The sequence below is a fragment of the Phoenix dactylifera genome, unplaced genomic scaffold (assembly GCF_009389715.1).
Source record: "Phoenix dactylifera cultivar Barhee BC4 unplaced genomic scaffold, palm_55x_up_171113_PBpolish2nd_filt_p 001412F, whole genome shotgun sequence".
In the NCBI taxonomy this organism is placed as follows: Eukaryota; Viridiplantae; Streptophyta; class Magnoliopsida; order Arecales; family Arecaceae; genus Phoenix; species Phoenix dactylifera.
The window spans coordinates 1-103,448 of NW_024068734.1; the positions used below are offsets into that span (position 1 = coordinate 1).

The 103,448-nt window shown below is 43.3% G+C and overlaps 3 protein-coding genes and 1 pseudogene across 3 annotated transcripts; 1 reads left to right on the top strand and 3 right to left on the bottom strand.

Moving 5' to 3' along the window:
• Nucleotides 1–49,927: 49,927 nt before the first annotated feature.
• Nucleotides 49,928–52,795, bottom strand: LOC120108590 (probable histone H2A variant 3). The gene is made up of 3 exons (XM_039122249.1): nucleotides 52,649–52,795; nucleotides 52,331–52,451; nucleotides 49,928–50,548 (listed from the first exon to the last, which is right to left on the bottom strand). Exons 2-3 carry the CDS (start codon nucleotides 52,439–52,441, stop codon nucleotides 50,252–50,254), a joined length of 408 nt encoding a protein of 135 aa, XP_038978177.1. The 5' UTR covers nucleotides 52,442–52,451; nucleotides 52,649–52,795; the 3' UTR covers nucleotides 49,928–50,251.
• A 93-nt stretch (nucleotides 52,796–52,888) lies between these two features.
• Nucleotides 52,889–85,139, top strand: LOC120108591 (annotated as a pseudogene).
• Nucleotides 85,140–87,939: 2,800 nt separating this feature from the next.
• On the bottom strand, nucleotides 87,940–92,533 carry LOC103702572. The gene is made up of 2 exons (XM_039122250.1): nucleotides 89,327–92,533; nucleotides 87,940–88,206 (listed from the first exon to the last, which is right to left on the bottom strand). Exons 1-2 carry the CDS (start codon nucleotides 92,531–92,533, stop codon nucleotides 87,940–87,942), a joined length of 3,474 nt encoding a protein of 1,157 aa, XP_038978178.1.
• A 2,669-nt stretch (nucleotides 92,534–95,202) lies between these two features.
• LOC120108592 (myosin heavy chain, skeletal muscle-like) lies at nucleotides 95,203–100,186 on the bottom strand (the record flags this gene model as incomplete). The annotated part of the gene is given in 8 exon segments (XM_039122251.1): nucleotides 95,203–96,261; nucleotides 96,264–96,444; nucleotides 96,571–96,648; nucleotides 96,724–96,962; nucleotides 96,965–97,335; nucleotides 97,603–97,688; nucleotides 100,066–100,120; nucleotides 100,122–100,186. Coding segments are annotated over 8 exon segments (1,941 nt in total), but the record flags the coding sequence as incomplete, so codon positions are not given.
• Nucleotides 100,187–103,448: the final 3,262 nt, after the last annotated feature.

Here is a 103,448-nt window from a genome sequence, read left to right on the forward strand (position 1 = left end):
TTGTTTTTAGATCAATTGCACCCTAAAGCCATAGTATAATTGCTCTAGCTTAATCTTCCACTGCTTTACTTGTAATTGCCTAGAGCTTAAGTAAATAACATCTTATTATTCCGCTGCATTCTATTCAAAGTAAAAATTAGGGAACATAATTTTTAGAAAACCCAATTCACCTCCCCTCTTGGGTTGTCACCTTGGGCAACAGAACACCCCCTGAGTATTCGCACTGACTCGCCAGGACGCCAGTGCGAGCGACCAAGTGGTGACAGGTACACTGCCAGTTAATTTGATTGATGCCTCTCTTCTATTTGATTCTGGTTCCACACATTCCTTCGTGTCAGTTAGTTTTTCCAAACAGTTGCACTGCACATCTGAGAAAATAGAACCATTGCATGTTGCCACACCCCTTCAAGAGACAGTGATAGTTGACACTAAATACAAGAACTGCATAATTCAGTTGGGAGGAAAAGAATTAGAAGCAAATCTTCTACAGCTGGACATGCATGATTTGACATCATTTTGGGGATGGATTGGATGTCCCAGTATCATGCCCATATTGATTGTTACCATAAGAAAGTGGTATTCCGGATGCCAGGGGAACCAAAATTCTTCTTTCAGAATGACGATACGCCCCCTCAATGTAAGCCGACACTGCATTTCATTTCTGCCTTGCGAGCCGTTAGAGCACTCAGAAAGGGGTGCACGGCTTACCTGGCATGTGTCACGGATACCCAAAAGAAAATCAAACTAGAAGATATTCCAGTAGTCAGAGAATATTCGGATGTTTTTTCTGAAGAGTTACCGAGACTACCCCCTGATCGAGAGGTCGAATTCACTATAGACCTCACCCCTGGAGCAGGACCTATCTCCAAGGCTCCTTATCGAATGGCCCCTGCTGAGCTCAGAGAATTGAAGACACAATTACAAGAACTTTTGGATAAAAAGTTTATTCAACCCAGTGTGTCTCCATGGGGAGCTCCAGTACTGTTTGTAAAAAAGAAGGATGGGAGCATGCGGCTGTGCATCGATTACCGGGAACTGAACAAGATAACCATAAAGAACAAATATCCTCTGCCCCGGATCGATGACCTGTTTGACCAGCTGCAAGGTGCCCAAGTCTTCTCCAAGATAGATTTGCGGTCCGGTTACCATCAGTTAAAAATCAAGCCTGATGACGTGCCAAAGACTGCATTCCGAACCAGGTATGGGCATTATGAATTTCTGGTTATGCCATTTGGACTGTCCAATGCTCCAGCTGCTTTTATGGACTTAATGAACAGAGTCTTCAAGCAGAATTTAGATTAGTTTGTGATAGTCTTTATTGATGATATACTGATTTACTCAAGGAGCAGGGAAGAGCACGAAGTTCATTTAAGAATGGTATTACAAACCCTTCAGAAGAAAAAGTTATATGCCAAGCTGAGCAAATGCGAGTTCTGGTTGAGCAGCGTGGCATTCCTCGGTCACGTGATCTCCGGGGATGGGGTGTCAGTAGACCCTAAGAAAATAGAAGCAGTGGTGGATTGGCCTCATCCCACCAATGTCAAAGAAATTAGAAGCTTTTTGGGACTGGCCGGGTATTACCGATGGTTTGTGGAAGGATTTTCCAAAATAGCCACTCCCTTGACCCGATTAACCAAAAAACGGGCCAAGTTTATCTGGGACAGTAGTTGTGAGAAGAGCTTCCAGGAGTTAAAACAGAGGTTAGTATCTGCTCCAATTTTAACTCTGTCATCCACAAATGGAGAATTTACTATTTATAGTGATGCTTCCAAAACCGGGCTAGGCTGTGTATTAATGCAAAATGGCAAGGTAGTAGCCTATGCCTCTAGACAGCTAAAGCCCTATGAGCAGAATTATCCAACCCACGACCTGGAGTTAGCTGCAGTGGTCTTTGCCCTGAAAATCTGGAGGCACTACCTTTATGGAGAGCATTGTGAAGTGTACACTGACCATAAGAGTTTAAAGTACATATTCACTTAGAAAGAACTGAATATGCGGCAAAGAAGATGGTTGGAACTCCTGAAAGACTATGATTTGGATATCAAATATCATCCAGGCAAAGCTAATGTGGTGGCTGACGCTCTAAGCAGAAAGTCAGCAGTAAGTTCATCTGCACTACTCACCACCCAGCCACAGGTTCAGAAGGATCTTGATAAGCTGCAGGTTGAAGTAATTGTACAAACTACAAAAAGTCTGCTGGCCACTCTAAGGATACAACCGACACTGATCGACAGAATAAAGATCGCTCAGCAGTCTGACGCACGCATAGGTCAACTCAAGGATGAAGTAGAAAAAGGGGTTACGACCCGAACTCTAGATTCACTCAGATGGTACCCCGAGGTTCGGTCATCGATTGTATGTCCCAGCTGATGTGGAATTAAAGAAAGAAATCCTAAGAGAAGCCCACCAATCCCGCTTCTCCGTTCACCCCGGCAGTACCAAGATGTACAGGGACCTCCGAGAGCATTACTGGTGGAAGGGTATGAAAAGAGAAATAGCTGAGTATGTTGCCCGATGCATGACCTGTCAGCTGGTAAAAGCAGAACACCAGAGGCCGGCAGGGTTACTAGAGCCATTAGAGATTCCAGAATGGAAATGGGAGCATATCACTATGGACTTTGTTACAGGGCTTCCAAGAACAGTAAAAAGGAATGATGCAGTGTGGGTAATTGTCGACCGCCTCACAAAGTCAGCTCACTTCTTACCCTTTAGGGTTGGAACCTCATTGGACAGGCTGGCCCAAATATACATTAATGAAATTGTGCGCCTACATGGAGTGCCAGTGAGCATCGTCTCTGATCGCGACCCCCGATTTGTATCCAGATTCTGGGAAAGCTTTCAGAAGGCCATGGGTACCGAATTGAGGCTCAGTACCGCATACCACCCCCAGACCGACGGTCAGTTAGAACGAACAATACAGACCCTAGAAGACATGTTGAGAGCTTGTACCATGGACCTAGGTGGAGGCTGGGACGACCACATACCTCTGGTAGAGTTTGCCTACAACAACAGTTACCATTCCAGCGTCCAAATGGCACCATATGAAGCTCTATATGGAAGAAAATGCCGATCTCCTCTGCATTGGGATGAGGTCGGAGAGCGAAAACTACTCAGTCCTAAATTGGTTCAGAGTACTAGAGATAAGGTACTGCTAATAACGCGAAGACTACAAGCCGCTCAGGACAGACAGAAACGATGGGCTGACAAAGGCAGGAGGGAATTGGAATTTTTGGAGGGGAACTTTGTCTTCCTAAAAATTTCTCCGTCAAGGGGTGTTACCCGATTTGGGCGGCACGGTAAACTGAGTCCCCGCTACATCGGCCCATTCGAGGTTCTCGCTAAAGTGGGCAGGGTCGCCTACAAGCTGGCCCTACCTCCAGAGTTATCGGGAGTATACGACGTCTTTCATGTCTCCCTCCTACGCAGGTACATCCCAGATCCCAGCCATGTATTACAGTATGAACCCTTGCAGATAAATGAAGACCTGACCTATGAGGAAGCTCCTCTGCGCATCGTCGATAAGAAGGAGCAAATTCTTCGGAGGCGTACCATCCCTTATGTCAAAATTCAGTGGACCAACCACACTGAACGGGAAGCCACCTGGGAACTTGAAGAGGAGATGCGCCAAAGTTACCCCCAGCTCTTCGAAGATAGAGGTATGTATAATTTCGCGGATGAAATTTATTTTAAGGAGGGTAGGATGTAATGTCCGGGCCCACAACCTACTAGGCCCAATAAGAAATAGGCCCAGTTAGGGGTTTGAGCCCAAATTCTTACTGTGGGCAGTATTATTAGAATGGCAACCAGGAAGAGGTTGCCACCTCATGCTAAGAGATGAAGGGACAAGGCCACAACTGGCCGACAGAGGGAGGGTCACCTCACGCCCCACGTGGCCAGGCCAGGCACAGTGGCAGGGCAAGGGGGGCGGCTGTTAGTCCCGGAGCCAGAGGGTAGGTGAGATGGGACTTCACAGAAGGAAATCCCCAGCCATGCAAACCCTGGGACGGTGACCTCACCCTCTGCTGGCAGCCGATTCCGGCGGGCCTGAGACAAGGGGGGGGCTGTTAGTTCCGGAGCCAGAGGGTAGGAGAGATGGGACTTCACAGAAGGAAATCCCCAGCCATGCAAACCCTAGACGGTGACCTCACCCCCTGCTGGCAGCCGATTCCGGCGCGCCTGAGACAGGGGGGCGGCTGACAGTCCCAAAGCAAGGAGGAAAGGAGAGGATGGGACCTCTCAGAGGGGGGTCTCATCCCTTAAACCGATTATTTAAGCCTCTGTCGGCAACCCCAAGTCACAGACCCCCTAAAATTTTGAACAAGAGAGAGAGAGCCGAAGCCCTGGAGCCTAAGGCCAAGGAGCCCTGAAGCTCTGAGAAAGGGGGGACTACCAGGGAGGAAGCACTGCCCGACTAAAACCAGGTATGGACCCCCTGTTAATAAAATTTTAAAGTCTGGAGAAACCCTCTGTGGAGGATTTTCCCTCTATTTCAACAACGAAATAGAGAGGAGGAGACCGGCAGAAGGGAGAAGGGTCACGGGCTGGACCCATGGACCCCGGACCGGCCTGAGAATGGCCGCGACCCAAGACCAGGCCCGATGACCACTCGGCCGAGCCGCCTGCAGGGCACCGCAGCCTCGGCTGCAGCTACTCTAGGGCTCAGAGGGCAGCCCGGGCTGCCGGATCTGGCCGAGCCGGCAACAGAGGTGGCCACAAGGCCACCAGCCCCGGCCGGACCGCCACCTCTTCTCCGGCAAGAGGTGGTGGTGCCGGAAGGAAGGACCAGAGAAAAGAAAAGGAAGAAGGGAAGAAGAAAAAAAAAAATGAACTCACCGGACCTTAAGGCGGCTTCATCCCCTCCGGCCATGCCCTGCCATGGACGGAACGGATGGAGGCTCTCGGGTATAGCCCGGACTCCGACCCATCTCCGAGCCCCCTTCCCCTCTCCGGCATCACTTCGGAGAGAGGAAGGGCCGGCCTCCCTTTTCGCCGGTGCACCGGGGGGAAACCCCCGCCTCGGTCGGTGGATCGGGGGGGGAGCCTCGTCTCCCCGGTCGCCTGCGGGAGAAGAAGGGGAGGAGACAGTGGGTTCCGGTGGGGGGGGGGGGCGAAGGGCCGGAGGCTAGGGTCTCGGCGAAAACAAAGAAGAAAGAAAAGAGAGGGAGTGACCGAGAGGGGGAAGGCCACAGATCTGGCCGGAGGAGAAGAAGGGGAGCCGGAGGACCGGCCGGAGGCGTGGGTTCCGGTGGAGACGAAGGAGAGAAAAGGGAGAGAGAGCGGCCGGAAGAGAGAGAGGGGAGTCGGGAAGGTGAAGAGGCGGAAGCCTCTGGAAGGGGGAGAAAGAAAACATGGTAACGGGTTTGCGGGTCGGATCCGAACCCGCAACCCGTTAAGCTTAAATATATAATTAAATGGGTTAGGTGAACCCAATAAAACCAGACCCAGTCTATTTGGGTGAACCCGGATGAGGGATGGAGTGAAATCTGAACACAATTAAACCTGAACCCGAGCCCAAGTAAATTGGGCTAAGTCTGGACGAGCCCAGACTATGAATTTAACCAAAATTAAGCCTAAATTGGATGAGGCCCAAACCCAATTCGGCTGGAATTGGTCCTAACAGACCAAACTAGTCAAAATAGGTCCAATTCAAACCCAATGCGACTAATTTGGGGCCAAATTAACTCCGGATTAATCCTGACTCAGGCCCAAATAGACCACAGTGACCCTAAACTTGGAATTAAACCCAATTAAGCTAGGGATTAAGCTTATTGACCAACTGGAAGGCCAATTAAACCATGTGGGCCCAACCAAGGCTCCAATACGGACACATTAGACTTGGGCTATAATTCGGGTAGGATCCAAACAAGTAAAAAGAAAATAATGTGCGTATTATGATGTGATTTTAGGTAACTCAGGATCCATCACCAGGACGTAAGAAACTTGGGAGAAAGCGAATCACTATAAGTAACCTGTCCTAATCTTTTATGGATCATGTATGAAATTTAACCCGTTATACTTGTATGGTAGGTCATGTACCCTAAATTATAAGCTGTGAATGGTGAATGTATATGGCATGCTTTAGTTATACAAATTATGATTATATGTGCTTTATGATTTTCATTGTGCCTACAAAATAAGTAGATTACATTATATCCTAAGATATGGATTATGAATCATGTGTATGAGTGGCATGTGTTAGCCATATAATTGGTGATTATGCATAAATCATGCTTATGTAGATTTCATGATGCATGTAAGGTGAATGGAATTGCATGTCATAATTTTCATTAGCATGAGCATAAAGAATGATGATGAATTCCCTCTAGTGGTTTGCACATCTTGCAAGGGGTACCTAACGGTTCTTGATGCTATGGGCCGAATGCAACTGAGCCGGCCTTGCCAGTAGCCAATAATGACTGAGCCAGCCCCGCCAGTGGCCGACTAATAACTGAGCAGGCCCCGCCAGTGACCGATAATGAATTCGCCTTAGCATCCATGAGGTACCACCCATAAGAAATATTGTTCACGAACTCTTAAGAGCTACTGATCGAATGCAACTGAGCCGGCCTTGCCAGTGGCCGAGAATGACTGAGCCAGCCCCGCCAGTGGCCGCCTAATAACTGAGCTGGCCCCGCCAGTGGCCGAGAATGACTTCGCAGTAGTATCTGAGAGTATGACCACGGCATGCCGGTGGCACGATTTTCTTTATGTATGCATGTTACAAGATTTCTTGTTAATGTAGGATACTGATTTATTTACTCAGCATGAATATTTTATTATAATGATTTATGTAGTAGTATACATGTCAGCTTCTCAAAACCTGATTAAATATGATCAGTATGGTAGTTGATCCGATGAGATTATGCAGGACCACTTACTGAGCTATGTAGCTCATACCCGTGCATTTATGTTTTTTTTTCAGATTCCCACCAGTGACCGCTGCTAGGAGCATTTTTCTTTTGTAACAGGGCTTCCTTATTTTTGGGTGACAAAAACATATTTGTGTACATAAACTGTGTAGAAGCTCTGTACTTTATATGAACCAGTACGTTGTAATATCTTCTTTTTGATATATGTAAGTTTGACTGCTTTTGACTACCTGTTGACCATGTACGAGGCTGCGTGCTATTGTGGGCAGTAGTCGGCAATAGCACGGCCGTGTCACGAATCCGGATCCGGGGCGTGACAAACACCATCTAGCATATTATTTTTTAGTTGCCAAATTAATCATTTTAGTTCAGACAATAGTCCCAAAATAAATAGGAGAGGGGATTCTAGATCCCCCATGCCTCAAATCTCTTCTACATTTAAGCCATCTTCCCAAGGAGCCATTTAATAATATAGCAAACTTATCATGTATGATACAAGCATTTATCCAAGTCTATCGTTGAGAATTGAACTCTCTGATGTCTAGTAAATTGATAAGAAATCCCAATCGACATTATCAAATGCTTTTTTTAAAATTAATCCTTAACACTAGAACCTCTTATTCTGTCAATTTGGCTGAATGCCCTCCATCCCAAAGTTCCTTTCATTAAAAAGACTATAATCCCATAATTACATCCTGATTATTTGCTCCTACTAATTACAGCACCTCTAAATAAGAAAGGTATTTACAATAGCTTCCATACAAAACTGTACAACAAATATAGTAATATGTACAGCTATTTCTTTACAAGAATAGGATGCTATATGCGGTTGTAGGCAGGCTACGAACTTAAGGTAGAAACCCTAGAGAGTTAAGCTAGCAGTCCAGACGCATATCACACTAACATCCCCTCTCAAATTGATGCTAGTTGATCAAGAAGCATCAATTTGCCAACAAGAAACTGTCGGGTCATAGCCTTGGTAAACACATCCGCTATCTGAAGATCTGTGGAAACATGTGGAAGAAAAATGACCCGAGTATCCACAGCTTTTTGACTAGAATGACAATCCATCTCAATATGCTTGGTACACTCATGATAAACAAGATTTGCTGCAATCTGAATAGCACTCATGTTATCAACATGGAGAGGAGTGGGATTGGACTAAGGAAAGACAAGCTCAGCTAGTAACCCACGAAGCCAAAAAACCTCCGAACAAGCAGCCGACATGGCACGATACTCAAACTCAGTCAAAGATTTTGAAATGCGATCCTGCTTCTTACTCATCTAAGAAATTAAGGAATCTCGAAGAAACATACACTAACCGGTGATAGAGCAACGAGTATCAGAATATCCGGCCCAATCTGCATCACTAAATGCAATAAGACGAAGAGGATAACTAGCAAGAAACAACAAGCCACGGTTGGAAGAACCTCGAAGATATCAAATGATACAACAAACATCCACCAAATAAAAATGTCGAGGAGACTGCATAAACTGACTAACTTGCTGGACAACAAAGAAGATATCAGACTATGTAATAATGAGATAATTCAAGCTGCCAACTAACTGCCGAAATAGAGTAGGATCAGGAATAAGATCACCCTCCTCACTCCAATACTTAACATTCACTTCCAGATGAGTATCCATAGAGGAAGAGTCCTGTAGATCATCCAAGGCAATCAGGTCGTTCGTGTATTTGTGTTAATGTAAAAACACACCAAATGGATTAGTATGAACTTCCAATCCCAAGAAGTACTTAAGAAGACCAAGATCCTTCATATGAAAGGAATCATGAAGGTGCTGCAGAAGTTGAGTAATTAGCAAAGAATTCATCCCAATAATGACAATATCATCAACATAAACAAGAAGAAGAACCACACCAAATGATATCTTTCGAAGAAACAAAGAGAATATTTGTTAGGATCTGTCACATGCCGCTGAAAATTCAAAAATTTTCAGATATGCAGCGGAAAGACATGTGCATATCCCGTTCATCGTATGAACGTATTTTAAAACCATTTATAGATAGATTAGGATTAAATTCTTATTAAATCATTTTAAAATCATGATTAAGAAGATCAGATCTTCATCTTGTGCGGGTAGATGGTCTCCGCAAATCTGATTCACGTGGTATTTGATGAAGGTTCAGTGGAAGCCGCACACGCGTCCGGCCTGTACGGGTATCCACACGAAGTAATGATTCGATCGAAGCCTTTGGATCTCTCCGGGGTGCTAGCTCCCTTGCAGAGAAGGCTATTAATGGCTGAGATCCTCTCCTTTGAATCAACTCTTGATTGCCTTGAGAAGAGGAAGATGAAGAAGGAATCTAGGAAGAAGAATAAAAGGCCCTTCGCTGTCTTTTCTTTTCCATACGCTAGAACCAAGGAAGAAAGACCAAGAAGAGATGAAAGCCTCCTCTTCTTTTCTTCTTGCTGATGGCGGATGAAAGGAGGAAGAGAGGAGAGGTCTTCACGGCTGAAAATGAAGGGAATTCACAGCCCCTTGACCCCCTTCTTTTATGGTGTGTGGATAAGGATGAGCTCCTAAATTTTAGGAGCTCATCTTTATCCCTATTTTGAATTCAAATAGGAGGGGCATGGCCCCTCCTTTTTCCTTCACGCCACCAGCCAAGGGAGAGGCGTGGGCCCCTCCCTCTTCTCCCATATGGTCAGCCCCTAGTTGATCAAATCAAGTAGGGAGGGTTGGGTCCAAAGGATAGGACCAATCCTATTCAAAATAGGATTATGTACACCCATTTTAATTTCTCCAAATTCTAATCCAATTAGAATTTAATTGAACCATGACTCAATTGAACTCTTCAATCCTAATCCAATTAGAATTTAATCTAGGTCCTTGATCATAGTCAAACAGTGATCGTAGACAGACTGCCCCTCGCACATTTTTGCCTTGAAGAGCCTTTTGGATACTTCAAAACGTGCAGTACGGCTCTGCTCACCATACAACTCTTGCAGGTGTGCCAGTATTTCCCTAGCTGTCTTCATGTTCTCATGCTAGCATTGAAGTTTATTAGTCATGGATGTCATGATGTAGCACTTGACTCTAATGTCATTGTCCGTCCATTTTTCATGCGTCTCACGCTGATCATCGGTCGGATGTGATGGTAACCTGGGGATGTCATTCTCGAGCACATACCCTAATTTCTCGCAACTCAGAATAATTTTCAGGTTTCTAAGCCAGTCTTTGTAATTGGTTCCGGTTAGTCGGTTGGTCTCAAAGATACGGGTCAAAGGGTTCGAAGCTGACATTGTGATCTGTAGAGAGTAAAGATTCTAGTTAGACTTTGTACTTGAACTCTATTTATTTTAGGATCTTTTAAAACAAATATGCTCTCACTATTTTCTCGAATCCCTCATACTCCTCTCATGGAGAAACTAAAACCCTACGCGACTAGAATTTCTAGTGGGTACTGCGGTCTCACCGATTGACATGCTGCCTCACCAATAGTTATTAGTGACATATAAATGGATGAGTGTACAACTCTTGTACAATGCTTCTCAAGCATATTGTAGTGGTACTTGATCTCTAAGTGATGAAGACATCACCTAACAGTTATTGGCCCCATTACTAGTTAAGTCAGACCAACCATATAACCGCAGAAATAAAGTCGTCATTGGGTCCCCACCTAACAGTTATTGGTGCCCAACCCCACCTTTACCCCGCAACATCTCATGTCTAATAGAGAGGTCCAGTCCCCCGATGCAACTTGCCCACTGTGTCCAGCCGAGACAAATCAACACCGGAAAGATCTTAGCAACTCTACTACGGTGGAAGACCTATGGACTTAATATTGTATAATCATGTCTTAGTGTTTGCAACTTGAGTTATTCATAAGAGGTAATCGAACAATTGGCCAGGTAAGCAGGTGGGAGGCTTTTCTTACTCGGAGAGTAAGGTCATAATTAAGTATCTACCTTTTAGGCTTGCCTAGACATCCATTAGATCAATTAATCTAATATGACTAACTCATGTTGGTTCACTCTCGACTGATTAGGGAGGTTTATATTTAGGTCTCACTCGATCGCGTATTCACATCTCATGTAAATATAAATCTACCCACATAGACATAAGCATTAAACATCCAGGCATTTATCAAAATAAAATTAAATGGTGATGATTATGGATCTAGGATAGGATCATTTTACAAGCACATGCACGTCAATTGGTTTGATCGTCTTCAACTCTTGACTCGATCTTGATCCTCTAGGTCCAACTGTGATCAACTTCTTGATCCATCTTCAATCAACCCTTGATCTCGATCCGCGCATGTTGAGCTTGTTGATGTAAATATCGATCAACCATTGACGTGCAACACACATCACAGATTACATCCCATATTGCTTTAAAAATTAAATAAAAATAAAAATAAAATTACAACCCTTTTTCATGAGACACGCAGGTCTTTAATACATGAATTTAAGATGCACGCAGGCATCTGAAAATTAAAATTACATGCATCACAGAACATCGCAGAATATTTCAGCACATTCAAAGGGTCCATCCATGATCATCACCATCCGCATCTCATGCATTTTAATTGATTATTTCATCTCATGACTTGATGATCATGTAAGATTTGATTCTAAACATTTGTAATCATATTATCAAAGCATTAGAATCATTAATCTAAGCATCCAAAAATCAGCATGCAGAAAAATCAGCAAGCTGAAAATTCTGCATACATAAATTTCAACAAGTATAATCCCTTAAATTTCAGATCTAAAATGCCTTTAAAAATTTAATCATAATCTTAATCTAGTAACCATGACTCTGATACCACTATTACAATCTGTCACATGCCGCTGAAAATTCAAAAATTTTCAGATATGCAACGGAAAGACATGTGCATATCCCGATCATCGTATGAACGTATTTTAAAACCATTTATAGAACAGTTATTGCTTTACTTATTGTATTCTCAAATGTATTTACATACAAATCAATACAATGAGTAGACGTATTCTCTTCAATTGTGTGCAATTTGATCTCTAATTGATTGTTTGTTCTGCTTACCTCCTTTTTGATACGATGACAAAAAGGGGGAGAAATATTTAGTAGATATGTAAATGGAATCAACATAAAAGAACTCAAAATGAGAATCAAAAATTAAAACATAATTTGTTCTTAGTGGATTTGGTACTTCGAGGCTCATTATCTCTCTGTTGGGGCTCCTAATGGAGTAATCTCCAGAATCTATTCAAGGGATATTCGGAGATTAGCTGAATCCTACTCAAGAACAAATTGACAGATTTTCCCTCTAAAAACCAAAAATTTCAGTTCAAAAACTTCAATGCATTAAAAGAAAATTCAGAGAATCAAAACAAAGTTGAATGCATATGTTGAGGGGGAGAATCTGAATTTTTAAGAAAGCTAAATCATTAAATATATATAAGCCAAACAATTGATTGCATGATATGAAGGCTTATATAATTCCAAATGAAAGGGGGAGCTTTAATTCCAAAATTTATTGTTTCACACCTTTCAAGCTTGGATAAATTAAATAACCAGACACTTGAATTCATTTATGGATTTTATTTCCTTGTTTATTGAGCAATTCACTTTACATATACTCAATGTTTTGTCATCATCAAAAAGGGAGAGATTGTGGAGTGATTGATCATAACCCTATTTGATTTTGATGAGCTCAAAGCATCTGAGTATATCTCTTGTTTACTAATGAATTCAATTGAGTGTTTCCGTGAAAATCTTGTCTAAAGTGTTTCTAGACTTGGTTCATAATATTTTGGATAAGTTAAGAAGTCAGTTTGAACCAAAGTCTGAGACTCGAGTCGACTCCAGAGTATTACGAGTCGACTCCAAGCGTATCAGAATCACTGGCACGGGCTCGAGTCGACTCCGGATCATTACGAGTCGACTCCGACTGAGAACAGACAGACGAGCAGAAAGCATCAACTCAAAACCTGTCAGCGAGTCGACTCCTGAAGTGCGCGAGTCGACTCCGATGTTTACCGAGTCGACTCCGGAGTAGTATGAGTCGACTCCAAGGAGTTACAGACAGAAAAGTCAGAGAGCGAATTTCGATCCTGAGATTCGAGTCGACTCCTGTGGAACGCGAGTCGACTCCGATGGTTGGTAGGTCGACTCCAAAGAAAGCGAGAGTCGACTCTCAGTGGTTCACAAGGCAAAAGTCAGAGAGCAGTTTTCGGACTCTGAGATTCGAGTCGACTCCCGCAATGCGCGAGTCGACTCCGAGACAGCGCGACCCCAAAAAGACAGAAGACCGAATTATTGTCTCTGAGAGCCGAGTCGACTCTCAGACAGCTCGAGTCGACCCCAAGGCAGCGCTACACCAAAAAGGCAGAAGGCCATGTTTCGAAAACTGAGAGCCGAGTCGACTCCAGAACAGTCCGAGTCGACTCCAAGACTGGAAGAGCCAAAAGACAGAAGATCGGGAGTTCGGGCTCTGAGCGCCGAGTCGACTCCCAGGATTGTCGAGTCGACTCGAGTGGGCCAAGTTGAAAATTAGCTCCGTGGACTTCATGGGATGAGCCGACTCCGAAAATGCCAAGTCAGCTCCAGAAGTTGGCGAGTCGACTCCGGGTCAAGTCGAGTCGACTCCCAGTCGAAGAGGCCACTTTAATTCAAATTCGGAACAGTTGCCGAGTCGACTCCAGAAAAGCATGAGTCGATTCCCGCTACAGCCGAGTCGACTCCTGATCGCGCGAGTCGACTCCGACCCCCAACGGACATATTGTCAGGTTGTGCAGAGTGTGCAGAACGGGCAGAAAAAGGTGTCTAACGGCTAGTTTCCGTGGGGGATGGCTTAAATAGCCACAGAGGACTGTAGCAAGGCAGAGAAGCACCATTCCATTCAAAGAAATCAAGCATTCATTCTCTGCATACTTGTCTTCAACGAGAAGAAGGAAGAGCGCCATTAACTCCATCCAACTTCCTCTTCCCAGCATCTAAAAGAAGCCTCCTCCTGCATTCAAGTCGACCAGACATTCCAGAGGAGACTCAAAGTTCAAGAAGCCCTACTCTACTCCAACTCAAAAGTGTTTGAGGGCTCTTAACTTCTCTCTAGTTTATATTGTAGCAAATCTGCGTTTTAAGAAGCTCAGTTTTTCTGTTTGTTTCTTATTCTTTCCATATTGTCTTTGCTTGGTTCAATCGGGGGATTGAATCAAGGGTGTAGAGGTTGGTTGGTGAGCCGAGTGTAAAACCAACGTGTAAGGGTTCGATTGTGATTCCGGAAAAACAATCGGGGTGGTTCTAGTCGGTGAGCCAGGAAAAACCGACCGAGTTCGTTGTGAGCTCGTAAAACAACAAGTTTGGTTGTGAGCTTGTAAAACAACCGGTTGTAATCCAAGGGGTTATAGTGAATTCCCAAGTGAGACTTGGGGAGTGGACGTAGGAGCAAGGGTTAGCTCTGAACCACTATAAAAGCCTTGTGTTTGTGATTGTTTGTCTCTTTCTTTTACTCTCATTTCATTCACAGCACATAGCAATTAATTAATCATCTTGGTAACGCATTAATTAGTCATCCACAATATTTTAATTGCAAAATTATTTTAAAACCCAATTCACCCCCCCCCCCTCTTGGGTTGTCTATCTGGGCAACAAGTGGTATCAGAGCCTAAACTCTTCTACCCTAAGAGTAAAAGATCGAAATGACAACCCCATTTGGATCTTCCCACATTGAGGGTCAATCCACCCAAAGACCCCCATTCTTTAATGGATCCGACTACTCATATTGGAAGGCTAGGATGAGAATATTCATCCAAGCCCAAGACTATGAGATGTGGACCATTGTAGTAAATGGACCATACATCCCATCCATTTATGTAGAGGGTGTCACGGTACCCAAACTCGAAAAGGATTGGGATGACCATGACATGAGAAAGGCACAACTCAATTCCAAAGCAATGAATGTGCTTTACTGTGCATTAGATAGGAATGAATTCAATAGAGTCTCTACTTGCAATTCTGCAAAAGAGATTTGGGACAGACTTGAAGTGACCCATGAGGGCACGAATCAAGTCAAAGAATCCAAAATAAATATATTAGTTCATAAGTATGAACTATTTAAGATGGATTCTAATGAGACAATTACTAGCATGTTCACTAGGTTTACTGACATTGTCAATGGCCAAAAAAGCCTTGGCAAAAACTATACTAACAGTGATCTTGTCAGAAAAATTCTTCGCTGTCTACCAAGGTCATGGGAAGCCAAGGTGACGGCAATCCAAGAAGCTAAGGACTTGAACAAGCTTCCACTTGAAGAGCTCCTTGGATCCCTAATGACTCACGAGCTAACAATGAAGCAGCACAGCGAAGAAGAGTCCTCCCATAAGAAAAAGGTAATAGCTCTTAAATCTACATCAACTAACAAAGACTTGTCTTGCAGTAGCAGCAGTGAAGAAGAGGATCATGAGGGAGATGATGATGAGGCTCTTCTCGTGCGCAAGTTCAGAAAATTCATCAACCACAAGAAGTCCTATCATCAAAGGAGAGGCCCCTCAAATTTCTATCGAAAGGATAAAGGTAAGAAAAGAAAAAATGAGGGGATTGGATGTTATGAGTGCTAAAAGCCGGGGCACATAAGAGCGAAGTGTCCTCTACTAAAGAAGGGGGCAAGTACAAGAAGAAGAAAGCCCTTGTCACCACCTTATCGGACTCCGACGCATCATCGTCGTCATCGGATGAAGAACAAGAAGAAAAGGCCAATTTCTGCTTCATGGCCATTGGCCAATGAAAATGAGGTAACATCCGAAACACATCTTGATTTTACTTTTGATGAACTGTATGATGCATTTAATGAACTAATGATTGAATATAAGGCTATAAACATTAAGAATAAAAAGCTAAAACTAGCTAATCAATCTTACCTACATAAATGCGATAAATTAGTTAAGGATAAGGACTATATCACCAAAGAAAATCTAGAACTTAAGACAAGTAACCAACTCTTAACTCAGAAGACTAATACCTTGAGCAAAGATAATGAAAAACTAACTAAGGAAATTTCAGAACTTAAAAACAATAAACCAATCTTAAACGAGAATCTCATAAAAGACTTAAACATTCTAAAAACCGAAAAACAAACTCTAACTAAAGAACTTGAAAAATACAAACCTTTGGTTGAAAAATTTACATATAGTTCTGAAAAATTGAATATGATACTTAACAGTCAACGAGCGGTATTCAATAGAGCGGGTTTAGGGTATAAACCTAAAAATAAGCAAAAACTTCTTAGTAACTTCTTTGTTAAAGCAGGAGAAAGTAAAACTAAGAAAATAACCTGTTTTTGTTGTGGAACTGTAGGACATAAAGCAAATGTGTGCAATTATAGAAAAGAAAAAACAAAAAGAAAAGTTAAAAGGGTATGGGTTCCAAAAGGAACCAACATAACTAACCATGAAGGACCCAAGAAAACTTGGGTACCTAAGATTACATGATTTGCTTGTGTAGGAGTGTCTTGCAGCCAAGGTCAACAAAAATTGCTGGTACTTGGATAGTGGCTGCTCAAGACACATGACGGGTGACAAGGATCAATTCTTCACCCTTGAAGCTAAGAAGGGAGGTGCTGTGACTTTTGGAGACAACAACCAAGGTCACATCATTGGTATAGGTAAAGTACAAATTACCCCTTCTACTTTTATAGATAATGTTCGATATGTTGATGGTCTTAAGCATAATTTATTAAGCATTAGTCAATTATGTGATAGAGGCTATAATGTTATGTTTAAACCATCACTATGCATCATAACAAACCCAAATGACAATAGTTTAGTTTTTTAAAGGAATAAGACGTGGAAATGTGTATGTTGTAGACCTTGAGGATCTTGCCAAACACAACCCATGTTTAGTTGTTAATGAAACTAAGGATAATGATGCTAGTTGGTTATGGCACCGTAAGTTAGGTCATGCAAGCATGGACACAATATCTAAACTAGTTAAAAGAGATTCTGTGATAGGTTTGCCAAAATTAAAATTTGAAAAGAATAAAATATGTGAAGCATGTCAATTTGGCAAACAATCAAGGAACTCCTTTAAATCTATAAATTGTGTCTCTACCTCTAGACCTCTAGAACTACTACACATGAACCTCTTCGGACCAACTAGAACCACAAGTTTAGGAGGAAATAAATATGGTCTAGTTATCGTAGATGATTACTCTAGATTCACTTGGGTTATGTTCTTAGCACATAAAGATCAAGCTTTTTCAGTCTTTAAAAAGTTTCATAAGGAAGTAACAAATGCTAGAGATTCTTCAGTCATAGCCATTAGAAGTGACCATGGAACCGAATTTGAAAATCAGTTATTCGATGAGTTTTGTAGTAAAAAGGGGATAACTCATAATTTTTCTGCACCTAGGACACCACAACAAAATGGAGTTGTGGAGAGGAAAAATAGAACTCTAGAGAAAATGGCTAGAACTATGTTATGTGAAAGTAACCTCCCTAAGTACTTTTGGGGAGAAGCCATTAATACTTCTTGTCATATATTAAATAGAGTTCTATTAAGACCCATTATAAAGAAAACACCTTATGAACTTTGGAAAAAACAGAAAACCAAAGGTAAACTATTTTCATATCTTTGGATGTAGGTGTTTTGTTCATAATAATGGGAAAGATAATCTAGGAAAATTTGACTCTAAATCTGATGAGGGCATATTCTTAGGGTACTCTACAACTAGTAAAGCCTATAGAGTCTTTAATAAAAGAACTCTAGTCATAGAAGAATCTATACATGTTGTTTTTGATGACTCGAGTGATATCTCCTCTAGTAAGAGAGTTAATTTTGATGATGATACGGAAATTCTTGAAGAAAAGATTGATGAGATGACATTACAAGATAACAATCAAAAATTAATTGAAGATGCATCATCAAGCCAAGAGACTATATTAGATCATGGGCTAACTAAAGCTTGGAGGTATGCTCACGGGCATCCTAAGGAATTAATTCTAGATGATCCGTCTCAACCTATTAGGACTAGAGCATCCCTTAGGAACTTGAATAATCATCTAGCCTTTGTTTCACATTTTGAGCCCAAACACATAGAAGAAGCTGAAAAAGATGTAAATTGGATAAATGCAATGCAAGAAGAATTAAATCAATTTACTAGAAACAAGGTATGGAATCTAGTTGAAAGACCTTCTGAATATCCAATTATAGGTACCAAATGGATTTATAAAAAATAAACTTGATGAAAATGGAATCGTAATAAGGAATAAGGCTAGATTAGTAGCAAAGGGCTATAATCAAGAAGAAGGTATAGATTTTGATGAAATCTTTGCTCCTGTAGCTAGACTTGAGGCTATTAGATTATTATTAGCATATGCATGCTCTAAGGACTTCAAACTATTTCAAATGGACGTAAAAAGTGCATTTTTAAATGGGTATATTAATGAGGAGGTATATGTAGAACAACCTCCTGGTTTTGAAAATCATCAATACCCTAATCATGTATATAAATTGAACAAAGCACTTTATGGTTTGAAACAAGCACCTAGAGCATGGTATAGATAATAGAGCTAGGGACAGGGCTTTAGTGAGTGGACCGATCTGCGCCCAGCAAAATGGAGTTCACGAAGGATTGACTCGATTTTTTTCAGCGAAAGCACATAGCAAATTCCTATTAGAACATGAGTTTTCTAGGGAAAATGTAGATACAACATTGTTTTTAAGGAAGAAAAACAAAGATAAGTTGTTAGTGCAGATTTATGTTGATGATATCATTTTCGGTGCTACTAACAATCGCCTCTGCGAAGAATTTGCTGATTTGATGCAGAGTGAATTTGAAATGAGCATGATGGGAGAGCTGAATTACTTCCTTGGACTTCAAATCAAACAATCTGAAGAAGGCATCTTCATCAATCAAGCCAAATACATCAAGGAGATGCTCAAGAAGTTTGATATGGAGGGAAACAAGTCAATTAGCACCCCCATGAGCTCATCATGCAAATTAGACCAAGATGAATCAGGCAAATCTGTAGATCAGAAACTATATAGAGGTATGATAGGATCTTTATTGTATCTTACTGCAAGTAGACCTGATATCATGTTTAGTGTTTGCATGTGTGCTAGATATCAGTCTAATCCTAAGGAATCACATCTAATTGCAGTTAAGAGAATCTTTAAATACCTAATAGAAACTAAGAATATAGGTTTATGGTATTCTAAAGAATCTAGCTTAAACTTAATAGGATACACAGATTCAGACTTTGCTGGATGTAAGCTTGATAGAAAAAGCACCAGCGGGTCATGTCAATTCCTAGGAGAAAACTTAATCTCATGGTTTAGCAAGAAACAAAATTCGGTTGCATTATCTACTGCTGAAGCTGAATATGTTGCAGCCGGGAGTTGTTGTGCTCAAATCTTGTGGATCAAACAATAATTGGAAGATTATGGCATCAAACAAGATAAAATACCCATTAATTGTGATAATACAAGTGCCATTAATCTAACTAAAAATCCAATTCAGCATTCAAGAACTAAACATATTGAGATAAGACATCACTTCAAAAGAGATCATGTACTGAATGGTGATGTGACACTACAATTTGTTTGCACGGATGATCAATTAGCTGACATTTTTACAAAACCCTTAAGTGAAGAGAGATTTAGTGTGCTTAGGAGGGGTTTAGGAGTGATTGATCCATCCTAGTGGTGTTTTCCACTAGTTCATTGATTTTGATGATTAGATTGTGGTTAATTTAGAGTTTCTTTATAATGATCATCAAATCAGATCATAACCTAGTGATTTTTCCTCATTTGGCACGAACATAGCATGATTTTTAGGTGCGTGCCAGAGTTCGAGACGACTCGAGTAAGTTTCAGAGTCGGCTCGTAAGGGGGAGTCGACTCGCACATTTACGGGAGTCGACTCGAAAACAATGGCAGCAGAGGGGGAGTCGACTCGCATACAGTCGGGAGTCGACTCGAGGTAAACAGGCGCATAAGGAGAGTCGACTCGCGCATATTTTGGAGTCGACTCGAGGTCGAGTCGACTCGCGACTCAGTGGAGTCGACTCGCAGTCGGGATCTGACTTTTTAACCCTAACTCCATCGTTTAGAAAACACATCTTTTCACCGCCGCCACTGTCAAAACCCTAGAGCCGACTCCTAGATCGTCTCCGGCCGTCCCTAAGCTTTTTTCCGTCGACCTTTCACCGTCCATTAGCGTTTTACTCCATTCTAGGTCGACCATGCCTCGTATAACCGTTGTCCCAAGCCGAAAGAGGCCCCAACCCGCAACCGGCACCGAGCGACGTTCCAAGGCTCGGAACGATCCCGCGAGGCCACAACCTCCGGCTCGTTCCCCGCCGAGGGCGGTTCCCTCGAGGCCGTGCGCCGGAAAGGCGGTCTCCACCGGGAGATACGTCGATTTCGACTATCTCTCCCGGGAGGGCTTTACGATAGGAGAGAGACTTAGGGCCCAGGGCTTAGAGTATTTCCTCACCTTAGATCTCCCCACATACCCTGGACTAGTTAGGGAGTTCTACGGTACCGTCCACAGGGGCGATGGGGGTATAGAGGGCACGGTAGCCGGTGTCCCATTATTCATTTCGGAGGATATCATTGCTCAGGTCCTCCATCTTCCCCAAGTTGGGGTGGCACCCGCACACCCTGAGGATAGGACTGAGGCCCTTACGGCCATTCTAGGGCATCCACCCCAGTCCCCCTTGGATGAGGTATCCGCTAGCTCACTTCCAGTTGAGGTGCGGATCCTCCTGAGCATCCTGTCTAGGTCCCTCTTCCCGAAGACTGGGCGCTTCGACTTTGTTTCTGAGAGGGACCTCGCCCTTATGTTCTATATTCTCCAGGACACCCCAGTCAACTTCACAAAACTTATTTATAGATATCTATGTGAGCCACTAGATAGACCTAGGCTCACCCTCCCCTACGGCATGATGTTCACCCTTTTGTTTAGGAAGGCCGAGATTCCCATTCCTGAGGGAGAACCCTCTCGCGCATTGCGATGGACAGATCGCATGCGTCCGGGGACCCTACACAGGATGGGGTTTCAGAAGGTAGAGGGGACCTGGGTTAGGAAGTCTTCCACCTCCACACATACCACCAGACATTCCCCTAGTCCTGAGCCAGACTCAGATTATACTGACTTTCCCTCCACTTCTGCTCCTACCACCTCAGTCGGACCCTCCTCCTCAGCTCCTCAGGTCATGGAGGTCCGGATCGCTCCTGAGCAGCTCCGGGAGTTGCGGCAGGAGATTGTCCGAGATCTGCGAGATGATCTACTTTGGGAGCTCCGGGGTTCAGTGCCTGCTCCCACTCCTGCACCTTCGTCAGCGTTGGTCCCTTCCTTGACAGCCGTGACTGACATGACGGCCCATGTACGGAAAGAGATCTACAACGTGAGGAGCTTGATCCAGGCCCAGTTCTCCAGTATGAGTGAGGTCACGAGCACCACTCAGAAGATGCGCGATGACATAGGACATGACATGCGCACCACTACTCAGGGGGCAGAGCGCTTGGCGAATGTACTGATCGCCAAGCTGGACACACTGCAGGAGACCCTGACTGAGCTCTCCACTACACATAGCAGGGCCACCTCATCCATTATCTCTCAGCTCGGGCATGTTACAGATGCGGTCACTCTCCTCATGGAGCAGAACAGATTGAGAGGAGGAGCCACATCCTCGAGAGAAGGAGCCACATCCTCGAGAGGAGGAGCCACATCCTCGAGGAGACCTTAGCTGCTTTTTGCTTTATTTTGACATGTATTCCTTTTTGCTTTACTTATTGTATTCTCAAATGTATTTACATACAAATCAATACAATGAGTAGACGTATTCTCTTCAATTGTGTGCAATTTGATCTCTAATTGATTGTTTGTTCTGCTTACCTCCTTTTTGATACGATGACAAAAAGGGGGAGAAATATTTAGTAGATATGTAAATGGAATCAACATAAAAGAACTCAAAATGAGAATCAAAAATTAAAACATAATTTGTTCTTAGTGGATTTGGTACCTCGAGGCTCATTATCTCTCTGTTGGGGCTCCTAATGGAGTAATCTCCAGAATCTATTCAAGAGATATTCGGAGATTAGCTGAATCCTACTCAAGAACAAATTGACAGATTTTCCCTCTAAAAACCAAAAATTTCAGTTCAAAAACTTCAATGCATTAAAAGAAAATTTAGAGAATCAAAACAAAGTTTAATGCATATGTTGAGGGGGAGAATCTGAATTTTTAAGAAAGCTAAATCATTAAATATATATAAGCCAAACAATTGATTGCATGATATGAAGGCTTATATAATTCCAAATGAAAGGGGGAGCTTTAATTCCAAAATTTATTGTTTCACACCTTTCAAGCTTGGATAAATTAAATAACCAGACACTTGAATTCATTTATGGATTTTATTTCCTTGTTTATTGAGCAATTCACTTTACATATACTCAATGTTTTGTCATCATCAAAAAGGGGGAGATTGTGGAGTGATTGATCATAACCCTATTTGATTTTGATGAGCTCAAAGCATCTGAGTATATCTCTTGTTTACTAATGAATTCAATTGAGTGTTTCAGTGAAAATCTTGTCTAAAGTGTTTCTAGACTTGGTTCATAATATTTTGGATAAGTTAAGAAGTCAGTTTGAACCAAAGTCTGAGACTCGAGTCGACTCCAGAGTATTACGAGTCGACTCCAAGCATATTAGGATCACTGGCACGGGCTCGAGTCGACTCCGGATCATTACGAGTCGACTCCGACTGAGAACAGACAGACGAGCAGAAAGCATCAACTCAAAACCTGTCAGCGAGTCGACTCCTGAAGTGCGCGAGTCGACTCCGATGTTTACCGAGTCGACTCCGGAGTAGTATGAGTCGACTCCAAGGAGTTACAGACAGAAAAGTCAGAGAGCGAATTTCGACCCTGAGATTCGAGTCGACTCCTGTGGAACGCGAGTCGACTCCGATGGTTGGTAGGTCGACTCCAAAGAAAGCGAAAGTCGACTCTCAGTGGTTCACAAGGCAAAAGTCAGAGAGCAGTTTTCGGACTCTGAGATTCGAGTCGACTCCCGCAATGCGCGAGTCGACTCCGAGACAGCGCGACCCCAAAAAGACAGAAGACCGAATTATTGTCTCTGAGAGCCGAGTCGACTCCCAGACAGCTCGAGTCGACCCCAAGGCAGCGCTACACCAAAAAGGCAGAAGGCCATGTTTCGGAAACTGAGAGCCGAGTCGACTCCAGAACAGTCCGAGTCGACTCCAAGACTGGACGAGCCAAAAGACAGAAGATCGGGAGTTCGGGCTCTGAGCGCCGAGTCGACTCCCAGGATTGTCGAGTCGACTCGAGTGGGCCAAGTTGAAAATTAGCTCCGTGGACTTCATGGGATGAGCCGACTCCGAAAATGCCAAGTCAGCTCCAGAAGTTGGTGAGTCGACTCCGGGTCAAGTCGAGTCGACTCCCAGTCGAAGAGGCCACTTTAATTCAAATCCGGAATAGTTGCCGAGTCGACTCCAGAAAAGCATGAGTCGACTCCCGCTACAGCCGAGTCGACTCCTGATCGCGCGAGTCGACTCCGACCCCCAACGGACATATTGTCAGGTTGTGCAGAGTGTGCAGAACGGGCAGAAAAAGGTGTCTAATGGCTAGTTTCCGTGGGGGATGGCTTAAATAGCCACAGAGGACTGTAGCAAGGCAGAGAAGCACCATTCCATTCAAAGAAATCAAGCATTCATTCTCTGCATACTTGTCTTCAACGAAAAGAAGGAAGAGCGCCATTAACTCCATCCAACTTCCTCTTTCCAGCATTTAAAAGAAGCCTCCTCCTGCATTCAAGTCGACCAGACATTCCAGAGGAGACTCAAAGTTCAAGAAGCCCTACTCTACTCCAACTCAAAAGTGTTTGAGGGCTCTTAACTTCTCTCTAGTTTATATTGTAGCAAATCTGCTTTTTAAGAAGCTCAGTTTTTCTGTTTGTTTCTTATTCTTTCCATATTGTCTTTGCTTGGTTCAATCGGGGGATTGAATCAAGGGTGTAGAGGTTGGTTGGTGAGCCGAGTGTAAAACCAACGTGTAAGGGTTCGATTGTGATCCCGGAAAAACAATCGGGGTGGTTCTAGTCGGTGAGCCAGGAAAAACCGACCGAGTTCGTTGTGAGCTCGTAAAACAACAAGTTTGGTTGTGAGCTTGTAAAACAACCGGCTGTAATCCAAGGGGTTATAGTGAATTCCCAAGTGAGACTTGGGGAGTGGACGTAGGAGCAAGGGTTAGCTCCGAACCACTATAAAAGCCTTGTGTTTGTGATTGTTTGTCTCTTTCTTTTACTCTCATTTCATTCACAGCACATAGCAATTAATTAATCATCTTGGTAACGCATTAATTAGTCATCCACAACGTTTTAATTGCAAAATTATTTTAAAACCCAATTCACCCCCCCACTCTTGGGTTGTCTATCTGGGCAACAATGATTAAGAAGATCAGATCTTTACCTTGTGTGGGTAGATGGTCTCCGCAAATCTGATTCACGTGGTATTTGATGAAGGTTCAGTGGAAGCCGCACACGCGTCCGGCCTATACGGGTATCCACACGAAGTAATGATTCGATTGAAGCCTTTAGATCTTTCCGGGGTGCTAGCTCTCTTGCAGAGAAGGCTATTGATGGCTGAGATCCTCTCCTTTGAATCAACTCTTGATTGCCTTGAGAAGAGGAAGATGAAGAAGGAATCTAGGAAGAAGAATAAAAGGCCCTTCCCGGCCTTTTCTTTTCCATACGCTAGAACCAAGAAAGAAAGACCAAGAGGAGATGAAAGCCTCCTCTTCTTTTCCTCTTGCTGATGGCGGATGAAAGGAGGAAGAGAGGAGAGGTCTTCATGGCTAAAAATGAAGGAAATTCACTCAAAAATTCGCAGCCCCTTGACCCCCTTCTTTTATGGTGTGTGGATAAGGATGAGCTCCTAAATTTTAGGAGCTCATCTTTATCCCTATTTTGAATTCAAATAGGAGGGGCATGGCCCGTCCTTTTTCCTTCACGCCACCAGCCAAGGGAGAGGCGCAGGCCCCTCCCTCTTCTCCCATATGGTCAGCCCCTAGTTGATCAAATCAAGTAGGGAGGATTGGGTCCAAAGGATGGGTCCAATCCTATTCAAAATAGGATTATGTACACCCATTTTAATTTCTCCAAATTCTAATCCAATTAGAATTTAATTGAACCATGACTCAATTGAACTCTTCAATCCTAATCCAATTAAGAGTCATTTAATTAATTAGATTAAAATTAAAATTAATTAGGACTTATTAAATTTCAGCCCTAAGGCAATTAGGACTTTAGAAATCCTACTCCAAGTAGGATTCTAATTTAATTTGAAATCCTAATCCAATTAGGACTCCAAGAATCCTACTCTAAGTAGGACTCATAATCAAGTCCAATTAATTAAATTAAATTGCAATCTGATTGCAATTATTCCTTCTTCTAACCACTAACTCTTAGTGGGTTAACTAATTATCAATCTAATTGATCATATGTGATTCTTAATCATAATTCAACCATTGGATCGGTCATTACCTCTAATGTGTGTGACCCCATAGGTTCTATTCTGACTGGTAGTGAAATATATTGCGATCTCTATCACAATATCATTGAAAACTCCTTTCAATGGGTTGAAACAATTCCAACTCAACTCACCAGGGATTATCGACCATCAAGATGATCCCTGTAAGTCTCACCATCCACTAGTGACACATAGCAGTATGTAGTGGCTATCCAGCAGAATAGAATGATGAACCTCTAGGTACAGTTATCGTATGATACAGTCCTTCTATCATGGATCCCTACAGATCGGAGGTTATGGATAACTCGTCGAACCCCATTGTCTGTCATATGTCTAGATTTATTCGACTTGAGTCCGATAGTGGAAAACTCTTTCTCCACTGTATATTATTGCCCTGGCCAAGGTCTTAAAACTCAGTCTAATAAATCACATAGGATCACTCCTCTTCTATCAAGATCGATAGATTCCATGTAAGTGCATACCCTACTCTTACAGTGAACCTACGGCAGCCAATCTACGCTACAAGGACCCATATGACTAGAGACCATGTATATGTGTAGTCAAACTACAATAACCTCACTATGAGTAGCCGAAGCACCGCAGGTCAAAGGACCAGTCACACTACTGCAACATCAAGCAAGTCACTGACGAGTGGATAGGCATCCAAGTGACTTCTTGTCTTGATCACGCTCAGTACCCTTGTTCTCTAACAAGCACCTGCACTATCACTTCAGTATCCCTACACTATGGACTCGAGTCTCGTCCATCCATATGGAAAGCGATCTGTATACTGATTGGATCGATCACCATCCTCGTGATGATCCATTGATCAGGAGCATTTAGAAATTAATCACCAATGATACATGGCTCAAATTCTCAACTCTTGAGAATATGTATCATCATCTTATTAATTTCTTTGGACGATTCATAGACACATAAACAATATGAATGAAAAGATGCCCATTTATTATTCAATAATAAAGTCAAGTACAAATTTATGTCTCAGAATTAATAATGTGTCCGCCAGATTGGCTTCTAGGGCATACATCTAACAATATTAGCTCTGCACAAAAGAGAAATGAAGCAAAGTAGACCAAAATTTCTCAAATCATGCCTGGGGAGCCTATTTCAAGCCATACAAAGACCGTTTCAACTTACATACATCTGAAGTAGATGAAGAGAATAAGCCAGATGGAGGTGCCATGTAAATATCCACCTGGAGATCACCATGAGGAATGGCATTTTTGACGTCTATTTGATGGTGTGGCCAACCTTGTGAAGCAACAATAGCAATAACTGTATGCACAATAGTCATTTTTGCCACAGGAACTAATGTCTCCTCATAGTCCACCCCATACTCCTGCCAGTTATCAAGAGCAACCAAATGTGCCTTATAGCAATCCACAGATCCATCAGGGCAAAGTTTAATTTAGTAGACCCATTTATACCCAATGACCTTAACATCAGTTAGACAAGGAACAATGTCCCATGTTAAGAGCCTGAAGTTCTTCCTGCATAGCCTTCCACCAACACTCATGCTTGACTGCCTGAGAGTAGCATGTGGGAATCAAAATAGTGGACAAGGTACCAGTGAGGGAGGTATGAAGAAAACCATATCTATCAGGAGGATGAGAAACTCGGCCAAATCATTGAAGAGGAGGCAGAATAGGATCAAGCAGCGGGTCAGACTCAGGAAGGGGTGCAATCAGTCGATATCGTTCGTACACAAACCCGAGCTTGAACCACTCAGGAGGAGAGGTCAAGTCATCAAAACTAGGAAGGATAAGAGCCGCAGGAGGGGATGCAATATGACTAGGAAAGTAATACCGGTTCTTAAAGAAGACAACATTTTGAGAAATACGAAATTTGTTAGAGAATGGATCATCGCAAGCGAAACCTTTTTGAGAGACGCTAGAGCCCATAAAGACGCATTTAACAGACTATGCAGAGAGTTTGTGATGTTCGTGAGGTGGCAAATGCACAAAACAAACACAACCAAAAGTATGCAAATCATGATAGCTAGGATGTTGGTTGTGCAGATGAAATGGAGAGTCGAGGATTAACACCCGAGATAGCAGTCTATTAATTAAATATACTACAATAGCCAAAGCCTCATCCCGAAATTTAGATAGGATAGAATATTCAAGTAATAAGGTCTAGACAAAATCTAGAAGATGATGATTCTTTCATTCAGCAAAAAATCATGAAACTCATGAGACATATATTTTCTTCCGGAATCAGATTGCAAGACCTTAATACTAGTAGAGAATTGAGTCTCAACATATGCCAAAAAGGACTTGAAAACAATGAAGACCTCAAATTTTGAATGAAGAAAATATACCCAGGTATACCAACTGTAATCATCAACGAACGCCACAAAATACTTATAGTGTGCATGAGAAATAATGGGAGTAATGCCCCATACATCACTATGAATAATATAAAAGCACTTCTCTGCACGACTCCCAGGAGAAAGAAAAGGAAGAGTTTTACTCTTCCCTATTTTGCATGTAGAACAATCAAAAGAAAGACTATGAGACACAAAAGGATTTTTATTCTCCAACAAACCGGAGTTCAACAAATGAGACAAAACCATAGAGTTTGGGTGGCCTAAACGTTTATACTATATTTTATATTTATTTAAAACAGTGGTACAAACCAAAGATACTAAACTAGATCCTTTTGTTAGAAGTATGCCCTAAAAGCCAAGGTGGCTGACGCATATTTGTAATCTAGGGCATAAATTTATATTTTGATAATTATTTATAAATAAGATTGGGCAATTTATTCATCATTCATATTTATATGTGTCCATGAATCGTCCAAAAAATTAATAGATGATGACACATATTCTCAAGGAGTTGAAAATTTGAGGCATGTGTCATTAGGGATTAATTTCTAAATGCACCTGATCGATGGATCCATCACGAGGGACGGTGATTGATCCGCTAAGATTAATACACATATCACATAGTCAGATAGACGAGTCTCGAGTCCACGGTGTAGAGACACTAGAGTGATTGTGCGAGTACTTGTTAGAGAATAAGATACTGAGCGTGACCAAAAAAGGTAGTCATACGGATGTCTATCCACTCGTCAGTAACTACTTATGCTGCAGTTGTATGACTGGTCCTATGACCTGCGATGCCTCAGCTATTCACTGTGAGGTTGCTAAAGTTTGACGAGCATGTAAACTTGGGCCCTAGCCATTCGAGTCCTTGTAGTGCAGATTGGCTACAGTAGGTTCATTTTGGAATAGGGTTGCATCTAGATGGGATCTATCGATTTTGATAGATTAGGAGTGATCCTATGTGATTAATGAGACTGAGTTCGATAAATTTCTGATCAGGTATTTTGGAAAAAGGGTTTTTCATATCTTGAACTGAAAGTCGAATAAATTTGACATAAGACGGACGATGGGGTTTGACGATATTTCAATAACTCTGTCATGTCGGGATCCATGATAGAGGGACTGTATCATATGCTAACTACACCTAGAGGTTCATACATTTTATTCTGCTGGGTGGCCACCACATACTGCTAAGTGTCACTAGTGGATTGTGTGACTCAAAGGTATTCATTTGGTGATCAGTGAACCCTAAGAGTAGAACTGGAATAGTTTCAGTCCACTGAAAGAAGTTTCAGTGATATTGAGATAGGGATCTTAATATGTTTCGCTACTAGATAGAATAGAACATACGGGGTCACACATATAGAGGATTTAATTAGTCAGACTATCATAATTGTGATTTAGAATCACAATAGAAGACAATCATCAATATGATTGGTGATTGAATTAATCCACCAAATGTTAGTGAGATAATGGAAGAAAAATTAAGTGGAATTGATTGCAATTGGTTTGCAATTGGGCTGTTTAAATGAGAGAAATTAAATTGGGTTCGACCCAAATTGATTTGAGTTCATGATTGGGTCAATTGGATTAAACTTTGTGCGGATTTTAAAATCCACATGTCATCGTAGGATGAATATGACTTAAGTCGTGTTCACACTATGCGGACTTTAAAGTTCACATGGCGTCTTTGGATGCATGCTCCCAATTAATTATTCTAATGTGATTAGGAGTTAGCCCAAGTCCTAATTTAATTACGAGTTAGGCTTATCTAGGAAATTGATCAAGACCTAATGTGATTAGGACTTGATCATGGCGCCATGAATGGGTTCAAGCCTAATTGGATTAGGCTCTAATCTCATGATCCAATGACACTTGTTATGCATTGATTTGATGGCACCATGGGCATATGGATTGGACACTTGGGATTAATCCAAGGATGGGTTATTTTGAGAAGTTTATCTCTTACTCCTAATGAGATTAGGAAAACCATAAACCCAAGTCTATAAAAGGGACCCTTGAGGCGTGTGCATAGGTGAATTTGCTCTCCCTCTCCACGCCTCCTCTCCTCCTCTCTTCTTCCTTCCCATGGCAGCAAGAGGCTTTCCCTCTTCTTCCCACGGCAGCAAGGGAGAAAATCTTCATCTTCCTCCAAGCGTTGGAAAGGAGAAGACGAAGCAAGGAAGAGATCCATCATGCCAAGGAAAAAGGTGTTCTTCCTCACGCCTAGCCCCATCTTCTTCCTCCTTCTCCACGGCAGCAAGGGGAGTTCTACATTCTCAAGAAAGATCCATGTGCAAATCTACCTCATTTTCTCCCTTAATTGCGAGCAAAGTTGAAGAAGAAAGCGTTCTTCTTCAAAGAGGTAAGTTGCAGAATTTCTTCCAACTCTTTTGATTGTCATGAGAGGTTTTTACAAGGAGCTAGCGCTCCGGTAAGACCTTATCTTAGATGATTAGATCCTCGTGTGGATACCTGTAGAGGCCGGACACGTGTGCGACTTAACTAGAAATCTAGAAATATTATCAGGCTGCGGTGTTCTACACCTGCAGAATTTTTGAGGATGAGATCTTCAAATCTATAACTTCTGATTTTTATTTCAGTTTTATGAATCTTAATCAATCCACCTCAGATCTTAATCTTCCCTCCCTAATTAGTTCAAAGATCTTCTGGATTTGGATCTAGAAAAATGTTTGAATTTCTACAATCCGAGTCGTGTTCATGCGATGAACGACGTCCCGTATGAATTCCGCTGTGAATGTCGCATCGCATGGGGTGTATCTCAGCAGTGGTATCAGAGCCAAGATTTTAGAGAGAATAATTAGGATTTAAGAATTGATTACCATATTTTTAATCTGATTTTTAAAAGGATTATGCTTGCTGGATTTTCTGTGTGCTGAAATTTTAGGTTGCTGAAATTTTCAGCAAACAAATTTTTATTTGCTTTGATCTTGCAAATTATTTTTAAATTGCAATTAGATTACAATGTTTAAAATCAATTAATGCATAATCTGAAATTTAGAGAAAGCATAATAGATTAAAAGTTACAGATCTAAAAAATTATACATGAGATGCATGTGGTAATTATAATGTTCATACTTGTTTAAGGTTATGTTTAAAACAATATATGCATGAGATGTATGTATTAGTTAAACAAAATTTATTTGAATGAGATATAAATAAAACTTTTAAATAATAGGACATTTACATAAGATGTAAACTGAAACTATTATGTCATTTACATAAGATGTAATCACATAATATATGAAAGGGTTTGATAATTACATAGGATATAAACTTGAACTAATGTGACATTTACATAAGATGTAAATCAAATGACATATGGTATGGGGTAGATGGTTACATTAGATGTAAATTCCAAGAGACCTAAAACTTTCCTAAATCACTCAAGAGTGAACGATACATTGAGCTAGCCATATTTGATTAATTGATCTAATTGGTGTCTAGAAAAGCTCAAAGATGGTTACTTAATTAGGACCTTACTCTCTGAGTAAGGGGAGCCTCCCACCTGCTTACCTCGCCAATTAATCGATTACCTTTTATGAAAAGCTCAAAGTTGAAATCACTAAGATCTGATTACCCAATATTAAATCGATTGGTCTTCCACCGTAGTAGAGTTGCTAAGATCATTCCTGCGTTGATTAGTCTCGGTTGGATACAATGGGCTAGTTGCATCGGAGGATTGGACCTCTCTATTGATATGAGATATTGTGGGGTAAAGATAGGGTTGGGCTCCAATAACTATTAAGTGATGACCCAATCATAGTTTTATTTTCACGGAATATACGGTGGGTTTGATTTAACCAAGGAACGAGTCCAATAACTGTTAGGTGAGGTCCTTATGACTTGGAGACCAAGTTAGCTCAATTTGCTTACGAAGCATTGTACAAGAGTTGTACACTCATCATCTATGTGTCGACAATAACTGTTAGGTAAGATGACATATAGATTGGTGGGACCGCAGCATCCCACTCGAAATCCTAAGTCACAGATTTCCGTATCTTTACTAGGGAGTGTGAGAGATCCGAGAAATAGTGGAAGGATTTGATTCAATTTTGGTTTAAAAGTTATTAAAATAAATTAATGTCAAATACAAATTTCTAATTAAAATCTTTACTCTCTGCAGATGTCAATAGCTTCCAACCCAATAGTTCGAATCCTAGATAACAATAGGTTGACCGGACCAAACTATAAAGATTGCCTCTTTAACTTGAAGATCGTCTTGAGCTGCGAAAAGATAGCTTATGTTCTTGATCATGAACTCCCGGTGTTACCAGCCTGTGCAACCAATGAGCAGCTTGAGACGCATGCAAAATGGTTGGATGACGACAATAAGGTTAAGGTGCTACATTTTGGCATCCATGTCCAACGAATTGCAATGGCAGCATGAGAGCATGAAGACTGCTAAGGACATACTTGACCACCTACAAGAGTTGTATGATGAACAGAGTCGTGCAGCAAGGTTTGAAGTGTCCAAGCGGCTCATCAAAGCCAAGATGTGCGATGGGCAGTCCGTCTATAAGCATGGTTTGACCATAATCAAGAATCTTGAGGAACTTGAGAAGCTTGGCATGACCATGCACAAAGATTTGCAAATGGATTTGATCCTATAACCGTTGCCATCTTCATATGGGCGGTTTATTGTAAACTACCATATGAATAAAATTGAATGCACCAAGCTTGAATTGTTGAATATGTTGGTGACAACTGAGGGAGCATTGAAAGGTTCAAAGGACACAGTTCTCGTTGCTGAGCTAGCTTCTACTTTTAAGAGAAAGTCTACTGGAAAGAAGAAGAAGCCTGCGAAGAAGCAGAAGACTAAAAAAAAGCCGAAGAAGGAAGTTCCTAAGAAGAAGGCCGAACCCAAAGGAAAATGTTTCCATTGCAATGAAGACGGCCATTGGAAAAGGAACCGTCCCATCTATATGGAAAGCATAAAGAGCAAAAAGAGTGACACGCCTTTTGAAGGTATGTCTAATATGCTCATTATTAAAACTAATCTAACGATTTCTTCTATTTCCAGTTGAATTATAGACTCTGGTTCTAGTGTTCACTTGTGCACTACAATGTAGGGTTTAAAGAAAAGTAGAAGACTTACGAAAGGTGCGATAACCCTACGGGTTGGCAATGGAGCAAGAGTTGTTTCTGTTGCTGTTGGCATATTTCCTTTGCATTTACCGTCAAGATTTAGTTTGATACTTAGAGATTGTTATTTTGTACCTACTGCTAGTAGAAATCTGATTTCAGTATCTTATCTAGCACAGGAACATTATGAATTTAATTTCAATAAAGACTACGTTTCCATTTATTTGCAAAATAAACTGTTTGGACATAGTTTTATGATTGACGGTCTCTATCATTTACACATGGATGTATCTGTGAACGTATCTGAGCATACAGTGAGTACCATAGGATCTAAAAGATCTAGAGATGAGATAAATCAAAAGTATTTGGGGCACCTCAGACTTGGTCATATAGGAGAAGATAGAATTAACAAATTGGATAAACATTGGCTTTTGAGTTCATTGACTTCTGAGTCATATCCGATTTGTGAATCCTGCCTTCAAGAAAAAATGGCAAAATTATCCTTTGCAGGACACGGGGAGAGATCCACTAAAATACTTGCCCTAGTACACACTGATGTGTGTGGACCATTCGATGTGCAAGCTCGGAGTTAATTTTTCTACTTTATTACTTTTACCGATAATTTCTCATAGTATGGTTATGTCTATCTTATGAGACATAAATCTGAAGCATTTGAAAGGTTCAAAGAATTCAGATTTGAAGTAAAAAAATAGATAGGAAAACTCATTGAGGTTCTTCGATCAGATCGAGGAGGAGAATACCTTAGTGGAGAGTTTCGCGATTATCTCAAATAAAATAGTATAGTTTCACAATAGACACCTCCTGGTACATCTCAACTCAATGGGGTGTTAGAGAGGAAGATTGGACCCTATTGGATATGGTCAAGTCCATGATAAGCTTCACTGACTTACCCTTATTATTGTGGGGCGATGCCCTATTTACATCTATCTACATATTGAATAGAGTTTCCTCTAAGTCCGTTCCTACTACGCCGTATGAGATATGGTATGGTAAGAAACCAAGTCTTGGTTATCTCAAGATTTGGAGATGCCCGGCCCAAGTCAAGCGACAACAGGCAAACAAGTTAGAGGTTAGGACAATTGGTGCTCGTTTTATTGGATATCCTAAAGAGTCGTTAGGATATAATTTTTACATCCCAGAGGATCACGAAGTGTTTGTGAGTCGGCATGCCATCTTCTTGAAAAAACAATTTATCTTTGATAGAGGTAGTGGGAGAAAAATTGAGCTCGAAGAGAAAGTCTCTAAAGAGCAACGAGCAATTGAGCCTAGTGAACCTATTCACATTGAACCAATATATAAAAAACCTCGTCCACTTCGTAGATCCAGTAGGATCTCCCATCCTCCTGAAAGATACTTAGGTATGCTTATAGAGAAAATAGAGGAAAAGTTCCTCATGGAAGAAAGAGATCATAGTGATGATCCCAAGACCTACAACGAAGCGATGTTAGACATTGACTCTGAAAAATGGATGCGATGAAGTCGGAGATAGACTCCATGCATTCCAACCAAGTATGGACCTTAGTAGATACACCTGAAGGTGTAATACCTATTGGGTGTAAATGAATTTACAAAAGAAAAATATGTTCGGATGGCAAGGTAGAGACCTTTAAGGCAAGGTTAGTAGCAAAATGTTATAGTCAGCGCGAAGGCATTGACTATCAGGATACCTTTTCACCGATAGCCATGCTAAAGTCCATTCGAACGTTGCTAGCCATTGCAACTTATCATGATAATGAGATATGGCAGATTGATGTGAAAACTGTATTTCTTAATGGATATCTTGAGGAAGATATCTATATGGAGCAGCCTAGGATTTCACTTCCAGTGATGGTGATCACAAGGTCTGGAAGCTGCAAAGATCCATTTATGGACTAAAGCAAGCATCTCGGAGTTGGAACACTTGTTTCGATGATGTGATCAAATCGTTTGAGTTCATCAAGAACGAAGAAAAACTATGTGTGTACAAAAAGGTCAGTGGGAGGGCTATAGTATTTCTCGTATTGTACGTTGATGATATACTCCTGATTGGGAATGATATTCCCATGCTCACATCGGTCAAGTTATGGTTGTCTAAGAAGTTCTCCATGAAAGATCAAGGTGAAGCATCTTATATTTTGGGGATTAAGGTCTATAGAGATATATCTAAAAGGATGCTTGGCCTATCACAGAAAATGTATATAGAGAAAGTGCTGAAGAGGTTCAGCATGAAAAACTCTAAGAGGAAATTGTTACCCCTAAGGCATGGGATAAATCTCTCCAAGAAGATGTGCCCCAAAACATCTAAAGAGATTCAGCACATGAGCAGGATCCCTTATGCATTGGCAATAGGGAGCCTCATGTATACCATGCTATGTACTCGACCTAATATAGCACATGCTGTGAGTGTCACGAGCAGATATCAGTCGAGTCCAGGCGAGGAGCACTGGATAGCGGCAAAAAATATCCTTAAGTACTTGAGAAGGACTAAGAATATATTTTTGGTCTTTGGGGGAGGCACAGAGTTAAAAGTAGAAGGATATACTGATTCAGACTTCATGACCGACCCTGATGATAGAAAGTCTACATCAGGATATGTATTCTTATGCGATGGAGGATCGGTAAATTGGAAGAGTTTGAAGTAACCGATTATTGCAGATTCTATCATGAAAGCAGAGTATATTGCCGCATCGAATGCTGCGAAGGAAGCGTTCTGGTACAAGAAGTTTGTCGAAGAGCTAGGAGTCATGTTATCAGATGCCATAACCCTTTTCTACGACAACAATGGCACCATAGCACTGGCTAAGGAGCCGAGGTCTCACCTAAGCACATAGAGCGGCGATTTCATCTAATTCACGACTACCTCGAAAAGAAGTATGTAGAGGTGCAGAGAGTATACTCCACTGATAATATGGCGGATCCATTCACTAAGCAGCTGAGTCAGAAGAAATTAGAAGTTTATCTTGAGAAGATGGGTCTTAGATACATGTCTGATTGGCTTTAGCGCAAGTGGAAGATTGTTAGAAGTATGCCCTAGAAGCTAAAGTGGCTGACATATATTTGTAATCTGGGGCATAAATTTGTATTTTGACACCTATTAATAAATAAGATTGAGCAATTTGTTCATCATTCATGTTTATATGTGTCTATGAATCGTCCAAGAAATTAAAAAATGATGACACATATTCTCAAAGAGTTGAGAATTTGAGACATGTGTCATTAGGAAATAATTTCTAAATGCTCCTGATCAATGGATCCATCATGAGGGACGGTAATCGATCCGCTTAGATTAGTGTACAGATTACTTAGTCAGATGGACGAGTCTCGAGTCCACGGTGTACAGATACTGAAGTGATTGTGTGAGTGCTTGTTAGAGAACAAGATACTGAGCACGACCAAAGAAAGTAGTCATATGGATGTCTATCCACTCGTCAGTGACTACTTATGCTGCAGTTGTATGACTAGCCCTTTGACCTGCGATGCCTTAGCTATTCATTGTGAGGTTGCTGTAGTTTGACGAGTATGTGAACTTGGGCCCTAGCCATTCGGGTCCTCATTGTGCGGATTGGTTGTAGTAGGTTCATTTTGAAATAGGGTTGCATCTAGATGGAATCTATCGACCTTGATAGATTAGGAGTGATCCTATGTGATTTATGAGACTGAGTTCGATAAATTTTTGGCCAGATATTTTAGAAAAAGAGTTTTTCATATCTCGAACTGGAAGTCGAATAAATTTGACATATGATGGATGATTGGGTTTGACGAGATATCCATAACCTCCATCACATCGGGATTCATGATAGAGGGATTGTATCATACGCTAACTGCACCTAGAGGTTCATACATTCCATTCTGCTGGGTTGCCACCACATACTGCTAAGTGTCACTAGTGAATTGTGAGACTCAAAGGCATTCACTTGGTGATCAGTGAACCCTGAAAGTAGAACTGAAATAGTTTCAGTCCACTGAAAGAAGTTTCGGTGATATTGAGATAGGAATCTTAATATGTCTCCCTACTATACAGAATAGAACCTACAGGATCACACACATAGAGAATTTAATTAATCAGACTATCATAATTATGATTTGGAATCACAATAGAAGACAATCATCAATATGATTGGTGATTGAATTAACCCACCGAATGTTAGTGAGTTAATGGAAGAAAAATTAAGTGGAATTGATTGCAAGTGGATTGCAATTGGGATGTTTAAATGAGCCAAATTAAATTGGATTCAACCTAAATTGATTTGCGTTCATGATTGGGTCAATTGGATTAAACCAGGATTTGTGCGGATTTTAAAATCCACATGTCATCGTAGGATGAATATGACTAAAGTCGTGTTCACACTATGCGGACTTTAAAGTCCACATGGCGTCGTTGGATGCGTGCTCCCAATTAATTATCTTAATGTAGGAGTTAGCCCAAGTCCTAATTTAATTAGGAGTTAGGCTTATCTAGGGAATTGATCAAGACCTAATGTGATTAGGACTTGATCATGGCGCCTTGAATGGGTTCAAGCCTAATTGGATTAGGCTCTAATCTCATGATCCAATGATACTTGTTATGCATTGATTTGATGGCACCATGGGCATATGGATTGGACACTTGGCATCAATCCAAGGATGGGTTATTTTGAGAAGTTTATCTCTTAGTCCTAATGAGATTAGGAAAACCATAAACCCAAGTCTATAAAAAGGACCCTTGGGGCATGTGCATAGGTGAATTTGCTCTCCCTCTCCACGCCTCCTCTCCTCCTCTCTTTTTCCTTCCCACGGCAGCAAGAGGCTTCCCCTCTTCTTCCCACAGCAGCAAGGGAGAAAATCTTCATCTTCCTCCAACCGTTGGAAAGGAGAAGAAGAAGCAAGGAAGAGATCCATCACGCCAAGGAAGAAGGTGTTCTTCCTCACGCCTAGCCCCATCTTCTTCCTCCTTCTCCACGGCAGCAAGGGGAGTTATACGTCCTCTTCTTCCACGATTGCAAGGCGAGAAAGATCCACGTGCAAATCTACCTTCTTTTCTCCCTTAATTGCGAGCAAAGTTAAAGAAGAAAGCATTCTTCTTCAAAGAGATAAGTTGCAAAATTTCTTCCAACTCTTTTGATAGTCATGAGAGGTCTTTGCAAGGAGCTAGCACTCCGGTAAGACCTTATCTCAGATGATTAGATCCTCGTATGGATACTTGTAGAGACCGACACATATGCGGCTTAACCATGAATCTAGAATGATCATCAGGCTGCAATGTTCTACACCTGTAGAATTTTTCAAGATGAGATATTCAAATCTATAACTTCTAATTTTGTTTCAGTTTTACGAATCTTAATCAACCCTCCTCAGATCTTAATCTTCCCTCCCTAATGAGTTCAAAGATCTTCTGAATTTGGATCCAGAAAATTTTTTGAATTATACGATCTGAGGCGCGTTCATGCGATGAACGATGTTCCGTGCGAATTCTGCTGCGAATGTCGCATCGCACGGGGTGCATCTTAGCACCCTTCGCTATTGTCTTCCAACTTTGGGCCCCTTCGCTATTGTCTTTCCTGACACCAGATCTTGCACACAACGACCATCACAAGAGAAATGGACATCACAGTTATCATCCACTAATTGGACAACCGAAATAAGATTAGTAAAAAGTCTAGGTGATACAAAAACATTGGTGAAAGATGATGCAATATCTCCAACAGTAGTAATAGGTAATGTATCTCCATTTGCAACTTGAATATGTGATGAACCATGATACTTACGAACATTGCAAAGCATATTAGAGAAACTTGTCATATGATTTGATGCAGCGGAATCAACAAACTAAAGCTAAGATTGTGGAGTACCCTTACCTTGCAGCCCTAAGGCTGAAAATGCTGAGATAATCATCTGCCGTACCATTTCAAGGGTAAGAGTAGGTGATCCAGCAACCATAGGGGTGTTTGAAGACATCGCTAGAGCAGGAAATTGATTGCTAGTTTCTTCTTAGCTTGACCAACCAAAGGGGTGCTAATCGCTACAGCATGATAAGCATTAACTTGGTAGTTTTGAGGAGAGTTGGACACTCCTTGATGATATGCCCTTGTTGTTTACAGTAAGTACAAAACTTCTTAGCATAATTGATAGCAATATGGTCATAATCTTTGTAGCTATATCACTACATGTTTTGCATATCCCTACTCATTCCCTTCCCTTGAAAATCATAAGCAACAAAATTTTTTTGCTTCAAGGAGGCTTGTGTGAGAATACGTTGATCTTCCTTTAGCAATTCTCAAAAACAAACACCTAGAGATGGAGGAGGATCACGGTTCATCAGATTGGAGCGAGTAGCCTCAAATTCAAACCGCAATTTCATCAAGAATTGATATCTCTTGCTTTCTTCATGCACAACCTGAACAGCATAAAGAGATTCTGCTGGTACCTTGGCATAAACGATGTCTGAAAACTCCACCTATAAGTTTTGAAAACCGCAAGTAGTCTTGAATGGAGAGATTGCCCTGCGAGTAACCAGTAATCTCATACTCCAACTTAAAATGCCTTGCTATGTTGTCCTAATTATATACCTTTTTCAGGTATTCCCATATGGATTTGGCAGTTTTATAGGGTCTCAAATTAAGAACAATCAGCGGGTCAACATACCCTGATATCCAGGTCATCACCTGAGCATCTTTCATCTTCCATTGAGCCAACTTAGTAAGGTCGGTAGGGGCTAGATCACTACCATCCACATGGCCCCACAATTCCTTCTCGGTTACAAGTAATTGAAACTAAAATTTTCAGGTAGAATAGTTCTTACCAGTGAAATGAATATTAAAAAAGTCAGAGTTGCTTGCAGCCATGGTGATCACCCGAAACCAAAAAACCAGCAGCCATCCGAAATGTCAAAAGCATCAAAAACAGATCACCCGAAAGAAATCAGCAGCCACCCGAAATGCCAAGAGCACCAAAAAAATGGTCACAACAAACCAGAGAACTAAAAGATTGTTGAACAGCCAATCAAGAGAAAACCAAAACCCCAGAGGCCTAGATAAATAGAGCTATCCACCAAAAGAAGGCAAAAATTTTTAGAAAACAAAAGGAGCACGAAGAGGCTCTAATACCATGTCAATTTGGCTGAATGCCCTCCATCCCAAAGTTCCTTTCATTAAAAAGACTATAATCTCATAATTACATCCTGATTATTTGCTCCTACTAATTACAATACCTCTAAATAAGAAAGGTATTTACAATAGTTTCCATCCAAACTATATCGCAAATATAGTAATATGTACAACTATTTTTTTACAAGAATAAGTTGTTATATGCAGCTGCAGGCAGGCTGCAAACTTAAGGCAAAAACCTTAGAGAGTTGAGCTAGCAGCCCACAAGCATATCACACTAACATTTTCTGCTTCTAGAAAACCATAACAATAATTCATCTGTTTCAATAAAGTCAGGGATGCATCTCCCTTGAATGAAAGTAAATTGATTTGTATAAATCAAAGTTATAGTTTTGAGTTTGTAAGCCACGACATTGGTGACCATTTAGCTTGTAGTCAGCTACTTTTGAGGCTCCTCCTTCAAGCACTAACACAATAAAAGCAAAGTCAATACAATGAAGGTCTAAGCTTGATATGATAGGGGAGAAGCAAGAGATTTCTTTAACCCACTTAATTTGAATCTCTTAAAAGAATTTAAGAAAATAGAAAAATAGGCAAATGTAAATTCTAGGTCCCTTTTCCTTCATTAATGAATATAAAACTAAGTTACAATATCTCTATTTATACTACAAAGATCCGTCCTTATGCAATATAGGTCAGACTTGTCTTCTAGTTAAGAGAGCATAATTTTTTTTTGAAATATACATGACTAGTGAAAATAATTATAAAAAAGCTAAAATTCTAAAAGAGGTAAATATCATCTTCTATAGACTTTATCTACAACCACTTCATCTAATTCTTCCTAAATTAGGAGATATGATTGGTTAAAGTATTACTTGAAAACAAAAATTGCTTTGATCGACACACTTCTTGTCCCAAAAGATGGAATCTGATCACTTGGTGCACCTCACCCTTGGAGTGCAGCACCATGTCGCAAAGCTTGAAAAGGTACCCAATATCTCAAAAAAACAGAGAGATCACCTTAAATAGACATCATATGGGCAAGTTACCGCCAAAAGTTTGGCATACAATTTTACTTCCTGATGTGGCAATTCTTGTTCCCAAATCATGTCTATTCCTTCCTATAGTTGCTAAAGTATTTCACATCGAGTCTAATGATTCTTCTAAAATAGAACTCCTCTTGTTTAGGAGATTTACATCTTGCTAATTCAAAATTAAAGATGTGGGAATGCCCACTTCCTATCTCATGATTGAACCACTTAATGATTCTAGGAAGCAAACCCTTCTAGCTAGTTAAAAAAGACTCAATCCTCCTGCATTTGGTTTCTATGACCTTTCTCTCAATGATATAGTTGTCGTATAGTGGCCTTTCTTGCTCCATCCATAGATCATTCACTGCTAGTAGCACTGATTCCTAGCTTTGGTCTTCTTTGCTCTTTGATCTTGGCTACCCACTTGCCTTACTTCCACATCCGGATCTCATTGAAGGGGACAACAACTCCCCCTCCATCTCGGTCTTAGTCGATCAATTGGTGGAACTGAGAAATGAGAGTTTGACCTCTCACAAGTAGTATCAGTTTCTTAATTCATCATCAAACAAACTTATTGTAGACATTAATAAGTCACTTCACTTAGGCAGCAGTCACAAGGTTCATATTTCCATATGTTCTAGAGATATTGATCATAAACTCCCTCCTTTTCTTTACGAGTTGATATTTCCTCTACTTCCTATAGAAAAGCAATGTACCTCTCTATCATTGCAAATTTAAAGGCACATTGCTCGGTAATTTTCATATCAATGTGCTTTCCTCTAATACCTCTAAGCCTACATTAGTTGTTGCCTTAGGTTTTCTCACCATCAGACTTAATTTTGAGTTTGCTTGCTCAAGTTTAAGCAGTTCCTCAATCACAGTCAGGTTAAAGACTACTGTTCCTTTCTTCTTGGAACCTCCTTCAATTTCTTTCTCTTTGGTTGCAACTTGAGATGAATGGTTGTTACAACAATTTTTTTGAGTCATATTGGCTTGCTATATGCTTTGCTCCCCATTTGGCCTAGTTTTTCACCATCTTTCTTGGAGTTGTCACACATCTTTCCCTCCTTGGACTAGTTCTTCTCCTTAATTTTCTTGACTTTTATGTTAGGTTTGCTGATATCTTCAAATTTAAAGAGTTTCAGTTCCTTCCAAATGCTCTCAAGGAGACCTCCAACATACTTCATAAAGGCTACATGATCATCGATGGAGATCCTAAGTGAGATAGTTTACTTATGGAACTTAGTGGTATAGTCCTGGATATATTGATCATACTTCTACCGTAAGTACTACCACTTAATCCGCCAACCTTTCGTATGACTATTTGGGTAGAATTACTTCTTAATTAAACTCTTAAATTTGCTCCATGTCAGAATACAAATGTCATTATTTCTCATGTGCGGATTTCACCAAGAAAAGGCATGATAGGAAAGCTTGGGACGGGCAAAATCTACCTTCCGAGCACTAATGTATGCATAGATAATGAAATAAGTCTCTAACTATTCTAACCAAATATCTAGCTTCTTTGCACTAACAGTTCTATCATAAATAGGGATCTTGATTCGAGCTTCGACTTTAAAAAGTTGAAGAGGGGGTTGTTGAGTGCTGGCAGATTGTTCATCCTCTTTGCTTGATGGTAGATCCTCATCGCTAGACATACGAGATACCTTCATTATTGAAGCTGGTGGTCCTTGTGTTGAGGGGGTTGCAAGTCGAGATATGAACTTGGGAAGTTGGGCAATATTATCCTCCAATTGCATAAGATATCCCTTCATCTCATCTATCATAGTAGTTATACTCATTTTTTTTTCTTTTGATGAATTTCAAGCACCAATGGCCCTTCTATCATCTTTCTATATTGTTCACACATTTGGACCAAAAATTAAGGCTCCTATAGATGTAAAGGACCGAAGCTCTAAAATCGACTTAATCCGATCCGGAAGAAGGAAGTCCTTCAATCTACCTAAAAGTCAATCATCAGCCTGTTGATGATTGAATTTGTATATGAATTGATTAATTAATAAAATATTATTTGGCATTATTCATCATTTATTTATACATCTTCAAATGAACTCTTGTTATGTGATGAAGTCCTTAGGACTCCCTTATATTAAAGGAGGATTTATCTTCGAGTCCTTAAACCTGTTCGTGACCAAATGATATGCTGTTACTAGGACGACAACATTATCAAGATTAGATCGTTGTGTGACATATACGTTGGTTGTCCTCTTAACCAAGAAGTGTGGAGATACTGATATGTCATACGAGTGAAGTGTAGGAGTATATTTCACTGAACATGACCAATTTCGAAATGCTCTGCTGTCGATAGATGTTCCGAGTGGGTATGAGTATAAGTATTCCTCAGACTTGATATCACCACAGTGATTAGCAAATAACTCACCGTACTTTGGTACCGGACTAGCAGAATTTCTAATTCTGGGATGGAAAGTTACTGGGTGCAGTCAAATACTTGCAAAATCGGTGCGTGAGTCAAGATGGAATTGACCCCTTCTGAAAATAGGAGATAATGCTTTGTGTTCAATTTAGCAAAACCTTGGGTAGGATAATCCTTGTGATGAGTCACAGAATTTCTAAAGTTGATCACATAGTGGATGTACTGATTAGAGAGTTGACAGAACTCTGAGATCATCCTAGCATTAGGAGTCAAAGGGACGAATTATACAGTAACCATGATCCAGGATTTCAGAATATTTGCTTCGCATATATTCGACCTATCCAGACGTCGGGTACTATTGCTAGATGGTCACATCGATTAGTGCAGAAAGTCGTTCCTATACTACCGGCTTAGGTTCGAACCTATGGGGTCACATGCATAGAAGTTTTCTAGGTTGATCATAAAGGCTGATGGACGATTAAGAATCATCCAGAGATAATTTGGTCAATTTGATTAATAAATTATCATAGTAAAGGTTGCTGAAAAATAATTAAAAAATTATTGGAGGATTAATTGACAATTAGATTGCTAATTGACTCAATATGATTGAGTGATTGAGCTTGGGATGAGCCAAATTGATTGAGATTCAATTTGAATTTCATCAGGGTTTGACCTAATTGGAATAGGCTCAACCAAATCAATTTAGGCTTCAATCATGGTTTGGCCTAATTAGATTAGGTTCAACCTAAGTTAATTTGGGCTTATGATTGGTTCATACCCTGATTAGATCAAGGAATCAACTTAGAGAATATTCCTTTAAGTTGTGATCACATTATCAGATTAGAGTGGATCCCTTGAATCAAGGATTGGATGACACATGTCATTTTCTCCTTGCATGATGCCATAGATTGATTTGATCCTAATTTAGTTAGGATTTAAAATTGAAATGCTGATGACACATGGTGACACATTGCAAGCATCAGAGATGGGGTGCCATATGAAGGAATTGTTCAAAAGTTATTGTGAGCAAAATTTACTAAATTGTGAACTAACCAAATGAGGTGGTATGTAGAAAATTTGGTAGATTGAGATTTGATCAAAGGATATGATCAATCTTTTGGGATTTGATCTCATCATTTTGCTTCATCCTCTCATACGCCCAAGCATAAAAGGAAATCAGAAGATGGCTTGAATTAATAGGGGTATCTTGATGAGATTTTAATTAGATTGAAATCAGCCCACACGCCTCTCTTCATTCCTTTTTTATTCTCACGCCTAGGGTTTAATAGTTATTCCTTTGGGGCGTCCATTGTAATCTGAGATTTTTGTGAAAAATCTGGAAACTCTACTTCTCCTCTTCATCCTCCATTCACCTCTTGTCTTGGTCTGATCAAAGGTTGATCAATCCAAGAAAGAAAGAAATATTTCAGCCACAGCAGGGTTCTACGCAAGCTAGCACTTCCGTGGAATCAAATCAATCCGAAGCTTCGCGTGGACGATCCATAAAGGCCGGACACGTGTGCGGCTGCGAGACACAGATCCATAGAGTCTTCACATTCGAAAGGTAAGAGATCCGATCTCTTCTTCATTCTTAGTTAGGTTTAGAACTTGACTAGGGCAGAATTTTCAGATCATGTAATTAATCATGCACAAGTTGTTTTACATAATGTTGTTTAAAGTTCCTGGACTTATTTATTTCGAGATATAATCTCTTGCATGCTTAGAATTAAATAGTTTAATTCTATCTTTCCGCTGCAATTAAAAAAAAAATTACATGCATACAAAAACCAGCTCGCACTTTCATCTACTCAATTTGAATCTTTTAAAAAAATAAGAAAATAAAAACATTGGTAAAATTAAGGTCTAGGTCCTATTTTCTCTCATTAACAAGTATAAAATAGAGTTGCAAACCTCTATTTATACTAGTGAGGTCCCACTTGCACAATAGGGCCGAATTTCTTTTATAGGATACAACTATTTCAAAATAGACATGACCAATAGAAGTAATTATGAAAAATTAAAATTCTACATCGATTTGGTCTATAGTCACTTCACCTAGTTCTTCCAGATTGGCAGATATACCTAGTTAAAGACTTTTTTGAAAAGAAAATTTTCGCTTTGACTGGGCTACTTCGAGACCCAAACAATGAAATATGGCCTGATCACTTGGTGTGCCAAATCTTTAGTAGGTGGTGTTATGTTGTAGAGCTTAAAAAATTATCTGAATTTTTTTAAAAAAAAAAACTCAATTGGATATCATGTAGACAAGTTAGAGCCTTCGAAAATTTGATGCACAATTTAGATTCTTTATATGATGAATCTCACTCCTAGATTCTGTTAAGTCCTTCCCGTAGTATCGAAAGCAATCTAAATTGAGACTGGTGGTCCTCCTAAATCGAAGCTACCCTTACAGAATTTTGCTAAAATTATAATCAAATCTTCTTTGACAATATCCCAAAATTTCTAGTAAAAATAAGATTTGAAAACCACCAGACTAGAACTTTCTCAGCTCACAGATCAAAGAATCTTCTTCGTTGACTTTACAAGTAAGATTCTCCAATTGATATCATAATTGGGACATAAAGAAGACCACTCTAACGAAATCAATGAAGTTAGTTCTCCTGCCATCTACCATTTTATTGGGCCGATTGCTATCAACGAAGTTAATTCCTTCTAGGTTGGAACTACTTACAAATTGGTCTCTGTTGTGTAACTCTAAAGATGCTGCAGTTTCTCCCTGGTCTAGATCTGGCTTAATTTGTTGTTTATTTAACATGCTCTATCTTTTAACATGTTTGTTTGGCCTCATGGCTTGATAACGTTGATTACTTTTTCCTTTTTAATAAAATAGTTGCAGTTTTCTCTCCATTCTCTTCACCAAAAAAAAAAATGTTACATGACATGATCCCATTTCGTAGAAGAGTTCATGTGATGTTATACAAACCTAACCAAACTGATTCCAGGGTAGAACAATATCTGCATAATTGCAGGGTGGGTTTAGTTCATGCGCGCTCATCTTGAGCTGAATTTTGCTCCAATCACATTTCAGTCAATGTCATTAATATCATCGATCGTAAATTACAAATAGAGGTATGCGAAACAAATATACCAACACGATCATCCGCACGATGCAAATCCCTCGAAGAGAAATGTTTAATTCATGAATAATGCATGGCTAGGCAGTCATGCACCCATCTCCGGGATTAGAATGTCTCTTTACAAGTATCTCCTCTCTCAATATTCACATACTAAAATCATGTGTGTTTCACCATTTATAGTCTAAAATGTTACATCCATGAACAGTATGCGATTGTGCGGCAGATGCCCATATTCCTGAAATTAGTATAACTTTATAAGTATCTCACCTCTCTACATTCATGGAGTACAATCAAGTATTTTTCACCATTCATAGTCTAAACAGATTATATTTATAATAAAACATATGAACAATTTTTTCTTTCTTTCTTCTTTTTTTTTGGTAGCGGCTTACACACGACGAGTGTGGATGCAGCCAACAAAATCAGAAAATAAAAGACTACATAAAGGCTCCGGCACTGAGCCGCAATCGAAAGCCACACTTTTTCAAAAATCTGCAAATATCGCGGAGCAGAAGCTGATCTAACGATTTTTTCTCAGTTTGCAGTATTGCATCTAAGTCTTTCAGGATTACAACGATTACCAATACTCTCATGGACAGAAGAGACCCTTTCTATTGTATTTTAATTATCTGCGATTCTAAAGCTTTCTATAAAGCCTTGTGCCACTAACAAACTTTATCATGGACAATTTGAGTAATACCACGGAGAGCACTTAAATCAGCTTACCGGTAAGCCCCTCCTAATGAGGTCCTAGGTTCAAAAAAAAAAATGGTGGCATCCCTTTTGTTTGCAAAATAAGTATTACTGCATCGGATCGCCCCAAAATTCACTGGGCTGATATGGCAGTCGGGGATTGGTGCACTACGCAGGCGAATAGGTGGCATAGGTCGGACCTCACCCAGCTCAACCAATCATCAACTTCCATATCAGACCGATGAACTGAGCGGGGATCTAGTGGACGAGCTCTAGCTTTTTTCTTTGGAAATGTACAAAAATAAATAAATAAATAAACTGGAATTTGCCTCGTTGCCCAGTGCCAAACAATTGTAATGGCAACAACAAAAACTCATCCTGATCTATTGATTCAACTTCAAAGAAAAGTTTACTAATTCTTCATGTCATAATCCTTTTAGCCTGCAAATAGGTGAATTAATTCCCAAGCCTCCCTTATTGACTTTGGCCCCAAACTGTCACCATCTTCTAATCAGTCTATTGTCTATTCCATAATTATTTTCAAAACTTCCTTCAGGTTCTTTGCTTTTCTAACTTGATATTTTGGTTTTTGGAGCTGACGTTAGCACCAGACTAGTCATAACCTTACACATGTTACACACAAGAGATGAAAATGACTCTATCTAGTCTTTCTCAAGTCATCACATCCTTGTGAGGCTTCACAAGTTACCTGCTATTCCCAAAAGTCATAATGACTTTGATGCGAGAAGTTATTGACATAGTTGATGAAAAACTTAGGGAATCTCTTTCTACATACACGCACCACAAATGCATGCACCTAAAAATTACAGATACGTCTTGGTTCATAAAGACTCATTAAATCTAAATATAACTTCTTTACATATCCTAGTTTCACCTGTTTGCAAAGTAACGTGGGTTCAATTTTTGCATGGCTTGGTTTATATGGCCTACCGTCTCAGACTCCTATTTTTACCTTTAGTAGATGTGGCCTTTTCAAACCGGTTCAAATGATGATACCTCCCAAATAATTTTATTATCAGCTAATAAACCTTTTCAAACCGTTCAGAATGATGCCCACCCAGATGCTTTTGCTATGCCCAATGATCATATCCAACATTGATGACCGTACATCATCTTTCCATGTATGTAAAACTATCTGCAGATAAGAAATCTTGACATGGTAAGTGTAGGAAATTTATCTCTAATGCGAAAACTTATCATCTACCATGCAATCTAAAAGTTGAGATGCTAGAACTTATCATTTAGTCAGGATCAATGTAGGAACTTTTCTATTCCATTCCATGTCTCTGAAGTGGTTGGATTTATCATTTTCAACGAGCAGCCACGACCGCCTGTTCACGGTTCTTTTTATTATCAAACAACAATTTCATATTTATAAGGTTCTTACAATCAGGTGTAGAAAACAAACAGATGCCACAAGCTATTGTAGGTACATCCATGCACAAAATCTGATGATTACCAAACAAAAGCATGCCTCATGATAGGTATGGTTAATCTATGTGTAGCAAAAAGTATGTTTATAGTGAAACATATATATAATCTTAATAAATATAGAAATTATTTTTCAAATAAATACAGCATCATGCACTATCTACAAATGTGCCTGAAGTGCACAGAAAGACAAATATTAGTTGTATAGAAGTCCATATGCATCACATGAACAGAAGATACCCTCAACAACACTACTAGTTCATTACCTCTGTATCCTGAGCATGAAAGCATCTGGCTGGTTCCATGAATAATGTACCATTATTTTGTAAGTATTTTTGTGGAAGAATACTTTCCTGACAGTTTCTGTTACCTTGATATTTTACCATAAGCAGGCAACCAAATTCAAGATATATGTAATCGAGCAGATCAGCTTTTACACACATATCAGGAGCAGTTACAATCAGAAATATTGGATTCTTGCTACATATTTGATAGAGCGGCATGACAAACATACCTGCCAGAACTTCTCATCAATGTAATATCCTTAAATCAAGAGGTGAATTCATTCAACTCCATTCTCAACATCATAGCAGTCAATAAGAAACAAAAGAAGCTACCTGTACAAGATGAAAATAAATTGCAGATCAAAGTTGCCACAATTTCAATACCATTGAAGACAACTCCACAACACCATACTGCCCTCCTCTCCAAGATCACTAATCAGAAATAGAAAGACCCAAATATGCACCAATTGACTGTATGATTCAGTCTAATATGGAAGAATGAGTAAAATGAGCAACAAAGCTTCTAAACAAATTTCTAACACATCTCATCTCTTTTCTCCATGTTCCCTCTATACTGTTTTATCCAGTATGTCAAAAATATGAACCTTCAGTTCCTGGCATCAATATAACACATCAATCCAAACAAATTTGAGAGCTTAAAGGGGGTAAATTAATCTACATCATGGAGAACCAATAGTTTAAAAGGACATCCAACAACAGTTTAAAAAATGAACCAATAGTTTAAAAAATGAACAAATTCCAAATTCAAATCCCAAACCAAGCAAGCCAAAGTCAGTGAATAGTGAAAAAAAAAAAGACATCCAACAACACCGACCACTCTGAAACGGACAAGTCTCTTGATCTTTCATGACCCAGTGACCGACAGCGCTCCACCAATGATGCCAAGTAACAACAAACCACAAAATTGATAGCCTCTGTCTTGTAAGATATTGTAATCAATGGACTCTGCAAATGATGCCACTAATAGACTGCATATGCAAACACACATGTCCATGAACATACCACCACCATACACAAAAAAAAAAGAAAAAAAAAAAGCATAGACATTAACCAGCCACAAGATACAAGCCTGGTTACTCAGATTAACAAGAAACAACATGGTTCTGTAACTTTTTGAGCAATAACAGACACTTGAAATTGGAGTTAAATTATATACAGATGCACCAAAATCAAAACACTGGTCCAAACAACAGAAAGTCCAAAGCAGATCATGAAGAATCCTGAAGCCTGAGACACAACTTAAAAGTTTAACCTTGTTCTGAATTTAAACCTACAACTACATGATTAGAATTAAAAACCACAGACTAAGTAAGAAGACATGCATGGCTGCTAACAGTTACAAATTTCTACATATAAAGAACTTAGCATGGTCATTCCTTTGAAGACTTGTTGATAAGGGACTTGTGGATATGGGGAATGACACCACCCCCTGCAATGGTGCCCTTGATGAGAGTATCAAGCTCCTCGTCCCCTCGGATGGCAAGTTGAAGGTGGCGCGGGGTGATCCGCTTCACCTTAAGATCCTTGCTCGCATTCCCTGCAAGCTCCAACACCTCCGCTGTCAGATACTCCAATATTGCTGCTGAGTACACAGCTGCAGTGGCTCCCACACGACCATTTGCTGCAATCCTTGACTTCAAATGCCGGTGGATCCGGCCAACCGGGAACTGCATAAATAACAACAAAAACATAGGTTAAACACAGAAATATGTTCAATTTTAGCTGTCTGTCGATCTAGTCTACCAGGAACTACACAGGCTAGAGCCACGAATAGCAACAACAAAGACCACACACTCAAAATAGTTTCTGTTTCTCTTTTCTCACTTACATAAAGCTCTAAAGAGAATCAAGTTTTACACCACAAAGTCCAACCCTACCAACATGGGGTCCAGGTTATGAAAAAATTATAACATGAACCTGCATCTAAGGCAAGACTAGAGCGCAAACTCAATAGAGTACCGCCTTGAATGCCCATTCATCAGATTTTATGCAGAAAATTCTGCAACAAAAGTAGATCAATTGAAATACTGGAGCAAATCTTCTGACAATGTTTAAAATTATTATTTGCAAATTATAAAATCACTGAAATGCAAGAACAGATAGCAAACTCAACAGAGTATTGTCTTGAATGCCCATTTAGCAGATTTATGCAGGAAATTCTGCAACAGAGGCAGAACAATGAAATACTGGAGTAAATCTTCTGACAATACTCTCGCTCTCTTGGTGACACATACAAAGACAATTTTTTAAATTATTGTTTGCAAATTTGTAAAAGCACTGAAATGCAACTTCTAAATATAAAAATTATGCCTCTGTCTAGATATTCCAATTATTTCTGGAAAATAATTACTGATTCAACTGAAGATTCTATGAATTAAAGTATCAAACATAGAAAGGATACATCTCAGGTCTGTAACCCTTCACAACCTAGATTTTAACCTCAAGCTGCAGCCAAGATCTGACACTATGGGTCAACCAAGTTCATGCTACACCAGAGAACAATCCCTGTGCACACACCAGACCTAGCCCATGCTTTGCTAGGCCCAGAGATCTGCCTAAATGTATCAACAAGCCAGACAATTTTTTTTTTCTTTTTATTTTGCTAGCCTACAATATGCTCTGTGACAACTAGCGAGAACTACGAAGAGCATGCAAACGTTGATGGTCCAATAACAAACAAACTAGACATAGTGCCCGATTGCCCACTATTGGTTGTCCAGGGAGTACTTGCCATTGCTATGTCAGCCCGTGTCAAGCATGCGGCTCACATTGGCCTATCACTTGGTTATGCACCCTAATTAAGCCAAGGATAGACCTATATTTCTTTGGTCCATAACATTAGAAAACTAACCCAGCATTTCTTTAGCCTACAAATTGGTTATGCACCCTAATAGCTCCAGAAAGCCTGCGATGTGTCTCAACAGAAAACAGAAAAAAGAACAGATAAATCCAATGCCCACAACCAAATTCAACACAGGAACTTTGAAACAAAAGGGAGAACCAATAGCATACTTCATTGTGACTAAAAGATCATTCACTCAAGCCATCAACATTATAAACCATTAGCTGTGCATCAATTTTGGGTATTACAGCAGGCATGTTGATTCTTACCAGGCCTAAGAATCTAAATATTTACTCCTGAATGATCATAAACGTAATAATTAAAACATATTAAATAAAATATATAAATGCACAAGAAACACTATTTGTGTGATAACATAATTAAGCATGCCCACCTCGACCTAAAAAGGCAAAGACGCATCTTGGTCAAACACAACAATCCAACAAAAAAAGAGGCATACTAAGGAGCAAAGAACGACTTTGAGAGCTAGAAGATAAAAACCGAATCCATAAACGCGTCAGATCTGACCCAACTCGCTGCCCACAGAGCTCAAAGAAATCAAATGTAACAGCATCTCTAAGAAGAACAAGAAGGAAACGAGATTTACCTGCAAACCAGCTCGCGAGGACCGGGAGACGGGCTTCTTCTTGTCCTTGTCTTTGTTTGCCGCCGCCGTCGTCTTCGCCGCCAGAAGACCCTTTCCTCCTTTACCCGCCATCTCTCCCTTCCTAAAACCGAAGCAATAAAACAGCCCATTTCAACGCAATTACAAGCCCTAAAACCCTAAATTTCTGGATCTAGCCCAAAGAAGATGCGGAGAACCCCAATAGAGGAAATTAGGAATCAAATCTTCGTAACCCTAATCGAATCGAGAAGAAACACCTAGGATTCGAATGAGGAAGAAAGAAGAGAGAAGGAAAAATACCCTTTTTTTACTTTCCTGTCGTTTCTCGAGAGCGTCGAATGGTATCGAGAAGGAGAGGAAGAGGGCGATTTCAAAGGAGAAATAAAAGGAAGGTGGAATTGGGAATAAAAAGGGGATATGAAATTTCGGAAGGAAAGGCGGTTACTTTTTGGGGGCGATTGGAAATTTCGAAATTCGACTGGGTTCCCTCGTAATGTACCAAACCAAGTTGGGTTCGGATTGCATCTTTCGCACGAAGTAATGATTGATTTTCTTTCATATGATGTGACCGTTGGAGCTCTCAACGCACAGATCGCAAAGCACCCCGACTGCCACAATTGGCGATATGCACAGATTTGGAAGCGACTAATTCCGCGATCCAACGGTGGATTCGCGCGGAGAAAGGTAAATCCTTCTTTCGCGCGAAACATACAACCCCGAATGATGAAACTGGGTTGCTGGGCTGGCTCTAACGCCCACGAAAGCACGTCGGCGCTTTTTTTTTTTTTCTCAATCAACTTTTTATGTATGGGTTGCATCATTTTGATGGTCGAACTGTTGCTACTTCTTTCTCCTTTTTTTTTTTTTTTTTTTTCCATATAATATTTATACCATTATATCCAACAAAATCAAAAAAGAGAAAAAGACAAAGAGAGAAAAGAAAAACTCATAACTATCCCACATGAAGCCACCAGAGTATTGGGCAACATATAAAACCACCTAATCAGCTACCTTGTTCGCCTCCTGTACACATGAATAACATGGGGGTCCATATAATCTCGCAATGAACTATGGATATTATGCAGAAGGGGATGCTCAGCCCCGCCTTAGCATGGCCTTGGATCCATCCGATGACAGTCACCGAGTCCTCTTCAAGATGAATTTGGTCGCCCTCTCAAGTTGCCTTCAGCACAGCTCCAAGAATAGAAGCGTCACAGAACCAACGGCCCCAGTCGCAATCAATCTGAAATTAAGACCTCTGATATCGAACCCAGCACCACCTCTTCTCCCATCATTAAACACGTTGTCGTCGAAGTTCATCTAGAGAAAGCTTGGGGAGGAAGGCTCCCAGGTGATGAGTATCGTTTGAGGTACTACTAGAGCTGAATGGGAACTCCAGATATCTCTTGCGATCCCAGTTTCTTCAGCGATCTGAGCTTGAGTATACTCTGCCCTTAAAGAATATAGCATTCTTGTCTAGCTAGACATGATAAGTAACATAAGCACATTTGACACCACTGGCTACAATGACAAGTCGCTCCATGTAGCCCTTTCGATAAGCTAGGACGTTGCCACATAGGTCGAAAACTGCAGAAAACACCAATTAGCTCCGGTCAACTGTCACACTAGGGTTTCCCTTGGGCAGCTAAATAGAACATGCTCCACTAATTCCTCCATCTTCAAGCATCCGTCACAAGTAGGGGAAAACCTCACTCCCTTTTTGCAAAGAACAGCCTTGGTCGGGGGTGAATGTGAAGCCTCCATAACTAGCTACCATCAAGGCGCCTCAACTGTATACAGATCTCCGAGATCAGAGGCCCTCACCTTGGATATGCAGGTCGAATCCTAAGTCCTTCTATCCGGCCCACCCCTTTTGATACTAGTGTTAGGGATCAACCCTACGATTGCGGAATATAAGAAATAGTAGGAGAAAGAAGAACACGGCAAAAAACAATAGCAAAACGCACAAGACACCCAAGTTTATGTGGTTCGGAGTCCCTTGCTCCTACGTCCACAGCCGCACAGATCAATACTTCACTATATAATCAAAGAAAGTTACAGAGATTCAAGAGAAGAGAACAAACTCTCTTTCTTACAGCAAAAACAATCTCTCTCAAGACGAGCAACGCGTCGTATTCCTGATGCACACAAAGGATCTCCTTTTGGAAACTTCTCGTTGATGAGTTCTAGGGTTTCTCAAGGTTGCCACACACCTCTCGTGTCCCACAAGAAGTCTATATATACCTCCCAATCTCTTACTTTGATTAGGGCTCAAAAAACCTTGGCTTGGACCCGGTTCATAACTCAGCCTCGCGTGAAAATCGTGCTCGAGTCGACTCCCGCAAGTCTGCGAGTCGACTCGAAAACAGTCCACAGAAAATGCCTCTCTGTCTGCCTGTGGGAGTCGACTCCTGGAGTTCTCGAGTCGACTCCAACACTGGGGAGTCGACTCCTATGGATCTGAAGTCGACTCCAAGACTGTGCCAAGTCTGCCTGCGTGCCAGAGTCGACTCCAAGTCTGCTGGAGCCGACTCCGGACCTTGCTGAGGGTTTCTTTCTTTGCTGATTCAACTCTGAATCTTCTTGAACTCTTTCTGGCTTGTCTTCCCTTGATCCTCCACCACCATAGTGCACATAGGGGTCTTGGAAAAGGGAATGGATCAGGCTCCACAACCCAACAACTCTCCCACTTGGAGACTGATACATCCAATCGTGCATCTATCTGAAAAATAAACAAACTTCCATATCTTGATCTGTATTCTCTGTGCGGCACCTCCATTCAACTAGCTTTGGAGGCCAATTGAGGCCATGCATAGCCTCAATTTCTCTGTAGTGACTGTCTTAGTCAATATATCAGCTGAATTCTTTGCTCCTTGAATCTTCTCAAGTAACAAACTGCCATCTTCTAGCAACTTCCTGATGAAGTGATACCTCAGTTGTATGTGCTTCGTTCTCGCATGAAATATTGGGTTCTTGGCTAAGTGAATAGCACTCTGACTGTCGCAGAATAATACACTACAGTTCTGTTCTCTGCCCAGCTCTTTCAGAAGGTTCTGCAGCCAAATCATCTCCTTGCTGGCTTCTGTAATGGCAACATATTCTGCCTCTGTTGTCGAAAGAGCAACGATCTTTTGCAGCTGTGAGAACCAGCTCACTGCTGTTCCGCCTATGGTATAAACATACCCTGTGGTGCTTCTTCTAGTGTCCCTCCCAGGTCTGCATCCACAAAACCTTGTAGTATTTGACTGCCTTTTCTATAACACAAACCTACATTTCTGGTGCCTTTCACATATCTTAGGATCCACTTGACAGCCTCCCAATGTTGTCTATCCGGATTGGCCATGTATCTGCTCACAGCTCCCACTGCATGTGCAATGTCGGGTCTCGTGCATATCATAGCATACATCAAGCTGCCTACAGCTGAAGCATATGGTACCCTTGACATCTTCTTCAGCTCCTCATCATCCTTGGGTGATTGCTCTTTTGAAAGTTTGAAGTGGCTTGCCAAAGGTGTCTTCACAGGATCTGCATCTGTCATATTGAATCTATTCAGCACTTTATCAATGTAGTTAGCTTGAGAAAGCTTCAGTGTTCCAGCCACCTTATCCCTTTCAATTCTCAGCCCAAGCATCTGTTTTGCTGCACCCATGTCTTTCATTGCAAACTTCCTTGATAGCTCTTTCTTCCATCTTTCAATCTCTTATAGGTTAGGTCCGGCTATCAACATGTCGTCAACATACAAAAGTAAGATGATAAAACTGCCATCAAGTACCTTAAGATAACAGCAATGATCTTCTTGACATCTTACAAAACCATTGTTGATCATGAATCCATCGAACTTTTTGTACCACAACCTCGGGGCCTGTTTCAAACCATACAAACTTCTCTTCAGTTTGCATACAAGGTTCTCCTTGCTAGGGACTGCAAAGCTGATAGGTTGCTGCATGTAGATGTCTTCATCAATCTCTCCATGGAGAAATGCAGTTGTAACATCCAACTGCTCCAAATACAGATTTTCTGCTGCCACAATACTCAGAATCACTCTGATTGTTGAATATTTGACTGCCGGAGAGAAAATCTCAGTGTAGTCGATACCTTCCTTCTGTTGGAAGCCTTTCACAACCAACCTTGCTTTGTACCTCTTGCTGCCATTATGTTCCTCTTTAACTTTGTAGACCCACTTGTTCTGTAAAGCCTTCTTGCCTTCTGGTAGTGAACTGAGCTCCCAAGTTTGATTTCTATCCAAGAACTTCATCTCGTCCTTCATGGCTAACTCCCACTTCACCGAATCTTTGCTTTCCATGGCTTCTTCATAACACTCGGGTTCACCTTCATCTGTCAATAGCAGATAATGTAAAGAGGATGAATATCTATCCGGTTGTCTGGAGATTCTTGTAGATCTTCTCAGCTGCGGTATACTTGGTTGAGGTTGTGCCGCAACAGTTTCTGAATTTTCATGATTTCTCTGAACTCTTTTGGCAACGTCTTCTTCTGTAATCTCTTGCAACTCAACTTGCTGTTTTTCCTTGCTTTGCTCCCCTACATTCTCAAGATCTGAAGTATTCTTGTCCTTATAGAGAACTCGCTCATTGAATATCACATCCTTGCTTCTGATGACCTTCTGGTTCTGCGCATCCCAGAACTTGTAACCAAAATCATCTGTACCGTATCCAATGAAGAAACATTTTCTGGACTTTGCATCTAGCTTGTCCCTTTTCTCTGCATTGATGTGCACAAAGGAGACACACCCAAAGACCCTCAAGTGTGACAAATTTACTATTTTTTCTGTCCACTCTTCTTCAGGCAATTTGCAATCTAGGGGAACCGACGGGCCTCTGTTTATTATATACGCTGCGGTGTTGACTGCCTCAGCCCAAAACATCTTGGGCAAACCAGCATGGATCCTCATACTATTGGCTCTCTCGTTCAGGGTTCTGTTCATTCGCTCAGCCACCCCATTTTGCTGCGGTGTGCTCAGTATTGTCTTCTCCATTCGGATTCCATTCACTGCGCAGAATTCCTTGAACTCACTGCTGTCATACTCACCGCCATTATCAGACCTTAGTCGTTTTATCTTTGCACCAGATTCATTCTCCACCAGACTTTTCCACTTCTTAAAGGTGACAAATACCTCTGATTTGTGCTTCATGAAATAAATCCAAACCTTTCTGGTAGAGTCGTCAATGAACGTGACATAATAGTGTGAGCCTCCAAGAGATGCAACCGGTGAAGGCCCCCACACATCTGTGTGTACAAGCTCTAGCTTTTCTGTCTTCGGTGTTCTTCCACCCTTTGAGAAACTAACCTTTTTCTGCTTTCCAAATATGCAGTATTCACAGAGACCTACATCAACAGTTTTCAGATCTGCTAGCTTGTTCTTCTTCACCATCATCTTCATACCTTTCTCACTCATATGTCCGAGTCTGCGATGCCAAAGACAACTATCTGCACCTGTTTCTGTTAATGCCACCGTATCCTTGGTGTCATTGGTCATGTAGAGAGTCCCCAACTTGTTCCCACGTGCTATCACCATAGCACCTTTGGTAATTTTTCATGAACCACCTACGAAGGTAGTAACATACCCTTCGCTGTCAAGCTGCCCAACAGAAATCAAGTTTCTCTTCAAGCCTGGGACATGCCTCACATTCTTCAGTTTCCATACTGACTGATTCGGCATCCTGATATGAACTTCACCTTTCCCCACAATATCTAAAGGCTCATCATCAGCGAGATAAACCTTTCCGAAGTCTCCTGTAGTGTAATTTAGCATACACTCCTTCCGTGAGGTAGAATGAAGCGAAGCTCCAGAGTCTAGTATCCACGATTCCATAGGACTGTCCACGCTAAGAATCAAAGCATCGTTGGCTTCATCTGTGGTTGCATTCACGGACACCTCGTTCTGCCCCTTGCTTGGATTCTTCTTTCTGAGCCAACAATTCTTCCTCGTGTGGCCTATCTTGCCACAATGCCAGCAGCCATCACCTTTCGATCTAGACTTGCTCCTCCTCTTAGACTTTGATCTGCCACGGTTTTCACTGCGTTGCACAGTTCTTCCTCTGCCTTCAGATGTGTTCAGAATCGAACCAGATTTCACACCAGACTCCCTCCTTCTGATATCTTCACTGAGTATCAGATTTCGGACCTCCTCAAACTTCAGTTTGTTTGAGCCGCAGGAGCTGCTTACAGCTGTCACCGTTGCACCCCAACTTTCTGGCAAGGAGGATAGAAGAATTAGGGCATGAACTTCATCCTCAAAACTGATTTCCACCGAACTCAACTGGCTCGTAATCAGATTGAACTCATTGATGTGATCAGTAACAGAGGAACCTTCACTCATCTTCAGATTGAATAAACGGCGCATCAGGTACACCTTGTTGGAGGCCGAGGGTTTTTCATACATATTCGACTGTGCTTTCAGCAAACCTGCTGTTGTCTTCTCTTCCAAAATGTTGAACGCAACGTTTCGAGCCAATGTCAAGCGAACAACTCCCAAAGCCTGACGATCCATTAAATCCCAGTCGGCCTGTGACATATCTATCGGTTTCATACCTTCAAGAGGTAGATGAAGTTTCTTCTGATATAAATAATCTTCGATCTGCATCTTTCAGAAACCAAAGTCTTTGCCGTCAAATCTGTCAATCTTGACCTTGCCTTCTTCAGCCGCCATTGCTCTCACTTTTTCCTTTGAACCAGATGGCTCTGATACCAGTTGTTAGGAATCAACCTTACGATTGCGGAATATAAGAAATAGTAGGAGAAAGAAGAACACGACAAAAAACAATAGCAAAACGCACAAGACACCCTAGTTTATGTGGTTCGGAGTCCCTTGCTCCTACGTCCACAGCCGCATAGATCAATACTTCACTATATAATCAAAGAAAGTTACAGAGATTCAAGAGAAGAGAACAAACTCTCTTTCTTACAGCAAAAACAATCTCTCTCAAGACGAGCAACGCGTCGTATTCCTGATGCACATAAAGGATCTCCTTTTGGAAACTTCTCGTGGATGAGTTCTAGGGTTTCTCAAGGTTGCCACACACCTCTCATGTCCCACAAGAAGTCTATATATACCTCCCAATCTCTTACTTTGATTAGGGCTCAAAAAACCTTGGCTTGGACCCGGTTCATAACTCAGCCTCGCGTGAAAATCGTGCTCGAGTCGACTCCCGCAAGTCTGCGAGTCGACTCGAAAACAGTCCACAGAAAATGCCTCTCTGTCTGCCTGTGGGAGTCGACTCCTGGAGTTCTCGAGTCGACTCCAACACTGGGGAGTCGACTCCTATGGATCTGGAGTCGACTCCAAGACTGTGCCAAGTCTGCCTGCGTGCCAGAATCGACTCCAAGTCTGCTGAAGCCGACTCCGGACCTTGCTGAGGGTTTCTTTCTTTGCTGATTCAACTCTGAATCTTCTTGAACTCTTTCTGGCTTGTCTTCCCTTGATCCTCCACCACCATAGTGCACATAGGGGTCTTGGAAAAGGGAATGGATCAGGCTCCACAACCCAACAACTAGTACAGCTAGGATCCTCTCAACCAGCTGCTCCCCAAAGAGGCGATGAATTGTCGATACATCCCATCTCCTATCCCTCATGCTAAAAAAGTTGCACGCCTTGAGATCTGAGCTATCCACATCAAACATGGTTGGCCATAGCTGCAAAGCCAGGTCAAAAATCCATGTATCATTCTACACATCAATTGATTGGTCGTTGCTGATCACCTATCTAATCTAACATAGCACCCTCCGAGCATGGGAGCACATATTGTGCCAAATGAAGGTGCAATGCCGACCATCCTGGAAATCAGGTGCCTTGGTCTGGCTGCTGTGCTTAGCTCTCATCAATATACTCCATAAGCCCTCGAGCTCAAGTAAGTACTAGGCTGAGGATGATAGTGTTATTTTGATGATTAACAAGCAATTATCAAGAGTATGTTATAAGTTAAATCGATACTTCATTTATAAGTCTGTTACTCTCAGTATATTTGTATAAATTGATAAAGATACATTTCATTATTTATATGAATGAATCTAACCTTGAGATGCAGCAAAGTGTGGATTGAGTCGACCCAAAGGATGATTGGGTCGACCCCGGCACATCAGGAAAGCATTTGGCACACTTCTGCAAAAATGGCACAGATGAACAGTAAGTTGGGTCGACCCAAGGAAAGCATGAGTCGACCCAAACATCAAGCTTCTCAAACAACTCAGAAAATGGTTCTCTAGAAATACTGAGAGGGTCGACCCAAGATGAAGTTGAGTCGACCCAAGCTTGAGTCGACCCAAACCCTGAGTGGGTCGACCCAAAGGCAAGACAGAACAGATGACAGAAAAGGTTCTCTGGAAACCCTGTTAGGGTCGACCCAAGAAGAAGTTGAGTCGACCCAACTGAACCTTGAGTCGACCCAAGGAAAGGTTGGGTCGACCCAAGTGAAGGAAGGCTGAATTGCAAGTTTCTGTGTTTCTGAGAGGGTCGACCCAAGGAATGTTTGAGTCGACCCAAGTGAAAGTTGGGTCGACCCAAGGACAGGTTGAGCCGACCCAAACACGGGCAGAAGCATAACGGCTAGTTCTGCAGAAGTACTTTTTGTCCTTCCAACAGTGAGTAACGGCTAGTTTTTGAATTCTAACCATTGGGGCTTGTCCAATGGATGAAGAAAACTATTTAAAGTGGCACTATTCATCAGATAGAACATCCTTTCCAAAGAATATCAAAGAGTACACAAGAAAGAGAAAGTGCCCTAATCTTCTTCATCCAAGTGCTTCATTCAAGAGTCAAAAGAAAGTGGTTGAGCAGATTCAAAGAGTCATCAAGAGCTCCATCCACCCTTGAAGAGTGAAGCATCCTTGATAAAGAAGAGAGAAGTCACATCAAGCGATAAATATACTCTAAACTCTTCTTTGTAGATTATATTGTTATATTTGCTCATCTAGGAGTTTAAATCTTCTTCCTTTGTTTATTAAACTACTTGTAAAGGTTGGTTGGTTAGCCCGCAAAACCAACGGAATAGGTTGATTGGTGAACCCGGAAAACCAATTGTAAAGGTTCGTTGGTGAGCCCGTAAAACCAACATAGATTCGTTGGTGAGCCCGTAAAACCAACATAGGTTTTTGGTGAACCCGGAAAACCAAAGTGTAAAGGTTTTTGGATTGTGAGCCCGGAAAACAATCCAACTGTAATCCGCGGGATTATAGTGAATTTCCAAAGGGTCGCTTGGGGAGTGGACGTAGGTGCTAAGGAGCGCACCGAACCACTATACTTCTTGTTGTTTGTATTGTGATTTGTTTAAGTTTACTAACTCTTCATTTAACACAAGTAAGATAGTTAAAATTAAAAGAAACCAATTCACCCCCCCTCCTCTTGGCTTGTCACCTTGGGCAACAAGTGGTATCAGAGCAAGGTGCTCCAATAGTACTCATTGATCTCACAATCAAGAGTTAAAGATCATGACAACCTAAGTGGGATGTTCTATGAGTGAGGGGCAATCCACAAATAGACCACCTCTATTTAATGGCACAAACTACACATACTGAAAAGCTAGGATGAGGATATTCATTCAAGCTTTAGACTATGAATTATGGTACATCATTACTAGAGGACCTCACACACCCACACTTAATATAGAGGGCACTATCATACCCAAACCAGAAATGGATTGGAATGAAAGTGATAGAAGCTTGGCACAGTTAAATGCAAAAGCTATTAATGTACTTTATTGCTCATTAGATGTAAGTGAATTTAATAGAATATCTACTTGCATCTCTGCTAAAGAAATTTGGGACAAACTTGAGGTCACTCATGAAGGGACCAATCAAGTTAAGGAGTCAAAAATAAACATATTAGTACACAAGTATGAATTGTTTAAAATAGAATCTACTGAGTCCATAACTGATATGTTTACTCGTTTTACTGAAATTATAAATGGGCTTAAGAGTTTAGGAAAGTCTTACACTAACTCTGAATTGGTGCGAAAAATTCTCAGGTCTCTACCAAGAATTTGGGAGGCCAAGGTAACCGCAATTCAGGAAGCTAAGGACCTCAACACACTACAATTAGAGGAACTTCTAGGATCACTCATGACCCATGAGTTGACAATGAGGCAAAATTCGGAAGATGAGGTCAAGAGAAGAAAGCCCATTGCCCTAAAGACTACCACCCCTAAACAACAAACTGAATCGGAAGATTCAGATGATGATGATGAATTTGATGAAGAAGGGATGGCTATGCTTGGAAGAAAATTCAGAAAATTTATGAGAGGTAAGAATAGATTTTATAAAAAGAAATCCTTCCTCAAAGGTAGCTCAAGCAAAGAAAAGGGTAAGGACAAAGAAAAGGAAAAAGAAACTCCTATTTGCTATGAGTATAACAAACCCGGGCATTATAAGATAGATTGCCCAGATTTGAAATGGATCGCAAGAAAACTGAAAAAGAAGAACTTCATGGCTGAATGGAGTGAAAGTGAGGAGTCAAGTTCGGAAGAGGAAGATCATCAAGAGACGGCCCAAATGTGTCATATGGCCAATGACGATGAGGTAGATTCTGAACTTGAATGTGTTTTACTGTTGATGAATTACATGATGCATTCTTAGAACTCATGGAAGAACATAAGAAACTTATCAATAAAAATAAAGTTCTAAAAGAAGAAAATCAATCTCTTATCAAAGATAAGTTAAAACTATCTCATAACTATGAAACATTAAGTAGGAAACTTACAAATAAAACCAAGAATCTAATTGCTGAAAATATCAAGTTAAAAGAAGATGCTGAAAAATATAAATCCTTAGTAGATAAGTTTACACTTAGTTCTACCAAATTAATTATGATTCTTTATAGTCAAAAAGCTGTATATGATAAGGCTGGATTAGGATATAAAACAAGTAGGAAACAAAAATTCTTAAAGAACATTTTTGTAAAAGCTAAAAATGAAAATATTACTTGTCATTGCTGCAATAAATTAGGACATAAAGCATATGAATGTAACTATAGAAAGTCCAGTCAAAACAAATTAAGTAATAATCAAAAGATTAAATTCAAGAAAGTTTGGGTTCCAAAAGGAACATCAAGTACTAACCCTAAAGGACCCAACATAGTTTGGGTACCTAAAGCTCTTTCTTGATCTTGATTGCAGGGGTGTCTTGCAGCTGATAAAGTGGAAAAACGATGGTATCTAGATAGCGGCTGTTCAAGACACATGACCGGTGACGTAGATCAATTTGTCACCTTGGAATCAAAGAAGGGTGGAGTAGTAACCTATGGAGACAATGATAAAGGGCATATCATTGGAAAGGGTAAAATTTTCATTACTCCATCTATTTTTATAGAAAATGTCTTATTAGTTAAGGGTTTGAAACATAACCTGCTTAGCATAAGTCAATTTTGTGATAAAGGGTTTAAAGTCACATTTGAAACATCAGTATGCATAATCACAAATCCTAAAGATAATAGCATTGTACTTGTAGGACAAAGGCAAAGAAATACTTACTTGGTAGATCTTCATGATTTAGGCAAGAAAAATGAATTATGCTTAATTACTAATGAAGAAAAGAAAAATGAAACAAGTTGGCTTTGGCATCGTAGACTAGGACATGCTAGTATGGAATTAATATCAAAACTAGTCAAAAAGGAGTTAATAAAAGATGTGCCAAAATTAATTTTTGAAAAGGACAAAATCTGTGGACCATGTTCATTGGAAAAACAAACTAAATCATCTTTCAAATCAAAGAATATAGTATCAACAACTAGGCCTTTTGAACTCATACACATGGATTTATTTGGACCCACTAGAACTGCGAGTCTAGGAGGGAAGAAGTATGGACTAGTTATTGCTGATGATTTTTCAAGATATACATGGGTTTCATTTTTGGCACATAAGAATGAAGCATTTTCAGAATTCTTGAAACTATATAATAACATCATAAATGAAAAGAAGCTCACCTTAGTAGCAATTCGAAGTGATCATGGTACTGAATTTGAAAATCAACACTTTGAAGAATTTTGTAATAAAAATGGTATTTCACATCAATTTTCAGCACCTAGAACGCCTCAACAAAATGGGGGTTGTTGAAAGAAAAAATAGGACATTGGCAGAAATAGCACGCACGATGTTGTGTGAGTCAAATCTTCCAAAGTACTTTTGGGCTGAAGCTATAAGCACTGCTTGCCATATTCTAAATCGAGTTTTAATACGACCAATAACCAAGAAAACTCCTTATGAACTTTGGAAGAATAAGAAACTAACTGCTAAATATCTTAGAGTATTTGGATGTAGATGTTTCATCTTAAACAATGGCAAGGAGGATCTAAGTAAATTTGATGCCAAGTCAGATGAAGGTATCTTCTTAGGATACTCCACATCTAGCAGGGCATACAGAGTATTCAATAAAAGAACTCTTGTAGTGGAAGAGTCAGTTAATATTATATTTGATGAGTCTGATAGTTAGTCTGCTAGGAAAGAAAATATTCTTGATGATGATACAGGAATTATCGATTTTGAAAAGTTGAATATTGATGACGTGCCAATTCAAGATAAGGAAGATGATTGCGTGCCACCACAATCTCAAAACTTGCCAAAGGAATGGAGGTATGCATATGGACACCCTAAAGACTTAATCATTGGTGATCCATCTCAAGGGGTAAGAACTCGTTCATCTCTTAGAAATTTAAATGATTATCTTGCTTTTGTTTCACAATTAGAACCTAAGACTTATGAAGAAGCTGAAAAAGATACTGTTACGGGGGAACTTAGCCACCATGCCCCACGTGACAGGCACGCGCGCCCAGGAAGACTACGGCAGCCCCTTGATCCAGCAATCCGACCCCGAGTCGGACATCTTCGGCTCCGCAGCCCGACCCCGAGTCGGCTGCCCCTTGATCCAGCAATCCGACCCCGAGTCGGACATCTTCGTCTCCGCAGCCCGAACCCGAGTCGGACATCTCTCGACAACGACAGGCTATTCCCCAGAGGCACGCCGCAGCCTCCTGCTCCACTACCCCTGCAACGGTTGTATCTGGCGCTGCTCCACGATCCCCTGTAACAGCCGTACAAGGCGGAGCTCCACTACGCCCTGTCATGGCCGTACCCAGCGCTGCCCCACGACGCCCTGTAACGGCCGTGTCAGTGGCAGCTCCATCGTGCCCCACGATGACGAACCCCCCTGAAAGACCCCCCAGCCTGGTATATATGCGGCTGGGAGGAGGAGGGGGGGGGTAAGCAAGAACTTCCAGAGCATTCTCTTACTTGCTACTATTATCTCTCCTTCTCCTCCAATCTCCTCTGACTTGATCGTCGGAGGGCCCCCACTACCCCAGTGGTGGTGCGAGGCTTGCTTGCAGGTTTTCCGGTGGAAGGTGGAGCGCAATCAACACCAACCAAGGCAACTCAAACTGAACCCCGTTCACACCGCTGTGCCAATCGTTCTCGGTTTGGACCACCAGCAACAGTTGGCGCTAGAGGAAGGGCCGAATCTCAGAGCGATCGTAATGGCACGGCGAGGTGGTCGTGGAGCTTCCAATGCCTCCGGTCGCGGGGCCTCTCGCGCCTCCGGCCGGGAGGCCGCTGCGTCTCCAACACATTCTCAGCAACACTCCACCGCTCCACCTCCCATTCAGATGGTCAAAGCCGCTCAGTTCGACCAGTTAGCCCAGCAGGTTCGCACCCTCGCGGAGGCAGTGCAGAACCTGCAGGGTGTGATGTCTCGGGCGCCGCAGCGGGCCCAGGAGCCGCTGCTCCCTGAGCGCTCACCTGTCCTCCTCAACCCGCACTCCTTCCTCTCCCATGGGGAGGAGCGCCGGCGCGAGGAAGATTCTCGAGCACGGTCCATTCTGCCGGGACCTTTCCATCGGAGCTGCGCGGGGTACGAGAGGCGGGCCCGGGCGCGTTCCCAGACCCCCCAGTCCTCAAGGAACCCGCGCTCCAGTCGGTCCCCCTCTCGGTGCTCCTTGTCTCCCACCCATCGGTCGCGCTCCCTGGACCGGCGGGTGGACGATCTCCACCGACAACTCCAGGTCCTGAAGGGCCACTCCAAAGATCCCTTCGCCGACTTGGAGATCTCCTCCCAGCCGGCGCTTGCCTCGAGGATCCTGCGGACCCCGAATCCGTCGGGATTTAAAATGCCGGCGATCGAGCCCTATGACGGGGCGGCGGACCCGCGGGATCACGTCGAGAGTTTCAGGACCCTTATGCTCCTCCACGGAGCATCAGATCCTCTCCTCTGCAAGGCCTTCCCGGCGACCCTCCGTGGCCCGGCAAGGGCGTGGTTCGCCGGCTTGGAGGCTAACTCAATCCAGTCCTTCGACCAGTTTACTCGCCTCTTCATCACCCATTTCGCCGTCAGTAGCCGGCGGCGACTGGTCTCCGACTCCCTCTTTGATGTCCGGCAAAACGAGGGGGAAAGCTTGCGGGATTATCTTACCCGCTTCAACAAGGCTACGCTGGAAGTCCGGAACCTGAGCCAGGAGGTGGCTCTTTCAGCCCTGAAGCGTGGCTTCCGAAAGGGCAGACTCACCTTCTCCCTGGACAAACGCCTGCCGCGGAGCTTCCCGGAGCTGTTGTCCCGGGCGAACCAGTATGCGGACGCCGAGGAGGCGGCCGCCCACCGGAGCAAGGAGGCCGCCGAGATCCCTCCAAAGCTCGGAAAGAAAAGGCGAAAAGAGGCACGCCAGAGGAGGAGCCCGACGCCTCAACGTCGGCGCAGAAGCCTGTCGCCGGCGAGGAACAACGGCGCCCTACACCCTCGTTCTCCGCCCCGACGTTTCAACCGGTACACTCCTCTCCTGACTCCCCAGGCCCAGATCCTCATGGAAATCAAGGGGCGGGAGGACCTCCCGGTCCCGAGACAGATGAAGAAGATTCCTGGGAGGAGGCCCTCTCGGGCGTACTGTGAGTACCACCGGGACCACGGCCACGACACCGAAGACTGCTTCCAGCTTCGGGACGAGATCGAGGCTCTCATCCGCCGAGGGCGTCTCGGTCGATATGTGAACGATCGACGTCCCCCCGCAGACCCGCGTCCGGCCGACCCGGCCCCTCAGGAGCCTCGGGAGCAGAATCGATCCGTCGCGGGCGTGATCCACACTATCACTGGGGGCTGCCCCCGGCCCGAGAGGAACGCAGGGGGCTCGACTGAAGCGTCAGGGGCAGCCGTCGCAAAGAGGCAGAGGGTCGGTAATGTAATCACTTTTTGTGATGAAGATGTAAAGGGGGTTCAGACCCCCCACGATGACGCCATGGTGATCTCCCTCACTATGGCAAACTATGATGTAAGGCGTGTTCTTGTGGATAGTGGAAGCTCAGCTGATATTTTGTTTTACGAGGCCTTCCAAAAGATGAGCTTGTCCAGACAATTGTTGCACAAAACATCCACCCCCCTCATAGGATTCACTGGTGACGCTATCTCGGCCGAAGGTGTCGTTGAGCTGCCTGTGACTGCGGGCGTTGCACCCGCAGAAGCCACGGTGCGGCTCGGGTTCTTGGTCGTCCGTGTTCCCTCGGCCTACAACGCTATCCTCGGACGACCCGGACTGAACGCCCTTCGCGCAGTGGTCTCTACGTACCACTTGCTCATGCGGTTCCCCACGGCGGCCGGGATTGGAGAGGTCCGAGGTGACCAACCGACCGCAAGGCAATGTTTCCTAGCAACTCTCAAAGGGAAGAAGCCCGTAGAAGCCTTAAGCGTCGAGTCCCTCGACGCCAGAGACGAGGTGGCCTTGCGGCACGGGGAGCCGGCCGAGGGTGTGATCGAAGTTCCCCTCGAGGAAGGTCGCCCGGACAGGACGATCCGGGTCGGCGCCAATCTCGACCTGGGAGCTCGGGCCCGGTTGGTGGAATTCCTCCGAGCCAATGTCGATGTGTTTGCCTGGTCGGCGGCCGATGTACCTGGGATCGACCCGGAGGTCATTTCTCACGCCCTCAACGTCGACCCGACCCACCAACCGGTAAAACAGAAGAAGAGACACTGTGCCCCGGATCGGATCCGAGTGGTCGACCAGGAGGTAGACAAGCTCTTGGAGGCGGGATTCATAAGGGAGGTCAGCTACCCCGAATGGCTGGCAAATGTCGTACTTGTCCGGAAGGCGAGCGGAAAGTGGAGGATGTGCGTCGACTACACCGACCTGAACAAGGCATGCCCCAAGGATAGCTTTCCGCTTCCGCGGATAGACCAACTGGTCGACGCGACTTCCAGATATCAGCTGCTGTCTTTCATGGACGCCTTCTCCGGCTACAACCAGATAATGATGGCTCCACAGGACGAGGAGAAAACTGCCTTTACAACAGACCGGGGGCTGTACTGTTACAAGGTAATGCCCTTCGGTCTGAAGAATGCTGGCGCCACTTACCAGCGCCTCGTCAACAAAATCTTCAAAGAGCAAATCGGCCGGAACATGGAGGTGTACGTGGACGATATGCTGGTGAAGAGCCGCCATGCAGACCAGCACATCGCGGATCTGGAGGAGACTTTCGCCACCTTGCGGAAGTTTCGCATGAAGCTGAACCCAGCGAAGTGCGCCTTTGGTGCTTCGGCCGGGAGGTTCCTCGGTTTCATTATCAACCAGCGGGGGATCGAAGCCAACCCGGACAAAATCAAGGCCATCCAAGATATGTCCCCTCCGACCAAAGTGAAGGAGGTTCAGGAGCTCGCTGGGAGGGTCGCCGCGCTCGGACGATTTGTGGCAAAATCGGCCGAACGCTGCCAACCTTTCTTCAAGGTGTTGAAACGCCCGAAAGACTTCCTCTGGACGGCCGAATGTCAAGCAGCATTCGACCAGCTCAAGGAATACTTGGCGTCTCCTCCCCTGCTGTCGAAGCCGCAAGAAGGGGAGATGCTCTACCTCTATCTGGCGGTCTCCCCAACCGCAGTCAGTGCGGTACTGGTTCGGGAAGAGGCAAAGCTCCAGAAGCCTGTGTACTACATCAGCCGGGTCCTACGGGATGCCGAGACGCGGTATACGAAGGCTGAAAAGATCGCCTTCGCGCTGCTGACCGCGACCAGGAGGCTTCGCCCCTATTTCCAGGCCCATTCTGTCACCCTCTTGACCGATCAACCGCTGCGGCAGATCCTCAGCAATCCTGAGAATGCGGGACGGCTGGTGAAGTGAGCAGTAGAACTTGGTGAGTTCGACATCCGCTACCAGCCCCGACCCGCCATCAAGGCCCAGGCGCTCGCGGATTTCCTCGCTGAGTGCACGGTGCCGGAGGCGGAACCTAGGTCGCCGGAAACACCCAGCCTCGACCTCCCGATTTGGACGCTTCACATCGATGGGTCGTCGAACCCCGAAGGTGGAGGGGCCGGGCTGGTCCTTACCAGTCCTGATGGAGTGATAGCCGAGTATGCCTTGAGGTTCGGATTTCCAGTGACCAACAACGAGGCGGAGTACGAGGCCCTAGTCACGGGACTCAAACTCACCAAGGAGCTCGGCATCCGGCGCCTGAAGGTCTTCACCGACTCCCAGCTGGTGGTCGGGCAGGTCCGTGGGGAGTTCGAGGCCCGGAACCCGACCATGCAGAATTACGTCCGGAAGGTGCAAGCACTCATTCCCGACCTCGGCAGTGTCGACATCCAGCAGGTCCCAAGAAGTGAAAATGCCAGGGCCGACAGGTTGTCCCGCTTAGTGGGCGCAGACGCGCACAACTTGTCGAGGGCTATCTACCTGGAGATCCTGGATGCCCCGAGCATCGGCGAGGCTGGAGCGGTGATGGCGATTGATCCGGAGCCGTCTTGGATGGACCCGCTTGTCGCCTACCTCGCCGAAGGTATCCTCCCTGAAGACGAAGATCAAGCTCGGCGACTTGTTATGAAGTCCGCCCACTACGTACTCTATGAAGGGAGGCTGTATCGGACCTCGTTCACCGCCCCCCTCTTAAAGTGCCTCCGCCCCTCGGAAGCGGCCTACGTCCTCGGCGAAGTCCACGAAGGCGTTTGCGGATCACACTTGGGGGCTAGGTCCTTGGCGCACAAGATCATGAGGCAAGGCTATTATTGGCCTACCTTGTTGGAGGACTCAAAGGATCATGTACGGAAATGCGACGCCTGCCAGTGCCACGCCAACGTCCAGAGAGTCCCTTCTGTCCCCTTGGCACCAATCACTGCACCCTGGCCCTTCGCCCAGTGGGGAATAGATATCCTCGGACCATTCCCCGTCGCTTCAGCTCAGCGGAAATTTTTGATTGTTGCAATCGACTACTTCACCAAGTGGGTGGAGGCAGAGCCGCTGGCCACTATCACGGAGGCGCAAGTCCGGAAGTTCGTGAAGAAGAACATCATTGTCCGATTTGGGGTACCTCGGGTCCTCATCTCGGATAATGGTCGACAGTTCGACAACAAGCATTTCCGTGACTTCTGCGAGAAGTTCGGGATCGAGCATCGGTTCACATCTGTGTCGCATCCCCAAACCAACGGCGAGGTCGAGGTCACAAATCGGACAATCCTCCAAGGAATCAAAGCGCGAATCGGTCGGACGGGGCAAGCTTGGGTCGAAGAACTCGAGAATGTCCTTTGGGCGTATCGGACCACGCATCGGACCCCTACCGGGGAAACGCCTTTCAGCCTAACCTATGGCACGGAAGCCGTTGTCCCCGTGGAGCTCGGACTCCCCTCACCTCAGGTGGCCGCGCACCGACCCGAGGCCAATTCGGAGCAACTCCGAGGGAACCTGGATCTCTTGGAAGAAGCGAGGGAAATGGCGCAGGTTCGGATGGCGATGTATCAGCGGAGGGTGGCCCGATATTACAACTCCAAGGTCCGACCGAATTGGAGATCTGGTGCTAAGGCGAGCTAAAGCATCTCAACCTGCGGAAGGTGGGAAGCTAGCGCCAAATTGGGAAGGCCCGTATAGGGTTCGCTGGGTAAACCGACCTGGCTCCTACCAGTTGGAGGCCCTAGATGGTCGAGAAATTCCAAGGAGCTGGAATTCCGCTAACCTGCGGATGTATTACCAGTAGAACAACAATGCCAGAAAGACAGTTCAAAAATGTACAACACTTTTCATTTCAATAATTTCTGGTTACAATGGCGTGCTCGTGTGATTACAAGGAATTTCCAGAGGGGAATTAGGGTGTAAAGAAAGTAAAGAAGAGGTGGAGACTCCGAGGAGCTGAAGATCTGGGATCCCGAAACCTCCATCCGAAGCGGCTGCAATCCCACCGGAAGTGGGTGCTTCCAACCGGAGGCACCATCGACGTCTCACGAAAAAGACGAAGAGCCGGCGCGGATGAAGAAGAAGTGGACGAAGGAGAAGTCCACACTGCTCCTACCCAGAGGCGCCATCCACGCCTCACGAAAAAGACGAGGAGCCGCCGCAGAAGAAGCTCCCGCTGCCTCCAGGGGAACGCCACCTCTAAGAGATATTCCGGTCCTCCCCAGTGTTAGGGGAGAGAAGGGATACAAGAGAGAAGAGCATACGGAGGCGCAGTCCCGGATCAAGCGTCTGGTGCGGAGCTCAATCGGGAGGCTGAACTTCAAGGAGGGGAGACGTGATCCCGGATGAAACGCCTAGAGCGGAGTTCCGCCGGGGAGAACCTCCTTGTTGATCCCAGATGAAACGGCTAGTTGGCGGAAGTCGCGAAGGGCGCGCCTCCCGTTCCTTCGGTAGGGGTCTCTCAACCATGCGCCGGAGAGAGGCCCACGATCCATGGCAACCTGAACAGCTCCGGCTTGGCAGGCTCCATCGCACCTGCACCTATATTTATAGCCAAACTGCGGCCCCCCGGTCATTCCGATGCGGGTGGCTCCAATAAATGCGGGCGCATTGAATCCGGAGCCGATCCGGCTCTCGAGGCGTATCTTTCCGCGATTTCCTAAGCGTTATTCTCCTTAATCGCATTCTTTGTGCAGGACACTCCGGGTGGCCTGTACCCCTAGGTCCACATATCTCCGCTCGCGCCCAGGCCGCATCCGCCTCGAAGAAACGCGCGTATCGCGGCCGCTTAACTGACACTCCTCGCAAGCAGCAACTGGCGATCCGATTTCCCAGGTAACCCTCAATTAGCATTTAATGCCCATTTGGTGTTCCCCAGGCGACGCTTGGAGAGGAGGAGAAACACGATCGCAGCTGGCCACGGAGAAATCCCGTCGGGCGGCAAGCGACAGGCGCACGACCAGCGAGCGGAATTTCCCGAGGCTCGGCCCTCGGATGCCAGGCTAACCCGATGATCATCTCGGGAGCAGACTAGCCTGAAGCCCCGACCGGTCGCCTCGGCTTGCGCCAGCCTTGGCCGACCAACGAGCGGAATCTCCCGAGGCTCGGCCCTCGGATGCCAGGCTTAACTCGATGATCATCCCGGGAGCAGACTAGCCTGAAGCCCCGACCGGTCGCCTCGGCTTGCGCCAGCCTTGGCCGACCAACGAGCGGAATTTCCCGAGGCTCGGCCCTCGGATGCCAGGCTAACCCGATGATCATCCCGGGAGCAGACTAGCCTGAAGCCCCGACCGGTCGCCTCGGCTTGCGCCAGCCTTGGCCGACCAACGAGCGGAATTTCCTGAGGCCTGACAACCCTCAGATGCCAGGCTAACCCGATGATCATCCCGGGAGCAGACTAGCCTGAAGCCCCGACCGGTCGCCTCGCTTGCGCCAGCCTTGGCCGACCAACGAGCCGGAATCTCCCGAGGCTCGGCCCTCGGATGCCAGGCTAACCCGATGATCATCCCGGGAGCAGACTAGCCTGAAGCCCGACCGGTCGCCTCGGCTTGCGCCAGCCTTGGCCGACCAACGAGCGGAATCCCCCGAGGCTTGGCCCTCGGATGCCAGGCTAACCCGATGATCATCCCGGGAGCAAACTAGCCTGAAGCCCCGACCGGTCCGCCTCGGCTTGCGCCAGCCTTGGCCGACCAACGAGCGGAATTTCCTGAGGCCTAACCCTCGGATGCCTGGCTTAGCGCCGAGAAGAAGTTCCTGAGGCCTAACCCTCGAATGCCTGGCTTTAGCGCCGGAAGAAGTTCCTGAGGCCTAACCCTCGGATGCCTGGCCTAGCGCCGGAAGAATTTCCTGAGGCCTAACCCTCGGATGCCTGGCTTAGTGCCGGAAGAATTTCCATGAGGCCCTAGACCCTCGGATGCCTGGCCTAGTGCCGAAGAATTTCCTGAGGCCTAACCCTCGGAATGCCTGGCCTAGTGCCGGACAGAATTTCCTGAGGCCCAACCCTCGGATGCCTGGCTTAGCGCCGGAAGAATTTCCCGAGGCCTAACTCTCGGATGCCTGGCTTAGTGCCGGAAAGAATTTCCTGAGGCCTAACCCTCGGATGCCCGGCTTAGTGCCGGAAGAATTTTCTGAGGCCTAACCCTCGGATGCCCGGCTTAGCGTCGGAAGAAGTTCCTGAGGCCTAACCTTCGGATTGCCTGGCTTAGCGCCGGAAGAATTCCCTGAGGCCTAACCCTCAGATACCTGGCCTAGCGCCAGAAAAATTTCAAGAGTCGGGAGTCAGCGAGACGCTACCAAGAGTTAAAAAGAAGAAGGACGAAAGTGAAATGAAGAAACTCTATTTGCATTAACTTTCATTGTTTCAGGGCCGAGACCCATACAACTTGGCAAAACGACAACACACAAAGAAAAGAACAAAAATACAGAAGGTCAGCTTGGAGGAACCCCCGGGTCGGGAACGCCGGGCACGTCCGCAGGGGGTAGGGAGGCGGTTGGAGAATCAGCAGGCAATGGCGCCGGAGAGGAGGTCTAGAAGAGAGATCCCACTCAGGTCAATTTCGGGGGTACTTAGCCGACACCCTTGTCAGGCCTTCCTCGAAGCCTAAGATAAAGGAGTCGGACCCGCGTCCGACATGTCACGGACGAACTCGTCAGACTGACGATAGGCCTGTACCGCCTCCGACATATCACGGGTGAACTCGGCGGACTGACGATAAGCCTGTACCGCCTGACGCCCGATTTCCGCACTCTTCTCGGCCAGCGCCGCCTCTGCCCGCTCCATAATCTGAGCTTTCGCCTCCAAGACCTTCGCCACAATCCGGTCGTCCGCCTCGGAGGAGACCCTCAGCAGATCAGCCTGAGCCTCCTTGTGCTTTGCCTCGGCAGCAATGCGAGCAGCCTCAGCCTCCTCCAGGCGCGAATGAAGCTCCTGGTCGCTCGCGCGGGACTTCTCCAAGGCCGACTTCCAATTCGCCCAGCTTGGCTTCAAGAGACCGGGTTCGGTTGCGGGCGTTGTCGGCTGACCGCTGGGCCTTCTCCCCACCTCTCCCGGTAGTCGGCAGCCCTTCCGGGACTGCTTCTCGGCCCGCTCCTTCGCCTTCTTGATCTCGCCCTCGAGACCCGAGGCAACCTTGAGTTGCTCCCGAGCCTCCAACAGTTGCTTTTCTGTGCTCGGTTCGTAGACAGCCTACGTGAATCGAGTAAATCGTTTCAAATTTCATCCAACAGTAATTGAGCAGATATATTAAACAAGCCACAATTGCTCAGTTGTAGGAATTTTTCTGTGCTGGTTTCGTAGACGGTCTACGAGATTCTTAGGTAAATCGTTGCAAATTTCATCCAACCGTGCATTGTATCAATCTAGTAAAGGCATTCCAAGCTTGGCTTTTTTTTTTTTGGGGACACTGGTGGACATAAAAACGCCCACGTATGCAGACGTTAAAGAATTCTCATGGTTTCCATGCAAGCTCAAGAGGCCGCTTGATGGATATAAAGAAAGCACGAAGCCAGATGCACTTCAAGTTGAATTACTCCATTTGGCCCGCGGGACATGGAAGTTTTGGTGGATAAATGATAACACATGAACAAAATTGTTCCCTGCCCAAGGAAAATATGCAGGCACTTTTCTCAAAAATAAAAAATATGCAGGCACTTTTCTCAAAAATAAAAAAATATGCATGATCTCATAAATACAGTATATTTTTTCTCTAAGAAAAAAAAACATGCATCCTAAAAAATATGTTCATTTTGATCTCAAAAAAAAATATTAGACGATATCTCTCCTGCGCTCTCTTAAATATAATACCTTTTCTTCCATCAAAAGTCTCTGGACAATTCATCTTTCTCTCACTCTCCCACCTTTTTTTAATACCTATGCATTAACAGGGGCAAAATACTGGTACGAGCTGATACTTCGGCATACCTTTAAAAATGTACATAGCTCTCACAAAGTTTTAAAAACCCACAAAAAAGTGATGAATTTGATTATATTCTGTGCATCCAACTCGAAGAGAACATACTTCTAAGTAGATTCATAGAGGCCATAAGTTATTGCCACAAGAAAATTTCTCCATGCGACTGATATGGATTATGGATGGTAACTTCTTATTTCACCTCTTTCTTCTACTTCACCATCAAAATATTAATACTGTGAATCGGAGCTTATTCCTTTTTTTTTCCCGGGGGGGGGGGGGGGGGACAATCCCAACTTCTAATAATTACGTATCTACTTAGCAACATAAGATTCTGAATTCAAACTTTAGATGGTGCAATTCAGATATTTGAACTTGAACAATTATAATTCTGATGGATGTCTCTCATTCTCTCTCAGAAAAAGAAAAATAAAACATATTGCCATGTACCCCAAAAAAGTTACCATAAAACATATTGTGATTTAGCGAAGATAAAGATATTGAGGATGTGTTTATCGTGCCTAGGCTAACATGTTTTTGAAGATAAAGATATTGAGGAGGTGTTTATCGGGCTCGTTTGGTTCACGGGAAGCATTTTTCTTCCTAGGAATATGATTCCTGGGAAACAAATTCCTAGGAAGAGAATGCCTAGAAAAGTATTTTGGCATGTTTGGTTGACCATGGAAAAGTGACAAAATTTCCAAGGTGCTTATGTTTGGTTGGCCATCTACTTTCCTAAGAAAGTTTATATAGATTCCTATTATGCCCTTAATAAAAATTAAGTTTTTAATGCCTCTTTAATACTTCTTTATGCTGAAGGAGATTTTTTGGGAAAAAGTAAAAATGGAGTGATTCCGCGCCTCATGGGAAGTAACTTTTCCTATGTTTTCATGGAAAGACTTTCCATGAAATGTGGGAATCAATTTCATGGGGAATACTACTTTTTCTCTCCTCTCTTTTGAAAACTCCAATCAAATAAGAGGCATCTCATATTTTTCCCGTTGACACCACTTTCCTTTCTTCTTTTCCGAACCAACGAGCCGAAGAGATTTAGGGGAACCAGCAGATTAACCAAGAATATTCCGATCCCCACGCCGGTCTCCCCCCCGACGCTTCCGGTCATCTGGAGATGAAACCGAGGCGCGTGGCGAATGTCGGCCCCCTCGGCAGCGGACAGATTTCTAGCGAATCCTGGCAGGGCACCGAAATCCATTTAGTGGGCCCCAGTCCACGCAAAATTCCAAAACGATTTTTCTCATTTTTGTTAACCCGAGGTCCCACCCAGTGTGGACCCCACATAAAAGTTGGTGACGAGTGAGTTCCAATGTTGTCAGATCTTATATAAGGTGCATTGAGTATTACTGTTTGGGCAATGTGCTTGCTTTCGGCTGGTCAAAACATCTTCTCGCCAGCTAAGAGTAAATTTGACCTGCAATGGCGAATTTAAGCTCTCCATTAAAAATTTCTGACACATCTCACAAGTGTACTGGGCAAATCGTTCATTTTAATTTAAAATAGAAAATGACAGTCACCCCGTAACTTTGCCCGGGTTGCGAGTGCCTCCTTGATTTTAAAATATTTCGATTAGATACCTCGAGCTGTACTTTCAATTCTGTTTGATCCTTCCAATCCATCTTTGTTATTATGCGTTACGCTGACAAAATACCTCTTTATATTTTAATAAAATTATAAATATGTCTCTACATTTCGAATTACCCTAGTGTCAATCTTACATTTTTGTACATTGGGACAATATGGCCTGGTATTCTCTTAATTCGGATCAGTGCTCACCGAAAATGCTAATTTGTTAGCTGATGTGGAGATAGTTATATCATCTGGACCCATCATCGTCATCATCTTCACGATCAAAAATCATCCTCAAATCTTCCTCCAACCCTAACCTCCGACCATCCTATCCAAGGCGAGAACGACAATCTCCTCGCCTCCTACCTTGTCTACATCTCTATCTCTGCCTCCTTTTTGCTATGTCAAATTTCATCTTCTTTTTTTAAAAAAATCCACATCACATAGTTAGATCTAACGAAGGGTTATGTGATTGCAATTGAAAGCTATCTTTTATCTTCAATAAAATAAAATATTTTACTCAAATAAACCGGTGAAGTGTCAAAACAATATGCTTTCAATTTCTATTCTATAAGGCTGCAATATTTGTTATTAAAAATTCCATAACTGTTAATGCGAGCTAAAATTGATAATGGTTATTTAAATTGCGCGTCTTACCCAAAAAAAAAAAAAAAAAGAAAAGATAATGGTCGGATGGCACCCGCTATTTAAAATTCGTCGTCGTCGTGTGTGTTTACAGCTGCTATTTTAAAATTCGTCGTTGCGTGTGCGAACCTCAACTCAAAATTGGCCGGTCTCTCATTTCACTTTTACACCGAAGTCCCTCCTCTTACAAGTAATAACGAGACGGCCTTCCTTGTAGCGGATCGAGGCTCCCACGAGTCTTATCCGCCCTTTCCTCGTTTCCAAATGCTCTTCCCACTTTCCCCGAGAAGACATAAGAAAAAAGCGGGGCTAGTTTTTGAAGTGGGAGCATAGTTGGTGGGTTGGCAGAATAGAGAAAGGACCAGTCGCTTGGCTCCCGGCCTCCACTGATTCGCAGCAGAGTCCCAGAAATACTTAGCTGGTAGCAGTATTACTAGCTGGACTTCAATGTCCGCCATGATAAATTCACAGCTGACGTGCAACCTTTTCATTGCTCGAAGATAAGATACACTGCAACAACTGCCCAAAGGCCGAGAGAGACCGAGATGTAGATAGATAGCGTAAGGAATAGCACAGAAGAGTACACCCATCAGACATTACCAACCCGGGTCAGCTTTATGAAGTCGGCAGCTCACGAGCATTGACTTCGGGCCCCTCTCTCTTTCTAAAAACACTTCAATTGGCATTTTAACAGTGAGGTAGAGAGAGTATCCCAACCCTCCGTTTGTTGTATCCCCCAGTTCCAGGGGCCTCTGCCATCAGATGGTCCTGCTTGCTTGTTTGTTCCTTTTATGTTTTTTTTTTGTTTTTGTTTTAATGTATGAGTACATCCAATAATTTTTTTTAAAAAAAGAAGTATATGATATGAAGAAGAAGAAATCGTGTTATAATCCTTCTCAAAAAACTCTTTTAAATGATGCGCAGTATAGAAGGCAATTTAGTCTGCTGCAGCTAATCATGAATTCTAAATGTGGCGAGAAAAATTATTAGGTGAAATAAAAAGTTGGCGGGGCGAACTATTAGGCCAACGCCCAGCTATACGGTGGGTCTGGTTTTCTTGTATGGGCCCGCGACAGCTCCGTATGATGATACTGGTACCGAAGGGACCATCGTTTGGTTGGTCCGCTAGGGTAATCGCATGTTTGGTTCTGATGATTATGCCCTATTGCCAGGGAAAGGGGAAAATTAACCTGTATAAATTAAGAATTACATGAATAAAGAATACTCTCCCCATTTTAGATTCCTCGACTCTTGTTTTAACTTGTTCATTTGGGCATATAATCGCCATCAACATCAGATTATCACAACAGCTAATCTTGCTATTACTGTTGACCAATGTTTACATTTTAATTATTGTCAATTTTGCTATTACTGTTGACCGATGGTGTGCATCTTTGATATCTTGACACTTGATGTTATTGCTATCACAGCTAGTAAATTTGCTAATAATATAGTTGCTACTATTATTATAATAATTATTACGTGCATTACTATTAGTTTGAGTGCAGTATATGTATTATTAAGGTTGCACATGCTGCAGTAGATGGTAATCAGCTTTCTCCTCATCTCCTAAGATTTCATCCTTTCTTTTGGAGGCAGGTTTTTTCGGTTGTGTGATTGTTTTATTAAAGACTTGCTTAACTTGTGCCATGGCAAGGATAATTTCTATTTTTACTCATAAAATTGGGGAAAAAATGCAACCGCGACAAGCTATCCTAATGTCCTTTTAGGTTGAATTCCATCTGCTAAATTTTAAAAATTAAATCAACAGCTGATTTATTGAAATTCATGGGACATAAGTTTGTTGTCAAAATTGAGGGAATAGCGAGCTGTGACTCAAGCGAGGGGTAGAAACATGATAACATTTACCTAGCTGTAAGTGCGCTGATAACATTTCAGGCTAAGCATATATTCAGAGAGACCAACAAAGCTGCAGACTACGTGGCTACTTATGTGGCCTGCCACTCCAGAGGCATTCTATAGGTCTGGGAGGGAGGGTTGCTTAGGGCACTCTGTGAGTTGCTGTTTTCTGATTTTATTAAGTATATTCATACTCGTAATATATAAAATATCCATTTTAGCAAAAAAAAATATCTGCTTTAGCGAGAGAAAAAAATACTCTGCTCCCTAGAGCTCCATTTTATACGAGATAAAAGGAGTGAGATTCTCTCCATTTACACGACTTAACTTCAATAACGATGTTTGATGAGCACATTAATGAAGCATACAAAGGTTGATAGATTTGTGGACTTGCTTCGACTTCATCCCGGAATATTTACATCATGTTTCTTTTTAACTTGGTCAATGCAATTGTTGCCGGCCTAATTTCAAGAAAAGAAAACTCAACATTTATTAATATTTAATTGATCTGAATATTGTTTCTTTCGCATTTAAAAATGGATGAGTCATTTTAAAAATGGGTTGTGTCCCGTAGTCCCATCACAATTTATAATTTTCAAATTAGGGCTCGATCCTCTCAATGCGCGAGAGAGGGCCCAGGTAGGTTTAATAAACTCGCTCGCATGAGCCGACAAAGCAGATAAAACGTCCAGCAAAAAGAGTGGGGCTGGCCCATTACTATCAAGTTGGACCATGCACGTTCGACAGGAATCCAGTAAAACGCAGTCGCAAAACCAGGGTCTAAATCTACCACAACCCTTCAAGTAGACCTCAGTCAAGTTTTAAAGAACTGAGCTATAAGCTTGCATCCATTACCATACACCATCTGCAAGTCTGCAACCTAAATAACTGGTAGGTGGCAATATAAATATATAATAAACACAGTGTCCAACCATGTATTTTAAGTTTTGGATCCTTTACAGCCTAGTTGTTAGAGAACTGGGAACGTGAGTGTGCGATTTCTAGATGCTGCGTGCATATTATGAACAGGAATTGTAAAATATAATAATATGATTTATGTGAAGTTTTAGACAACCCATTATTTGACACCTACAATCGAGGCATACAAGAAGAATCCAGAATATTAAAGGAATTTAATCTAAATAATCACCCATTAAATCCAGAGACCAGCCCAAGCACCTCTGAGAATTAATAAGTGCTGTCATTTTTAATGGCTGGTAACCATTTCTATCCCACTTCTTAAAATTTCTCACACTCTCGTTGTACGCAGCAAGCGCCCTTTGGCCGCCCCATCGTCCCCACTCTCTTCTCTCCCTTTCAGCGCCGATGAGACGGCCAGATGGCCCTTGGAATTGCTCTCTTCTCGGGAGAGCTCAATTCCCTTCTCTTCCCTCGCACACACTCCCCACCCCACCTTGTATAGTTAGAAGTCCTTGACTCCACCTGAATCCGTTCCACAGAAGAGAGGGGGAGAGAAGCTAGAACCGAACTTCCAAAACTCGGCCACATGAGACTTTTCGTGTTTCTTCTCTTCTTCAATCTGTTGCACACCTCCTTCTCTTCAACCAAGAAGGCCCTTTATCTTCTCGAGGCCCAGCCGAGCCTGGACGACCCTGACATGCGCTGCTCAACTGGGAACCCCGCGACTGCCCACCCGTGCAACTGGACGGCGTGGTTCTGCTCGCCGCCCCGGCCCACCCTCCTCCCGGACCCCACCGTCACCTCCGTCAACCTCCTATGAAAACCTCGTTGACCCTTCCCCCGCGCCCTCTGCCGGCCTCCCCTCCTGTCTCCCTCTCCCTCTCTAGGCAACTACATCAACTCCTCCCTCACCGGACTCTCCCTCCGCCCTGCCCTCCCTCTCCCCACCTCAACCTCTCCATCAACAACCTCGTCGGCCCTCCCCGCCGCCACTCGCTTCCCTCCCTTCCCTCCTCTCCCTCGACTTGTCGGCGAACAACTCTCCGGGCCCATTCCCCCCTCCTTCGCCCGACTTCCCCCCGTCTCAGAACGCCTTTCCCTCGTCACAACCTTCTAAACTCCACCATTCCTTCTTTTCTGTCCAATGTCTCCACCTCCGCGAGCTCAACCTCTCTTTACCCCCTCACCCCCGGCCCCGTCCCCGCAAGCTCGCCGAACTCCGCTCTCTCGAACAGCTCTGGCTCGCCGACTGCAATCTATCGCGAAATCCCCCCCCAACTGGGCCACCTCGCCAACTCATCAACTTCGGACCTCTCCAGCAACTCCCTCTCTGGACCCATTCCGCCGAGCTCACCCACCTCTCCAGCGTCGTCAGATCGAGCTTATCCAAACTCCCTGTCCGGGCCCATCCTTCGGGCTTCTCCAAGCTCGCAATCTCCGTCACGATCGATGCCTCACGAACCAGCTCGAGGTCGCTCCCTGAGGACTTCTTCGACGCCCCTCTGCTCGAAACCCGTCCACTTCTACGATAATCAGCTCACCGGTAGCATCCCCGGCCATCTGTCTCGCGCTTCGAACTCGTCGATCTGAAGCTCTTCCGTTAACCAGCTGACGGCTCGCTGCCGGCGGATTTCGGCAAGAGCTCCCCTCTGATCTATCTTGATCTCTCGGACAATTTGCTCTCCGGGGAGATCCCGGCGAGTATCTGCGACCACGGCGTGCTGCGGAGCTCCTTTTGATCGATAACATGTTTCGGCGGGAACTTGCCGGAGAGTCTCGGCCGCTGCCGGGCGCTCACACGGGTCCGGCTCACGAACAACCGGCTCTCCGGCCGAGGTCCCGGCCGGGCATGTGGGCCTGCCCCACCTGTGGCTTCTCGAGCTCAAAGGTAATTCCTTTTCCGGTGGGATCTCTCCGGTTATCTCCAACGCCGCAAACCTCTCCAACCTCGTCATCACGACAACCAGTTCAGCGGCGGTTATCCCATCGGAAATGGGAGCTCTGTCCAAGCTGTATGAGTTCTCGGCTGCGAACAACCGGCTGACGGGGCGCTGCCGTCGTCTCTCGGCAACTTGGCGCAGCTGGGCCGGCTCAACCTCCGCAACAACTCCTTGTGGGCGAGTTGCTCAGAGGGGATCGAATCGTGGAAAAGCTGAGCGAGCTGAACCTCGCTTATAATGAATTCTCTGGTGGGATACCGCAGGAGCTCGGGCGACCTCCCGTGCTCAACTATCTCGACCCTCTCAAACAACGTGCTCACCGGCGAGATCCCCGGCCAGCTGCAGAACTTGAAGCTCAACCAATTCAACGTATCCAACAATCAGTTTCGGATCTCTTCCGCCCTTGTTTGCGACCCAGTCTACCGCAGCAGCTTCTTGGGGCAACCCTGGGCTGTGCGCGACAGCCGGGGGCTGTGCCCCTGCTTCGCAGGGAGGCAGAAGGATCGCCACGAGTTCTTCTGGCTGCTCCGGGGATCTCATGCTCGCGGGCTGGTCCTGCTCGTCGGGGTGGCATGGTTCTATTGGAGGTACCGGAACTAAGGAGGTCCAAGCTGGGAACGGATAGGTCTAAGTGGACGCTGACACTCGTTCCACAAACTAGGATTCAGCGAGTACGAGATCTTGGACTGCCTCGACGAAGACAACGTGATCGGCAGCGGCGCGTCCGGGAAGGTATACAAAGCCGTTCTCGCAATGGGGAGGCAGTTGCGGGTGAAGAAGCTCCGGGGAGCATCGAACAGGGATGCGGACGATGATGTGGATCGGACAGTGGATGACCATTTCGAAGCAGAGGTTGCAACTCTGGGGGGAAGATCAGGCCAAGAAATTCGTCAAGCGTGTGGTGCTGCTGCACTCACAGGATGCAAGCTGCTGGTTGATGAAATACATGCCCAAGGGAAGCTCTGGGGGGACCTGCTGCACGGCAGCAAGGGCGGGCTCTTGATTGGCCGACGAGGTATAAGGTTGCGGTGGATGCGGCGGAGGGGCTGTCGTATTTGCATCATGATTGGTGCGCGATTGTGCACAGAGATGTCAAGTCGGACAATATCCTGTTTGGATGGAGAGTTTGGAGCACGGGTGGCGGGATTTCGGGGGGTTGCAAGGCAGTGGAAGCGATTGGGAAGGGGCCAAAATCCATGTCGATTATTTGCGGGTTCATGTGGATATATCGCGCCAGGTTTGTTCGGTCCATGTTTTGTACGTGTTCTTCTTAAGTTGATACACTTGTTTCGTCCGTCCATGTTAGTATTATATTATGCAGGCAACCAATTTCTTATAGTTTGCTCTGTACTTTCTAAACGCTGTCTTCTTCACTTATATCGCCTCATTATACATATCTATGTTTTTAATTTCCTTCTCTCTAAGCAGTTTGTTCTTGCTGTCTCTCTCCTTAACCTCATTCTGAATTCCAAAAATTTGCGTCTGAAATTTTTTGTCGCTCGTGTATACGGAAGGTTTTTACTCCGTTCTTTTCGCTTGGATTCTCTTAAGCTCTGCAGCTGAAGATTTTCATTGTCTACCATTGATCTTACACTGATTTGAATAAATACTGAGGGCACTGTCCATCTCTGTAGTTTGGAGGACTTGCCCGTATCCCTGCTCAGTTTCTGCATGCGCATCTAGTTATATTGTCTATTGATCTAGAAGTATTTATTTTTCTTTTTTGCAGATTATGCTCAATTATTTTTTAAAAATAACCAGCTATATCTGCATTTTTCTAAGATTGATGTACGAAGGGTTTGCTGAAATCTCTCATCACAAATTCAGATGCTCTTTCCTATCAGGACTGAGCTGTCTCCAGGAAAAGAAAATCAGATAGATCTCATTTAAGCTAATTTTGATTGCTATCTGATGCGATAGGTTACTATAAACTGACTTCAACTTTTTAGTCCGCTAGTCTTCAAAGCTTGTGCTTTGTTATATGGTCTCAATGCATCTATTTGCTTTAACTACTGGAGGCCTGAAACTTTTTGTTGCAGATTTCACATATTAATAAACTTCTGGATGCATTGCAGAGTATGCTTACACTCTTCGGGTGAATGAGAAGAGTGACATATATAGCTTCGGTGTCGTCATTCTGGAGCTGGTGACAGGAAGGCTCCCTGTGGATCCAGAGTTTGGGGAGAAGGACCTGGTGAAGTGGGTATGCGGCACAATAGATCAGAAGGGTGTCGAACATGTGATTGACCCTAAGCTTGACGTGTGCTTCATGGAGGAGATAAAAAAGGTCCTCAAAATTGGCCTTCTTTGCACCAGTTCCCTCCCCATCAACCGCCCTTCCATGAGAAGGGTAGTGAAGATGCTGCTAGAAGTGAGTACTAACAAGCCTAATAAGCCCGAGAAGAGGGACGGAAAACTCTCCCCCTACTACTACGAGAACGCATCCGACCAGGGGAGTATTGTTTGAAGACGACCAAGTTTCCTGTAATTTGCTTTCGGGGAAAGTGATTCATATCATCTGGTGGAAAGACTCATATAAGGCAGGTCCGAAAATATTGTAAACGGATTCTCCGTATGCTCCTTTTCTTTTCTTGTAGCCCAGGCAGCTCTGAAGGAGGCAAAAAAAAGAAAAGCAAAAAGAGGCACTTCCTTTAGGCATCTTGCTATTTGCTGCTTTGTTCTGGTTGCTGTTGGCACAGGCATTTGTGCCGCTAGTAAAGTGTTGAGCGACCATAGATTGTACGATTCTGTTTGAATTCTTGAATGACGCCATGGTTGAGAGACTCAGAATTGCATTCACTTCTTGAATTACGCTGAGAAATTACGGTTGCTTTGGCTTATATAAATGTAACATCGCTCTATGGAAGACAGCTATATAAATTAAATTATGAGGATGCCTGTACGAGTAGTGATTGATCTAGGGACCTCATTAATTTCTAGAATGCCTGACGGTCCCCACTCTGCAGTATATCTATACTATTTTCTGACTTCCACCGAGACAGCCTAGATGCTGGGGCTGTTGGTCGTGCTCGTGCTCTTAAAATCGCTTTCATCCTTGCGTGTTGCTGGTAGATGCGGTAAACTGGTTATTTTACGTGTCAATATTCCCTAGATATGTCCGCCTCCCACTTTGCAAAAATTATTAAAGTAAATTGTATATTCTTGAAGCCACGTTTAGGTCTTAAGGGCTGTATGGACTGTGGTAAGTTGGGAAGAAAATATCGAAGATCAGGTCAGAGTAAGAATATGAAGGTGTAGGCGGTGGTTGCCCATAAATTGGGCGTTCTGAAGCCAGACACAGACAAGCTTGGAAAGGGAAAAGACAGTAGTTTAACTATGACGCTAATTAAGATGAGTGATCCTGAGACAATCTCAAATCAGGAGCTAGCTGGATGAAAGTTGCTTGGATGGAGAAAAATGGTGGCTCAAAGAAGTGGAAGATAGAAGGTCAAGCAGCAGGAGGGTCCTAATCAAAGCATTGATGCCGAAGTTGTTCAAAAGAGTGCTGATGGTTGAAAGTTCTTGTTGGTATATTTCTAGAAAGCAAGTGGATGGTAGAGAATAACAGAAACAGATATCAGTGCCCTTTGAGCCAGTAGAACTTGATTCGTGACAGCTCAAATGGAATATAAATTGTCATTGTTATTGATAAATCTGATCCATGGAACAAATCAAGTGGCTTTAAGTTTTAGGAGGGAAGGAAGATGTGAAGGATGGAGGACATCACCGTCATGACAGCGAATGCAGTGGGATGGGCGGGGACAATTCCTTGTTAAAGCGGCATTATGGAGCATTTTTGAACAATCAAACCCGAGACTTAGATCTTGTTTGGCAGAGTTGTTGGCAGTAGAACTTCCGAAAATAATACTTTTTGAAGTAGAGCTTTTATAAAAAATTATTTGTTGTTTGGTAACTACATTTTTAAAGTAATGTAAAATTTTAATAGTGTTTTGTAAGCAAACTGATAAAGCACTTTTGATGTAATAAAATGACCATAAATAACATTACATAGTATTATACAACGAAACATAATAAAATATAATATATATTATTACATAAATATATAATATAATATAATATTACTGTAATGTAATATAATATTATTATAATATGGTAAAATAATATTGTATACAATAACATAATAATATAATATAATTTGATATTATATAATATAATATATCAATATATTATAATATAATATAATAACATATTATATTTATAGTATAATACAATAATAAAGATATAAAATATTATAATTATTATCATTATATATTAATAAATATATAAAAATATTTTTTTATAATTGTAATATTTTATTATAGGTATTTGGTCTTTAAAAATAATAATAAATCAAAATAGCTTTCTAACGCACGCTAAAAGTACTTTTTTTTAAAAAAAAACTTTATTTTAAAACTTTTTTTAAAGAAGATATTTTAGCTTTCTAACAAAACTAAAACAACTTTTCAATTTTTTTACCAACCACTTCTAAACGGAGCCTTACTCCTAAAGCCAAGGATGGTGAAGTAAAATAATCAATGCAAGAAAATCCTCTGACATCAGAATGGATCATGCTCATCATAAGGGTAGAACTTGAGAAGCATTATGGAGCATCTTAGAAAGCCTACAATTTGGACAGTCAATCTTTGCTTTCGGCGCTTGCTCCTGGGGTGACACCGGTGATGTAAAATAACAAAGGAAAGACAATCCACCAACATGAAAATTGATCATGTTAGAGCCCCAAAACTATGCATAATGCTGCTTCCTAGATACAAGAGTTAATAGTTTTTATCTCTTATTTAAAACATTCCAAAAGCTTTTGTTTATGTGCAAAGTATTTAGAAACATCCAGATATGAGAACACCATGCTTGTACTCTAGATCAGTTCAAGGTACTAGTTACAATGTTTCATTGCAATCAAAGCACTGTATCTGGGGCTGCCGTAATCCCCATGAAGCTATTCTTCAGGATAAACAAATCCATCCAGCAGGGATCTCTGGTAAGTATTCACATTCAAATACCCTATGACTGAAGAGTCATGGCATTCTTTTTTTCCAAGAAGGAAGTTCTGGAATATCTCCTACTTTCACTAGGAACAACCGCCCTACAAGATGGAACAGTGGTGGGGACCAAGTGTCGGTCATGCACTTTCCACACCAAGGGGTTTCCTCTTAGCCTTTGGCGTTGGCCTAATCAAGGTGTGCCGCCTTGACCGAATGTAGATAGCGCCAATGCAAAGGAAATAATCGGCACTTTGCTCCTCCAAACTCCAAGTATGCTCGGCTATGGATGGAGTCTTGCACTCCTCTTCGGAATCTAAAGTCTTGCTTGCCAATGAAGACAACTCATTTGAGAATGCAGAGGCATCAAAGGCAACTTTGATTCAGTTGAAAAGGAAATACAATATCTAAGGAGGGATTGATGGTTCCCTTCCTTAGCCAAATCCAAGGGGGGTTGATTTACCCTGCCTTGGCCCAAGTCCCTTAGGACCGAAATTAGGCAATAATGCCTACCCAAGCCTATGGCCGAATGCACTTACAAGTGGCTAACTATTCAATGGTTCAAAAGTCCCTCCCCCCACTTCATTTGGCCCTATTTGTAGACTCCCTACAATGGCCTACAAAGGCTTCCATCCGGCTGGCTGTTTGCATGCTGTGGCAACTCCTTGGGAACTTCCCTTGCTTGGTTTGCTGTCTTGATTCGGTTGCCATTTGGTTGGCTGCTTGCTTGGCTTGGCGGTGGTTGCTGGCGGTTTCTGGCTGTTGTTGGCAATGGCCTGCAACTTTGGATGTTGGCAGTTTCTTGCTGTTGGCCAAGCTGTGGCCACTGCAGAGACTTGAGTTGGCTGCTGTTGGCACTCCTCTGTGCTTGTCTCTGCAGAAGGATAATCCTGCTGTCATGGCCCGGCGCACTGGTTTTGCCCGTGCCGCGCGCGGTCTGGCGGGCTGCGCGTGGGCATGGGCAGACCAGGCGCTGCCTTGGTTTTCCTGCGCCTGACCCTTTTGTCGGTGGTTGGATCCTTTGGCTCTGTCGGTCTGGGCGCTGGGCGTTCCGTCGTTGGGCGCTCTGCCGCTGGGCGCTCGGTCGCTGGGCGTCTGGGCGCTGGGCGCTTGGTCGCTGGGCGTCTGGGCGCTGGGCGCCTGGGCGCGGGGCGTCTGGGCGCTGGGCGCCTGGCCGCTGGCCGCTCGGTCGCCCGCCGGTTGCTGGATGTTGGTTCCCGCGCGCGCATGGACTCGGTCGGTTGGTGGTTGGCGCGCTCGGGCGGTTGCTGTCTGCGGCGCATGGCACGCGCGCGCGCTGGCGCTGGCGGCCACGCGCCTGCGCGTGCCAGCGGTTGCCTGCCGTTGCCACTGGCGCGTGCGCGCGCCAGTCTTGGGCGCCAAGGGCCCGCGCGCGCTGGCGGTTGCCGGCCGTTGCTCCAGGCCTGTGCGCGCGGCGGTCTTTGGCGCCAAGGGCCCGTGCGCACGGTGCTCCTTGGGCGCGCCTGGGAGGTTGCCGCCCGTTGGTTCCCTCTAGCCCGCGCGCCTGCTGTGCCTTGGCGCGCGCGGCCCGTTGCTGTCGGTTGGCCCTCTGTGGCTTGCGCGTGCCTTGGCCTGTGCTGGGCTTGCCTTGGCCGCGCCTGTGCCCGTCCGGATATTGTTGGCTTGCTGGTGTGCGCGCGCAATGGCTTGGACCCGGGGCGTCCAATCCTTGCGCGCGGCTGGAATTTTGGCTTGGCCCTCCCGGCCAATGGCTTTGCCTTGTGTTTGGTCCTTGTGGCCTGTCGGATGCCTCGGTTGCAGTGGCGCCCCAGCCAAAGGTCTGCGGCCTTGGGCGCGCCGCTGCTGTGCCCGGTCGGTGTTGCCAATGACTCGGCCCTTGCTTGCCAAGGATGGCCGAACCTCGGTTGTGCCCCAAGGAATGAAAGAAGACCTTTGGGCGGACATGAGCCTTGCTCTTGCTCCGCCTTGGCCTTCGTGATTTGGCTGATTTGGTGAGGTGAATTAGGAGGAACCTCACCATTCCTCCCCTCTTGAAGAACTCCCTTGTCCTCAAGGGTGATGGGCTGATAATCTTCTATCTTCAAAAGAGGACTTCCTTCTTTTCTTGACAATGCATCGGCTACCTTATTGTCTCTTCCCGGTTGATAGACAATGTTATACTCAAAGCCCAATAGTTTCACCAAAAATTTCTGCTGCTCGGGCGTTGTGATCTTTTGTTCTAGGAGATGGCGGATGGCCTGCTGATCTGTCACAATTGTGAACCTTCGCCCCAATAGATATGGCCTCCAGATTTTTACTGCATGAACCACAGCCATTAATTCTCGGGCATAGGTGCTGCTGGCTTTTTTCTGTGGTCCGAGTGCCTTTGACATGAATGCAATGGGCCTTCTGTTTTGAACTAGCACTGCCCCTATTCCGTCCCCACTTGCATCTGTATAAACTTCAAAGGGAATGCTGAAATTAGGCAAGGCAAGAACCGGTGTTTGGGTCATCATCCGTTTCAAGTCTTCAAATGCTTTCCTTGCCTCATCCGTCCAAGAGAATTCTCCCTTTTTCAGCATGTTTGTCAAGGATTTAGCAATCAACCCATAATTCTTGACAAACCTTCTATAGTAGCCGGTCAATCCAAGAAATCCTCTCAATGCCGTGATGCTTTGGGGTAGTGGCCAATCTACCATGGCCTCAATTTTCCTTTGATCTACCTTGACTCCTTCTCCCGAAATGATATGGCCCAAATACTCCAATTCATGTTGCATGAATGCACACTTGGATGCCTTGATGTAGAATTGATGTTCTTCTAGGATCCTTAGGACCAATTCCAAGTGTTCCAAGTGCTCTTCCACTGACTTAGAATAAATCAGAATGTCATCAAAGAACACAATGACAAACCTTCTTAGATAGGCCCGGAAGATGTCATTCATTGCCGCTTGAAATGTGGATGGTGCGTTACACAAACCAAAGGGCATGACTAGGTATTCATAGTGGCCCAAATGTGTTCTAAATGCAGTCTTGTGAATGTCTTCATTCTTCATTCTGATTTGGTGATATCCGGCTCTCAAATCAAGCCGAGTAAAGATTGTGGCACCATGCAATTCATCCAACATTTCATCCACGGTTGGTATTGGAAATCTGTCCTTGATTGTTGCTTCATTAAGGGCTCTATAATCAGTACAAAATCTCCATGTGTTGTCCTTTTTCCTAACCAAGAGGACAGGTGATGAAAAGGGACTAGAACTTCTCCTAATGAGTCCTTGCTTAAGCATGTCATCAACTTGCTTCTCAATTTCTCCCTTTTGGAAGTGGGCATACCTATATGGTGAGACATTCACGGCCTTGGATTCATCCTTAAGTCGTATAGGATGATTATATAACCTTTGAGGGGGTATGGTCTTTGGTACTTCAAGGACTTTCAAGTGTCTTTCTAGTAATGGCCTCACCGAACTAGGGACTCCTTCTAACTCATTTTTCATGGGCTTTGGTTCGGTTTGGTCTTGAGTGGCTAACATTATGGCTACACATAGGGCACCCCCCTTGCAAAGTTTTTCTAAGGTATAAGCCTCACATGGTTTGACTTCACTACTCCCTAAGGCAACCCACTTCTTCTTTTGACTACCCAATTTGAATTCCATTGTCATGGATCCAAAATCAGTGATCACCTTTCCTACTTGTCTTAACCATGCATTTCCAAGGACTATGTCAAGGCCTACTAATTGAATCACATGAAGATCAGCCATGATTCTTACCCCTTGAATGTTCATCTTTACTTCATGGATGACTTCCTTGCATGTAAGCTTCTCACCGTTGGCCACCTTTACTTCAAATGGCTGAATGCTTGTAGGATGTAACCCCAACTTTGGCACAATGGTTGCATTGATAAAATTGTGGGATGATCCGCTGTCCACTAACAGTGAGACTTCATTTCTGCCGACCCATGCAAGTAGCCTCATGGTGCTTGGCTTTGGCACCCCTGTCAAGGCATTCAAGGATAATTTTGCATCACTTTCCTCCGCTTGCATTTGACTTGGCTGATTGTGGGATTGATCTTCATCCGGATCACTTGCTTGGCTATTTTCTGCAACTTCAATTTCTGCATCTTGGACTTCAATTAGGAATGCTTGCCCAGATTTGCACTTGTGATCTCGGTTCCATTTCTCCCCACATTTGAAGCACAAGCCCTTTTTGATGTAGTCTTGGACTTCCTCCCTTGACAGCCGCTTGACTTGTGGCTGGTTGTTCTTTGGGTTGCTGCCGACTGCATCTTTGATCTTCCATGGCACTTTGGTTGGCATGGTCTTGGCTTCCCGGTTGATGGTGTCTTTGATCATTCTCCTCTCGGTTTGATAGCCATCATCTAGGATTTCTGCAATGCGCATGGCCTCTTGCATAGAGTTGGGTTGCTTCAACTTGACCTCTTTGGCAAGCCATGGCTTCAAGCCATCAATGAAAGTGCCCATCAAGGCTTCCTCCGACCAACCCGTCACCAATGTTTGCAAGTGGCGAAACTCTTCAACATAAGGCCGCACCCTTCCTTCTTGCTTGATCTTTGCTAATTGTCCATGATAATTCACAATAGGGGATGGCCCCCATTGAGTCATGAACTCCTTCACAAATGCAGTCCACCCAAGTCTCCTTCCTTCCTTTTCATAGATGGATCTCAACCATCTCCACCATTTGCTTGCTTTGTCTTCAAGATGAAAACTAGCAAGTGTGACCTTCTCCTTGTGTGGAACTTCATAGACATAGAAGAATTGTTCCACCTTGTCCATCCATTCAAAAGGATCTCCCCCACTGAATTTAGGGAAGTCTATCCTTGGTTTCCTCACTTCTCTTCTAGGCTCTCCCTCATCTTCTTCAACATCTCCATGGTGATGCATTCTCACCCTTTCTTCCCTTCTTCTCCCACTCGGTCTAGTGGCAATTCGGGGCTCTTCATCGGACTCCCTCACACTATAAGTCTCTTCATACTCCACACCTCTTCCAAACCGGTCCACACAAACCCCAAATCCTTCCACTCTACTCCCTCTTCTTACTCTTTCACTCCTTCTCTCCCTCACTCGGCAACCACTATGGTTGCTTGCTAACTCTTCCTCACTTCCCCTCTCTTGGTCCTGCCCATTGGCATGCGGCCAAGTCTCCTTGTTCATATTTTTTTCTCCACTCGAAATCCTCCTTTCCAACCTCTCCAAACTATGATTGGTATCCCTCCTCATTTCAGCCATGGAATGGGAGATTTCTTCCAAGGCTTTGCTGATTCGGTTGGACTGAATTTCAAGGGCTTCAAGCCTTTGGTTACCCTCGGCTTCTATGATAATTTTGATGTAGATTCAGAACAATCCTTCAAAGGTATTCAAAGGCAATGGCGCTACCTTCAAGATGATCTTCTTGTTGAAGTGATCTCTCAACGAAAGCACCAAATTGGTGGGGACCAAGTGTCGGTCATGCACTTCCCACACCAAGGGATTTCCTCTTAGCCTTTGGCGTTGGCCTAATCAAGGTGTGCCGCCTTGACCGAATGTAGATAGCGCCAATGCAAAGGAAATAATCGGCACTTTGCTCCTCCAAACTCCAAGTATGCTCGGCTATGGATGGAGTCTTGCACTCCTCTTCGGAATCTAAAGTCTTGCTTGCCAATGAAGACAACTCATTTGAGAATGCAGAGGCATCAAAGGCAACTTTGATTCAGTTGAAAAGGAAATACAATATCTAAGGAGGGATTGATGGTTCCCTTCCTTAGCCAAATCCAAGGGGGGTTGATTTACCCTGCCTTGGCCCAAGTCCCTTAGGACCGAAATTAGGCAATAATGCCTACCCAAGCCTATGGCCGAATGCACTTACAAGTGGCTAACTATTCAATGGTTCAAAAGTCCCTCCCCCCACTTCATTTGGCCCTATTTGTAGACTCCCTACAATGGCCTACAAAGGCTTCCATCCGGCTGGCTGTTTGCATGCTGTGGCAACTCCTTGGGAACTTCCCTTGCTTGGTTTGCTGTCTTGATTCGGTTGCCATTTGGTTGGCTGCTTGCTTGGCTTGGCGGTGGTTGCTGGCGGTTTCTGGCTGTTGTTGGCAATGGCCTGCAACTTTGGATGTTGGCAGTTTCTTGCTGTTGGCCAAGCTGTGGCCACTGCAGAGACTTGAGTTGGCTGCTGTTGGCACTCCTCTGTGCTTGTCTCTGCAGAAGGATAATCCTGCTGTCATGGCCCGGCGCACTGGTTTTGCCCGTGCCGCGCGCGGTCTGGCGGGCTGCGCGTGGGCATGGGCAGACCAGGCGCTGCCTTGGTTTTCCTGCGCCTGACCCTTTTGTCGGTGGTTGGATCCTTTGGCTCTGTCGGTCTGGGCGCTGGGCGTTCCGTCGTTGGGCGCTCTGCCGCTGGGCGCTCGGTCGCTGGGCGTCTGGGCGCTGGGCGCCTGGCCGCTGGCCGTCTGGGCGCTCGGTCGCCCGCCGGTTGCTGGATGTTGGTTCCCGCGCGCGCATGGACTCGGTCGGTTGGTGGTTGGCGCGCTCGGGCGGTTGCTGTCTGCGGCGCATGGCACGCGCGCGCGCTGGCGCTGGCGGCCACGCGCCTGCGCGTGCCAGCGGTTGCCTGCCGTTGCCACTGGCGCGTGCGCGCGCCGGTCTTGGGCGCCAAGGGCCCGCGCGCGCTGGCGGTTGCCGGCCGTTGCTCCAGGCCTGTGCGCGCGGCGGTCTTTGGCGCCAAGGGCCCGTGCGCACGGTGCTCCTTGGGCGCGCCTGGGCGGTTGCCGCCCGTTGGTTCCCTCTAGCCCGCGCGCCTGCTGTGCCTTGGCGCGCGCCCCGTTGCTGTCGGTTGGCCCTCTGTGGCTTGCGCGTGCCTTGGCCTGTGCTGGGCTTGCCTTGGCCGCGCCTGTGCCCGTCCGGATATTGTTGGCTTGCTGGTGTGCGCGCGCAATGGCTTGGACCCGGGGCGTCCAATCCTTGCGCGCGGCTGGAATTTTGGCTTGGCCCTCCCGGCCAATGGCTTTGCCTTGTGTTTGGTCCTTGTGGCCTGTCGGATGCCTCGGTTGCAGTGGCGCCCCAGCCAAAGGTCTGCGGCCTTGGGCGCGCCGCTGCTGTGCCCGGTCGGTGTTGCCAATGACTCGGCCCTTGCTTGCCAAGGATGGCCGAACCTCGGTTGTGCCCCAAGGAATGAAAGAAGACCTTTGGGCGGACATGAGCCTTGCTCTTGCTCCGCCTTGGCCTTCGTGATTTGGCTGATTTGGTGAGGTGAATTAGGAGGAACCTCACCAAACAGCTGCTACTAAGTATATACTTAATTGTTGATCAAACAAGCAGATGATTAGAAGTAATTATAAGCCTGAAAGATGGCATGATTAACCAGGCCACTGATTATTAGCCAAAGAAGCCAAGGATCCACCTTCAGTTGAAGGAAGAATAGCATATCCATTGGTTGAGCACCACTAAATGCTCCATAAATTTATAATAATTCTATGGATCACTAAAAATATAATACAACATGAGGAATGCAGGGCCAAAGAATCTCATCATTTAAGCTCAAATCAAACTATTTAAAGGAGTGACTAGCGAGATTATCACATGGTGCTAATACAGCAGAACATTTAGTGACTAGGGTGTCGCTGCACCAAGACTTTCACTCATGGGAGCGAGAAAGCTGTTATAAATCTCATTTCAAAGGTGAATCTTCTCTCCCCTGACAATGCACCCTCTTTTTACACGGATCATGTCATTGTTCCATGTATCAAACCGGACTAGCTGAAATTTTAACATGGCCATAGATGGAAAAAATATGTACTAAAACCAACAGACTATTCCCTTTCGGATGCACAGAAACCAACTGGGAGAATACACAAGCATACTTCTGTACAGTTGCTTAAACAAAAATGAACCATCAATCAACAGTGTGAAAGTCAATATGAACCCAATGATGACATAATTGCATTAAAAACATGAAAATGGCACTTACCTTAAAATATAGAAGGCTCTGTAATTACAGAACATCTGTATATGGAGCAATTTGCGCAAGTTTAGATGATTCCACACCCTGTGAACAAACCATGCACAGCTTTTATGCTCTCGTAAGTCGCCAGATGGTTACATGATAAATAGCTACTTTTGAAGGACATGCTTCTCATAAAGAGCAACAATCTCCTTTTTGTTAGGATTCCTCAGCTGCAGCAGTTGTCCACCAAACCCATGCTTGGTGAGCTCCTGCTTCAGTTTCAGAATTGTGAACTTTGTATGGTCATCGGATTCAGTTTCTTGACGTTCCTGGCTCCGGGTTTCAATTTCTTCTCCTTTATAAACAGAACCACCATCTTCTGTCTGAGTATTCTTTAAGGGGCTTGTAGTACTCTTGGATCTCTTTCTACCCCTCACCAACCCCTCATCAACCTCCATATCTTGGACAGATCCTGTGCCCGGATAATTATCTACTCTTAACCGTTTCCCATGAGAAGCAGTCCTAAGCTTACTATCAAGTGCGGTCTCATTTAGACGAACAGATGTCAGTTCCTGATGGAGTGCATCTAGTCTGCCTTGAGTAGCTTGTAGCTGCAAGGACAAGGCCTCTGCTCTGCTGTTGGCCTCAGTTCGAGCTGAACGTTCTGTTGCCAGAAGACTCTCAAGGACTTGGACTGTGTTGGACCTTTGTTCATTGCTCCGACTCAATAGATCCTCAATCTCTCTCTCTCTCTCACCAACTCTCCTCTCAAGTAGTGTAACCTTGGACACGGCATCCATTTCAGATTGACGCAACCTCTCTACTTCATCCATCAGCTTCACTTTCTCTTGCTCCATTCTATCAACTTGCCGTTCAACTCTTTCAATTATTGCTAGTCTTTCCATTGCCAAGTGCTGCATTTCACTCTTCTCCTTCTGAGCAGCAACTACTTCTGCCCGAGCAGTATCAGCCAACTCAGTAGCTCTCTTTGCATCCCTTTCAGCGACCTTGAGCCTCTCTTCTGCATCATCAATTTCTTGCACTCAGCAATGTACCTTTCTTGGAGATGGTTCTTTTCTTGTTCCAGTATTTTGGCTTCCCTCTCATAGGGCTGAACTTTAGCTTTCACAGAATCTAAGTTTGAATTTAACTTCTTTACTTCATCCTTCAGGGCCAAAGTTTCCAACTCGTGATTCTCCAGCTTTGTCTGAGCAGCCTATAGATAAAATTGGATGAAATTGCAATCATCATCATATACTTGCATGTCATAAAAGAAACACGGATTTCATTTAAAAGAAAAATGAAAGAACACACAAAAGTTCTCTGAAGATCTAAATTTTACCTCCAGGCGTGAAACCAAAGTACTTGCATGGTTCTCAGAAGAATCAAGCTTTGCATTTAAGTTCTTGATTTCCTCTCCCTATCATCAACAGCAATATATAAGGATTGAACGTAATATGTAGGATGGATGAAAGGCGAAGAAACAATGACCGACCTTTTCCACCAACTGGGCAGAGAATTCTGCCCTTACTGCATCTTCCCTTTCTTGTGCTTTTTTATTAGTGCGCTCCTGCACTAATGCTGCTCTCTCCAAGGCTGTTTTGGCTTCTCCAGCAGCAACAGCATACTTCCGCTTCCACTCTGATGCCTCTTCCTGAGCAGATTCTGCCTGTTCACGAGCAGCAGCCAGTCTTCCTTCAGCAGCACTTAACCTTGACTCCAGAGCTGAAATTTAGCTTTAAACCTATCTTCCTCGGCCTTCAGCTCTAAACTGCTTTCGTCATACTTAATTTTCCAATCAGTGGATTCCTGTCTTGCAAGATCAAGAGCTTTTTCGATACTCATACAACGCTCCTCCAATGTGCTGCATTTGCTCAGCAAATTTGCAATACGACTGTTGTACTCCTCAGAAAATTTTTGCTTATCACTGATAGCTTCCTCATATCGCTTCAAATATTCAGCTCTATGCTTTTCATTTGCCTCAAGCTGCTTCTTAAGCAGCCCCAGTTTGTCTTCATTTGACCGGCATTTCAATGTGAGAGCACTCCGTTCAGATTCAGTTTGATCTAATTGCTTTTTAAAGAGGTCCAGTATGGGCCCCTCCAAACTACAAAACACAATTAGAATAACATAAAAGCTTATAAACTTAAAAGTTCAATAAAATTATCAAGAGCTTATAAGATTAATTAAAACTTGGGAAACCCAAAGTTTATGAGCCATCTAGCAATGCAAATGTATGAAATTAAAACTATGGAACCATCAGATCAGTGTCAGGTTTAAAAGTTGGACATGCAAATACAATTGTGTCATCTTTCCCAATCAACATTAACTTCATTCAGCCAACATAATTGTGAAACAAAAGGCAGAGACATACCACTGTCGTAAAAAGGCAGCCAACATTTTCCATTTGCCTGGACCATGAGAAGATGACTCGAACTCAGAAAGCAGATCTTCCAGAACCTGCAAAGATAATGCTATATCATAATCTTTCATCACACAACATAATTCATTAGACACTTGGATGATGCAACCATCCATCAATAAAGCCAGCAATTTTGATCATGTGGAGCTTGGGACTAATTGCATGACTAAAAGCCAAGAGTGATGTATATTTAACTCCAAAGTGGACACTAAGAGAATGAAGCAGTCAGGTGCAGGTGTCCACATGTGCTTATGGTATTGGACACATGATGACAGTCACCAAATTAGTGTTGCATTGAGTCAAAGAATTCACTAATACACCTAAACTATAACATAAAACAGACATCAAGTTTTTAGTCACATGATTCAACAGAGTAGTTGTGTCTAAAATATTTGAATGAAAAGGCATGGAGATATTAAGAAGAAAGATATTTGTAGCTGAAAATACTGAGATTAATTGGAAGTTTTACTCTTATTGTATCTAATCACACTCACAAGACAGCACCCATAAACACCCATAATTTAACGCCTTAATGCTCACAAATTTTCATCCAAATGTCTTCATATTTCCAAACATTGGCCTACATGGTACCATGTAACACACAATAAGCTATGTCAAACCTGACGTGGTAATATCGTAAAAAGAGGTTGGATGAAGTTTCTAGAAATGCAGAGACATCCATGGGTGACCAGCACAAAATTGACAATCATCACCAACCTAGGTAAAATATCTAATGGGCATTCATTGATATCTGGTTATCCATTATTGAATCAGCCCCGCAACTCACCTCCTACAGCTATTTGCATTTGATAAAATCCTTCCCATGCTACAACAACTGGTGTCATATAATCTAATCCACTTGGTTTGATGATAAAATAATGGGTAATGCACCTGACTAATAGGTCAAACACCAAATATACGTTTCCTAATTAAGGATGTTCACCAAACAGAATGAAACTCACAGCCATGAATAAGACAAAATACTAGAACAAGTTTCATAAACATGACTTCTCTTAAATGCTGCATTTCTTTGTTTGCGGTGGAACATGATCACCAACTGCATTTTTCTTGCTTAAAAAAATAACTTTTTACCCAATCTAGTATCTTTTATCGGAATCAAAACATCAGCTCTCCAGAAAACATTTTTGGTTGAAGAATGAGACAACCATCAGCTGCCCCAAAGCTGGGGATGCTGGTTTCTCTGATGTTGAATGGTAGCAGACAGGCTGTTTCCATCTATGATTTGCAAGAAGTTTATAAATTTGAAATATAGGCATTCAATTAACATTTTGTTCTTTATTATAACATTTTTCTATAATAAAAGCATTTAAGCTGTAGCCGTGTAAAAGATGACATCATTCACCAGATCCCCACCAGAATAGCAAATTTGCTAAAAAGAATGAACATAGACCATATGATTATGATATAATGAGTTCAAATGATTGGATAAGTATTTCTATCAGCCTTTGATGAAATGAAAATATTTCTAGCTCACGTTAACCTTCAAGCAGCTAAACTGTAAGCTGGTGAATTGGGGCTGGTCCTAGTGGTCACACCCCTTTGCTTAGCAAGAAAAGTTTCTGGGTTCAATTCTTGGATGTGCATGTCCAAAAATCTATAGCTGGATAGTAGGGGTGATGGTACAGTGCTGATGAAAATATTATAATTTTAAGAATAACTTATGCCATGAAGGCCAACATTAAAAGTTATTTTTCGTAAAAAAAGGCAACTGATGAAATATTAGAGCAATTATATGACTACCTCATAGAAGTATCAGTGAACTGACAGATGGTACAAACATATGAAACAAAGAAAAGACACCAAGGAAGAGAGATCTAGAAAGTGTTTGAGGCTTACGGAAGAGGAGGATACCATGGGTTGAATATTTAAGAAAAGGCTTGCAAAAGTTCAGTAATATTTACAAGTTTTTTAACAGGAAAGACTAGTGAAAAAGGATGTACAAAATAGAGCCAAAATAGCTGGGTAAGGCTTGATCGTTATGCATATGATTAAAGCCAAATGCATTTGAGAGAAAATGTAAAAGGAAATTTCTACAGAACAAGGTACTAGAAATCTCAGGATCAAAAGAAATGGGTTTTGCAGCATCCTATTTAACACATATTATTAGTGTTTGCAGTATCTTCCTATACCAGCCAGTTCGGTGTATCATGCCAACAGCATACCATGTTTAGTAGAGGGTGTACCAGATCAACCCAACCCCTATCTATAACTACCTAAACTGAAAACATTGCACATTATTCCTTATAATTATAGTTGTAATGTCCTGTAATGTCCTATGATAACAAGACGCTTATTCTATGCTGCGCTTGTTATAACTACTTATGTGAATAATATGCACATATAGCACATGCATATACAACCAGATGCGTGCTGCCACAATAAAACTGTTCGTACCTGAATCACACTATCAAGTTTCACATTTGAACATGACAAGCTGCTCGTAGCTTCTTTCCATGCTCTGTATGGTGTTCGAACATTGCAAATCAGCCTCCAAAAAGGCATTCCTTTTGTAGCCCTGCATCGCATCCAAACAACAATGGAAATATACAACAAAATCCCTAGAAGCAAACTTGATCATTTATAGGATATGACCTTGTAGTCAGAAACAGATGACACCAGTACAAGGAAAAAAAATGAGTGTTACAACCCTGATGACCAATCATAACCTAGTTGACCTTAGGAAAACTTGTAGTAGCACTCCGATTCTTCTTTAGAACCATCTGGCAGCCAGCTATGGTTCTGATTAATTCAAGATTGGTGGGACCAATTAATTTAGGAACAGTGTGATATCAAAGTCAGTGCCCTCCATTCAGTTTGTCTCTTAGTCTTCCTAGTCTCTTCATACTCCACTTGATCTCATAGCTTTGAGCTTCCACATGGTTGTTGCCAAGCTAAAGGCAAGAAAGTAAATACTGATACTAATATCATATCTAATGACCAGCAAACCCCTAGATTTCTCATGACATGATTTAAGCTTTTAAGGTTGATCTCACTCCATCAAAGTTGATCTGATATACTCCTTGAATTAGAGAATCACATAACATCAGCATAAGAGAATCAGTCTGCTCATGATTCACAAGGACTAGATGAGTGTTCTGTTATGTTCCCATAGCATGAGTAGCATTTATGGTCGTCCTAAAGACAAGAAAAGGAGGGCATCAATATCATCGATACAAGTTCAGAAATCAAACAGTTATGCTTTTCTTTTCCAGTGACATATCTTGGGAGGCAATGACATCAATATGGTAAGCTTAATTCTATGAAGAACAATGCTTGTAGGTGTCAAAAAAAGGTGTCATTGGAGGCAGCTGAATGGTGGTCAATTTTTTGGGAGGTGAAGAGATGAAAAAAATGCTGACTTGCAGAAATGGGCAAATAGGCAAGAGACCATATAGCGCGCATTAATGTCAATTTAGGGAAGCAGAAGGGAGAGAGCAGGCCAACTAAAAAATTTGAGTTTCAAGCTTATCCCAAAACATACATAGCTACATATAGACAGATGCACATCTTACCAATTTGTATGTGCCTCTGTCTCACAAATGTACAAGAAATACCAGAAAAAGGACAGATAAGAACAGCAAGAATAGAAGTTGCTGCATGAAACAAAAAAATAGTAATATTGAACAAAGAAATTGATGGATGATAGGAAGCATGATACTCTTACTGATACATACTCAAGGGTTACCCAGGTTATATTAAGCTAACTTGATGGACTTGCACCAGCAAAAGGATTGAAATCATACAAAGACATTTAAATAAAAAATTGGAAGTACACCAAAAATATTCACAATGATCTTCAGTAAATTACAAAACCCTAATAAACTTTATTTTTGCATGAAGCAACTAAGAAAGTTCAGATCTCAATATAGCTGCATCTAGTTCAAACACTATTTGAACAAATAAGACAACATGAGACAAAGCTATAGAGATTACTCAGTATCCATTACAAAAACAGTTAACAGCCCCATATATACACAATTATGAGCTTACCTCTCAGCAATACAGAGACTATCCCCCCAAGTAACAATAGACATGTAAAATATACATTTCATTTCATGTACACCACACAAAGTTGGAATTTGAGGTTAATTTGCCAAATAGCAAAAATTGTAATTCCACAAAAGCTCAGGAGAGTTGGGAAAACGTTTATTTCAAAAAAAACAAATAAATAATTTTTAAATATGATAATAGGAAAATAAAATTAAGTTAATTATTTGAAAATACCTGAAAAGTACACAAAAGCATGTTATTGTAAGAAGTCAAGGAACACCACTGAAAATAGGTTTTGGCGAAAATTCGTAAGACTAATTGGCAAAGTTTTCAGTAAGTTGGATAATCTAGCCATTGAGACACAAAGCAAAAGTTGTACCTACTAATTTGAGGGGTTCCTGCAGATATCTGGATGGCTGTCTTTCAGAAACAATAACAGGTTCTGGTGTTTATTAGCTTAAGTTCTAGTTGGACTATGGCTAGTCCAATAGAATTAGAAATAAAGATAGGTGCTTAAGTCAGTGACATCATGGGAATTACCTTGGAATTCTAACAAAAACCCAAATCTATATTATTGGCAGCTTTCAGTGCATAACCAAGTAGAATCAACTTGCACTGCCTGACCAGAGCATGTGGTTCCCAATTAAATTCTGCAGAAATAAGGTTCAGCTATGCAGCTTATTCCATTATTTTTTTCATCCTTTATTCATTTATTAAACTACAGTGTATCAGACAGGTTTAAGAGAATATTAGATTATTATCATTGCAGAATCAATCAACCAACAAAGATTAGTGCTGTCAAAGGCATGCAGCAAGGTTCGCCCAAGGCGCAACTTCGGTGCCTTACCTTCCACAAGGCAAAGATAACTTCATCAAGGTGCTCAAAAAGCACACCTTATGTACACCTTGTTACGGTGTGCCAATGCACAGAAAAGGATCACCTTTATGACTGTTTGTGTTCTCTGTGTATATGAAAGTGGATGGATGCAAGCATGTTATGTGTGTGGTCTGCTGGGTTTGTGTATATACTGTGTGTGTCTATGCAGCGCATCAAGAAATTATTCCGAAGCATCAATGGTTACAATAGCAGCCACCTCTAACTACTGCGGTCAAGACTCAAAACACAGATAAATATGGTCATAAGATCCTGCTATAGGATGAAACAAAACGCTGGGCTTGTCTCACCAACTGGACCATAGTTTAAGTCGCCAAGTTGGGCATCAAAGAAGGTTATTTGATAGACTGAGCTGTATATATAATAGTCAAAAAGAAGGGGAAAAAGATGTGGGCTATCAAAAAAACTGGAAATAAAACAAGCCCAAGATGACCAACAGCCCCCAAGAGAACCTAATATATGCGGAAGCATTTAATACACTCTGGTTCTTTAAGCATCTAAACATGAAAGATTACAAATTGTCAACAATTTAAGCGTTTCAACTGTGGAGAGTTGAATTGAGCTTTTCTCCTACATCAAAGAGAGAATATCTATCAGAATTACACAGAGCAATGCAAGAAAGATGAAACACACTAGTTATGACAAGGTAGAAGAATGTGAAAAAACATTACACATGGAGATGAATAAGTTTGATGAACAAAGTATTCTATAATTCAGGGAAACACTAGAAATTTTATACAACATTAAAGTAAACAATATGACTCAAACTTCAAAGTTAGATAAAAAAGACAGCTTGCAGAAAGTGTGAAATTTCAGTAGCATAGCCTTGCAGATTATATCATCACAAGTATGGTTTCAAAAAACCAACAGAATGGGATGGTACAGGGATGGT

Bases quoted from the DNA above. Each gene is read 5' to 3' on its own strand.
- LOC120108590 (XM_039122249.1), bottom strand. From the start codon at position 52,441: ATGGCGGGTAAAGGAGGAAAGGGTCTTCTGGCGGCGAAGACGACGGCG. The intron at 50,549-52,330 runs GTAAATCTCGTT...TTATTTATGCAG, and splicing joins CCTCGCGAGCTGGTTTGCAG to TTCCCGGTTGGCCGGATCCA.
- LOC103702572 (XM_039122250.1), bottom strand. From the start codon at position 92,533: ATGGCTGAAATGAGGAGGGATACCAATCATAGTTTGGAGAGGTTGGAA. The intron at 88,207-89,326 runs GTTCCTCCTAAT...ATCCTTCTGCAG, and splicing joins AAGAGGGGAGGAATGGTGAG to AGACAAGCACAGAGGAGTGC.